The 144,179-nt window shown below is 36.0% G+C and overlaps 8 protein-coding genes across 10 annotated transcripts; 5 read left to right on the forward strand and 3 right to left on the reverse strand.

The window, feature by feature from the left end:
• The first annotated feature begins 3,042 nt into the window (after positions 1-3,042).
• On the forward strand, positions 3,043-18,781 carry Sod3 (Superoxide dismutase 3). 2 transcript variants are annotated; one of them, XM_073957191.1, is made up of 5 exons: positions 3,043-3,312; positions 16,764-16,842; positions 16,928-17,140; positions 17,210-17,460; positions 18,220-18,781. In XM_073957191.1, exons 2-5 carry the CDS (start codon positions 16,777-16,779, stop codon positions 18,455-18,457), a joined length of 768 nt encoding a protein of 255 aa, XP_073813292.1. In that variant the 5' UTR covers positions 3,043-3,312; positions 16,764-16,776; the 3' UTR covers positions 18,458-18,781. The 2 variants fall into 2 exon arrangements, with proteins under 2 accessions (XP_073813292.1, XP_073813293.1); XM_073957192.1 differs by having other exon boundaries at positions 18,548-18,781.
• A 17,887-nt stretch (positions 18,782-36,668) lies between these two features.
• Tsp47F (Tetraspanin 47F) lies at positions 36,669-49,868 on the forward strand. The gene is made up of 4 exons (XM_073957436.1): positions 36,669-37,076; positions 48,152-48,340; positions 48,496-48,813; positions 48,904-49,868. Exons 1-4 carry the CDS (start codon positions 37,002-37,004, stop codon positions 49,051-49,053), a joined length of 732 nt encoding a protein of 243 aa, XP_073813537.1. The 5' UTR covers positions 36,669-37,001; the 3' UTR covers positions 49,054-49,868.
• Positions 49,869-60,162: 10,294 nt separating this feature from the next.
• Positions 60,163-65,753, forward strand: LOC141405920 (BOS complex subunit NOMO1). The gene is made up of 7 exons (XM_073990809.1): positions 60,163-60,722; positions 60,915-61,461; positions 61,533-61,787; positions 62,676-63,318; positions 63,388-63,566; positions 63,630-64,573; positions 64,641-65,753. The coding sequence occupies exons 1-7, from the start codon at positions 60,577-60,579 to the stop codon at positions 65,533-65,535; spliced, it is 3,609 nt and encodes a 1,202-aa protein (XP_073846910.1). The 5' UTR covers positions 60,163-60,576; the 3' UTR covers positions 65,536-65,753.
• A 4,637-nt stretch (positions 65,754-70,390) lies between these two features.
• LOC141404933 (putative methyltransferase C9orf114 homolog) lies at positions 70,391-72,119 on the reverse strand. Its single transcript, XM_073988777.1, has 2 exons — positions 71,301-72,119; positions 70,391-71,240 (listed from the first exon to the last, which is right to left on the reverse strand). The coding sequence occupies exons 1-2, from the start codon at positions 72,016-72,018 to the stop codon at positions 70,441-70,443; spliced, it is 1,518 nt and encodes a 505-aa protein (XP_073844878.1). The 5' UTR covers positions 72,019-72,119; the 3' UTR covers positions 70,391-70,440.
• A 469-nt stretch (positions 72,120-72,588) lies between these two features.
• LOC141387544 (activating signal cointegrator 1 complex subunit 1) lies at positions 72,589-75,405 on the forward strand. The gene is made up of 5 exons (XM_073957422.1): positions 72,589-72,645; positions 73,191-73,371; positions 73,440-73,542; positions 73,597-74,016; positions 74,076-75,405. The coding sequence occupies exons 2-5, from the start codon at positions 73,218-73,220 to the stop codon at positions 74,482-74,484; spliced, it is 1,086 nt and encodes a 361-aa protein (XP_073813523.1). The 5' UTR covers positions 72,589-72,645; positions 73,191-73,217; the 3' UTR covers positions 74,485-75,405.
• A 9,717-nt stretch (positions 75,406-85,122) lies between these two features.
• Positions 85,123-88,092, forward strand: LOC141405726 (uncharacterized). Its single transcript, XM_073990392.1, has 3 exons — positions 85,123-85,369; positions 85,530-86,341; positions 86,991-88,092. Exons 1-3 carry the CDS (start codon positions 85,285-85,287, stop codon positions 87,138-87,140), a joined length of 1,047 nt encoding a protein of 348 aa, XP_073846493.1. The 5' UTR covers positions 85,123-85,284; the 3' UTR covers positions 87,141-88,092.
• Positions 88,093-112,150: 24,058 nt separating this feature from the next.
• LOC141405921 (protein DOP1 homolog) lies at positions 112,151-123,015 on the reverse strand. Of its 2 annotated transcripts, XM_073990812.1 has the most exons (14): positions 122,582-123,015; positions 121,859-122,129; positions 121,568-121,749; positions 120,450-121,404; positions 120,044-120,381; positions 119,671-119,977; positions 118,715-119,609; positions 118,543-118,651; positions 117,364-118,480; positions 113,796-117,291; positions 113,538-113,733; positions 113,140-113,473; positions 112,814-113,072; positions 112,151-112,734 (listed from the first exon to the last, which is right to left on the reverse strand). In XM_073990812.1, the coding sequence occupies exons 2-13, from the start codon at positions 122,009-122,011 to the stop codon at positions 112,851-112,853; spliced, it is 8,304 nt and encodes a 2,767-aa protein (XP_073846913.1). In that variant the 5' UTR covers positions 122,012-122,129; positions 122,582-123,015; the 3' UTR covers positions 112,151-112,734; positions 112,814-112,850. The 2 variants fall into 2 exon arrangements, with proteins under 2 accessions (XP_073846913.1, XP_073846911.1); XM_073990810.1 differs by having other exon boundaries at positions 112,151-113,072.
• Positions 123,016-130,845: 7,830 nt separating this feature from the next.
• Positions 130,846-131,377, reverse strand: mRpL42 (mitochondrial ribosomal protein L42). Its single transcript, XM_073990717.1, has one exon. It carries the CDS (start codon positions 131,338-131,340, stop codon positions 130,963-130,965), a length of 378 nt encoding a protein of 125 aa, XP_073846818.1. The 5' UTR covers positions 131,341-131,377; the 3' UTR covers positions 130,846-130,962.
• Positions 131,378-144,179: the final 12,802 nt, after the last annotated feature.

Here is a 144,179-nt window from a genome sequence, read left to right on the forward strand (position 1 = left end):
CCTGTACATCTCGATTTTTTCACACTCCTGCGAAAAAGACGTTTCTCCTCTCTCCTTTTCTCCCGATACTTCTCTATCGTGCGCTACGCGTTGCTACGGATTATAAAGTAGCCCTATATGCCGCATTTTTCTCTTTGGTAGCAGCACGACACTCCTGATCATACCATGGATTCCTTGGTGGAGGTCTCTGGTATCCAAGTATGGATTTTGCGGCTGCTTGCATGGAGTGGGCAATGCTTTGCCATTGTCCTGATATGGTATCGGGATGAGGAGTGCTTCGATTAAGTAATTGTGCCAGTTGTGTGGAATATGCTTTGGCTATCTGTTGCGAATGCAGCTTACCGATGTCTAACTTTCGTGTTGTGTCTGTCGGTACTTTGTTTGCTACGTTTAACCGGGTGCGTACCTTTGCTGCAACAAGGTAGTGGTCCGAGTCTATGTTTGCTCCTCGGAACGAATGCACATCCAACACGCTCGATGAATGTTTTCCATCTATCACAACGTGATCAATTTGATTTCTTGTTTTTTGATCTGGAGACAGCCAGGTGCCCTTATGAATATCGAGATGCTTAAATCTGGTACAACTAACCAACATGTTTTTTTCAGCTGCAAAGTCTACCAGATTCATAACATTGTCAGATGTTTCACTGTGGAGACTGACTTTCCCGACTGTTGGGCCAAAGATATTCTCCTTTCCAATTTTGGCATTAAAATCGCCTAGTATACATAATTTCAATGTCATGGGCAGGGCAACGGTCATAAGTTTCTTCTAAGCGCTCATAAAATATATCTTTGGTCAGTTCGTCCTTGTCTTCAGTGGGAGCATGAGCGCAAATAAAGCTTATGTTGAAGAACTTTGTTTTTATTCGAATTGTAGCAAGTCTTTCATTCACTGGTGTGAAGCTGGAGACCAGGTGTTTTAAACTCCGACCAACTACATATCCGCAACCAAACGCATGCTTTGTGTCATGACAGCTATAATACAGTGCTTCACCTTTAAGTTTTGTTGTTACGCCTTTCCCATTCCATCGTATTTCCTGTATGGCAGTAATGTCGGCCTTGTACTTTTCAAGTACATCTGCCAATGCGTAAACTGCACCTTCTCTATAAAGAGTGCGAAAATTCCGGGTGCAGATTGGCAGATCATGGTCCTTAAAACGTTTGCGGGGGTCGTCAACTTTTGAGGGTATTGTTTTTCTTTTCTTTTGTTTTTTCATAGTAGGCTGCTTTTTCTGGGGGAGGGTTATTAACCCTCCCAGTTTAGCTCACTACCTTTAACGGGTGTTAAAGGCAGCTACCCTAGGTGACACCACGGGGAGGTCAGTGTCCACTTGAGATGAAAGAGGGACCAAGATAAACCCTGGACTTTGCCATGTTAAAGCCGGTCAGGACCGTTCCATGGTATCTTTCATCCCCTACGTCACCCACGGTGCGCGTTAACCAAATTTAAATGAAAGGAGCTTACACCTGGGAAGTTTTTGCGGATTCTGAAACTGCAATGTTCATAGATGAGAAAAATCAAAACACTAAAAAAAATCGCCGGTCAAAGTAACTAAAGAAATGTAACTAAAGAAAATGTTGTAGCAGTGAAAATTCAGTACAAGATTGACCCACATGATATTTTCGTAGGTTTTACCGTTTTTGAGGTATAGAAGTTCAAATTGGGAAAATGCACTGACTGTATCGCCTCCTTACAAAACAATGCCATGACTAAAATTTCCCAAAATTGGTACAACCTAGGAAAAAATTACAAAAGCCAGTCTTGTAGAGAATTTTCACAGCTATAAGATTTTCTCTGGTCCCATTTCGACAAGACTTGCCGTTCCCAAGCAAAATCTTGAAAACCTAACAAAAAATCCTAAATATGTGACCTAAACTTCAATATCTCAAAAATTGTAAAACCTACGAGCAAATCATAATGGTCAGTCCTCTAGAGAATTTTTACAGCTACAATATTTTCTTTAGCCCCATTTCGATAGGACTTACCATTCTCAAGCAAAATCGTGAAAACCGAAGAAAACCCTAAAAATGTCAACTTTGAACGCGATTTATTTAAAAATCCCTCCAACGATTTTTTTTGTTATTGGATTTTTGTCGTCTTTAAACATAGCTGTTTCAGAATCCGAAAAAAATTACTAGGTATAAGCGGTTTTCATTTAAAGTTAGATATGGCGCACGTGCATGATATTGTTTTATAAGGAGACGATACAGTCAGTGTATTGTCCCAATTTGAACTAGTATTTCTGAAAAACGGTAAAACCTACGAAAATATCATAAAGGTCAATTTTATAGAGAATTTTCGTTCCTACAACGTTTTCTTAAGTCCCATTTCCATAGGACTCGCGGTTTTCAAGCAAAATCGTCAAAAACTAAAAACCCCTCCAGTGATTTTTTTAGTTTTTTTTTATTTTGCTGATCTATGAACGTTGCAGTTTCAGAATCCGCAGAAACTTCCCAGGTGTAAGCTCCTTCCATTTAAATTTGGTTAAGGCACACCGTGATCAACTTCAGTAGTGTGCGGTATATTATAGTTTACTGTTAAGTCTTTTCAAAGCACGTTTTAAGCTTTAATAATCCAGTTGACTTAAAATAATTCAATCCAATAACCAAATACAAAAATAACACATTTCAAAAAAAGAAAACAAAGCGTCATAGTTGTGATATTATGACATAAAAACCGCACTTTTTATGAGTTCATTACTATGAATAAATTCTTACAAAACTTTGTTTAAAACAAAGAAACGCGCATTCCTAGCCGAAAAGTAATATGACTCCATTTTTATAAAAAATAATTTTTTAATATCCCAATGGGAATTTTTAGTCTTTCATATCTTCGATGATCATGGATTTAGGCCGCTATTGCTCTCAACGCTGAATAACAAGAAACTTTTCCAATAGCAACATCTCTCTCTAATTTTGAGATGATAAGAAACTGGTGAGAGATAAATTCATTGCATCGTGGGTGCTTTTTTCACAGGTGAGCAAGGAGATCGAAAGCTTTTTTGTTGTTGATTTCAATTGCAACTCACTTTCGTTTGATGTTGAATTGAATGAATGGATTAACGGTGATGTTGTGGCGCGGCGCACAACTGCCTGTCATTTGTAGTCGATCAAAACAATAAATTGTTTCAAAGCGAGAGAACAGTTGTGCCCCAGAGCTCGTATAAAACGGTCGGTTTCATTAAATAAAACGCCAGTTACCTATAACAGCGGAAAACTTTTTGTTCGATTTATTTATTTTTTTTTTCAATTTTTTGTGAACAACAAAAGCCAGTTAGTCTCCAGCCAGTTGATTTCAATTCAAGAACAGCAGTAAGTATTATTTACGAGCAGAATTATCAGTACGCATATCTATAATCCGAATGTGTGGAAGAATGCGGCTATAATAAAATTATCTAGACCATGAATGCAATCTCATCAGCAATTTTTTTGTGGGTTGACTTTTTGATAAGTGATTTAATTGAAAAAAACGAAACCTCCAAAAATATAAAAAAAGTTACAAAAAACAGTGTCTCTACATGAACGAACCACTTAATGGAATTTCGTTGTTGCTGGTGTTTTATCATTATTTATTTCAAGAGGAGTTTCGGTAATGATGGTCCACCAGGTCAGGCAGGTGGAGAAGGGTCTGGAAATTTATTTCAAGGCTTCAATAAGTATTCTCAATGCGCAATACAAACTTCACTTTTCGACTATTTTATTTTTAAATACTGAATTAAAACCGGTTATTGGCCAATATGGGTATTACTTTGGCAGGGGCGCATAGGTGAGGAGCATAGCATGAGAATATTTGCGGCATAAGGCAGCGGCGGGAGACGATTTATGGCATTACAATTGTAAACAGCAATACATACAATTTTAAAAGTTTCCACAAAGTCATATTGAACGGCAAATGTTTTCGAAAATGTTCACAAGTGTTCTTCACAAAATTCAATTATTGACATCGTGAATTTACAACAAGAATTTTAATTATTTTTTTGTGCCTCATCGAAATAACGGTTTCAGACCCCAAGTATGTTTGGACGAAATTAGTTTCAGACAATTTGAAGCAGATTTAGCCATGCCCGTCCGTCGGTCTGGCTGACTGATGCGCACGATAACTCTCGAACGGATCAAATCAAATGTTCAAAATTTTTCTGTAAAAAAATTTTTCTCCAAGGGAGCAATCGATTTGGCCCAAACTTTGCACACCGTATTATTAACCGTATAGATCGAGTTCGAATGTGGACAATATCGGTCCACTCCTTCGGGTATCTCCCACACAAAATTTGGGAAAAGTGCAGTTCAAGACCTCCTCTCGGATCGTTTTGAATTTCAGCAGATTGTTCTTGCGGCATATATCTCCGTCAGCACAGCTGACCGATACTTTCTTACTTGTCGAAATAATAGTTGCAGACCCCACATTTGTTTGGACGAAACCCATTTCAGACAATTTGGATTCGATGTAATTCTGTTCTTCATGAACCGATTAACAGATTTGGTCCAAACTTTGCACATCGTCATATATTGCCCAAACATTCATTTCTTCAAGTACCTTCCACACAAAATATCAAATCTTTTCAAATGTGTGACATGTCTCGAATCGTTTTGATATTTTTGTAACATTTAGTGCTCGCGGACCCCTTTGACGGTACAATTTTTTCGGGGAAAGTCCGTATTTCCTGAGATAATGACCCTAAAACCCTAAAAACCCCTGCCAGCGCCAACAAAAATGTATAATGACCACGATAACTTAGCATCCGATTTGGCTGAACTTTTAGACATTATAATATTTTTTCCAAACGTACATCAAGTTCCAAAGAGTTATATATTGGAGAAAATCTCTGGATACTTCCCTCACAAAAGTTCAAAAATTTTGCTAAATGCAGTTTAAGGACTTGGACCGTTTGCAAATTTTTCCGAAATTACTTTTTGTTGTCCTGTTTACACCGATATACAGTTTTTCGCGGGCAAGTCCATGTTTTCTGATATAATGGCCTAAAAGCTCTACAAGATACTCGGTGACCAAATAAAATGCCTGATGGGCACGATAATTGACATTGACCCAATCTTTTTTTCACCCTTAAATCACGTTCGAATGTAGACTATATCGGTCCACTCCTTCATGTACATATGTACCTCCCACACAAAATTTCAAAATGTTTGCAAATATGCAATTAAGGCGTATATTTAAGGTCGTTTTAAAAATGTTCCAGCAGTTACTACTCATATTACAACAGTATAGCTTTTCCACCCTCTGCCGTTAGGCAAAGGCTACATAGGATATATACCCTTTCATACCAACAAAATGTGTTTCAAACTATTAGTAGTCGATTTAGCCATATCCCTTCGTCTGTCTGGATGGTTAGAGCGCACGATAGCTCTCGAACGAATCAATCGATTGGGTTCGTTTGTAATATTTTGTCCAAACTTAGTTTAAGTTCGAAGACGGACAATATCTGTGGAATCCTTCGGGTACCTCGCACAGAAAATTTCAGTTCAGTGCAGTTTAAGACCTCCTCTTGAAACGTTTTGATTTTTTTTTTTTTGCATCAGGTTGTGCTCAAGACCCCTATCACAACGGTACGGCCTGTTCGTCCGTCTGTCGGATCAATCGATCCAGACCCAAATTTTTGTCCAAACTTAGATCAAGCTCGAGGATGTCCACTCCCTCGGTACCTCCTCCAAAAACGTTGAAAACGTGTTCGCAAAAATGGTGCACGCAATAACTCCCCAGCAAACCAATCGTACCGACATCGTAACGAAATCGGAACAAAATTCGGACGATACGTCCGAGATCTGATCCGAAATCGTAACGATATCTTAACGAAAGTTGTATGAAGTGGTTGACATAATTTCGGAACGAAATGTCGGAGCGACATCGGATCGATTTCTGTCCGATTTCGTAACGAAATCTGAAGAAAATCCTTGGAAAATTCGAAAAGGAAATTTCTTTCCGACATTCGTTCCGAAATCGGTACAAAATCTGAACTAATTCCTCTCCGAAAAATCGTTTAGAAATCGGAACGAAATCTGAACGACGTTGTTTCCGAAATTGTTCAGACGCGTCGGACATCAGACATTTGCTGGGTCTCCAAGGGTGACCGATTTGGTCCATACTTTCCACATCGTAATATTTCTAAAGTGTGCATATCGTATATTTCTGCGAATCTTAGACAAAATTCGGCACCTAACCTACAAGAGATAAAATAAATAAAATGGTTCCCTCTATCTCAAGTGAATGGAGCAACCGATTTGGTCCAAACTGTAGAGTTGGGCAATCTCGTTCAATTGAACGATCCGGATCACTATTCAATGGACACCGGTAATTTCATTGGCAAAACTGCGTATACTTAATTTGCAAACCAAATGTCTGATGTCCGACACGTCTGAACAATTTCGGAAGCAAAGTCGTTCAGATTTCGTTCCGATTTCTAAACGATTTTTCGGAAAGGAAATAGTTGAGATTTTATACCGATTTCGTTCCGAGTTCGCAATGAATGTCGGAAAGAAATTTCCTTTCAGAATTTTCTTCAGATTTCGTTACGAAATCGAACCGAAATCGATCCGATGTCGCTCCGACATTTCGTTCCGAAATTATGTCAACCATTTCATACAACTTTCTTTAAGATATCGTTACGATTTCGGATCAGATATCGGACGTATCGTCCGAATTTTGTTCCGATTTCGTTACGATGTCGGTACGATTGGTTTGCAGTGATCCGGATCGTTCAATTGAACGAGATTGCCCAACTCTACCAAACTGTGGATCTCATAATATTTTGTCAAGTTTTAGTTAAGTTCGAAAATGGGCCATATCGGTCCACTACTTAGGGTACTTCCCCGCAAAAATTCAACATTTTTGTTCAAGTGTAGTTTAAGGTATGCTCCATGATCCTTTGGAAATTGTTACCTAAGGTACTCCTTATGGTTCTACTTACAGCAATATTATATTTATCGTAGGCAAGTCCATGCTTCCTGACAAGAGCTCTAAGTTATACAATTACCAACTGAAATTACTGGTGGGCGGGATGTATATTGAAATGAATGACTCCCAAAATAAGATCCCGATGTTTTTCCCATCAATTGCACCATCAATTATGAGCCTCCAAAAATTTGAGACCTTGATGCCCGAAGAGATCATTTTGTCAGGCTCATATCTTTCATACCGTTAAAAATTTTGAATTACTCTCGTTTCGACCGAAGGTTTACCGAAGGTACTTCTTGTGGTGCTGTTTACAGCAATATTATTCTTTACGCGGACAAGTCCATTCTTCCTGACATAATAGTCCAAAAGCTTCATCTTATACGACGGACAACTCTGTTATGGCTGGTCTATCGAAAGAAATGACTCCCAAAATAAGATCCACTTCCAAAATGAACTATGCCGTTCCTTCCTTGCATATGGTGACATTTCAACCAGACTAAGATAAGGTTCCAACATGGACTCCTTCGGCTACCTCCCACACAAAATTTTGGAAAAGTTCATTTTAGGGCCTGCTCTCGAATCGCTTTTGTTTTTGTAGTAACAACTTATATTCACTGTCCCCTATACGACGGTACGTGTTTCATCAGGGGTAAGGCCATACTTCCTGAGAAAATAGCCTGAAAGTCACAAAAAACTCCTATGGCGCCGGGTGTAGTGGTTGGAGAGCAAGATAACTCTCGAACGGATCTGCCGATTCCGTCCAAACTTTGGACTTCGTAATATTTAGTCCAAGCCTAGTTTATGTTCGAAGATGAGCCATATCGGTCCACTCCTTCTGGTACCTCCCTCACAAAAGTTCTAAACTTTTCGCTAAAATGGTGCGCACGGTAACTCTCGAAGGTAGTAACCGATTTGGTACATACTGTGTACATCGCAATATTTCTACGAGACATAGATTAGGTTCGAATATGGACTTTGTATGTCATCTCCTTCGGGTACCTCACACACAAAATGTCCGAAAAGTGCTGTTTAAGAGCTGCTCTCGAATCCATTTGATTTCTGTTGTAGCAGTTTGTATTCGTTGCCCCCATTACGACGGCACAAGTTTTTTCAGCGGCAAGTCGATAGTTTTTGAGAAAATGGCCCGAAAACTATAAAAATTCCTACAACATCAGTAGCGGGAGCGCACTGTAACTTTTGAACGGATCAGCCGATTCGGCCCAAAGTTTGGCCGTAATATTTTGTCCAAACATGGTTTAAGTTCGAAGGTGAGCCATATCGTATATATATATATATATATATATATATATATATATATATATATATATATATATATATATATATATATATTACAATGGTACGCACAATATCTCTTAACCGGACATGACGATTTGGTCCAAGGGTATCCAAAGATCTCTCTCAGCCTTCAAACAGGCTGAGGGTATATCCCTGTTGGCAAAGCCGACTGATACTTTTTTAGTTGTTTTTTAAACAACCTCCAATGCGTATTCTTCTTTTTATTATGTCACAGGCTGAGGTTATCAGGGCAATTATACTCGCGGAATTTTAAAGAGTCAAATTCTTTTAAAATCAATTGTCTTAAAATGTTGAAAACTTCTAAAATAACTTAGTTATGGAATATTCTCAACCTATCGACAAAATATATTTTCATTTTGGGGATAAATATGGAAATAAATTCCAAAATAGTGGAAATTGGGGAAAGGGAATAAATTCCACACGGAATTTTTATTCATGATTGCCCTGTATATACCCAGTAAAATTTGACGGAAGGGGTTCTTTGCGATGACGTGATTTCATGTCATCTTTTGCATTGGTTCAAAGGAAGTCGTGAAAGATCCGATCTTTTCATTAGGATTTGAACCAATGCAAAGGAAGTCGTGAAAGATCCGATCTTTTCATCAGCATTTGTTCCCATTCCATCGATCCAATAGAGATGATGTTTGTCTTTTTATTTACACACCTGATTATTTTCATTTTGGTATGTTCCAGTACTGCAAAAATCTACTAATTTTTACTATTTTTTCCGATAACATAAAGGAAAAATTGTTATCGTAGTAAAAATAAGTAGATTCTTGCAGTTTCTGGAACAGACCAAAGTTGTTAGAACTGTCGTCGTGATGTTGTCTTACATTTCCTGCATATCAAACAACTAAAACTTCTAAACAATTGGTATTATATGAAGTCCCAACCATCGAGCTAAAAATAGAATCGGACTGCACACATTGCTATTTTAAAAGTTCCCTTGTCTATTCTAAATCTGACATAGGATGAAATCAATCAAATCTCGCTTTTTGGAATTTGAAAAAAAGTCCGAAACGAAAAGGAACAAGAATCTGAAAATAAAGAAGAAACTACTTTTGGAAAGAAACAATTAAAAATAAATTAATTAAGCATAAATGGTATTTTCCATAAAAAGTCTCTCCTCCCCGTTCGTTACATTTTGTTCTTAGAGATCCCTAAAGCAAGCCGGGTTGTAGATCCCTACATATTTCCGTCACTAAACAAAAGAGTATAAATTACCAAAATGTTGTTATAAAATAACAAAATTATAAAATAAAAGAAATTTACGAAATAAAAATACTTAAAGGAGTGCATTTGGAGTCCATGTCGAAATCTGAACTGGTGATGGGAAGATAATTGAAAAAACCTTTTGTAAGATGAAAGAATATCAGTTGCGGAGAACGGAGGAAGTAATCTTTTGCGTTGCAGCGGTGGTGATTACATTGCAATTTTGGATGTAAACTTTCGAAAAACTAAACTGATAAATTAATTGTAGCTATTTCATGAATTCGTTTGAATTAATAAAGAGTTTTGTTTTTCATGAAAACCATATTTCAATACAGCATTTCCATTTTCCAAACAAGACATGAAAATTTCATGCCAAGGGGTTGGTGAAAATGACATGCCAAAGCATTGGTTAAAATGACATGTCAAATCATGGGTGAAAATGACGTGTCAAAGCATTGGTGAAAATGACATGTCAAATCATTGGGGTGGAAATGACATGCCAAAGCATTGGTGGAAATGACATGTCAACGCATTGGTTAAAATGACATGCTTAGGATCCAGAAAAGAACGTCATCTTTTGGGGTCCACGCTCATATAAAATTCATCGATGAAGATGCTAAAAAGATGACGTGCTAGATCACTTGCACCCATGATTGAATGTCATCTTTGGCATCGAACATTTTGCTGGGTATCTGTCGGGGAAGCCGGTTGATACTTTTTTCTTGTTATTTCAGAAATACTTTGAGACCGAATCTTGAACATATCTGCAATTTCTTTTCATGTTAGGTGTGGTATATACTAATCGCACTTCTTCCTGTACCTTTGACACAGAGCTCCGAAATTAGGTAAAGTGGGGATTTTTTAGAACAGTAAAGGAAGCTTAAAATCTGAGGGGTAAATTTAATCCATCAATTATTACAACGTTTCTAATTTTAAACATATAAATAGAAGGGTTTTCAGTACATTCATATTTATATAGGAGAATATTTTAATTAGTTGCCCTCAAAACGTAGCCATTATAAGGCACATATGCATATATTTTATTAACATGTATACCCAATTGTTTTTGTACAAATTCCAAGCAGATAGTCATGACGATATTAATGATTTCCACTTTAAGGACTGCAGTTTGTGCAAGCTCTGGAAATTAAAAAAATCACATTAATGGAAACTAAAAATCACACAATTAAACCAGTTTCTATTTAAACAACAAATCTTTAGCAGCTATACATACTTATATGTATGTACATATTTCCGAACTTAGTGGTAACGGAAGATAACATTTTTTACCTGTTTTTTTTATACTTTGTTATTTATTTAATTCATTTCTGTTTTCCTTGTTTACTTGGCGCGAATAATCCAAACCTAGATAATCGTGTATCCCATTGCGTTTATATTTATTAACCTTTACACACTTGACCCTGTGTGTGTGAGGAGAAAGGCGAGCGCTCGCGATTGCCGCAGTCAACATTGACTATTGAAAAAATTGTCGTCATCAAAACAACTTTTCGTTTTTGTCGTATGTTTTTTTTTTTTTTGAAATCCAGGTTCTCTATTTCTATTTATTGAATCAAACATTAAGGTTAGCATACGGTGATGACAAACTCAGCACAGAACACACAAAACAAAGTCAGGCTGCTTAACAGAAGAGGTCAGTAATACGATGATCAAGCGACCAAACGGCCGACAAAAAATGATAAAAAAGCTATAGGCAGGCAACCAACCTAGAGAATATTGCAAATGTGTGGGGTGCTTCAATTATGGAATCACCTTTGGAAAAAATAAAAGCGAGAGGAACATTGTACACAAAAAAGAAAAAAAAAATACAAAAATTGATTAAAGCACGAGATTTGTAGAATTTCATTTGTTGTTGGTTTTGTCGCGGTTTGATGCTTCCATATCACGTTTAATGACACCAATTTACAAAATTGTGTCCCACAAGCAGGTTTGTAAAAAAATATACATACATACATACAAATGTAAATATGAATGTATGTATATTGCAAGGAGGAGTGGGTAACTGGATGAAAAATTCTGCATATATAAATAATATTTGGGAATTTCCCACTTTAAACAAATCCGTAAATTAAACCATAACAAATCAGAAAAAATATTTCGATCGGATAAAAATGACTTGGTGAAACATTTATAGAATAATTATTGGTCGTTTTACTGATCAGAGATAACATTGAGAATATTTTCTCTTACCTTTTTTTCCAAAAATGAACACACTTTTTCTGAAAAAAGAAAGAAGTTGTAAAAGTTAATATGGAATTTCAAATAGATAACTTATTATTGAACAAATATGTATATTTATTCAAGCCCGAGGTCAGGACCTCTAACCACAAAATGAATAAGAAAACGAGTAAAAATATATTTTTGGTTTTTTTCTTATTTGTAAAGTAGATTTCTTGTTTTCAAATTTTAAAAAACAACAGTTTTTAAAGTGGGTGTATTTAAAATTGATTTACTTTAGGGAAAAACAGAGGTTTTGTCAACGGAAATAAACGTGACAAAAAAACAATGGAAGTAAAGAAATAACAAGTAAAAAATATCGGTCGGTTTTGCACACAAAGATACATATTACCTCTAAGAAGCAAACCCAAATATTTTAGTCACGACGTCTATAAATGAAAATATTGATTTTAAATCAAGAAATTCCTGTCATGGGGCTGGATTATTTTTCTATAAAAATTTGAAATGAAAAATATTTTTTGATATTTATTTTCTTTATAATGCCATGTTCATACCAGTACATTAATTACGTTGTTCGCTCTCACAATTACGTATACGAATTAACCTGTTCATACGGCATAGTACATACTTCATACCAACATATGTATTTTCATACTTTTTGTTTGTTGATTTTAAAGGAAGTTTCAAACAAAAGACATGCAAAATTAGTTGATATGAACTGGAAAATAATTTTCTTTCCTTCAAACATATATTTTATGTTATATTCGGTTCTTTTCATTCATGTTTTCTATTTTTTTTCTCAAAATTTAGATGTTTTCAACATATTTTTGAAACTTTCTATTTTCAAAATTAACGAGAGAGAGAACCTGCCAAAATAACTTTTTGGTATACCGACTTTCGGACAGGTATTTAATTTTAGTTTTTAAATTTGTAAGCGAATTTTAAACAATAGACAAGAAATGTAACTGCAATGAAAGAGAAGACAAAATGTCAAAAATTTTTGAGTTCCGTTCTAGGGGACTGTATAAAGACCTATACGGATAAATTTCTGGCGGAAAGTTTTATACACCAATTCCAGTGATATATTGAGGCAAAATACCGAAAATCGGGAAGTATGAAGACCTATACTAACAAAATTTCAGGTAAAAATTTTAGCCATTTCAGTGGTATATTGAGGCTAAAACCTTGAAAATACTGAAAATCGGGAGGTACGAATCTATGGGGGCTATATGAAAACGTTAACATACATATACCAAAAAAATTAAGGTGGAAAGTTTTCTAACACAAACGAAGACTAAATACCAAATTCCAGCCATTTTATTGGTATATTGAGGATAAAACTTTAAAAATACCGAAAGTCGGGATGTAGATTCTGTGGGAGGTATATCAAAACGTAGACCGGTACCGACAAATTTCTGGGGAGATGTTTTGTTTCCCGAAGAAGACTAGATACCAAATTTCAGCCACTTCGGTGAGATAATGAAGCTAAAACCTTCAAAATACCGAAAATCAGGATGTACCGTTCTATGGGGGTATATCTAATTGTGGACCGGTACTGACAGATTTCCGTGGGAAAGTTTTGTAGCCCAAAGGAGGACTAAATACCAAATTTCAACCACTTTGGTGTGATAATGAGGCTAAAACCTTAAAAGTACCAAAAATCGGGATGTACCTTTCAATTTCTTTCAAATTTCTGGGAGAAAGTTTTGTGGTCCCACACAAGACTAAATACCAAATTTCAGCCATTTCGGTGAGAAAATGAAGCTAAAACCATAAAAATACCGAAAATCGGGGAGCAACGTTCTATGGTGGTAAATCAAAACGTGGACCGACAAATTTCTGGGGGAAAGTTTTGTTGCCATGAAAAAGACTAAATACCACATTTCAGCAACTTCGGTGCGATAATGAAGCTAAAACCTTCAAAATACCGAACATCGGGAGTTACCGTCCTATGAGGGCTATATCAAAATGTGGACCTATATAAACATTTTTTTGTAGAAATATGTTTTAGCCTCTGGAAACACAAAATACCAAACTGCGATTTGGTGGTCAAATGGGGCTAATACATTCAAAATATCCTTAAATGACGCGTACTATAAATGGAGCGTTATATGGTGGCTATACCAAAAACATGGACCTATATAAACAAATTTTGGAAGAAACGTTTTTTAGCCTCTGGAGACACAAAATTTCAAATTACAACCAAATCGGTGGCCAAATGGGACAAATATCTTAAAAATTCCTTAAAATGATGACGCGCCACGCGTCGCTTTGTATGGGGGCTATACGAAAACGTGGACCTGCATAGCCCGCTTTCAATACCAAAAGTCCGCACATATTCTATCCGTTCGAAAGCTAGAGTGATTTCCACAGACGGACGAGCTTGGCTATATCGGTATAGAATTGCACACTGATCAAGAATATATATAATTTGTGGGGTCTACAATGATTATTTCGAGTAGTTACAAACCATCCTATGGTGGAGGGTATAAAATATGTTGGTACCCGAAAACAAATAACATTGAGATATGCTACAAAATGTTGTAAACATATATTTGCTTGGACCCAAACGTAATATGTATAGATTCAAACATATATTTGTTTGCAAACTGACCCAAACATATATTTGTTTGGATCCAAACATATTTCTAACATATATTTTTCTGCGTGTAGAAAAAGCGAAATGTCAATTTACAGCTAAATGAAAAACGTGGCTAAAACCTTAAATAACTATTTAAAATTTATCCGCGAGCAGGTCTCAATGTACGTAGACTAAAATATTTATTACCAGAATGTGTAAACCGATATGGCCCATTTTCGAACTTGATCTAAGTTTGAACAAAATTTTAGTTCGAGTGTTATGTGCACGCCCGCTAGACGGACAGACTGACGGGAAGGGCTAAATCGAATCCAAATTGTCTGAAACGGATTTCTTTTTCTTGAGGTTCAAACCCATTATTTCGATGATTTATTTTTGACAGTATCTTTTAGAGTTCTTTGTATACAATTGGAGTCCCTTGTAATCGGGACCCTAAGGAACTATTGCGGAAGATTTGTCAAAGCAATCAAAGGATAATCAACTAATGTGTGGACGCCAGTCGTTTGTCTCGGGCCCTATCGTCGATGACATATGCGATTTATATATCGCATAATGCCTACATAGCTGACTTAGTACAGCTTTTCCATTGGAGAAATATGGAAATATCCGTCGTTAAATCCACTGCTACACGTTTCACCACCTGGACCACCGAAATTAGGCTCTCCCTGAACAAATTTGTCGATGGTGTCCTGATTTCGACCACTAACTACCCAAAGGTATTGCGAAAGCAATAGAGCGGTCCAAAGAACAAGCGAGAACCTCTAGATCAACGAGACTGTCAAGCAGACTTGAATAGCATTGATATTGATGCAGTTGCGCAGGCAGTACAAAGGTACAGTCTGAATGCCGTACTCGAATACCCCCGGCTGAGCTGGCAATGGAAATACAAGTGGTTTCAGCCCTCAATTCATATTGGGTCCGAATTGAAGACACGATACCAAACACATGTGAATTGGGACCGCACGACGCGATGCATTTGTTTAGCTGCTCAGCTGACCCAACTCACCTATCTCCCGATTCTTAATGGACGCAGTCAGTCCAGATTCTTAAATTTTTAAATCAGGATGCAGAGGAATATTTACGAAAGAACCCAGTAGGAAATTTAATCTGCGATCATCGAAAAATTTCAAAATCGTCACCAAAAGTGTCACCAAATTTGTCACTCTTACATGTGCGATGTGTGACATTCTGAACGAAAATGTCTTGCAATGTGCCTTGGTACAAGTTAATGTTCATTCTATCGTTCATGAAGACAACTTCGCTTACCTTGTCGCTCAACTTATCGTGCACGAGATTTGCGACATTTGTGTAAAAATGTCGTCGATGATCGCAAAGGACCGTCTTTAATGGATTGGAGACAACTTTGAAGACACATAAAAGACAACTTCCCACTGGGAACATATTTGCGTTGCTACAACAACAACACATTTTTAAAACTATCCGAGAACAGTTCTTAAACCTATGCTATTCAACTTCTTAGACGAAGGAATGGTCCAATTTCGAATTTAATGTAAAGGTGGAAAAATTATAACGATATATGCAATGTTTGGACCGAATCGAATACTCCCTTCGAGAGTTATTGTGCTTTAAAGCTTCCGGTAAATTATTTTACAAATAGTGTTAACTTTCAACAAGCTTCATCTGTGTTAAACATTGTTAAGAAGACGTCGGAACAGCCCCAAAACTGAGCTTAGCGAACCATTTTTGCAAAAAGGTTCTAAACGGAATAGACCTATATAAACCATATTCGAACTTGATCTACCTTTTGAATGAAATATTAGGCTGTACAATGTTTGGACGGAAAGGGTTTATCGGTCCCATCTACCAGGCAGATAGACTAAGTCGACTTCAATTGTCTGACAGTTATTCGGTCTAACCATATGAGGTGGCTAAAACACCGTACTTATTACTTAGTAATGGGTAAATAAGTAGTTTACCTTGTAAATTGTTGAAGAAAAGATAGTTTACATTATTTAGTAATGGGTAAGTCGGCTCATGTGACTCACAAATTTTTTATGGCTAATTACCGGTGTCTGTAAAGGACTATTACTGGACTTTAATCTTGAAATGGATGCAGTTCCAGTTATCGAAGTATATTTTTGCAATCGGTTGTATAAGGACTAGTTAATCAATCCATTGCTCGACATGCAAAATTATCGCTTTGTCGAAGTCAAAATAACAAGAACAATGGCATAGTGGCTCTACTGTTCCTATATAATTTTATTCTTACCAAGTGAAATTTACTAGGTTGGGGCCCAATCTCGAAAATCATGGGCTTCCTTTAGAAAAACATATACCATTGGAAACAAAACCACATGGACTCCCCAAAGAGACTTTTTTGTGTGAGAACTCATATTTTTACTTTTTGGATTACAAAAGATGGAATCCGAGGTTTTTGAACCGACTTCTCTTTGACAGTGCATGTGTAATATGTTTTGGGACCGGAAACCACTAATACAATATTAGTTCCTAAGACTTGCAGATAAACCTTAAAATATACTGAAACTAATAAATAAATTTGTTATATTTCAGAAGTAGCAGAAACATGAATACCTGGCAATTATTAATTACATTGATGGCCATTACGGCAGTATCGGCCAAATCTGCAGAGGTATGGTTCAATATATTCAATCTACGTCAAAAATATTCAATGAATATTTTGAAATAAATAATAAAGTAAATATTTTCTATTGTAGAAAAACACCCGCATGGAAGCAATTGCCTATGTGACGGGACCCTCAGGAGCTGTGGGCAATGTAACTTTCATACAAAATGCCTGCGGTGAAAATGTCCATGTTCGCGTGTACATAAGCGGTTTAACCCCAGGCAAACATGGTTTCCATGTTCATGAGAAGGGAGATTTGTCCAATGGTTGTGCCAGCCTGGGTGGACATTTCAATCCTGATAAGGTAAGTGTTTCTTTGTTAGGCTTGACAAACATTTCCCAAGATATGACAAACATTTGTACTGCATTTCAGATGGATCATGGTGGTCCTCGTGATGAAGTACGTCACGTTGGTGACTTGGGTAATATTGAGGCAAATGCAAATGGTGTTGTGGATACCACTTTCACCGATCATCTAATCAGTTTAACTGGACCCCGTACCATTTTGGGCCGTGGCCTGGTTATTCACGACAATGTTGATGATTTGGGTAAAACCACCCATCCTGACTCAAAGAAAACTGGAAATGCTGGTGGACGTGCCGCCTGCGGTGTCATTGGTGTCAAGTAAATATTCGTCATTATTTCTTTTTCGGTTGTGTGATTTTCCCCCACCATCACAGGCTGGATGTTTATCACGACATTTTTACTTAATACAGAGTTAATTAGTTTCGATTCGTATTTGAAGCCCAATGTGTATTTACAATAATTGTCTAACCTCAAGTTTGTGTATTACTAAAAATTATTTTATTTTTGTGTGCCCTTTTTTGTGTAATGTTTTCCCCAGAGTTGTTGTTTTAATAGTTTATTGAAACAACTTAATATTTTAGTGGGAACAAAATATTTTTAATTTTGATTATTTTTTAATTTGCTTAACTACTAAAAAATAGTTTAAGTTTGAAGTATTTGACACAAACGTTTTCTATTCCCTCCTGAAAGAATCTCCTGTTTTTGTTTGGGAATACAAAACTTTGGTCATACATTTTCAATATTTTATGTTTTATCTTTTTTGTTTAAAACTAAGAGGTCCAGGTGTGAATTTGGGTCCATAGTGAATAAAAAAACACTAATTAACTGCTAAAAACATGAAGGGTGTGTTGTCGTTTTTGTTTGTTTGGTTGATGTATGTATGTATGTGTAGTTGTAAAATAACTCACTTGCCTTGGCTTGTCGCACCAAAGGCATTAACAAACAGATTTTCTAATATTAGTTTTGGAGTACCTGTTGTAAGTGTTTTCATCGATTTTAAGTGTTTCTGTTGTCTGTGAATCGTTGTCTAATCTTAACTGTGTTTTTTTTATTTTATTCGTTCAACTCTATTTTCAGCCCTTATCATCATCAGCAATCGTCATCATTACCATGTTCTTCTTCCTCTTCAGCTTCACAGCAACAATATCGTCATCCATCATCTCAGCCCACATTTTATGTACCGCATGACAGGCCCAGGGATCATGTTGTCTATCCTTTGCTTTCCTCTTCATATGCAACGTATCCTCATATCGGTTATCCATATCATTATCCTCAGCCATATCATTACCAGCCACCCTATCCATATTTCTATTAATTCGGTGTCTTGCAAAAACAAATGACAAATATGACCCCCAAAATTTAAAACTAATTGGCAATTTTTGAAATTAAAATTTTATTTTTACAGCTTGGAAGATTTTGGAGAATTACCCTGCACGAAAAGTGGTGCATCATCAATGATTGGATTGGTCTCGTCTAGCTTTATTTACTTTAGCTTGGCAATGTTTTTATCAAAATATTTTATGTAGAACGAATTTTTTATTTGTTATATTTTTGTTATTTAATGTAAATACCATTTACAGTTCATTCCATCCATTTTTTACGATTGTATTTATGAAAAATAAAAAAAATGTATAATATATTACTTAAGTCTGTGACTGTACAAAAACAAATAGCAGGAGCTGTGATGATCGAAGGTTTGTGTAAGTTTTCCACTTAATTTTTTGGATAGATCTAACTTTTCCACTGACAAACCTCACGCACAGAAAAAATATTTTTCGCTTTTGTTGGAACAAAAATACAGTCGGACCTCGATTATCCGTGATGGTCGGGACCGGAGTCATTACGGATAATCGATTTTCCCGGATAATGGAGGCTATGTTTTTATGCAGTTTTTGAACATATTTTTGAGTAAAAATGGAATAGTACAATACATTGTACAATACAACAATAATAAAATCTTCAATTTTTATTATATTTGTTAAGATAATCCACCAAATTTTAGAAGGATACATAATATCATCATCATCAGATACATCTGAATTGATTTTGTTCCATGGTTTCTTGATACCATAAATACACAAATTGTGTAATATGGGAGAATTTCCAGTTTTCTTTCGTTTACCTTTTATTTGCTTAATCAAATTTATTGGAAAGTGTGCTTTTACTCCCGGATAATAAAGTTTATAACGAAAAATATAGGAAATGGAAAAAAGACCAACATTTCTTTTCTATCCCGGATAATGGAGGTTCCCGGATAATCGATTCACGGATAATCGAGGTTCAACTGTATATGTTTTGGTTCCAAAAATGTATTTGTTTTGTTCAAACATTGTAATCCAAATCCAAAAATACCATCTTTTGTTCCAAACATAGAAAACAAAAACAACTTTCGAATTTCCGCAATATTCTTAAAATCGTTAACAATACCGATTGTAGGAACTATCATAATCTAATTTTGTTTACAAAAAGTATTGTCAATACAGAAAACCAGCCCAGAAATTTTTGATTTGAGTGTATATACTACTCATATTCACTTTTCACATAACTTGGATATAAATGTCGCGTATAATATTGCAATCATTGATGAACACAATACATGGTTTGCTGCATTGGCTGACAACAAAGACAAACAAAAAGCCACATGCACCCACCACAACATAAGGAATAATTAAACACCATAACAAACATGAAAAGGAAAGAAGAAATGAAACAAAACTGAAACAAATAAAAACAAGAGTCTCACAAATACATACACACAAAAACAAATGTAAAGGCAGCATGTCATACAAACACACCACAACTCACCAAAATTGTTTTTTCAACACGGCATCGAATAGCGAGAGAAGAGAAACAAATTTTCGAAGAAAAGAGAGAAATATTGTTCAGTTGACACAAACTATTTTTGGATTTACAATACTACATGAGGAATCCAACAATATGTTAACAATACATATTTTGCTCTTGGAATATTGTTGGATCAAACATATTTTTTTCTCTGCGTGCTAACGTACACCTACACAACAATTTAAATTGGGGGGTTGGTGTATTGGACCCATTACACGAGATTTCAGAAATTGTATGAAACATGTTCATTGTGGGGTGAGGCCCTTGAAAACTCCCTGAGTATGTCCCTGCTACCAGAATAAAATATTATTATTATTGTAATTAAGACCACTATAAATAATACTGCAAGAAATGCATGAAGGAGAGGCCCTATATATTGGGTCATTTCCGGACCCAGATATCTGGAACTTTTGTTTTCCTCTAGCAAAAAAAATATATAATGTCGTAGTCATGATTACAATGATTTGTAAATGAATCTGCTTTTAGAAGTTCCTTTCGATAGTTATCATGACCGCAAGTCATTTTAGTTGGTCATGAAGGATATTTTAAAGCTTTTGGATCATTACGTCAAAAAGCATGGACTTGTCCACTAAAAAATTATACCGTTTTGATCAGAATCACAAGGACTACCCTCGATAAAAGTTTCAAAAATCCTCGAGAAACCATTAACTGTACTTAAGCGAAATGTTAAATTTTGCGAGGGAGATATAGGAATGGTTGGTTACCGTAGATTTTTTTTCAGTTTTTGGACCATCACGACTGGAATCATTGAATCACACTAAAAACATTATATCTCTATAAACAGGACCACAATAAGTACCTTCTGTAAAAATGGTTTTAAACTTTCGAAAGGGAGGCCCCAGAAGGTATTGTCCGATATCGACCTTCTTCGAAGTTGATGTGCAAAGTTTCGGCCAAATCGGAAACACAATTCCTAAGCTATCGCACTCATCAGTAATTTTAATTGGTGTAAAAATTCTTGTTTTTTTCTTTTTTCTTGCCATTATCCTAGGAAGTATCAAAATATGATACGAGGTTGTAAAAACGTCATAACCCATATATACATACTATTCACAATTCGACAAATCGGTTTCTAACACATACCACTCCTTTCGTTGGAATATTGACATCACATCTATCACAATTATGAATATCGGCACGTACCGTTCTATGGGGGCTATATCAAAACATGGACCTATGCCAACGAAATTCAGTTGGAAACGTAGACTAAATACCAAATCTCAGCCATTTCGGTGGGTTGATGTGGCCACAACCTTCAAAATACCGAAAATCGGGAGGTACCGTTCTATGGGGGATATATGGAGGCGTGGACCCATACCGACAAATTTCATATGGAAAGTTTTATACCTCAATTGAGGACTAAATACCAAATTTCAGCAATTTCGGAGAAATTTTGAGGCCACAACCTTCAAAATACCGGAAATTGGGAGCTACCGTTCTTTGCGGGCTATATGAAGGGGTGGACCCATACCAAAAAAAATCTGAGGGGAAATTTTAGGCTAAGTACCAAATTTTAGCCATTTCGGTGTGAAAATGAAGCTAAACCCTCAAAATGCCGAAGATCGGGTGGTACCGTTCTATGGGGACTGTATTAGGACGTGGACCGGTACCAAAAAATTTCTTGGGGAAAGTTTTATACCCCCAACGAAGTCTAAATACCAAATTTCAGCCACTTCAGATGACTATTGAGGCCACAACCTTCAAAGTACCGAAAATCGGGAGGTACCTTTCTATGGGTGCTATATGAAAGCGTAGACCTATACCAACAAATTTAGAGGGGAAAGTTAAATACTCCCAACGAAGACTAAATACCAAGTTTCAGCCATTTCAATGGATTATTGTGGTCATAACTTTCAAAATACCGAAAATCGGGAGATATCGTTCTATGGGGGCTATATGAAGGAGTGGACCTGTACCGACAAATTTCTGGGGGAAAGTTTCTTACCCCCAACGAAGACTATTTACCAAATTTCAGCCATTTCGAAGGAATATTGAGACCACAACCTTCAAAATACCGTAAATCGGAAGGTACTGTTCTATGGGGCCTATATGAAATGCTGGTGGAAGTTTTATACCCCCAACGAAGACTAAGTACAAAGTTTCAGCCATTTCGGTGTGCTAATGAAGCTAAAACCTTCAAAATATCGAAAAATCGGGTGGTACCGTTCTATGGGGACCGTGGACCGATATAGCCCATTTGCAATACCAAACATCCTAGGAGTAATTGAAACTTCTATACCAAATTACAAATAATAATTGTTCCACAAACATCCCATAAGGGACAGGGGAGACTTCTCTCATATCAATGAGTGCACCCCGATTCATATTTAGCTCAATGATATGGGACCTACAGTTTATCGCCGAGTCCGAACGGCGTGTCTAAGACAGCACTTTTGTTGAGAAGTTTTACATGGCTGAAATACTCAGGAAATGTCGCCAACATTACTGAGGGGTATTTTGCCGCCGTTGAAAAGTGTTTTGATGTTGCCTGGCCGGGCAATCGAACCCACGACCTTATGTGTGCAAGGCGGGTGTGCATACCATTGCACCACGGTGGCACCCAAATTACAAAGCTGTTTCTTAAAAATTGTGAGCTGTATCTTGATTTCAACAGACGGACAGACGGATATGGTTATATCGACTTAGAATTTTACCCTGATAAAGAATATACATACTTTATAGGGTCTCCGATGAATATTTCGATGTGTTACAAACGGAATGACAAATTTAATTATACCCTCCATATTATGGCGGAGGGTTTAAAAAGAGGAAAAAATTCAATTTGAAAATATTAGAAAGAAAATTGAATACATTTCTATGTGCATTCCTAGGTTAAAGATGTGTGCTCTTCGTGTTCATCTCAGAATTAGATGGAAGTGAGTCTCAGTCTCAGAATTAGATGGAAGTGAGCCTAAATGAATTTTAACGCATTAACACGGCGATTTAAAAAACACGAATTTTTTATATGAAAAGAGGTATATTGATCTTATGCGTCTATCGATAAGTATGTATATTTCCAGATGTAGAAAAACTCTCTCTCTCTCTCATTGCTGAACTTGACGGGTATAGCCATTATTTTTCTAGCGAATAGTTTTATCAACACTAAATTAGACTGTTTTCAAAAGGTTGATGGATGTCTGGCCAGACATAAAAAAGTATCAGTCGGTTTTGCCGACAGCGATATACCCTCAGCCTGTGTGGATTGAAATACTTTTTTTCCCAAAAAAAAAAAAGAAAACAAAACATGTATTTAGGGCAATGATGAACACGAAGAGAGAAATTGTATGGTCAATCGTAGGAAAACGTAAAAACGTGTTCATCAGTGATTTAGGGGGGCTTTTTTTTATCACACTAGCCTACGAAAACATTATATCGCTGTAAACAGGGCCTCTAAGAAAACCTTCGGTAAAAATGTCTAAAGGATCCTCGAACCACACAAAAATTTTGAACATTTGTGTGGGTGGTACCACAAGGATTGGAAAGATATGGCCCAAATTTGAACCTAAACTAAGTTTCGACAATATTTAGAGATCCAAAGTTTGGACCAAATCGGTTGCTACGTCTATGAGAAATCGTGCGTACCATTTTAGCGAATATTTTCGAACTTTTGTGGGGAGGTACCGGATGGAGTGGACCTATAAGCGCCACCTTCGAATTTTATCTAATATTCGAAGAAATATTACAATATCCAAAGTGTGGACGAACGCAGTTTTCGGTTCGAGCCATCCAGCCACTACATATGGTGCCATAGAGTTTTTTTACAACTTTCGGGCTGTTTTCTCAAGAAGTATGCCTCTGAAAAATCTTTTACTGTCGTAATTGAGGCAGCGAATGCAAGTTGCTTCAACAAAAATCAAAGTGATTCGAGAGCAGGTCTTAAAGTGAATATATACAAACAATACCGAACAATATTGAACTTTTGTGGGGGAGGTATCTTTGAACTTAAACTAAGTTTGCACAAAATATTACGAAGACTAATTTAAGTTTTTTCCGACAAAAATAAATGCCGAAACATAAGTTGAGTTGTTAGAGAACAACTTAATAGATTTTGCTGTAGAACTGTACGGATATAATTGGACTTTCCAGCAGGATAATGCCCCGAATCACCCTGTTCGACCTACAAAGGAGTTTTTAAAGGCACGAAATGTACCGTTATTGGAGTGGCCAGCTGTAACTTATGGTCACAAACCCATTGAAGACCTTCGGGCATACTATCCGCCAAAATTTTCGCGAAGTCAAAGGAGTGCACAACGCTGAAAGAATTGAAATGTGCATTATTGGCGGAATGGGAGTACATCACCACTAACACCTTAAGAAACCTAGTGGGTTCTATGACACAAAGGCTACAACAAGTCCTAATCCGCAAGGGCAATACAATATCATGTTAAATGTACAACAATTTTGTTCACTATTATGCATTTTTTAAACATTTTCGTTATTGCACATATAAATATTTTCTATGAAAAATTTTTTATTAATTATTTTTCTTTAATATGAAATTAATAAGAACGCAATTATTTTTTATATTTTAAACGCAATCGTAAGCACTAACTACAATGTAAAAAGAATATTGGAAATATATTTTGTTTTCGACAATAAATATCACAATATTAGTTTGCACATATAATTATTTTAAATAGGTATCAGTTGAGCAAACTTTTTAAAGGCTTTTCAGACCAAAGGGAAGAAATTTAAATAAATGGATATTTGCCCCAAGCATAAGATAGTTCTTATATTTTGTTTTCGCATTTTGGACCAGGGATACCAACTGTTCCGAGATAAAAATCGCTACAGCCACATACGCACCATAGGTCTGTAGCGATTTTTACCTTAAAACAGTTGACATTCCTGCTTAAACAGTGGTTTTTGTCCGTCGAAAATCACCACAAGTAGCGGGAAAACCACCAAGTTGGCACCCCTGTTTTGGACAATTCGTTATTGAGCTCTGAGTGCTTAAAACATCTGAGAAACTTTTTTGAACAATCAATCAGCTTTTCCAAGTCGGGAGGAGAATTTTGTCAATAACATCATCCATAACAAAGTTAATATTGCGGAAAGCCCAAGATACTCGTTTAAATCTTTTAATTTAACCTATGCGATATACAAAAAGAAAAGCAGCACATATACAAAAAAAAATTAAAGTTAATAGGCACAATTTTCAAATAATTAAATATCAGCTTGAGCCAGGCCGAGGTTTCAATCCACGTCCTTGGAAAAGATATGAATGGTGTTATCACGGTGTATTAGCGTTCAGAGCCAAACTCATAACTTTCGAAGGCTGTGCTAAAAAGCGTTTTTCGTGGAATCCATACAGTTTGAATAGGAAAATAGCTCCTCACTGTAAAAAAAAACACATTGCATGTGAGAAATGAAAACTTCGGTGACAAAGGGGCCACTCCACAGCCGATATGTCTGAAGAGCTGCTACCAACAGCGAGACCAGGTCACATAATGGTGGTTGTGTGATTTCGAATCTTCGGCTTTCCTTTTTCACTTGCAAAACATCTTCCATCATTAACCTCGACTTCAACGAAGAATTTATTAAAAATTATTAATAAATGATCTTCGCCCTAATAGGCAACATTTTCTTATTCTTATTGACATTGTCAGTTCGATTTTCATGTTTTGTACGCTCCCTTTACACTGCTTTTAAAGGGGATTTTTTAGAATCTAAAAAATTTAGCACGATCGTGAGCCATGTTGTCGATCGTGCGTGTTGTGCGAGATTCAATATTAAATTTGTTTCTGCAATATATTTCAATTATTTTATTATTACTATTATTACTATATTTATACACAAATTTGTGTTGTGTAACAACACTGTGCAACAAAATGGAGGTGAAAGTCTGGGGCACGGAAAATTCCTCTTGGGGAAGAAGGGCCTTGGTGAGTATATTAAGAACCCCGAAGGAAGGAAGCGAGTTAGAAAGTCGAAGTGCTCTACGAAAGTAATCCTCATTAGATTTGACTGAATACATGTCATCTCAAAAATAAGCTAAAGCAACATTGAACAAAGATATAACGCTAATTCCTGATGGCTTACAGGGTCTCTAGCAAAAACTTCATCACGTCATAACGCGGAATTTCGACTCACGGCGGATCTGTCCTTCGGGGTTATTAACCCTTTGTGGCCCGATGTTGCATGTGGGCAATTTTGCATGTTCATGTATGCGTATTTCCCACACCGTTTGAGATATTTATATACACTAAGTGCGTGTCGGTAGGCAGATTTCAGAAGAATAAAAAAATGGAAATTGCTTTTAAATAAATCGCTATATTGGCGAAGTTATACTTGGTTTAGTATAAGGAGTCGAGTGAAAATTTGGACATGAAATATTTTAATGATCTTATAAAATACCGTTAAATGTCAAACAAATTGAATAACTGCAGCCAACATTTGTTGAAAAATCTCACTGAGATCTTGATCAAATAAAATAAAAAATCAAACATAAAATTTACAGTTTCAATCAGTAGTTATTTTTTGAAACTTGGAAGTTGCCTATAGGCAACATTGGGCCATTGTGGTAATAAAGTGGTTACAGTAGTGGAAGTCGAAAATGCTGGTTAGTGGTATTTAAATAAATACAAAGGATCATTGGGACATTCGGTCTTGTGAAAAATGTTGTATTTATATTATTATTCGAAGATTGGACTTGAATTAAGACAAAATTGACATTTTTTCGGGAATATTCATATTAAATATTAGAAATTTGTAAGATATCAAGCAAATAGCAGTTTAAATATCGACGATGATAATTGTTTGTATTGGATTAAGAGCAATATTATCAGGTTTAGAGTCTGCATTCAAAATAGAAAATATTTTCCAAACGCTTCTATTCTGAAATATGTCAATATGAGCATTTCAAATTATATGAACCATATACATACGTCAAAATTGGCTAATTTGTGAACTATATATGATAAATATAGACCAATTTTCTATTCCATTTCCATAAATTTTCCTCTAGAAATAAAAAAAACTCATCAGCTTATGCTTTTCCACATCATGAATAATAAAAATACAACGATAATGCAAAGACTTAAGAAACAAACTTTGTTAATTTTTATACCCTCAGCATTTATGCTAACGAGGGCAAAATGTGCCTCATCGAAATAATGGTTTTAGACCCCAAGTATGTTTGGACGAAATGTGTTTCAGACAATTTGGAGTTGATTGAGCAATGTCCGTCTGTCTGGCTGGCTGGCTGGAGCGCACGATAACTCTCGAACGGATGAACGGATTCGGTTCAAATTTTGGCTTTCGTAATATTTTGCCCAAACTTAGTTTAAGTTCGAAGATGGGCTATATCGGTCCACTCCTTCCGGTACCTCCGCCACAAAAGTTCGAAAATGTTCGGAAAATTAGTGCGCACGATAAGATAACTCTTGCAGGGAGTAACCGATTTGGTACATACTTTGCCCATCGTAAAATGTGTACCAAACTTAGATGTTTCAATATAGACTTAATCCGCCCACTCCTTCGGGTACCTCCCACACAAAATTTCGGAAAAGTTCAGTTTAGGGCCATTTCTCGAATCGCTCTGATTTTTGTTTTAGCAACTTGTATTCACTGCCCTCCATACGACGGTACAAGTTTCATTAGGGGCAAGTCCATACTTCCTGAGAAATTAGCCTGAAAGTTGCAAAAAAAAATCCCTATGACACCGTGTGAGGTGGTTGGAACGCAAGATAACTCTAGAACGGATCTGCCGATTCGGTCCAAAATTTGGCCTTTGTAATATTTTGTCCAAACATAGTTTAAGTTCGAAGATAAGCCATATCGGTCCACTCCTTCAGGTACCTCCCCCACAAAAGTTCAAAAATGTTCGGAAAATTTGTTGAAGCAACTTTCATTCGCTGCCTCAAGTACGATGGTAAACGCTTTTTCAGGGGTAAGTCTATACACGAAGGGTGTAAAACCCTCCTATGGCACCATATGTAGTGGCTGGAGATCCACTTTCATAATGGTCAATGTAGATCGATTACTTTTAGTATCTCCTCCGCAAAACTTTTGATTTCTAATCCTAATGAACATTTTTGTCGGTTCAAATTTCCAAAATTTTTAAAAACCCCTAAATACATACGTTTTTTGGAAAAAAATTGTTTCAATATATACAGGCTGAGGGTATATCTCTGTCAGCAAAGCCGACTGATACTTTTTTACTTGTTATAACCACAATGGCCCAATGTTGCCCACAGGCAACATTTGTAACTCCCTAACACCGAGGAATTTTTAAGAAATTTTTTCGCAGAGGACATATTTTTGCGACAACTAATCATAATAAATATGAAAAATATTTTTATTCCTACGGAAAAAAATCGGGGTTCAAAGGGTTAATATACTCACCAAGGGCCTTCATCTCCAAATGGAATTATCTCTGCCCCAAAATTTGTGTCCACAGTGTAATAATAATTTACAATAATATGTGTAAAGAAATAATTGTAAGTATAAGTTAATGGAAATATTCCACACTATAATCTTTTGAAACATCAATAATTGTTTTTGTTGTAGGATTTTCAATAAATAAATCTCCTAATGAAGCTGAAATACAATCATCGAAATGCTGAGGAAAATTAAATGCTTTTAAAAAAAGTTTCCATTTTTAACCACCGAAATGAACGACAAGTGTTGTGTAAAAGAGGAAGTGCATTCACATTTACATACATACATATGTACGTATATGCATTTGTACGTGCAAAAAGTAAATACATATGCCGCGGTAACGTTATTGTGAAAAATATTTTCTCAAAATCGTTGAATTCATATAAAATGCGCGTGACTATTTAATATTTTTTAAACAATAACAACATTTCATTTGTAATTAACAATTAATATAGGTCATTCGATTTAATTTCTTTTCACACATTTTTAATTCTGCAGTATTCATGGGGGCTTTGCAGAAGTTTTCTTTTTTAAAAACTCATTCATAAATTACACTGTGAACCGAAATTTTGGGGCAGAGATAATTCTTTTTGGGGATGAAAGCCCTTGGTGAGTATATTAAGAATCCCAACGGACAGATCCGTCGTGAGTCGAACTTCCGAGTTATGGCGTGATTAAATTTCTGCTGAAGCCCTGTAAGGCATGTTAAATTAGCCTTATATCTTTGTTAACTATTGTATTAGCTTATTTATGGGAAGACATATCTTCAGTCAAATCGAATGAGGATTATTTTCGTAGAGCATTTCGTCCTTCTAACTTGCTTCCTTCAATGTCCTTTTCGTCCTTTATCTTAAGAACCACTATAAGTGTACCAAAAGATTACATTTTTCAGCTTCGAAATGTTCTGCAGAAATGTGGCTCAGAAAATTTTAGGTACGGTTCTCATTCACAACTTATCGATATTGTCGCGTTTTCATAGTCCTTTTGTGCATTTACCCAGTTTTTGTTCGGAAAATGAGTATATTTTGTTTTTTGTATATTCGTTATTTATTGGTTGTTCGAATATACAGAATATACAAAAACACAAAACATAGTTTTTTCTGAGCCAAAACAGGGTAAGTGTCCAAAATGACCATGCAAAAACACAACAAAATCGATTATTTGTCAATGAGAGTAGAACCTAAAATTTTCTGAGCGACATTTTTGTGGTACTTTAAAGCGGTTCTTAAAATAAAGGACGAAAAGGACATTGAAGGAAGCGAGTTAGAAGCTCGAAATGCTCTACGAAAATAATCCTTATTCGATTTGACTGAAGATATGTCATCTCATAAATAAGCTAAAACAACAGTTAGCAAAGATATAACGCTAGTTTCAGATGCCTTACAGGGTCTTTATCAGAAACGTAATCACGCCATAACTCGGAAGTTCATCTCACGGCGGATCTGTTCTTCGGGATTCTTAATATACTCACCAAGGGCTTTCATCCCCAAATGGAATTATCTCTGCCCCAGATTTTCCCCTCCATTTTGTGTCACAGTGTTATAAGCAGTTCTAGTTTGGAAACAAAATTGAATATACTCGTAGTATATACTCAACATTTAATAATATCACTGAAGAGAAACATTTCTTCAATTTACTAAAATTAAATTACAAATTCCAATTTTCAACTGCCATCCGTCATTTGCGAAATGTTAAGATTATGGGAAATAATTTACAGAAATAGCAAACACATTTCATTGATTCAAATATACAGTGAATTCTCTAAAACACATTTAAATTTAATTATTTTTTTGTTATTTGGAATGATTCTCAGACTTCCCCATTATTAGTAATGAATTTGTTTAGTTAATTATGATTTCACCTTTTTGTTAATCGGACAATCGTCTTCTAAAAGCCGGTGACCCAATGAAAATTCCCAAAAAAAAAACTTTCCAGCCCAGCCGACACATTGGAAAATTAAAGGACGACGGACGATTAGAAGTGATTCTAATTCTCAGAATGCTAGTTCTTTTTTGATTGACATAAAAAACACCAACAATAACAATTCGGTTCAGTTAGGTCATTGGCTTTTGGTTACAAACGATAATTACACACCGGACACATACGCACTTACCAATAATTTATTTACCACACTGACCCCTTTCCCAGAGCTTAAATGACGCGACCGACCGATGATGGTGGTGGTCAGGTCAGGTCATAAGAAAATGTGAAATGAGAACTTTAACCATAAAAACCATGGCTACCAACAAAAAGGAAGTCCCGCTTCAAGGAATTACTCAATTCAGGTTAAAGTGTGTGTGTGTGTGTGTGTGAGAGTGAGTGAGTGGTTGTATCCTGCCATGTGTCGAAGAGTGTTCGCCTCAAATTTAGTGTGAAAATCTGAATGGTGCTTATGTTTTCGTACAAAACAAATGCCGAATATGCAAAATACTGAAGAACCTCAAAAAAGGAATAAATTTCATTGAAAACAAAAAAAAAAAAAAACTATAACTTCCTTTCCTTACAACCATAGGAATTAAAAAGTTGTTGCTACATTTTTTCTCATATCATCTAAACATGAAAACCAAAGTTATACCTGTGTATGAAGGTGTAGGTATGAAGCTTAAATAGGTCGTTTGCCATACAACATTTGTCACATCCAGGGGTATGTCGTACATAAAAGGCGAAGGTAAATTATGGCCTTCAATTAACAAATTAAAGGATTTGTTTTAATATGAAAAAGCTTCCAATATGGAAAAGACTAGTCGAAAACTCAAAGAAAACGTCTATGAAAGAACATTAGCTGAATGACCCATTGCAAAGTAATGTCAACAAGCTACCTTCTGCATTACCAATAGGCTGAAAAATATTTTTCCTTACAATTTTACATTGCAATACCACAATTTAACTCATCACCGAACAGAGTATATGTCTCCGACTACAAACTGAGAGTTGTGAGTTCACTGCTCCCAAAACAAACAAATGAACCGAAACAGAAATGAGCCAAATATTATAAATTGGTTAAATAATTTTATTTTGCTGCAATGCAAATGTACTTATTTTACTTATTACCAAGTAACGAATATGGTGCCAAAGAGTGTATGTGTCCGACTTCCAAACTGAGAGTTATGAGTTCAATGCCGATAGTCGGCAAACTAGTTTTATGACAACAAAAAAGCGAAAAGTTGTGGATGTAGTATATATGCATGCGTTTAAAAAATCCTTAATATTCGTAAGGGTGACACTGTTATAGTGTGTTAAGCTACAAATCAGATGTTGGAAATGTACTGGCAAATTGTGGGGAAAAGTTATTATAGCCCCAAAGAAGACTAAATACTAAATTTCAGTAATTTTTGTAGGATAGTGCGGCTAAGCCCCTGAAAACCCCGAAAATCGGGTTGATCTTGTTGTAACAGTGTTTGTTATTATTAGAGAGCAGAATTTTATGCAAACCCTATTTTTGGTCCGATTCATGTCAAATTTTGGGACTTTGGATTCTGATTAAATTGCAATCGAAACATATGACATATGCAAAATTTATGCATTTTACATATTTTCTTATGCAGCAAATATTTCAATATTAGGTACAAAAATGTTTGTACATATGTAAAATTTTTCTGTTTAAAATTCTTTTCAGACAAGTCAATAAAATAGGGAAATGTATAACCACCAGCGTACGTAAAAATACTTTAAATAACATTTCCAATCGTTTCGTTTCGTATTTTCCATAGGAACAATACAAAACGAAACATAACCCACGTTGGCCGAGCTTGCTGTTTAGTTTTGTTTTGATTACATTCGTGAGTGCAAACAAAACGAAAAGCGAAAAGTACTCAACTCCACAAGAGCAGATAGAAAACGGAATAGTACTAAACACATGTGAATAAATCAAAAACGTTTGGTGGTTGATAAAATTCACTGTGGTATGATGATATGCTAACTTATAGGGTTGTTAAGCAATCACATGTGCGTGTGTCTGAGTGTGTCATTGACAATACGAACGGGAAACGTTTCCCAAAAATACTTTTTGTTTCGGTGGTGAATGAAACAACTCGGCAAAGCATAGCCGAAGTTACAATACAGCAATCGTACGGTTTCTATCTTTTTACATTGAAAAGTTTTTGTTTTTGTTTTGGTTATGAGAATGAAACGATTCAGAGAAGCTGAAAAGTTTGTGGCTTTGTGTGATTGGTACGGGAATCGTTTTGTTTGTTTCCGTTCATTGATAACCACAGCCACAACCTTCAAAATACCGAAAATCGGGAGTTATCGTTCTATGGGGGCTATAAACCGACAAATTTTAGGTGGAAAGTATGTTACCCCCAAGGAAGACCTAATACTCAATTTCAGCCATTTCAGAGGGATATTGAGGGCACAACCTTCAAAATACCATAAATCCGGAGGTACCGTTCTATGGGGCCTATATGAACACGTGGACCTATACCGACAAGTTTCAGGTGGAAAGTTTTATACCTACAACGAAGACAAAATGCCAAATTTCAGCCATTTCGGTAGGATACTGAGGCCACAACCTTCAAAATACCGAAAATTGGGAGGTACCATTCTATGGGGGTTATATGAGGACGTGGACCTATGCCGACTAATTTCAGGTGAAATGTTTTATAACCCCAACGAAGACTAAATACCAGTTTTCAGACATTTCGGAGGGATATTCAGGCTACAACTTTCAAAATACCAGAAATCCGGAGGTACCGTTCTATGGTGGCTATATGAATAGGTGGACCTATACCGACAAAATTCAGGCGGAAAATTTTATACCCACAACGAAGACAAAATGCCAAATTTCAGTCATTTTGGTGGGATATTGAGGCCACAACCTTCAAAATACCGAAAATCGTTCCGTTCCGTACCGTTCTATGGGGGCTATATGAAGACGTGCATACCCCTAACGAAGACTTAATACCAAACTTCAGCCATTTCGGTGGGATATTTAGAGCACAAATCCTTGAATATATTTTTGCATATGGTTTTGCACATGCTCATTTTATGCAGATATGTAAAAATATGTCAAAATATGCACGATATGCAAAAAATTCTGGCCCTAATTCGTTTTATTTTGTAACAAAACGAGTTTCTGTCTAATCTGATTTTCTCTACGACCATTCCGCTGTCTAGATATTATGTTTCAGGAAAGTGGTTGCTTCGATGGGATGTAACCACAGATCCACTGGATTAAGATGAGTAGGTTTGGCTGGGAATAATCTCGGGGACCAGACTGGCGCCGCATAGCTTACCACAGACCGACCTATCGCTTTATACGTGGTCAACAAGGCTTCTTTATCTGCACCCCAAGTGCTGCCGGCTAGGGACTTGAGGACCTTGTTCCTACTTTTCAGTTTGTCGCAGATAGCAGTGGCGTGCGCGCACGACTTGAAAGTAGTGTCGACCACGACATTCAATTCCCTTCCAAACTGCGCTGTCCATGTGGTGAACAGATTGGCTGTAGATTTTGTGGCGGAAATCTGCATATGCCTCGAATGGAAAAAGGTGGTAAGATCGGTTAAATAGTTGTTCAGTCTCTCACAGATGTCATCAGGATAGGTACCCGACGCCAGGATCGTGCAATCATCCGCATACGTTACGATCTCGTTGCCGTCTGGAGGGGGCGGAATACAGGAGAGGTAGAGGTTAAACAGTTCCGGAGATATCACCCCACCTTGGGGATCTCCCTGTTTAACTCTACGGGGTTTGGACTTCTTGTTCTTGAATTCAACGTACGAGCGGCGTCCACACAAATAGTTGACTATCCAACGTTTCAAGCTTGGCCGGAGGGTTGTCTGCTCAATGTCCTCAAACAGCGTGGAGTGCCTGACTGTATCAAAGGCTTTTGATAAGTCAAGCGCCACCATCACTGATCTATCGCACGTCCGTCTCTGGTTGAGTCCTTTACAGATATATGTGGTAATGGTGTGCAGCGCTGATGTCGTGCTGTGCTGCTTAGGGAATCCATGCTGATGATCGGCAACTTGATAGCTATTTCTGATACTGGGGAGGAGCGAGGCCTCAAGTGTCTTTGCTACGGGCGACAAAAGCGAGATCGGTCTGTACGATTCACTTTTGCTGGCATCCTTGCCTGGCTTCCGTAGTGGGACCACCCTGCCCATTTTCCAGACTTCGGGAACAATGAGGGTGGATAACGACAAGTTGAGAACTTTAGTGAGATACTCCACTATCGGTTCATCCAGCTGCTTCAGCATTTCCATGGAGATTCCATCAGGGACCAACGCTTTTGATGATTTAGCGTTCCTGATGGCATTGACAACATCATCCATTGTAAAATGTGGTGGTTCCTCTTCAGCAGGAAGAAATCTGATGCGACGTAATACTCTTCTCTTCGCCCTGTCACTCTCGGGGTACTCGACAAACTGTCGTAGTCAACGTAACGTCGCCAAACGTGACTGAGGTCCGAGAGTGACTTAACCGTTGCCCACATTCCCCTATACCGGCAAATTTCTGGGAGAAAGTATTGTTGGTCCAAAGAGGACTCAATACCAATCTTCAGCCATTTCGATGCGATAATGGAAAATTAAAGAAAGTAAGTAAGTAATAATTTAACTATGTATTCATTCAAAAATAAATCAATAAATAGCAAATAAATTAAAATTTGTTTACTTTCATACAATGTTTTTCTGTGTATATGTCAAACACAGAAAAACATTGTAGCCATTTGATAAAAAACAAATTCAAAGATTCAATCAACAATTTTATCAATTGTCATATTGACAAAATTCGATAAAATTATTTGATTACATATTAAAAAATTGATAAAATAAAGTTGTATTGACTAAAATGTTTATCGAATTATTTTAAACTGATAAAATATTTCACATATTGACAAAAATATTTATCTAAATATTCCAAATTTTTGCTTGATAAAATAAAAAAATATATATTGATTAAAAAATAAAAAAATAGTATCACATTTGCCGGGAGAACGAAACATTTGGAAAAAATGTTTGAGTAGATTTTTGAAATACCCTAAAAAAGTATTTTGGTTTAGAAATAAATAAAAAATTGGTCTCAAGACGAAATTGGTTAAGGAAATTTTGGCATTCCCTAGCCAAAAAATCTGTATTTAAGCAAAATGTTTTAACTTTTGTGAGGGAGTACCGAAGGAAAGGAGGAGTATATCTTCGATTTAACTTTGACATAAATATTGCGATGTGCAAATGTTGGAACAATTTTAGCCACTCCTCCATTTTTGTTTTTGATCACCGTAGGATTTTTTAGAGCTTTCGGGCCATTAAGTCTGTTAGCACGCACTGGTCCACGAAAAATATTAAATCGCTGTAAACAGGGTCACAAGAAGAACCTTCGTTAAAAATTTCAAAACAATCATCGAACAACCCTTAAACTCAACTTGGTGGCCGTGCTACCCGGTCCAGTAAAGACCTTCTTGGTGAAGAAATTTTACAATGTGTAAAGTTTCAACCAAATTGATTTCTCAATTCGTCGGCAAGTTTTAGAGCTTTTGCTCATTATCTCAGGAAAAATGGACTTGCCTCCGAAAAAAATCCAAAACGATCCGAAACATGTCCTTAAACTACACTTTTGAGAAAAAAATTTAAATGTTTTGTGGGAGGTAACCGGAGGAATCGGTGATAAAAAGTAGGTCTCATATCGTTGAACTTATATGAATCGAACATGAAAAACTGTCCCTTGTCCGATTTAGAATGTTTGTGAGAGCAATTATTTTATATATTACAAAGTTTGGAACAAACCGGGTATTTCCTTTGAGAGTTATTATGTGGAAGGAGTTACAGTGAGCACCAGCTAGCCAAACAAACGGACCAGGATAAATCCACTGAACATACTGCAAACATACATACTTGGGGTTCAAAAGCATTTTTTGGATGAGACACATTTTTGATCCTGAGGATCAAATGAAGAAGTTTATAGGAGACTTTTTCAAGGTATTTACAAGAATTATATATGTTATTTATCTTTAATAAAATCTATAGATGACTTCGATATATAGAAACACCTGGCTTTCAATTTGTGGAAGATGATACAATTTCCCTTTGCGTGTTAGCTATTTTTTCTTTAAAGCATCTTAATGGATAATTTGAATTCCAATGCATTCGAATGAATATTCAAACTTGTTGAAAACACTTTAAATGATTTACATTTACTTCCTTAACAAAATGACCACTTCTGTTTTTTTTCTTAGAAAATCGCCCCTTCTCTTGACAAATTGCGCCTTGTTTCAACCCTGTTTACTGCTGCTGCTGCTGCTGTTGTTGCCACAAAATATTCACAGGATATTTTGATTTGCTTTTGTTCCTTAGAATTCTATTGCGGCAATATGTTCGTGTGAATCGCTGCTGTCGCTTTACATTGATCGGCCGGCCTAGTTACATAGAAAAGGAGTTGTGGCCACCACCAACGCAACTTTGGTCGTCAATCGAAGTGCTGAACATTGGTCAGTTGGAATTGAAACGCCGTTTTGGATAGTTGCCTGAAACCGGCACTTTGAGTAAACAACAAAAGCAGCAGCAAACATAACTTAAACTCATCAAGTTACCGGTATAGTGAGAGCGACCAGTGAAAATATAAAGAAAAAAATATTTAAAATTTCTCTCGACTAATTTCGCATAAAAAAACCCTTCAAAATGAAAATCCAAATACGTTCGTGTGGCATGAATATGATAAAGTATACCCTCTTTATTTTTAATGTCGTATTTGCGGTAAGTGAAATTGAATTTAAAAATGGTAATTTAAACTCAAAGTGTAAGGTGAAATCATGTAAAGCGTCAGGTTCTTTGGGCTGGGAAGTCTGCAGTAGACAATAATAATGGACTTGAATAAAACAATTCAGATGGAATCTGCACTTATTCAATAAAAAGAAAATTATGTTGTTTTTCAAATCGTTTATATACAGTCTGCATAAATTGAGACGGGTATTTGTGGACAGATCAAATCAAACACCGGCTACACAAATGGAATCCTTTTCCCCAAATATTAAGTTTCTAGGGGGGTTTCAGAATTTTGTGGCATTTGTTGAACTTGGTGACAAAAATATTGAAACTTTTGGAATTTTTATCTTATGCTTGGTTTACATTTACGAAATCCACTCGATTTCGACTGTCAATTTCATTGCTTAAACGTCAAATGAAATCCAATAATTTCGGATGTGTTTTCATTTGACGTATACGCAAAGGAATTGACAGCTGAAATCGAGTGGATTTCGTAAATGTAAACCAAGCATTAACGATTGTGGGCGTTCGGAATAAATGATTTCGTTTTGCAACTAAATTTGATTTGGATATTTGTGGATTTATTCCTTTCGATAGTTGTCGCGCCCACCAACCTTTTTAGTGGATTTAGGATTTAGAACTTTTGGACCATTATGTCAGGAAAACATTATATTGCTGTACACACCACAAGAAGAACCTTTGGTAATACAAATATCCAAAACATCCTCGAACAGCTTCATAACTTCATTTAAGCGTAAATGTCGAATTTTTGTGACAGAAGTACATTAAAAGAAATTTTGCGATGTGTAAATTCGTTTTGGTTGGTGCCGACCGGATTTTTATAGCTCTTAAGAATTATTAAAGGAAGTATGGACGTTAGGGTTATGACTTTTTGACATTTTTCCTCAAAAATGATTTCCTGTAGCAGGGATGAATGAACTTTTGCCTATTAATCACTATGCTATCGTTTATTCCATTGAAATATAAAAAAAGTTCACGCACAAATCGATTTTAAAAAAATAATATTTGAAAAAATATATGAAATGAAAAAAAAAATTTTTTCGAAAAATTATTTTTTGTTGCATGAATGAATAAATATAAGCCTACTAATAACTATAATAATGTTTATTTCATTCAAATATTAAAAAGGTCGCGAAAAATTCACATTGACAAATTTTAAATTTTTTGTTTTTTGTTAAAAAATTATATTTTTGAATAAAAGCGTTTACGACATTTTTACGATTCTCAGAATTGAAGAAAAATAGTGAGAAATAAATTTTACGTCATTTTAATTATCTCATGTGGCTCTAAAGTTTATTTTTAATTATATATCTGTTTTCAGTGACTTCAAAAAATTGTCCATAATTTTGATAAATTCAAATTTTAAAATCATTTTGTGCGTGAGGTTTTTTCACCGAATCACCTTATAATTAAGATTTTATGTAATTTTATGGCAAAACTCGTCACGCTATGATACAGGGATATGAGGTTGTAAAAAAGTCATAACCCTAATGGACGTGCCACCGAAAAAATGTACGCACAGTCAACATAAACATAAAACGATCCGCGACATGTCTTGTGAACATTTTTGAAGTACCTGAAGGAATATGAAGGAATTGACTGATATAGTGGATATTGGAACCTGATGTATGTATGGAAGAAATATTGCGATGTGCAAAGTTTGTAACAAATCGGTTATTCCCTTCGAGATAACTTTTGTGGGCTAGGACCGATATGTCCTATCCTCAAACTTAAATTAAATTTAGACAAGATATTACGAGATCTAAAGTTGAAACCAAACCGGTTAATCCGTTCGTCAGTTATCGCGCACTCCAGCCAGACAGAAGGATGGACAAAGCTAAATCGACTCCAAATTGTCTTAAACGGGTCCGTCTAAACACACTTAGGGTATATGACCATTATTTCGATGAGCCACTTGTTTCATACGACCAAAATGTGTCTCATAGAAATAATGCTTTTAAACTTCAAGTATGTTCGGACGGAATCCGTTTCAGATAATATGGGTTCGATTTAGAACTGTAAATCAATCTGTCTGGCGAACAGAATTAGATCAAGTTCAAAGATAGGTCATATCGGTCAAATCCGTGGGTACTTCCCCCACAAAAGTAAAAAAAATCGTAAAAAAGATGATAACTCTCGAAGGGAGTAACCGATTTGGTCCACACTTTGCATTTCGCAATTTGTTTGATAGACATAGATCAAGTTCGAATATGGAATATATCGTTCCACTCCTTCGGGTACCTCCCACACAAAAATTTCACAAATTTCGCAAAAGGGCAGTTTAAGGCCTTGTCTCAAATCATTTTGATTTTTTGCAACACGTTGTTCACGGGTTTCCTATTCACACATCGTATCGAGTTCTAATATGGACTATATCGTTCCACTCCTTCGGGTACCTCCCACACAACATTCGGAAGTTTAAGTTTAAGAGCTCCTCTCGGACCGTTTTGAAATTTCTTTCAGTAGGTTGTGATATCAGCTCCCTTTACAACGGTTATATTTTTTCGGGGGCAAGTACATACATACTTTCGGACATAATTGCCTAAATGCTCCAAGTAACGCTGACGCCACCAACTAAAATAGGAAATCCGCAAGATAACTCTTGCAGGGAGTTTCTGGTTGGTCCAAACTTTGCACATAGAATTATTTCATCCAGTCATCTAGAATAATAATTGTTCCACAAACGGCCCATACGGGACAAGGGAGACTTCTCTCATATCAATGAGTGCACCCGATTCATATTAGCTCAATGATATGAGACCTACAGTTTATCGCCGAGTCCGAACGGCGTGTCTTAGACACCACTTTTGTAGAGAAGTTTTACATGGCTGAAATACTTAGGAAATATCGAATCGAACCCACGACCTTATATGTACAAGGCGGGTGCGCATACCATTGCACGACGGTGGCACCCATCAAGTGCAACGTACCCCACATTATTGTACCTACAGATTTTAAAGCAAACTCGTGATACAAAATCAATATTTTTTATACCCTCAGCATTTATGCTAACGAGGGTATATAGACTTTCATACGGGCAAAATGTGTCTCATCGAAATAATGGTTTTAGACCCCAAGTATGTTTGGACGAAATGTGTTTCAGACAATTTGGAGTCGATTTAGCCATGTCCGTCCGTTTGTCTGTCTGGCTGGCTGGTGCGCTCTATAACTCTCGCAATATTTTGTCCAAACGTAGTTTAAGTTCGAAGATGGGTTATATCGGTCCACTCCTTCCGGTACCTCCCACACAAAAATTCGAAAATGTTCGGAAAATTTGTGCGCAAGATAACTCTTGAAGGAAGTAACCGTTTGGTCCATACTTTACACATCGTGAAATTTCTACCAGACTTAGATGAGGTTCCAATATGGACTGAATCGGTCCACTCCTTCGGGTACCTCCCACACCAAATTTCGGAAAAGTTCAGTTTAGGACCTGCTCTCGAATCACTTTGATTTTTGTTGAAGAAACTTGCATTCGCTGCTTCAATTACGACAGTAAAAGTTTTTTCAGGGGCAAGTCCATACTTCTTAAGAAGCCAGCCCGAAGGTTGTAAAAATCCCCTATGGCATTATATGTAATGGCCGGAGAGCTCGAAACGAATACTGCGTTCGTCCATACTTTGGATATGGTAATATTTTTTAAAATATTAGATGAAATTCGAAGGTGGTGCTTATAGATCCACTCCTTCCGGTACCTCCTCCACAAAAGTTCGGAAATATTCGCTGAAATGGTACGCGCGATATCTCATAGACGTAGCAACCGATTTGGTCCACACTTTGGATCTCTAAATATTGTTGAGAGACTTAGTTTATGTTCAAATTTGGGCCATATCTGTCCAATCCTTTTAGTACCACCCACACAAATGTTCAACATTTTTGTGTGGTTAAGGGTCTGTTCGAGGATTCTTTGGACATTTTTACTAATGGTATCTATCTATCGATATCTCTGCAAACTTTTGAGCTTTAATCCATACATACATTTTTTTGGTCAGAGGCAAATCCATACTTTCTGAGAAAATTGTCATTGATTCGTAGTTTGTGTAATAAGTGGTATTTTGTTGTAGATACATACTGTCCATGCTAGACTAATGTTCACATTTCCTAAATTTCGTAAATATTCAATTTGCTGACATTTGTTCACAATTGCAAGTTTGTTCAATTATTCTGGCCAACAAAAATACGAAGTGTATTTCTTTTTTCATTATTTCCTAACACATAGTTTTAAAAATTGTGGGCATAAATAAACACTGCAATAAGATTTGGTAATGGACCATTTCTTGTTTTTGGCGACTTCCCTCATTCTCATATTTTACATCCAATAATTCTATTATAATAAATCACACACCTATCTTCCTTAATGTATGCGAAAGTTGATAATAGAATACCATGAAAATTAAATGAAATTAAAAAATGTTCCTCCATCTTTAGTTTCCAATAATTTAATGGTCCCCCAAAAACCTTATTCAATGGAAATTCCAATACCAAAATGTCGTAAGCCATACCCAAAATCGTGTTATGTAAAAAAATCACATGAGTTAATTTCATTTCACGAAAGCAAGTCTTGGCTAAAGGGGCATGCCTTCGAATCTGATATTTGGTAGCGATTGTGTGTGTGTTTACCTCTCTCTCACACTCTCTGTGCCACCATTTGATTATCCTAGCTATAAATCTAAGTTGGGACATTCTAATGAATAATTATAATATACAAATAAAACAAAAACAACAACAAATGGCCAGTAAATGCCTAAACAACACAACAAAAATTGCGACGAACTCCAACAATGCCATTCATCATAATGGTCACTAGCGACTTTACCATGAGGTAAAGGACATTAAATTGCTGGAATTAAAAGCAATTGGATGTTATGAATCCACGGTGACGATGATGACGATGATGGCATGAAGGTGAAAATAATTTTGAATATCAAAACGAATTAACGAAAATTTTTAACGGTCAAAGAAGGAAATGTCGACCGTATAACGTTCCGAGGTCCTTTGTCAAACTTATGATTGATGTAGTACCTTGGTAAGAGGTTGTTCGAAACATTTCTACTGTTCTGATAAACAATCTGAGGATCGATAAAAAGTAGTTTAAGCTAAGAAGAAGTTAACTTCAAAGGGAAAATTAATTTAAAAAATCCGGAATTAGACAGGTGATAATCATAATGCTCTACGGACATGAGGCAAACAGAATATCATTGTCAAATAAAACATATTCTTAACCCATTTCGTACTTGGTGTTCGAATTTCGAACATTAAAATCACCTTTTTTCAAGAAAATATTTATGGATGAAAAATGTAAAATTTTAAACAAGATTTAGTATATATATTAGGTCTCATCTGACAGCAAATAAAAAAATCTTCGCTTGAAACTCCCCCTCGATGGTAGGGGTACATTTTTGAAATCCATATTTTTGGATACTTTTTAAATCAATTTTAAAAAATTATTGTCACAATTTCACAAAATATAAAAAAAAAACATGATTTACATGTGCAAGCGCGACTTTACATGTGCAAAGTTAACTGTTCAAAATTTCGAACACTGGTTCTTATCATATATGTATGTCAGTGGGTATATCATAACGTGGAAAGTACTGAGAAATTAGATGGAAAAGTTATTATAGCCACATAAAATACTACATACTAAATTTTAGCCATTTCTGTAGGATAATACACCTATAGGATAATACCTATACACTAAGTATAGACTATATAAAACATGGACCAGTGCTGACAAATTTCTGGAGGAAAGTTCAGTAGCCCCAAAAAAGACTAACTATGTATTAAATTACAACCAGTGTTCGAACACCATTTTTCAAAAACACGAAAAATCGGAAATTTTTCAATCGATTTTTGACATCAGCGTGCCCTAATTACCTTAAAAAAATAAAAAATTCGTCTCTGGACGAATTTTTGTAATATTATTTTATTACTTAAATAAACTGTTAGTATCGCTGACATACCAATAACATACATATGAATAAATATGGAAGAAACCCTTCGAAATTCTCCCCCATAATTTGTGATGAACGTACGCCTTTGGTGACAACTATTGCGTTATTGGTTAGTTTTTCATTATAAAATTGATTGATAAATATGTCCGAACAACTTTTTAATAAAGAAAATGTTTCGTATATTTGTTTTTACTAAAAACATATTCTTCATATTACCACAAATAAGATATGTATGTATGTATATATGTCGGGGTACAAACATGTACGTATGTTGTAATTTTTGTCTGTTTTTTATTTGATGCCATGTAACTTCTGTTTTCCCCACTATCAGGTTTACATTCAAACTCAATTAAAGTTAATTATTATGGGTAATTATACGTCTCTGATTCTGCGATAACACAAATTAAAATTTAACTTTTGAATGACCTTGATGGAGGGCGAAATTTTCTACTTTCACTCTACAGTCACAGAGGAGGATTGTTTTAACTTTTAAATACAAATAAAACTATTTAAGCTGCCACCAGCCAGAAAAGTTATTCAAGTTTTATGTTACGACAGAGATATACCCTCAGTCCCGAACCCAAAGAAAAGAAGTAAATACAATGCTTCTGACGTCTATAGGGGGTTTTCCAGTTTTTGGACCAATTTCTCAGGAACTATAGACTTGTCCCCGAAAAAATTATACCGTTGTAACTAGGGCCACATACACAACATTTTGTCAACAGTTTTAAAATGATCCCAGATGAGTCCTTTGGCTGAACATTCCAAACTTTGTGTGTGAATGAGTGGTCCATTGACATGACAATATTCGGACATATATGAGTCCCTAAGAAATAATACGATGTACAACAAAATTTCTTTCGTACGACTCAGTTTAGTTGGTACCGGCAGGCCGTCGTAAACGCCTCTGAAATGAACTTGTTGCAAAAAATTTCAAAACGATCCGAGACTTGCATTTGTGTGGGTGGTACACGATGGAGTATTCCGATTAGTCCATATTCAAACCTGATCTATGCCTGGGAGTAGCATTACCATATTCAAAGTTATGACCAATTCGGTTACTCTCTTCTAGATTTATTGTGCGCACTATTTTAGCGGAAAATGTTAAAAGTTTGTGATGGAGGTACCAGAAGGAGTGGGCCAATATGGTCTATCTTCGAACTTCAACTAAGTTTGGGCAGGGCTAAATCGATGCCAAATTGCCTGCAACGGATTTCTTCCAAACATACTTGGGGTTTAATACCATTATTTTCAAGATGCACATTTTTATACCATCAGCATTTATGCTAACGAGGGTATATGCACTTTCATACGGGCAAAATGTGCCTAATCGAAATAACGGTTTTAGACCCCGAGTATGTTTGGACGAAATCCGTTTCAGACAATTTGGAGTCGATTTAGCAATGTCCGTCTCTCTGGCTGGCTGGTGCGCCGAACGGATGAACCGATTTGCTCCAAAATTTGACTTTCGTAATATTTTGTCCAAACTTAGTTTAAGTTCGAAGATGGGTTATATTGGTATACTCCTTCCGGTACTAAATCGCCCACAAAAGTTCGAAAATGTTCGGAAAATTTGTGCGCACGATAACTCTTGAAGGGAGTAACTGATTTGGTCCATACTTTGCACATCGTGAAATTTCTACCAGCCTTAGATAAGGTTCCAGTATGGACTCAATCGGTCTACTCTTTCGGGTACCTCCCACACAAAATTTCAGAAAAGTTCAGTTTAGGACCTGTTCTCGAATCGCTTTGATTTTTGTTTCAGCAACTTGTATTCACTGCTCCCCATACGACGGTACAAGTTTTTCTGGGACAAGTCCATACTTCCTGAGCAAATAGCCAGAAAGTTGCAAAAAACCCCCTATGACACCGTGTGAAGCGGTTGGAGCGCAAGATAACTCTTGAACGGATCTGCCGATTCAGTCCAAAATTTGGCCTTCGTAAGTCCATATTTACATTAGGCAATTTTCCTTGCGGCAATTGTCAGTTTGTTGATGAGGGAGGGTGTAGAGAGGCAAAGGGTTACCATATGCCTCACCTCTCTCTCCGTCGAACTGACAATTGCCGCAAAGAAAATTGCCTAATGTAAATATGGACAAAATATTAGTCCATACTTACATTAGCATAAGTTCGAAGATAAGCCATATCGGTCCGCTCCTTCAGGTACCTTCCCCACAAAAGTTCAAAATGTTCGGAAAAATTTCGGGCACGATAACTCTTGAAGGGAGTGACCAATTTGGTTCCCACTTTATACATCCTAATATATCTACCATATGTATATCAGGTTTGAATATGGACTATAGTTGTCCACTCCTTCGGTTATCTCCCACACAAAATTTCGGATAAGTTCATTTTAAGGCCTGCTCTCGAACCACTTTGATTTTTGTTGAAGTAACTTGCATTCGCTGTCTCAATTACGACGGTGAAAGTTTTTTCCAGGGGAAAGTCCATACTTCTTGAGAAAACATCCCGAAAGATGTAAAAAACCCTATGGCACCATATGTTGTGGCTGGAGAGCACGGTAACTCTCGAACTGATCAACCGATTTGTTCCAAAATTTGGCCTTCGTCATATTTGCACGATATCTCTTGAACAAATTTGGTCCAATGTTTTGTCCAAATTTAGTTTATCTTCTAAAATGGAGTTACCTTAGGGTACCTCCCCCACAAAAGTTCAACATTTGTATCTAAGTGCAGTTTAAGGTCTGTTCAAATAAGGCATACTGGTCCAAAAGTTATAAGATGACTCACTGAAATGACTAGTGGGCGCTATAACTATCGAAAAGGTATGACTCCCAACATAATATCCACTTCCATAATGGACTATGTCGGTCCATTCCTTTAAGTACCTCCTTTGCAACACTTTTGAACTTTAATCCTAATCAGCATTTTCGTCGGCAAGTTCAAATATCCAAAAAAGCCTCAAAACACTGAAAAGACCCTAAATACATCCAATCTATCCGTAGATGAAGTTTCAATTCACATAGGCTGAGAGTATATATCTGTTGGCAAAGCCGACTGATACGTTAGCGTTAGCTAGTTATTACATCGTCGTACTCGATCATCACATGCTGAGCTCCCGAAATCATCAATCAACACGTTCCCGATCATCAATAAATCGTCGTTCCCGAACTCCACGTTTTCGATTATCGTCAGTCGAGCTCACGACAATCGTCAGTCGAGTTTCCAAATTCCAAAATGTACACAACCGTATTAACAGAAATCCTGGACGCGACAGGACTTACCCCACCCGAACAGAAAATCACGTTCCACTAATTGGCACGACAAATATTTAATGGAAAGACTCCCAAAATTATAAATTTTAATAGGAAAGACAATACTTTCTGAGATGCAAAAATTTCTTCGAAGTGTTTTGGGTGTTGTTTCAAAAAAATTTTGGTAGTTATGTCCGAGTTCACGGACATGCATCATATCCCATTTCAAGTTTATACCCTTCACTACCACTGGGTAGGGTGGGTACTATAACTTGGTTTTAACTGTAAAGTTTGTAACACGTAAATAATGGTCGTAGTTAACACACCTTTATATATCAAAACCAGTAAGGAAAGGATCAAAGTCGGGCGGGGCCGACTATATAATACCCTACACCACTGTGAATATGTAACATATATGGGAGCTAAATCCAAATCAGAACAGATTTTGATATAATTGTTCACATTTATTTGTAGAACAAATTCCGTCACATAGTCCAAATTTCATCAAAATTGGACATATATAGCATGTTTCGTGCATCAAAACCCTCAAATCGGTTGAAAATATATATGGGAGCTATATCCAAATCTGAACCGATTTCGATATAATTTGGCACACTTATTTCTAGGCCAAATCCCGGCAAACATAACAAATTTTATTGAAATCGGACATATATAGCGTGTTTCGTGCACCAAATTCCTTAAATCGGGCGAAAATATATATGGGGGCTATATCCAAATCTGAACCGATTTCTATATAATTTGGCACACATATTTCTAGACTAAATTCCGTCGCACATTCAAAATTTCATTGAAATCGGACATATATAGCCTGTTTCGTGCACCAAATGCCTTAAATCGGGCGAAGATATATATGGAGACTATAACCAAATCTGAACCGATTTTTACCAAAATAAATAGCGTTTGTCCTTTGGCCAAAAAAAAACTATCTTCCCCAATTTTCATGCGAATCGGACAATAAATGCGACCTGTACTTTGTTTACAAAAATACATGGACAGACGGACAGACAGACGGACATGCTTAAATCGGCTCAGAAAGTGATTCTATGTATATCCCTAAAGGAACTATGGGTCTATCTCGTTTCCTTTTGCATGTTACAAACTAATGCACAAAGGCATAATACCCCTTACCACAAGGTGGTGTAGGGTATAATTAATGTCTCGACGAGCTGAGTAGATCTGGATAAAGGTCGCAATTCTGAATCGTATTGATTTTGGTGTTGATCAGATAATATTAAAGGGGTCGGAATGGACCAAAAATTTCTGTAGAGAAATGATCTGGGTTTTATTCTTATGTGAATATTTCCGGATTCAAAAAGTAAAGCCAAGTAAACAATGAATGTGGAAATAATGGTTCAAAGTAGGTTGGTGTAGGTGGTCAAGCAACGGAAATGTCGCCATTAAGGCGAAGGTTATAGTTAATTATATTTTTAATTATTTCACTATCGAGTTGAGCTATTATGACCAAAGAGGAACATCGAAAAATTTGGAGTCTACCGAAGTTATATACACCCAACCATTATGCTACGTTTCGCAGGTGGTTAATCCGATCATTAGACATATTTTAATAGGAATTTTAATTCCATCGCAAATATCTCTACTTCTGTTAGGCGTATACCAAGGGAAAAACTGTATTCAGTTGGCCCTCTAAGTTATAAATCAATCGTAAATGTGTTGGTGTTATTAAAGTTATTGCAAAAGACACTAAGCTATCCCAATTTTAATATTTTGAAATTTGTATTGTAATGACAAATATCTATGCTTCTATTAGACCATATTAAACCGATGCTTTAATTTTTTTTATCAATATATAGTTCATTGGCCCACAAACAAATATTAACATTTTTATTGTCTTTCAGATATCTGGTTTGGGTATATTAATCGCTGGCGCTGTTGTACTTGCCGATGTCAATCAATTCAGTCACTTTGTTGAGGGGAAAGTTACAGCTCCACCAATTGTTTTGATTGTGACCGGTCTGATCATATTTCTTATTGCATCGTTGGGTTGTTTTGGCGCAATCAAAGAGTCACCAACCCTACTGTTGTTGGTAAGAAAATATTGGGGGTTATTCTGAACAATATTCTGAGTGAGTTTTTCCTTAAAGTAGAAGTTAAGAAAACTCACGGGGAATTCACGATCAGAATAACCCCCATTATATTTTGTTATCTGCCTGTGATACCCTAACCCTTTATCCTTCTTTAGTATGCCCTGCTCTTGGCTATTATTTTCATAATCGAGTTGGCAGTGGGCATTGCAGCCAGTGTCTTTAAGAGTGATTTGGAAATGGCCATAAAGAACTCGCTGCAAGATTCCATTAAACGTTCAAACAAAGATGACATGATGGCCTGGGACAATATACAACGCAAATTGATGTGTTGTGGCGTTGATTATCCCTCGGATTGGCGTACAATGAGTGCCAATAAAACATTGCCGGCTAGTTGCTGTCATCCGGAATACATTGAAGAGAGTGTTGGACATTGCACTGAATCACCGGCTTTGGGTAAAGATAAATATTTCCAGGTAAGTTAGAAAGAGCAACAACGACTCCCATTTTGTCACTTTGGTGGTTCAAACTTAATTGGCCTCTCTCTCGATATTTTCTATTTGTAGGAAGGCTGTGTTGGCAAACTCAAACAACGTATCGACAAGAATGCGGTTATTTTAATTGGTGTGGGCATAGGTATAGCCTTCATACAAATATTGGGCATTGTATTGGCCTGTTATTTAGCTTCCAGAATACGACACGAACGCAACCAATAAATGATTACCTGTTTCCAGTCAAGATTGCTGCGTCATTCGGCTAAGATTAGAATAACGAAAATGACCGAAATGGAAATGAATTTTTTGATTCCTTCTTCAAACCCCATATCCATTAAAAATAACACTCCACAAAACATTAATGACCCACCATACCCCCCTACGTCACCACTTTTGGTAGATTTTTTTTTCCTTTTTTGTTGTTGTTTTGATATCGTTCGATAAATCCCCTCAAACGAAATGAAAAGCAAGTGGACATTACAACACAACTTTAATGGTAATGAATATTCGTGCTGTTATTTTAATGTAACCAAACATACAAACAAACATAAAACACGTATGTAGATTAAATATGTATGATTATCATAATAATGTCATGTAAATGTGAGTGTGTGTGGAAGTTTGTTGTTTTAAGACGACAGGATGGATTGTCAATCCCAGTTAAAGGATTTTTGTTATTTTAAAAATATTTACGCACGCACATAATTCGTCAACCCCATTCAATTATTTCTTTGACGTTTCAAACGCAACAATTCGAATACAAAATTACAACAAAAACAAATATTACTGCGAACAGAACAAATAAACTATCGTATACTAAAACTTATTATTAATTAAAAGTAAATAAATATGTATTCGTTGACATTATTTGCTTTCCCTAAACTTGAAGTTCATTTGGATTCACCCCATGATCTTGTGTATTTTATGTTATGATAACCTTATTCTTAAATTTTAGAAAAAACTTATTAACATTTTATTATTACAAGTTTGTATTGAAAATAAGAAAAATATATATCAATAAAATGTTTTAAAATAAATGTATATCTTTTTTTAAACATTTCAAAGAAGTAAACAAGCGGAGTACGGCCAAAGAAGTTGTAAAGAAGGGTAGAAAAAACCAAACATTGGGAAATCATTGAGTTGATATTTTCAATAAGTTATAGATAGATCACCTCGAAAGATTGTAATCATAGACGTAAAATTATGGAATCGGTGGATTAGCAACACCTTAAGATTTGATATTTAAAATGTCGTAATCGAACATACCACTAATAACACTGTGAACACACATTTTGGGGCAGAGATAATTCCTTTGATTTTAACCGGTCTGATCATATTTCTTATTGCATCGTTGGGTTGTTTTGGCGCCATCAAGGAGTTTCGTCCTTCCGCTGTTTCAACTTAAAGGAGTGAGAAAACTCACGGGAATTCACATTCAGAATAACCCCCTTAAATTTTTGTTTGCAAGGTGTACTACGCTAAATTCGAATTTAAAGCCCAAGATACAAACCACTCTGTTACCGTTGGACATAAAACGCGGACATAACTCCCAACAATTTTTTAACTTCAAACTTATTTTTGCTTAATTTATGAAATTATGTCGATGATATTTTTCAAAAATATTTTCGACTTCGGCGTTTTTTATTTTTCAGAAAGTATTTGCATATTTTTACAAAAACTTTTTATTTTCTTAAATAGTGAAAATATTTTTGTAAAAAATTGCGCAATTTAAAAAATCGCCTGCGCCACTTTATTTAGAAATGGTAATTACTTACATATTTATACCCTCAGCATTTATGATAACGAGGGTATATACACTTTCATACGGGCGAAATATGCCTCATCGAAATAATGGTTTTAGACCAAGCATGGTCACATTTGGCACGGCGGTGCCGATGATTTTCGGCAATTTACACGCACACGACCCGAATCCACAGAAAGAGCGTACAAAAGAGAACAAATGTTTTGATTTGTTATTGTTTTATAGCTTGCGTGAATACAAACTTATCAACACACTTGTATAAGTTGCCAATATTTTGAATACATTCACATTTTCTCCGTTCTCTTTTTGGTCATGCCTGTTTTAGACCCCAAGTATGTTAGGACGAAATCCGTTTCAGACAATTTGGAGTCGATTTAGCAATGTCCGCCCGTCTGTCTGGCTGGTGCGCACGATAACTCTCGAACGGATGAACCCGATTTGGTCCAAAATTTGGCCTTCGTAATATTTAGTCCAAACTTAGTTTAAGTTGGAAGATAGGCCATATCGGTCCACTCCTTCAGGTACCTCCCCCACAAAAGTTCGAAAATGTTCGGAAATATTGTGCGAACGATAAAAGCCTCGACACATAAGAAGCATGGCATTCCTGCTTAAGGGGTCGATTATGGATAGCAACCCAACTCCAGTTGCGTTGCTGACAACAAATTTAATGAGAGAAATTTCTATTTCTGCTTTGAAATTCAAACTTTTTACAATTAAATTAATAGCTTAAGTTTAAAACAAGTGAGCAAAGGCTATAGTCGGGATGGGGCCGACCATGTGATACCCTACACCACTACCCCTGTGCGTAAGCTTTTCACTGGTAAACATTTCTTTTAGGGAATATAATCCGACTACCACCAAAAATAATATGCCTCTTTCTCTCTGGGACCCCCATAAGCGACCAAAATTTCGTGACCATCCGATCAAAATTACGACCTGTAGCTTGATTGCAAAAAATGGAAGAATTGGATGCATTACCGACTATTGTGGTATCTCCCTTGTTTGACCACCTTCGCCAAACTGCTTTACACCAATGTAAAGGTAATATTTTCTTCTTCCATTGACAGGTTTTGCCACTGGAATACCACTACTAGAAGCCGATATATTGACAAAGAATAAAACTTTGAATTTGTCTCCAAATGAGTTTTTCCCCATTCCGACCCCTAAATATTATCCGACTATCACCAAAATCAATAGGCTTCTTCCTCTGTGGGGCCCCCATCTACCCCCAACATTTTGTCACTATCCGATCAAAATTCCAACTTGTAGCGTGATTACAAAAAATGGAAAAATTGGGTTTATTACTGAATTTTGCAATATCTCGGTTTGCTCACTTACGCCAACATACTTTTCATCAATATAAACGAGATCTTTTCTACTTCCATTGACGGGTATTCATTTTGGAATACTCCAACCAGAAGCGGAGATATTCGCATAAGAAAAAAAACGTTGACTATCCTCCACATAAGCTTATCGCTTATTCCGACTACTGAATATTATCCGACCATCACCAAACTAAATAGGCTTCTTCCTCTGTGGGACCCCCCTTAACCCCCAAAATTTCGTGACGATCCGATCAAAATTGCGACCTGTAGCGTGATTACAAAAAAATCGGAAAATGGGATGCATTATCGACTATTGCCATATCCCTGCTATTTGACCACCTACGACAACCTACTTTATATCGTTGTAAAGGTGATATTTTCTACTTTCCTTGCCTAGTTTTGCTTTTGATATACCTCTTAAGGGGAGCACACACTATCAATCAAAAATGACAGCCAACGTACTTTTGGAACAATTTTCCGGCAAATAACTTTTATTTAGCGAAAAACCTTTTAAATACAATATATACAGTATTATTTAGATATTACAAAAGAAATTTTTTCAGTTAGGCTTTGATATTCACGAAATAGACCTCGATGACTGCCAGTTTTGCTTGTCAATGTGTACTATACTTTAAAGAAACATAGATATTGGCTTTGAAATAAAATGTTGACTTTTCTCCAAATAAGTGTTTGCCCATTCCGACCCCTAAATATTATCGGACCATCACCAAAATCCATAGGCTTCTTCATCTGTGAGACCCCCATTAACCCTCAAATTTTCGTGACGATCCGATCAAAATTGCGACCTGTAGCGTGATTTCCAAAAAAATAGAAAAATGGGATGTATTACCGACTATTGCAATATCTCCGTCATTTGGTTACCTACGCCGACCTAGTTTGCATCATTGTAAAGACGGGATCTTCTACTTTCATAGTCAGGCTTTGCTTTTGGAAAGTTTACAACTTAAGCTGTCATATTCGTCAATATAATTAAAATCGCAAAAATGAAAATTGGCGTTTTATTTGCTACTATTGTGATATGTTCGTTGTTTTATCACCTACGAGCACCTACTTTACATCATTAGAAAGGTGATATTTTCTATTTTAATTGTCAGGTCTTGCTTTTGGTATACCCCATATAGAAGCTGAGATATTCGCTTTGGAAAAAAAACGTTGTCTTTTTATCCACCTAAGTTTTTTGACCTTTCCGACCCCTACATATTATCCGACCATCACCAAAATCAATAGGCTTCTTCCACTCCGGGACCCCCATCAACATGCAAAATTTCCTGACGATCCGATCAAAATTGCGACCTGTAGCGTGATTACAAGGTTTAGATGGACAGACGGACGGACGGACTGACGGACGGACACACATAGCCAGATCGACTCACCTCGTCAAGACATTCATTTTGGTATATATAAGTATGGGTCTACGACCATTATTTCGATGCGTTACAAACTTTTTGGGCAAAACCAACTTATAATACCCTCCCCACATAGTGGTGTAGGGTATAAACACTGATATTGAATGAATTTGACAAACATTTCCGTCTTTTTACTTATTTTAATTGTATGATTTTCTCTTCTGGCAACGCAACTACAGTTGAGTTGCTATCCATAATCAACCCCTAAGTCATATCTGGTAAATGACTAAAGACCAAGTTCGACCTAATTCAAATGTGATTCTGAAATCTTTTTATTAGGTCAAACTTGGTCTTTAGTCTTTTACAGTAATCAATTTGGTCCATACTGTACACATCGTGAAATTTGTATCAGACATATGTAGATGAGGTTCCAATATGGACTCTTATCGGTAAACTCCTACGGCTACCTCTCACACAAAATTTCGGATAAGTTCAATTTAGGACCTACTCTCAAATAGATTTGATTTTTGTTGTAACAACCTATATTTGCTCCCCCCTTCCCTTATGACGGTACAAGTTTCATCAGGGGCGAGTCTATACTTCCTGAGAAAATAGCCTGAAAGATGCAAAAAACCTACGAGACCGTATGTAGTGGTTTTAGCGCAAGATAACTCTCGAACGAATCTGACGATTTGGTTCAAAATTTGGGCTTCATAATATTTTGTCCAAACTTAATTTAAGTTCAAAGACAAGCCATATCGCCCCACATCTTCAGGTACCTCCCACACAAAAATTCAAAAATGTTCGAAAAAATTGTGCACACGATAACTCTTTAAGGGAGTGACCGATTTGATCCATACTTTATACATCCTAATATAGATCAGGTTCGAATATGGACTATATTTTTCCACTCCTTCGGGTACTTCCCACACAAAATTTCTGATAAGTTCACTTTAAGACCTGCTCTCGAATCACTTTGATTTTTGTTGAAGCAACATGTATTCGCTGCCACAATTACGACGGTAAAGGTATTGTCAGGGGCACGTCCTTACTTCATGAGAAAACGGCCCGAAAGCCGTAAAAAACCCCTATGGCACCATATGTAGTGGCTGGAGAGCACTCTCGGACTGATCAACCGATTTGGTTCAACATTTGGCCTTCGTCATATTTTGTCCAAACTTAGTTTCAGTTCCAAGATGGGGATTACCGGTCCACAACTTCCGGTACTTCCCCCCAATATTTAAAAGATGTCACTGAAATGGTATGCACGGTATCACGATATCCCTTGAACGGGGTAACCAACTTGGTCGAAATTTTGGATCTCCTAATATTTTGTACAAATTTAATGTAACTTCTAAAATTAAATTTAACTTCGCTCTTCTCCTTACGGGACCACCCCCACAAAAGTCCATCATATGGGTCTAACCACCTGTTTTTGTAACTTATTTTTGTTCGTCCGTCTATATTCGTAATAATTTAGGCATCTATAGCTCAGCCCCCAGAAGACATACATACCTAATTTTTCGTATATCCGTTCCATATACAGCTAAGAATTCCTCATTTAAAAACAGCATTCTAAATTTCACAATTCGTGTGAGAAAAGTAATTTTTTTTGCAAAAACGGGGTTTAAGTGCAGTTTAGGGTCGGTTCGAAGATCCTTTGGAAATGTATACCGATGCTTTTCTTTTACAGCGATGTTAGATTAGCCAAACTTGTCAAGTAAGGTACATAGATAAAGTGATTTTTATTTTTATTTCTATTTGGTAGATTTAACATAAACAGTGAAGTTCTAAATTCCATATGTTTTTGTAAAACCGACTAACCATGTGGGTCTTTATTTTTGCTCCATGCAATTTGACGTTTTAAGCCATGGCTACAGGGTTGTATTTTTCAGCGATTTTCACACCAGGCCTACCTCTAATTATACCCTCAGCCTTTAGGCTAAGGAGGGTATATACACTTTGATACGATGAAAATGTGCCTCATCGAAATAATGGTTTTAGACCCCAAGTATGTTTAGACGAAATGTGTTTCAGACAATTTTGAGTCGATCTATCCATGTCCGTCCGTCTGTCTGTCTGTCCTGCTGGCTGGAGCGCACGATAACTCTCGAACGGATGAACCGATTCGGTTTAAATTTTGGCTTTCGTAATATTTTGCCCGAACTTAGTTTAAGTTCGAAGATGAGCTACATCGGTCCACTCCTTCCGGTACCTCCCCCACAAAAGTTTGAAAATGTTCGGAAAATTTGTGCGCACGATAACTCTTGAAGGGAGTGGCCGATTTGGTCCATACTTTGTATAGTGTAAAATTTCTACCAGAGTAATATGAGGTTCCAATGTGGTCTCAATAGGTCCACTCCTTCGGGTACCTCCCACACAAAATTTCGGAAAAATGCAGTTTAGGGCCATCTCTCGAATCGCTTTGATTTTTGTTTTAGCAACTTGTATTCACTGCCCTCCATACGACGGTACAAGTTTCATCAGGGGCAAGTCCATTTTTCCTGAGAAAATAGCATGAAAGTTGCAAAAAACCCCTATGACACCGTGTAAGGTGGTTGGAGCGCACGATAACTCTCGAACGGATCTGCCGATTCGGTCCAAAATATGGTCTTAGTAATATTTTGTCCAAACATAGTTTAAGTTTGAAGATAAGCCATATTGGTCCATTCCTTCAGGTACCTCCCCCACAAAAGTTCAAAAATGTTCGGAAAAATTGTTCGTACAGTAACTCTTGAAGGGAGTGGCCGAATTGGTCTATACTTTACACATCCTAATATATCTACCAGATATAGATCTGGTTCAAATATGGACTATATTTGTCCACTCTATCCGGTACCTCCCACACAAAATTTCGGATAAGTTCACTTTAAAACCTGATATCGAATCACTTGGATTTTTGTTGCAGCAACTTGCATTCGCTGCCTCATTTACGATGTTAAAATTTTTTTTATGGGCAAGTCCATACTTCTTGATCAAACAGCCCGAAGAGTGTAAAAACCCCCTGGGGCACCATATTTTGCCGCTAGAGATCCACTTACATAACGGTCAATGTCGATCCATTCCTTTTAGTATCTCCTCCGCAAAACTTTTGATCTTTAATCCTTATCAACATTTTTGTCATTTAATATACACATGCTGAGGGTATATCTCTGTCGGCAAAGCCGACTGATACTTCTTTACTTGTTTATTGTACCATGATCAACATTCTGTTAAGTTGTTAACCATTTCAAGCGATTTTAACCGCTAAATTCATACTCAATGAACTGGAAACTGCTATGAAATACAATCCTAAGTCCAAATTTTTCCTTTCCTACAATTTGTATAAGCCAAATTGCTCTTTAATGGGGGTTTTCACATTAACATACCCCTGTTGTTGATAGAATGTTTATATACAGTTAGTCAACTATATAATTGCAAACGATGAATTTTTAAAAATTTAGATGTTTAATTAGGAGTTTTTGTGGTGTCAACTAAATAATTGCAAAATGAATTAATGTGCAATAAAATCGTGGGATTCCCCCGCGATTTTTTGCATTTAAGGATTTTTAAGACTTTTATGGAATGTGGACATGTAGATCCATAATTTTTGATCATAAATTAATTTTTGTGGGTGTAACATAAGCGGTATATCCAGAAAAAGAGAAAGTCAGGTAAACGGTTTTGGAAAATATGCTACTTTTGGTCTATTCCAATTATTATAATTGTAATTCCGAAAGAGAAATGCCTAAAATCACCTCTCGTAAGCTGAGAAGTGTATAGAACATCATATAGCGCACCGAGAAAGAAACCAGGTCAAACTGAGGGCGTTACATGGCAGGTCCAAAATAGTAACCACACGAATTGACTGTAGAATGATTAAAGAATTTAACGAAATAGCCCAAAGCAGCACCAGAAAATTGCTTTTTATACCCTCAGCCTTTAGGCTAATATACACTTTGATACGATGAAAATGTGCCTCATCGAAATAATGGTTTTAGACCCCAAGTATGTTTGGACGAAATGTGTTTCAGACAATTTGGAGTCGATCTAGCCATGTCCGTCCGTCTGTCTGTCTGTCCTGCTGGCTGGAGCGCACGATAACTCTCGAACCGATGAACCGATTCGGTTCAAATTTTGGCTTTCGTAATATTTTGCCCAAACTTAGTTTAAGTTCGAAGATGGGCTATATCGGTCCACTCCTTCGGGTACCTCCCGCACAAAAGCTCCAAAAAGTTCGGAAAATTTGTGCGCACGATAACTCTTTAAGGGGGTAACCGATTTGGTTCATACTTTGCTCATCGTCAAATATGTACCAGACTTAGATGAGGTTCCAATATGGACTCAATAGGTCTACTCCTTCGGGTACCTCCCACACAAAATTTCGGATAAGTTCAGTTTAGGACCTGCTCTCGAATAGCTTTCGTTTTTGTTTTAGCAACTTGTATTCACTGCCCCCCATACGACGGTACAAGTTTCAGCAGGGGCAAGTCCAAACTTCCTGAGAAAATAGCTTGAAAGTTTCACAAAACCCCTATGACACCGTGTGGGGTGGTTGGAGCGCAAGATAACTCTCCAACGGATCTGCTGATTGGGTCCAAATTTTGGCCTTAGTAATATTTTGTCCAAACATAGTTTAAGTTCGAAGATAAGCCATATCGGTCCACTCCTTCAGGTACCTCCCCCACAAAATTTCAAAATGTTCGGAAAAATTATTCGTACGGTTACTTTTGAAGGGAGTGGCCGAATTGGTCCATATTTAACACATCTTAATATATCTACGAGATATAGATCAGGTCCAAATATGGACTATATTTGTCCACTTCATCCAGTACCTCCCAAACAAAATTTCGGATAAGTTCACTTTAAGACCTGCTATCGAATCACTTTTATTTTTATTGAAGCAACTTGCATTCGCTGCCTCAATTATGATGGTAAAAGTTTTTTCAGGGGCAAAACCACACTTCTTAAGCAGACAGCCCAAAGGGAGTAAAACCCCCCTATGGCAACGTATGTAGTGGCTGGAGATCGACTTCCATAATGGTCAATGTCGATCCATTCTTTTAAGTAATTCCCCCGCAAAACTTCTGCTCTTTAATCTAATCAACATATTTGTCGGTTCATGCGTTCAAAATTTTTAAAACCCTCTAAATACCTACGTTTTATGGGAAAAAATTGTTTCAATATACACAGGCTGAGGGTATATCTCTGTCGGCCAAGCCGACTGATACTTTTTTTACTTGTTCTAATTAAAAATGATTTTGGAGTAAGTGTGTCACATGGGAAAGTCAGAAAAGTGCTACATAATAACAAGCACTCATCACGAGTGACTAGGTAAAAACCATTTCCCTCCATTCACAATATATAGAAACTATTCAGACTTGTTATAGACAACTTTTCACGCCATCTTTAGTATTGGGATGGCGTTATATTTTCTGATGAGACTAAAATTATGTTGTACTATCACAATGGACCTCAAAAAGTATTTGGAAACCCCTTGCAAACCCATGGAAAACAAAAATTTAATACATACAGTAAAGTTCGGAAAATTTTCAGTTATGGTATGGGGTTGTATACCAAGCAGTGACGTTGGTAAAATCCTGATTTTAGAAGAAAGAATGACATAGGAGGTTTATTTAGATGTTTTTAGAAAAGATTTAACCAAAAGCGTCAAGAAATTTGGGCCTGTTGGCCCTGAAAATTCAAACAAATTGCAATATGAGTACTACCAAGACAACGACCCTAAGCATAAATCTAATTTATGTATGTAGGACTTGGTCGTTATACAACTGTACCAAAGTCATTTACACCCCGCTCCAGTGTCTAGATATTAACCCCATCGAAAATTCATAGGTACACCTGATGGAAAAAGTCGAGAAATGGTCGCCCACTAACCTGGGGGACTAAATAAAATGCAATAAAGAAAAATGGCTAAAATATGACATTCCGAAACTTATTTATTAAATTCAGATACGTTTACAAGCTGTTTTGATGCTAAATGTGGGCATACGAAATATTAGAACCAACTTTTCGAAAAATACCGTGAAAGACTGAAAAGTTGTGAATTTTGCAATTCTTTAGTTGACAGTGCAAATAATGAGTTGTACTCATTTTTGTTAATTTTAAGAAAATGTTTAGTGAAATTTAGCTACTTTTTATTTTATTATATTAATAAACATGTGTATGAATTGTATTGTTAACAAAAATATTAATAATGAATTAAACGAGTAGTTGAACATCCCATCCATTTCCTGGAGTACTTTAAATCTCTATTAGTCGAAATGTTATAAGTTTATATCGTTTTTTTATAATTACTACCCCTACTTTTACAGATAGTAATTATTTTTGTTTGAGTAGTTTAAATATTCCTTACTTATTACTTTATTTTATATTAATTTTGTTATATAAACATTATAATGTAGTATACAGCTTAAGGTCGAAAGACTAGGCAAATATGAATTGAAATAAATAAATCTAATGGATTTCAACTGTGAATTCCTTTGCGTATACGTCAAATGAAAACTCATCTGAAATCCATTGGATTTTATTTGAAGTTTAAGCAATGGAATTATCAGTTGAAATCGATTGGATTTCGTAAATGTAAACGTAAATGTAAACGTAATGATATTTATTTATACCAATAAAATGATGTTTTATTTAAAATTTTGTAATAATTTTGGTTTTGCAATAATTAAGTTGACTAACTGTACCTTGTTTCATAAACATTTTTGCATTATGCATCTTTTCTAGTCTTTATAGTTCTATGTCTTTGTAAATACTAAAAATCTCTATTGCATTGCATATCATTTGGTTATACTACCTAGGTTAAATCTTTATAGTCAGTTTGATTTTTTTGAACATGTGGGTTAGGCCGTTTTTGGCACTGAGAGCCTCAAATAGCCTTAACAAACTTCCTGCAAGTAAAAGACACGCATTTGTTTTCTGGTTCTGAAAAAGAGCACAAATTTAAATAATAATGGAAACCGGATTTGTTTTATTGCGCTATAATTTCTGTCTTCGCTTTGGACTTTGTTAGCTCACTCTAAAGGGTGACATTTCAGAAATCACATAATTCCAATTCAAATTAAATATAGAATAAATTCCACACGTATTTGTCATGTGATGAGGTTTATTATTACAAAAACCTTTTTCGATTACCCATTACTCATTTCTTCTTGCAAAGAACTGTGGCCACACTAGAATTTAATTTTTGACAGGTCATTCCCATTCTCTCTCCCGTAAGTTGTGTTTCTGGCAATCTGGCATTGCTATCCGGTTAATTTTTTCACTAGCTAAGCTGGCAGCCAGAGAAATGAGGGTGGTCCGGAGTATTTTTGTGGTTTTATTAATTAAAATTTTCATCTTGGTCGATTTTGTTCAACCAAATGAAGTAATAGGATGTGGTGGTTTCATCAAAAGCCAAAAGGACATAGACTTTTCCAAAGTTGAAATCAAATTGTAAGTATTACAAAATATATACATATACGAAGTGCTTAACGTGAGTCGTCATGATAAAAAAAAACGAAACGAAAAATGAGGGCAAATATTAACCACTTACATTAAATGGAGATAAGATTCAGATATAAGTTAAGCAGCAGCGAGCGCGTATAGGTGTGACACTAACCTAAATCAATTATTAACTATTTTCAGATTAACAAAGACCGGAGCTTTGAAAGATAAAACCGACTGCTCGCCCTCAAATGGTTACTATTTTCTGCCCATATATGACAAGGGAGAATATCTACTGAAAATTTCCCCTCCACCTGGCTGGAGTTTTGAGCCGGAAGAAGTTAAATTGAATTTCGATGGACAAACTGATGTCTGCAGTTTGGGCAAAGATGTTAATTTCGTTTTCAAGGGTTTCGGAATAACGGGCAAAGTTGCCTTGGGTTCATCCGGTGCCAAAGATGTTAAGGTGGAATTGAAGTCTGAAGATGGCAAAGATACACGTCATACAATTACCGATGCCAAGGGTATATTCTCATTCACACCAATTATCCCAGGCAAATATGTTGTGAAAGCTTCTCATCCCAAATGGTATTTTGAAAAGAGTGAACACACCGTAATTGTCGAAGGTGGTAATACGGTATTGGCTGAAAATTCTTTGGTGGTTTCTGGTTTTGATGTTACCGGCCGTTTCGATACATTTGGCCAATTGGGAGCTGGCGTTGGTATTGCTCTATTCAAGAGTAAACAGGTACGTTCATTACAGTTCTATATTTTGTTTGACAAATAGGAATATTCATTACTTGTTCTTCTCTTTAACAGGCTACAGCAGCGCCAAGATGTGGTAAAGAAGGCATGCCTACAACGACTGTTACCAACACCAATGCTGAGTATGATCCCCTAGTTTCCTGTTATGCTCAAGTCGATACCGCTGGCAATTATATATTTAAAGATGTTCGTCCTGGAAAATATATTCTCTTGCCTGTCGTCAATCAAAATCTCAAGCTGAATATTAAGCCTCAATTTATTGAAATTGAGGTTACCAAAGACACTTTGGAGTTGAAACAAGAATTTAAGGTAAGATATTCAAGATGTATATTTTCTTTAGAATATCATTAACAGAAATAGTGGAACAACTCTAGTTTAGTAAAAACTCTCCGATTTTTTTGAAATTTTTTCCAGGGGTAGATATTGTTGCGCTGAGCATGGGAATGAATAATTTTTTGGGGGGACGGACCCGGTTACCCGGTTATTCGACCCGAAAATCCGGGTACAAAACCCGGGTTAGACCCGGCTCAACTGAACCGATTGCTACAAAATGGGTACGATTGGTAAGCTTATGGGCCCAAAAATCAGTTTTTGGGCTATATCGCCTGAACACCTGAAAATAGGTAGGTAGGTATTTCCATAAGTTTTTGGGCTATATCGGTTCAGTAGAGGCGGGTCTAACCCGGGTTTTGTACCCGGATTTTCGGGTCAAATAACCGAGTAACCGGGTCCGTCCCCCAAGAAAATTATACATTCCCGTGATCAGCGCGACAATATCTATCTCTGTAGAAAATTTCAAAAAAATCTGAGTTTTTACTAAACTAGAGTTAAGCCGAAATAGTTCGTTTTGACAAGATATTTTTACACTCAGCCACCTTTCATTGGAATGATTAGATCGATCTTCACCTCAAACTTCAAAATTGTACACAAGAAAATTATATTTCTGTTTAAGACATACTATTTTCGATATTTTAAAGAAAGAAAAATGTTATAGAAAATTAGGTTCTCGAACAGAGCAATGGCTTTTACAATTTTCCCCAGTCTATACTTACAACAGTTACAGGAACCTGCAACTTAAATATTTTATAAAAATACGCATTTCTAATAAATATAAAACTTTTAAAATTACTATTGTAATTCATTTGATTTCGTTTTTTTAATTGGCATCATGAATTTTTTATCATTGTTTTCCAACAGATTAGTGGATTTAGCGTAACTGGAGTTGTTCTTAACTCTGTTGGCGGAACTCCCGTTAGTGGTGCTACAATTAAACTGAATGGCCAAAAGGTAACAACAACCAAATCAGATGGCCATTTTACCTTGGAAAACGTCGCTTCATCCGGCCTGTACTCCATACAAGTTGAAGCTGAGAAACTACAATTTGATGAACAACGCATACAATTGCAATTGACATCGGCTACATTACCACCTATCGTTCCATCAGCCTATGAAGTGTGTGGCAAGGTTGTTTCTAAGAAATCATTCCGTGTTGCCATAACAAAGCAGGAATCTACAGCAACCCCAAAAACAGTTGATACCAATGCTGAAACTGGTGCATGGTGTACATTCTTGCCCAATGGTAAATTTACCTTTGAAGTTAAAACATCCGAAGCTGATCGCTCGAATGGTGTACAATTTTTCCCCGTTCAACAAACAATTGAAGTTAAAAGTGAACCCATTAAGGACATAACATTTTCACAACTTAGAGCCACATTACAGGGTGCATTGAAATGTTTAACTGATGCACCAGCAGAGGGTTGTCTTTCAACAGAAGTTACTCTACATTCCTTAGATGCCAATGGACAACCTACCGGACAAAAGCAAACAACCAAAGCTCAAGGTGGGAGGACTTTGAAAAAAAAAATCTGCAAAGTAGTAGTTTGTAATTGTTTTTGTATTCATTTCACAGATGGCAAATATTCATTCACAAATGTTTTGCCTGGACCATATGAAATCACTGTTCCCCAATCGAGTTTATGTTTCGATTCTACCCGTGTCCTTCTAAATGTGGCCTCTGCCCAAGAAACAGCCCCCGAATTTGTTCAACATGGCTATGAAGTGAATATTATTTCAAGTCATCGTGCCATTGTAAGTATCTTTGACCAATAATTAGAGGCATTTTTTTTCAACATATACATCATCTCCTTTCAGTTGAAATACTCCCATAGCAGTGCCACATCGGCAGATAATCTAAAATTACTGTCAGGTGTCAACACATTCTGTGTTCCTAAATACGGTTCATATTCCATCAAATTGGAAGGCTGTCATTTGTACGATGAAGAAACATTGCCCACAACCTTTGATACGGCCAACACAAATCCAACAATTATCAATGCCTTGTCTCACAAGGTTGGTGTGAGAGTCTTGTCTCCAGAATCTACTGCAGATAATTTGAAATTGGCCGTAGAATCGGACACTCTTGGCAAAGTGGTAGTTACGCCTGTTGCTGAAGCCCACAAAGTCGATGGAAAATATGCTTTCCGCTACGATACCCATCTCAAGCCCGAAGAAGTTTTACGCATCACTCCTCAAAGTGATATTTTGTTGTTTGAGCCCCTTTCTAAGGAAATAATTGGTACAAACGATTGTGTGGATGTTGCTTTCAATTTCGTAGCCTCCAAGGGTTTAATACTTAATGGCAAAGTCATACCAGCTATTAAGGATGCCAAAATAACATTAAGCTTCCCCAACAATCCTGAATTGGAGCCACAAACTACCACAACTTCGGTCAGCGGTGACTTCAAATTCGGACCCATTAGCGACAGCATCAAATACGAATTGAAGGGTGAAAAGGAATCCTACGTATTCTCCGACTATAATCCAGCAACCAGCTCTTTCAGTGTTCACAAACTTTGCGAAATCATTGTGAAAGTGAAGGATGGATCAGGTAAGGGATTAAGCGGAGTTTTAATTTCACTTAGTGGCTCTGAGAGTTATCGTAAAAATTTGATAACCGCTGATGATGGCTCTATAAACTTCCATTCCTTGTCCCCATCCCAATACTTTTTGCGGCCAATGTTAAAGGAATTCAAATTTGAACCAAATTCCAAAATGATCGATCTTAAGGATGGTGAAACTGTGGAAGTTGAAATGATGTAAGTATAAAATAGGCATTTGTTTACTCTAAATCTCTTATTTATGATTTCTATGTATGTTTGGCAGTGGAAAACGTGTGGCTTATTCCTTGTTTGGAGCTGTAACATCTCTCAACGGCGAACCCTTCGCAGAGGTCAACATTGAAGCCACCGCCGATGAGACATGTTCACATCACCAAGAAGAAGCCACAACGGAAAAGAATGGCAAGTATCGCATTCGTGGCCTTAACCCCGGCTGTGAATATACAATTCGTCTAAAGGATGCTGGTACACCCGGTAACAATGTAGATCGGTCTATTCCCCAAACACGCACTGTGAAGATTGGCACTGACGATGTTGAAGGTGTTAATTTCTTGGCCATCTCTCCGATTACGTTTGTCGATGTGACGGCTCGTGTTATGGCATCTTCGAATGATTTCTATAAAACCCTACGTGTCGTAATGTATCGCAAGGGCGCATATGACTCACCAGTTTACTCACAACGTTTGGACACGCCCTTGAATCCAAAGTCGCGTTACAACCCTGGCATAATGGTATTCTTCCCCCGCATACCTCTCGACGGTAAAACTTATATTGTGGAATTGCGTTCCACATTGTCCGATAAAACCTATACATACTCCATACGAAGTGAACAATTCGTGGCCGACACACCATCCGTGTATATTGAATTGGATTTCAAACCCGAAGTGAAGTCATTCGAATCAGATCTAAACCAGAACTCCATTTCAGCTCTAGTGTTGGTGGCCTTGGTGGCAATAGCCTTCTTCAAACAAGACATTGCCATGGGATTTGTCAATTTCGTGTGGTCCAAAATCAATGGTATCGCCCAAGACTTGGCCCAAAAACAAAAATCGAATGCCAAAAATAATCAACGAAAAGTAGAGCCCATTAATCAAAAGGAAATCGAACAAATGGCCGAACAAATTAACAACATTAAAAAGAAGAAGACAAAGAAAATTTAAAAATGCAAACGATAATTCGCTCTCTTGATATTCGAGAGGGAGAAGGATCAAATTTATTATAAAACTAGAAGATTTTAGCTTTATTTATAAAATTCAAGTCGATGGGTATTGCGTTTGTATGTTTTTTTTTTAAGCAAAGCAATGGTAATTAAAACTAATTTAAACTAAGGGATATGTATTAAAGAATAATATAAATAAATAACCTTATGGACAAATAATGCTGGTGATGAATTTTCATTTTGTTGTACTCGAACGTTGTCTTAGATGTCTTCGGCGTCGAGATTTGTTTAGTGCCTTTTCTATTTGCGCTGTCGGTAATGTTTCATCCAAAGATCTGTAATGACTGCATGAAAAAAAAAAACAAAAGAATTTTTTCTTTAATTTAGAAAACTAATATCACTCTCAAATGGTAATCTTCTGTCATACCCATAATTGTAGTAATTGTATCCAGAATGTGAACATTTGTTAAAGAACGTTCCAATATAACGTATTCCATAAATCCATGCTAAATAACCGAAGAAAGCTATTACCACTAGTTTCACTTTAACCCAATATACCCATGTCAATGCATGCAAATAATGTGGATCTGCAAATATGTTTTTTTGTTTGTGGATTATTTAATAATTATAACATCTTTAGATAGTTTGCCCAGCACACAGCCACATGTAAAGATACATGCATGATTTACCTACCATTAACCTTGGTGTCTGTCGCAAAAGTGAAAGTGTTAGAAAAATATATCGTGATCATCTTGTTAGGCGTTTATGCCGGCAATTTTTCATAAACAACAAATTTAATAAATCCATAGCAAGGGAGTTACGATGACGAAATAGCAAAAGAAAATAAGGGTTTATGTTTTGATATCTTCATATATTTGGTCTACAATGCATTGCCAACAGCAACTGCCTAAAGTTTTTGTAGTGGTTTAATTTTTTGTTGGACCTGCCTTGGTTCGCTAACATATCGACAACATTCGGTAATTATAGAATATACTACTACATAATACAGAGACAGTAGGGCATACACACAAATTTAGTAAATTTGAGTTTGTTATTAAAGAATTTCTGACCTACATATGCGTTAAATGAGTAGTATACTTATGCTTTAATACTATCTAACTGGCTGGTGAAGTAGATTCTGCAGCTAATTGGAACTCCTCTTATTCCATTATGGTGATGATCATGGGGTGTAAGCGATCCCCTCGAAAATAGAGTAGCCCTCGGCAGTTTTGTGGGAAAGCGAGGCGCGAGAAAGCTCAAAAAAGTTCATCACTCAGAAGAAAGTAAATAATAGCAACTTCAGATGCAGAGTTAGAACTGAATTCTGTAGAAGGCGGAACTTTAAAGGTGTTGTTTCTTAGTATATGCAAAATTTGAAGGGACTTTAAAGTAATTTAGTGTTGCTATGGAAAAAAAGATCGCTCTGTTGGCACGGGCTAACCGATCGCCATTAAATGTCATATACATATAAGGTTTTCGAATCAAATCGAAAAAAAATTCTAGGCCATTCAATTTTTTTATTTCTTTTTTTGGGTCACCGTATTGTAGACCCTACCTACAATTAAGTCATTCATATTCGTCCATATATATCTGTCTGGTGCGCACTATAATTCAGGAAGCGACCTTTTTGGTCCAATTGTTGTCCATCGATCTCAACCACTTCTGCACCATCAACTAAATAACTTCATATATATTCACTTAAGTAGAGGTTAGGGGCTATTCGAGCATGATTCTGATTATAATAATTATAATTGTTCCCACAAACATTCCAGAAGGGACAAAGGAGACTTCTCTCTTGATTACAAATATGTATATATTTTTTGTAGGAAAACAAGTAAAAAAAGTGTCAGTCGGCTTTGCCGACAGATAGATACCCTCAGCCAATGTGAAGCGAAACTTTCACCTACGGACAGATCGAATGCATTTAAGGTCTCGTTAAAATTTTGTGGCCCTTTTTGACATTTGAACTTGCCGACAAAAATGTGGATTAGGAATTAACTGCACTAAGACACAAATGTTGAACTTTTGTAGGGCAGGTACCCTTAGGGAGGGCCGATATGGGCCATTTTAGAAGTTAAACTAAAATATTAGGAGATCCAAAGTTTGGACCAAATTGGTTGTCCTATTCAAGTGATATCGTCCAACCATTTTAGTGACATTTTTTAAATATTGGGGAGAAGTACCGAAAGTTGTGGACCGGTATGGCCTATGAAACTAAGTTTGGATATAATATGACGAAGACCAAATGTTGGACCAAATCGGTTGAACAGTTCGAGAGTTATCGTGCTCTTCGACCGCCACATATGGTGACATAGGGGTTTTTTACACCTTTCGGGCTGTTTTCCCAAGTAATATGGACTTGCGCCTGAAAAAACTGTTACCGTCGTAATGGAGGTAGCGAATGCAAATTGCTTTAATAAAAATCAAAGTGATTCGAGAACAGGTCTTAAAGTGAACTTATCCGAAATTGTGTGTGAGAGGTACCAGAAGGAGTAGACAAATATAGTCCACATTCGAACCTCATCTATATCTGGTAGATATATTAGGATGTGCAAAGTATGGATTTGATCGGTACTCCCTTTAAGAGTTATCGTGCGCAAAATTTTTCCGAACATTTCTAAAGTTTTGTGGGGGAGGTACCTGAAGGAGTGGACCGATGTATAGCCCATTTTCGAAATTCAACTATATTTTGATAAAATATTACGAAAGCCAAATTTTGGACCGAATCGTTGAAGTGTTATCTTGCGCTCCAACCTCTACACACGTGTCATAGAGGCCTTTTGCAACTTTTAGGCTATTTTCTCAGGAAGTATTAACATGCCCCTGATAAAACTTGTACTGTCGTATAGGGGGCAGTAAATACAAGTTGCTGCAAAAAAAATCAAAGCGATTCGAGAGCAGGTCCTAATCTGAACTTATCCGAAATTTTGTGTAGGAGGTAACCGATGGAGTGGACCGATTGAGTCCATATTGGAACCTCATCTTAGTCTGGTAGAAATTTCACGACGTGCAACGTATGGATCAAATCGGTTATTCCCTTCGAGAGTTATCGTGCGCACAAGTTTTGCGACAATTGTTGAACATTTGTGGGGGAGGTACCTGAAGGAGTGGACCTATATGGCCCATCTTTGAACTTAAATCAAATCTGGACAAATATTTCGATACCCAAAATTTGAACCGAATCGATTGATCCAGACAGACAGACGGACGGACATTGCTAGATCTACTCAAAATTGTCTGAAACGGATATCGTACAAACATACTTGGGGTCTAAAACCATTATTTCGATGAGGCACATTTTTGGTCGTATCAAAGTGTAAATAGCCTCTTTAGCCTAAAGGCTGAGGGTATAATTAAAACACCCGAATGTCTATAAAACCTTCGGCCACCAACCAATATGGCTCTTGATTTTGTTACTAAATCAGGAACTAGGGTTTCATGCACTTAGTGTTCGATCTGTTTAGATCCAATGCTTCTGTAATATCTCCCAAAAATACCTTTATCTTGGATTGATTTGAAATTTGCACCGTAAGAAGAAGTTCCTACTTTTCGAGGTAAAGTTCTATATTCTTACAGACATTTGTAAGAAAGCCTATTTAGTAAGTGTAAGTTTAGAATCCTGGTTGAGGCCTAATGTTGACGAAATTAAGATCATATTTTTGAAAAGGTAAAAAATAATCTGCTTAAGTATGTCTGCTTTTAAACGGCCACGCAGAGCTAGAAGCTTAAAATTCATATGAAATGTACAAGAGGTAAATGTTATTGATGTTCATGTTATTCGATATTGAATAGACAGAATCTATACTACCTCCCACAGAAAGAAGTGGAATTCTACTTAAAAAGGAACTTAAAACCCACTTTATATTATCTCGAAGTACACAATCCTCTACACTAAAATCAACTTTACACTTTCTAGGCACTTTCAATTGTATCGTATGATGGGGCAAACTAATTGTATTTAACTCATTTTACTAAGTGTTTCACTTATACTTACATAGAAAATAATGTCCCTTTTTCTTTCGAGCACTTTCTATATCCAATATATTCGTTGAAGATGCCTTATCGGCCACTGTGTTTTCAATTGCAAACGCAGATGTAACACAAAAAATGCACAACATCAAAGCCAATATTACAATTTTCATCTTCATTTTCAAATATTGGCGTCTAACTTCAAATGGTAGCTTAAAATATTTAGGGAACTTATTTGGCTACGTGCCGGATTCAATTAAATGCTACACATATTGCTGCATAGGCATTTTATAACTTCGCCACCCGGCTAGATATGCGCTTATGTATTTTTGTAATGGATATGTGTTAATTTAATTAACATATCTACAACCTTATCTATGTACATACATATGTAGTAATTGGAAAGTAATAAATAATAACTTAATGGATGAACACCCTTCAGCCTTACGTTTGGACACTCATTTGAATTGCCGTTCATTTTCATATTTCAAATTAAGTAAAATACAAATTAAAAATGTAGACTATACAGAGGAAGGGCAAAGGAAAATTCTTGATAAATTGTCTTTTTAAAAGTAATTACGGATTGTCTTCACATTTCTGTGATGGATATGATACCGGCATGATACAGGATATATCTCACAAGAGTGGACGTGCCGTGTGATACTTTATTTCAATTGTTGTAAACATACCACAAACTCATAAAAGTTACGGATCAAAAGTGGATTTATTGTTAACTTTGTTGCGTTTGAGCTTATAGGCTCCAAAATAGGAGCAAAGCGATCTAATTCATGCAAACTTTCCCAACAAAAATGTTGATGCCAAAGAATTAGTTTATTATTATTTTTGTGTTCGTTTTTTGGGATAGGTCATAAATTAAAACAGATTGATTAAGCACTTAAATTGGTTTTTATTTACTTAAATCTATATGTAATATTACTTAATCAAATCGACTTAAATCTTCAATATTTGCTGCAATTGAAGTTTTGTCCGTTTTTCCCACAGGCACGATCTCAAATTCGTCTTCACCACCACCACCAGCGGGTTCATTATCATTAAATTCTACAACTGCAGCATCATTTTTACTTGCAAATGGATTATTTTTAACTTTTTTCTCTTTTGGTCTTTTCACTTCTACACTCTGTTCTGGTTGTACAACTTCTTCTGCTACGGTAGTAGTTTCATTTTGCACGGATGCTTGCTTCTCGTTTTCCTCCAATCGTTTTCGTTTTCTTTCCATCTTAGTTTGTGAGGGTCTAGGGATTATACCACCAGTATCTTCACTACGTGGCAGTGCCTCCTTTATTAGCTCTTCTTCAATATCTTCCACTTTTGGATTAAATTTCTCCTGCAATGATGCCATAGCTATGAGTATAGCTTCCTCGGTTCGTATTGTACGTGAGCCTTGTTTCGGCAAAACGTTAACGTAATGATCAAACAATAATTTCGGATCATCTATTTGTAACTGATCCTCGTTGGCAACGGCAGCCTCAAGACCCTGGAGACCACCAAAAACTAACAACAGATGGTTGTAATTGAATGATTTTGAGGGGACATCATGTACACTGGTGCCACGATCTGATGTACCCACAGTTAAATCGTATCCACCAGGATATGGAGATTTTGTAAATATCTCCGATATGGAATGGGCAATACGAACTGTGTAACCCCAGTAGACACCAGTTTCGCGTCTTGGTTCATCGGGACTGACAATAGTGCCACGTTGTTTGCGTACGTTTTCTGAAAAAAGGTAGTACATGTTAAACAAATATCATCCTGTTATTTCGGAGATGAACATACCTTGGGGTTTGTCTAGTTTTACTGTGACACGTAGACCGGCCGTCAAGGCTTTATTTACCAGAACATCATTCAATAATCCAACATTGACATAACAGTGGCCCTCCTTCGCCAACTTTTCCGTAACTATACCTTCGCGATAGCGAAAAATGTTCTGTTGCCTCAAATGATGTGGAGCGTCAAGGGGATTCAGTAAGCCAGAATATTTCAAATCTTTATGCAAGGGGAAAAAGAATTTACGCAGGTATTGTGGACATTCCAGGTATTGGAGAATTCGTGCCAATTGCAAACAACTGCTGCGTACAGTACGTGAGACACCTTCACCATCATCACTGTCGTCAGCCTCGAAATTTCTTTTAGTTTCCCTTGCCGTTGCCAAACCAATGTCATCGAAAACAATAACTTCACTGACACGAAATATGCAAGCTGCTCTTGCAATTTGTCCAGCAACATAGCTTCTTAGTTCCGCTGATTGAGCATTTTCCAATATTGAACCGGGTACCGCAATAGATACAGTTGAGGGGTTTTCTTTCTTTTCATTTTGTTCGGACTTCTGGGCAGTGTTATTGTTCTTGGTTGTTTCTTCCGCTTTTTGGGTTTTCGCCAATTGTTTTAGTAGTTTCTCTTGTTTCCTTTGCTTCTTCAGGGCTTTCCGTTCTTCGTTTATCTTTTTCCACGATTTATGAACAACTTCTTCCTTTGCTCCGGCTACTGGAGACATGATTATTATTTCTCATAAATGTTTTACTTTTCTAACTTTTCTATAAATGTAATTGTTTACAATTATTTTCCACGTGCCAGGGAGAAGAGTAGCCATATGCCAGAATTATGTTAGCAGCTGTTTATTCGTTTCTTCAATACTCTTGCCATCGAATTTATTTGGTCTGTTCCTTTACTTCTGAAAATGGTAAAACCGGCAAAAGTAGTAAAAGTTGAAAACTGCTCCCATATGAATTGTATTGTGTCTGAAGTAAAGGAACGCTTTTCGAGTAAAAAGTTGTAAAACTTGAAGATTCTTGAACGTAAAGGAACAGGGCTATTGATTCATTTGGTCGATTCAAAAATCTATGGGCAACATCGAATTTATTGATTCATTTCATGGTACAATAATACATGTAGCATTATCATGCCAGCTGATGGTAAAATAATGTGTCAACTGCATTGAATTGATGTCAAATTTTGACACCTTATGTTACCAACAATTGCCGATGCGGCTACCTGTGTATTTGTACCATGATTCATTTGGTCAATTCAAAAGTCTATGGGCAACACTGCTCGATTCTGCGAAGTGACATCAATCAGCTGGTCACCTAAACAAACAAATAATAAAGGAATACGTACTGCTGGCATTAGTTGTGTCTTTTTACTTTTTCAGTAATAATTATTCAGTAACTTCTTTTCAGAGAGTAAGAGAGATTTTGCTCTTTGATACGAAAATAGAGAAAAAAGTAAAAAGACAGCACTTAGTAAACTTTAGCAAGATAACAATTGATAACCATAACAAAAACATTGGCACCAATGTATGAACGAAAAAATAACTCCAAAGCAATGAAAAAGTTCTTCAATTTTAAGCAAAATAAATAAAAAATGATAAATATATTTATAAAATAATCAATAAAAAAACCAGAATCGCAATATTTATAGTATTTTTCCACAAAAATAAAATAAACATTGAGCAGCTGACCATTACCAGATGATTAAAAAACAGCTGATCGAACTTGCTAAATGTTGCTGGGAAAAATTCTTTCAGCAAATTTTAGCAATTTCTCAGCTAACAACAGTCAAAATTGTTCTCTCTCTTCGCTCTCTTTTACTGAACTTTTGTGTAAAAAGACAGCATTTAGTAACATTTCGTAATAATTATTACAAATTATCACGTAAAAAGACACACCTATTGTTGACATCCAGTCACTATACAAAATGAGCCGTGAAGTTTTGGCGCCTCCTCTCCTACGTATGGGCAATAACCGTTGCTACAGGGTCAATCTTATTCACGAAGATTTTCAAAATAGTCAACAGGGAGCGATTGCAGCGCAACAAAAAGGAGAAATGGCAAAGCCGTACATGGAAGATGGTATGTCCTTTTAGATGATAAATGTAATTACGGGTACTTAAAAAGGAGTTACATTCTTCCCTTTACAGATATCTATGGGGATGACTACAATGACGATTTAGATGGCCAAGATGCATGCGACATTGAAGAAACTCCAAATGGCCAATTTAAATTGGCTATGCATGTGGCCAGGTGAGTTCTAGAGTACGCTTTCTATGCTCATATCTAATTATGTTGTTGTTACAGTTCATTTTATGGTGGCATCATTGGTTTCAAAGGATCCACCAAACGTCGCATAGAAGGTGAAACACAGTGTTCCATAAACATTCCCCAAAAAACACCAACAAATAAAACGGCAGAAGCCAAAATCATTATCACTGGTCGGACACGTAACAGCGTTGCTACGGCTAGACGTAAAATCCAATTACTAATTGCTTCTTTACGGAAACGTATGAAAGCTACACACTTTTACGGTGTTTCCATGGCTTCGGATGAAATCCGAGAAAACTTCAACAAGCTTAAAACCCAAATATTGGAAGCGGAAATTCCTGGCATATCGGAGGAATTATTCCAATACGATCATAAACTACATTTGACTTTGGGTATTTGTGTACTGCTCGATGATACTGAAAGGAAAAAGGCCGTTGAGACTTTGGAAAGTTGTCGGCAAGTCACAACTTTTTACCATATTACTTTTTTCAAATAACTTGAATTTTCCGTTTTAGTGAATTCCTTGTGGATCTAAAGACACCATTTAACGTAAAATGTGGTGGTCTGGAAATCATGAATGATGATCCTAGTTCAGTGCGTGTCCTATATGCAAATGTGGAGTCGGAAGAATTACAAACGTTTGCTAATCTTTGTTTTGAACGTTTCAATAAAACTGGGTTGGGAATTGATGATTTCGAACGAGGTCATGTCAAGCTCCATATGACCATCATGAATAATCGTTATCTTGAACGGGAAGTGGCCAATACTACGACGAAAACATTTGATGCAAGAGAAATATTAAAACGTTGGGGAAATTTCAATTTTGGTTCTGCACAATGCAACGAGGTAATGTTGTGTGCCCTTGGTTCAACCAAAGAACACAGTGATTTCTATAAGGTCACAGGATCTCTTAAATTTAATTAACACTTTTATATAGAAATATACATTTTTAAAAATTTATAATAAATATAAAACCCTGGCGAATACAATTGGTCTGTTCCAGCACTGCAAGAATCTACTAATTTTTACTATTTTTTCGATAACATAAAGGAAAAAATGTTATCGTAGTAAAAAGTAGTAGCTTCTTGCAAGTTCTGGAACAAAGCAAATACGTTTCAGTGGTGAAATTCTGTTACTCATTTTTTTACAAAAATCGGTAACATAAAAATGTAAAATTATGAATGAAAAGTTTAAATAAAAGTTCACAACACCTTAGCTATCGGTAAAGTTTTACGACTACTTTATATTTATCGCTTACTTACCGAGTATTGTCGTTAATTGCCGAAATTAAAAGCATTTGATTTTACCGATTTTTGTCGGTAACTCAAAAAATGAGTTAAAAAAACGCACTACAGTTTTGAATGATTTTACGTTAGGAACGTACATATTAATCCGATTTGATTTTTGTTGGAAACAATAAAAAAGTTACTGAATTCCGTTGTTCTTGATTTATGGAAAATTTTCAACAAAAAAATCAATTTTTTCTCCTTCAAAATGAGATGAATGATGGAGATTTTTTTAAATGAAAAATAACATTAACAGAGAAATTGCCACACTACCCGACATATTCCGTGCATGGACCAACAAAAATCGGTAAAATTAAAACGCAGCATTATGTGCCGTTTCCACGGTACGTCGTTCGTTCTCTATTCGTTGTTCGACCCATAACTACGAATAAATTACTTATTTCCCCATACAAAATTTTGTGAACGAACGACGATTTTACTACGTTGTTCGAGTAGAAATACTCTCCGAACAACGATAAAATAAGTCCCATCTCTAACAAATGAGAGAATTTATCGAAATAAATTAATTATGACAGACAAAATATAAAATTTAAAAATGTATGGATTTTTTAGAAAATATGGAAAACATGAATTAAAGGTAAACGGTTTAACGATTAGTATACGTTCAAAGCATAGCAAAATTTCTATTCTCTTTCATTGCAGTTCCATTTTTGGTCCATTGTTTTAATTTCGCGTACAAATCTAGAAACAAAAATCACATACCTGCCTGAAAGTCTGTATACACAAATATTGTTTTGACATGTCTCTCTCTCTCCTTAATTTAGAAAATAGAAATACATAAAAATATATTGAAAATAGCTAAATTTACAGAATTTATGGAAAATATGATGAAAAACGTGTAATTAAATATAAAACATACATTCAAAGGAATGGCTATTGTATTTCCTGTTCAAATTTGTTCAAATTTCCTTAAAAACCAGGAAACAAAAAGTGAGAAGAATTGAAATACGTTACGGTGAACAACGAATGGTGTCGTGGAAACGGGTTAATTCGTGTACGTATTTCGACTCTCGAAACACGTACTTCAAACGCTCGTGTGAACATGACATTATGAATGATAAGTACCATGGTATAAGTAAAGAGGTAGATTTAATTGAAAAAAATCTATAGAACCCTTGTTTTTCTTGAATTCCTAAAACTTCAAAATAAAAGCAACAAGTGGGTTTGTTTACAATCCATTTTTTGAGCATTTTATAAAAAACGCGAAAAATGAATGAAGAGTTAAGTTTTCTCCACATAATCGAGTTGTGAATATGATAAACTGATTGTTTCAATGCAAATCTCACCAACTTCTTCCATTCAAATGGTCTAAAAACAATTTTAAAAATCATTGAATTCGATTGTTTTTAAAATTGTTTGGCATATTATTCAAACACCACACACACATACACAGTTTGTTTATATTGTTTTGAAGTTTTAAGCATACTCGAATGAAAAAATTTAAATTAACATAAAGCTTTGGCTAACCTTTCTTATTAAACCATGATAAGTACAAATAAACGTTGACAACACTAGGTCTGTACGATAACCCAAAAGTTTGTACAAATTTGTAAAAACTTTTACAAAATTCTGTTCGATAACAAACTTGTAAAGTACAGTTCGTCTTCGGACGGCTCAAAGAAAAGACGCATAGACGCAAATTAGATTCTACGCCCACGGGCTTTAAAATAATAACCTAAAAAAAACTTTTGTAATTTTAAAAATAAATAAGAAACGACAAGGTGTAAATACCTTTTAACAAATTGTTGTGGAAATACCGCCGCGACCAAGAAGCCGAAAGGAACAAGGCCACTTTAAGCACAAAAAAAAAAAAAAAAAACTTGTAAAGTAAAAGAGAGCGAATTTGGAGAGAATTTTTAGAGTTTTTGAGACTTTTGTTACTGAGAACTTACAAGTTTTTGCAAGCAAAATTTTCCTTGTAAGAATTTGCAAGTTTGATCAGCTGATTTAAATTTGAATGCTTTGTGGCGGACTTTGCAATTCTTGGCAAAAACATAAACAACATTTGGTTATTAAAATAATTGCAAGATAAAAAAGAGAAGAGATAACTAAATAAATTATGGAAAACGATTTATTTTGTAGTTTGTGATGATTGTTTTATTTCTAATTTATCAAATCCCAGCAAAAAGCGGCGCATCCATGGAATAGGAGGAACACCACTATGTGGACGGCCAGCCGTTAATTTATGATATAGAAAGAGGATTATTTTTGTAGCAATGGATAATCAAACAATTTTCGTAAACAGTCTTCAATTGTTAAAATAAATCTTATCCACCAAACTTTTTGTTTGTCAAATAAGCTGACTTCTTGCAAGTTTTGTTGTTGTTCCATGACATTCTGTGTCTTTTTACATGATAATTTGTAATAATTGTTACGAAATGTTACTGTATATTGTCTTTTTACACATTTTTTGACAGATCCCAGTGGGAAAATGGGGAATGTATTTATTACCTTTGTAATCGAGAAAGGAATGCAAATGAACAATAAATTGCACATTGATTACCCATTATATTTCCAAATCCAATGGCAATGGAATCAGTACACAACCGTTCGTAGACTACACATTAGTTTCTTCTGGACTCAAGAAAAGAATGCATTATTTTCCTTACTTACTTAGCTGGCCCATTACAGAACATTTGTTCTATAGGCCGAACTAAGAAAAGATCTCCAATTCTCTCTCTCTTTGTTGCTTCGCTTTCTGGAATACCGCGCCTTTTCATCTCATCATCCACTTGTTTGCGCCTGCCAATTCTGCGTGCACCGCCAAGCGGTCCGTGTTTATAAACCTTTTTAGCGGGGTCATCATCGCTCATTCTTATGATATGGCCTAGCCAACGCAATCGCTGCATCTCGATACGTTTAACAATATTGATGTCGTTGTACAGCAGATACAGCTCGTGGTTCATGCGACGTCGATATTCACCGTCAACGCAGATTGGTCCGTAGATCTTTCGAAGAATTTTTCTCTCAAACACACCAAGCACTGCCATGTCTGCTTGCGCAAGTACCCAGGCTTCGGAGCCATACATCAGCACGGGTAGTATCAGTGTTTTGTAGAGCGTTATTTTTGTTTGACGAGATGTGGCTCTGTTTTTAAACTGCTTACTTAAACCAAAGTAGCATCTGTTTGCCAATACGATTCTTCTTTTTATTTCACAACTGATGTCGTTTGTTGTGTTTACGGAGGTGCCGAGGTAGACGGAGTCTTTTACTACCTCAATATTATAGGAGCCAACTTCCACAGTCGGTCCGAGCTCAATGGACGCATTACGCTTCGACACCATCAACTTGGTCTTCTCACCGTTTACCGCCAGACCCACTTTAGCAGATTCTCCTTCGATCTTCATAAAGGTATCAGTTACTTCTTTTACTGATCGGCCTATGATGTCTATATCATCAGCATAAGCAAGTAACATGTGACTATTGGTGTAGATTGTGCCACTTCTTTTGACGTTTGCCTCTCGTATAACCTTTTCTAGCAGGATGTTAAAAAGATCACACGAAAGGCTGTCTCCTTGTCTGAAACCTCTTTTGGTACCAAACTCTTCGGAGAGGTTCTTTCCTATTTTAACTGATGACCTCGTGTCAGTTAAAGTCATTTTGCAAAGCCGGATGAGCTTTGCGGGGATACCAAATTCACGCATGGCTTGGAATACCTTTGAACGCAGCGGGCTGTCGAAGGCTGATTTATAATCGACAAAAAGGTGGTACGTGTCGATCTGCATTTCTTGGGTCTTCTCCAGTATTTGCCGCAGGGTAAATATCTGGTCAATGGTGGACTTGCCAGGTCTAAAGCCGCATTGGTATGGTCCAATTATCTCGTTGACCATAGGCTTTAGTCGTTCGCACAATATCCCTGACACGATCTTGTAGGCAATAGGGAGTAGACTTATGCCCCTGCACATTCTGGCTCCTGTACATCTCGATTTTTTCACACTCCCGCTTTTCCATCTCTCTCTTTTTCCTGCGGAAAAGACGTTTCTCCTCTCTCCTTTTCTCCCTGTATTTCTCTCGTGCGCTACGCGTTGCTACGGATTGTAAAGTAGCCCTATATGCCGCATTCTTCTCTTCGGTGGCAGCACGCCACTCCTGATCATACCATGGATCAGGGACGTAGCCAGGATTTCATTTCGGGGGGGGCCCACCTGACCAAAATTTTTAAAGTTAATGTTAGCGAAAATTTATTATTTAGCAATGATTTAAACTTTATTTTAGGCTTATTTTACTGATGAAATAATTTTCATTACTATTTTTTAATTAAAATGGCGTAAGATTTCTTGCCAATTTCCCCTTGTTTCAGGCTTAAATTTTCCACTCCAGAGTATGGTCAATTTTTCAATTTCGGAAGTTCAGGTGTCCAATCGTTTGTATTGTCATAAAGAAACCAACTATCGTTATTTCCCTAAAGATATTTTGGTGTCCAATCGTAGATCTTATCACAAAGAATTTCTGAAGGCCGATAGTGGTTTTCTTGATAAAAAATATTCTGAGCAATAGTGTGTCTATCAATCATGAAATTCTAGCACCTAATCGCGGGTATATAAACGACGAATTCTATTGCCCAATCGTGCATGTAAATAGACTATTTTGGCGTCCAATCGTCGGACTTCTCATATAGAAATTCTGGTTTCCGGTCGTGGATCTTCTCATAAATTGACCAGGAACTAGGAAAACTCTGGCAACCAGTGTTGAATTCTTTTAAAATGACTTTCTGGCGTCCAATCCAAGATCAATACATGTATACATTCTTTTAGCAAAAATCCATGAACAAAATGTTTCCCAATCTACATTTTTTATACTCTCAGCCTTTTATTCAAAATAAACCTCATCGAAATAATGGTTTTAGGGCCAAAGTGTGTTTGGAAGAAATCTGTTTTAGAAAACTTGAAGTCGACTTAGCTATGTTCGTCCGTCTTGGTGGAGGACACGATGATTCTCGAACAGATCGGTCCAAAATTTGGCCTTCGTTTTATTTTGTCCAAATTTTGATCAACTTCGAAGATGGACCATATCAATCCATTCTTTCGGTAACCTTCCACAGAGTATTTAAAAAATGTTCTGAGATGTGCAGTGTAAGACCTCTCTCGACAATAAATAAGTGGATAAGTGTAAGCTGAAGCACTAAGTAGTCATGGCTTCGCTTCCTTTTTGCTAATAATTTAGTTATAAGTAATATGATATAAATAAATTAATAAATAACACTTGCAACAAGTGTTCTCGGGGCCACTATCACTACAGTACAAGTTTTTCAGGGGCAAGTCCATACTTTCAGAGATAATGGCCCACTTGTGATCAATGATATAATCCACATTTTGTCGCCGAGTTCATACGTTCGAAAATGGTTACACAATTCTGAAAATCTCCTAATACATAGCTTTGGGTAAAGGATTTTGGTAGTGTGGCCCCTATTCGATCTGTCCATAGATGAAAATTTCAGTTCACATAGACTCAGGGTATATTCCTGTCCGCAAAGCCGACTGATTCTTGTTGAGATTTTGACGAAGAAGAGAATCTGTTTCCGATCAGTTTTTCTTTTTTTGATTTCGTTTGTCGTCACAAAGTCCTTTGTCAAAGCAGGAGAAAGAAACATTTCTACAAATGTGCATCCATAATTCCCAAAAAGAGTTTTTGCATTTATCAGGCCTTTATCTCAGAAACGAATTGGAATTTGGCCTTGCTGACTTTAGCAATATTGCCCTGTACTAGTAGAACTTATCTTCTGAAAAACCCACATAAGAAAAACTCCATCTAAGGCATCAAAATCTATAAAATATAGAAAATTTTACATAACTGCTGAAATTCTGGTCAGTATGGGCTAAACTGTTGGGAGTTGAACCAAGTAACCTTTTGCAAAAATCTTTCAAATAAAGTTGTCAACAACTCTTTAGAACATTCTGAAACTCTAAAATGCTTACTTAATGTTGTTCAGCAGTATTTTGCATCATATCTTTTACAACACGTATTTCAAACACAGTTCACACCAACAGTTTATTCTCGCATTTCGGATTTCACTACATTATTGATATTTTTATTAAATCGTCGTTGAAAATGTACTGAAAACAACAGCATAGAGGTATTTTACAACAATGACATGTTCTGAAGAGTTGTGTATTATATTCCAGGGAATATTTTTCCAAAAGATAATATAAGTTATTGGCCATGTTGGCTTTTTTATATTACAATTGATGAATAAATGAAATGAAATGAAAATGAAAAAAAGAAAATATTCAGAAAAAATTAACGGTTGTGGAGATACGGTGCGAAATGTATAAAAATCGTGGAATTTTTGCATATATTTTGAAATTTGAGGCAATAAATGCAGTTTTTCGAGTTCATTATTTCTCCAAATATTTTATTCTTGTCCTTATCTAAAAATTTGCTTCAGAGGTCAGAAGAAGTTTCGCATTGGTTTCAGAGATATAGCGCCGAATTTCTTTAAAAACTCAATATTTAAACATGTTTAGATGTTTTCTTGTCGTTTGGGTCTGTACTTTCAAAAAATCATCAGTTCGAATTGTTTGCACAAGATCACATTAAAAATGTTGCAGTGTAATCGACAGAAAAAAATCCCTGAAGTTGAAATTCAATGTAATTTCGAAATATTGGAAATAATATGCAATAAATAAAATATAAATATTGACCTCAAGCTCATTAATCTTGGTTTTATTAACATTCGAAAGGTAGAACAAAACATAAAAGTACGACAGAAAAATCCTTTTTTGTACAATAGACATTTACTAATTTGTAACAAGAGACCAGTTTCTAATAATCTCAACGAACGAGACTGCGGTGGAACAGAAGTTTTATCATAAAAAATGGTTGGTATAGTTCTTTTTTTTGCAAATTTGAAACATAATTAAGAATAAGGACCACAAGAATGTTTTTTTCTAGATACTGTTTACAAGCCAGTAAACATCTTGTTCTGAACTCAACAACACTTAGAGTCAGCCTAAAATTACTATTAAACGCTTAAACAACACCTTAAAACTTACCAACAACTATGCAGAAAATTGCTCAAAAAACCTAACTTCTTCATTATTTCATACTTTCAATAAGTAAACCAATGTAGTTGACCCAAATACTTTACATATTTCTTTAAAAATCTAAAACATTTTAAAATTTTACTCAAAAATTAAAAAAAAAATGTGTAACATAAGCTAATATCCTGTGGGAACGAAAATCATTTCGGGGGGGGGGGGCCCGACGGTGCCATGGATTCCTTGGTGGAGGCCTCTGGTATCCAAGTATGGATTTTGCGGCTGTTTGCATGGAGTGGGCAATGCTTTGCCATTGCGCTGATATGTTATCGGGATGAGGAGTGCTTTGATTAAGCAATTGGGCAAGTTGAGTGGAATATGCTGTGGCTATCTGTTGTGATTGCAGCTTACCGATGTCTAACTTTCGTGTTGTGTCTGTTCGCACTTTGTTTGCCACGTTTAAGCGGGTGCGTACCTTTGCTGCAACAAGGTAGTGGTCCGAATCAATGTTTGCGTCTCGGAACGATCGTACATCCAACACGCTCGATGAATGTCTTCCATCTATCACAACATGATCAATTTGATTTCTTGTTTTCTGATCTGGAGACAGCCAGGTGCCCTTATGAATATCGAGATGATTAAATCTGGTACTGCTAACTACCATGTTTTTTGCAGCTGCAAAGTCTATCAGCCTCATACCATTGTCAGATGTTTCACTGTGGAGGCTGAATTTCCCGACTGTTGGGCCAAAGATATTCTCCTTTCCAATTTTGGCATTAAAATCGCCTAGAATGATTTTAATGTCATGGGCAGGGCGACTATCATATGTTTCTTCTAGGCGCTCGTAAAATATATCTTTGGTCTGTTCGTCCTTTTCTTCAGTGGGAGCATGAGCGCAAATAAAGCTGATGTTGAAGAATTTAGCTTTTATTCGAATTGCAGTAAGTCTTTCATTCACTGGAGTGAAGCTGGATACCACATGTTTTAGTCTCCGACTAACTACAAATCCGCAACCAAACTCATGCTTTACGTCATGGCAGCTATAAAACAGTGCGTCACCTTTAGGTGTTGTTGTGACGCTATTCCCGTTCCATTGTATTTCCTGCATGGCAGTAATGTCGGCCTTGTACTTTTCAAGTACGTCTGCCAATGCGAACACTGCACCTTCTCTATAAAGAGTGCGAACATTTCAGGTGCAGATACGCAGATCATGGTCCTTAAAACGTTTGCGGGGTTCGTCAACTTTAGAGGGATTTTTTCTTCTTTTCTTTTGTTTTTTCATAGTAGGCTGTTTTTTCTAGGGGAGGGTTACTAACCCGACGCCCAAACCCAAGTTTTTAACGTTCTTATGGGTGAACGCGCGGCACATGTTAACTCACTACCTTTAACGGGTGTTAAAGGCAGTTCCCCAGGTGGCAGCTACCCAGGGGAGGTCAGTGTCCACTTGAGATGAAAGAGGGACCAAGATAAATCCTGGGCTTTGCCATGTTAAAACCGGTCAGGACCGTTGCTTGGTTTCTTCCATCCCCTACGTCACCAGCATTATTTTCCTAGGTTTTTTTTCGTGGTTTTTCCCACTGGGAATTATCATTGAAAGCTTGCTAGAAGTTACTGAGAATAATTTGCTCAGTCAAATTTTGTGAAATATAGTTCAGCGAAGTGATCATAGCATGATCTACATATTATTTTTCAATATAACTTCTATTCGGTGCGTTACATAACTCCCAACGGACATAACTCCCAAATTTTCTGGGAGCTATGTCCGACTCCCCTTAGCGGACATAATTCCCAATGGGAGTTATGTCCGTTTTTAAAATTTAAGTGATTTTTATTTAAATAAAATTTTTATTTCAAATGTATAAGAAAAAATTAAAAATTAACTTTAAGTTCATATGCATTTTTCATTTCACAAAATAATTTACAATTGATTTAAAATTTTTAAGAAAATTAAGTACAAAATAAGTAGTAGCCATCTCAAATCGAACTATATAAAATTTGCCTTCAAACCTATTTTAAACGAAAAATGCTGTCTACCAGTTTTTATCAAAATTCGCAAATACTTTCTGAAAAAAATAGTGCGATTTGTTACAAAAATATTTTTACAATTTAAGAAGATAAAAAGTTTTTGTAAAAAATATTCAAATACAGTTGAACCTCGATTATCCGTGAATCGATTATCCGGGAACCTCCATTATCCGTGATAGAAAAGAAATGTTGGACTTTTTCCATCCCTTCTATTTTTCGTTATAATCTTCATTGCACGGGAGTAAAAACACACTTTCCAATTAATCTGATTAAGCAAACAAAATGTAAACAAGCCAAAACTGGAAATTCTCCCCTTTTACACAATTTGTGTATTTATGGTATGACAAAAACCATGGGACAAAGGCAATTCAGATGAATCCGATGATGATAGTATGTATCCTTTTAAAATTTAGTGGATAACCGTAACAAATTTAATAAAAACTGCAGATTTTCATATTATTGTACAATATTATGTCATTTTTACTTAAAAATATGTTCAAAAACTGCATAAAAGCATTGCCTCCATTATCCGGGAAAATCGATTATCCGTGATGCCTCCGGTCCCGACCATCACGGATAATCGAGGTCCGACTGTACTTTCTTAAAAACGAAAAGCGCCGCAGACGAAAATATTTTTGAAAAAATCGCGCGATTTTTTACAAAAATATTTTCACAATTTAAGAAAATAATAATGAAAAACATTACTCTCTGTAATAGAGGGTAATAAATGAAGTTGAGCCGTAGTAAAAACTTGTAGATTCTTACAGGTTCTGGAACAGGCATTAAATAAACGACAAACTTATGGTCTGTTCCTTTACTTCTGAAAATGGTAAAACCGGCAAAAGTAGTAAAAGTTGAAAACTGCTCCCATATGAATTGTATTGTGTCTGAAGTAAAGGAACGCTTTTCGAGTAAAAAGTTGTAAAACTTGAAGATTCTTGAACGTAAAGGAACAGGGCTTTAATATGAAGCGGCATCTAATGCTTTGTTCCAGAATCTGCAAAAAGCTACTAATTTTTACTACGATAACATTTTTTCCTTTATGTTATCGGTAAAAATAGTAAAAATTAGTAGATTCTTGCAGTTCTGGAACAGGCCTTAAAATGTAGGTATTTTTCTTATTTTAATGAAAAATACTTCAAGATTGATTGATTTGGATAGTTCACAAACATATCGAAGCAAGATTCTGAAATTTGTTACACCGTAGACCCACACGTCATTACGATCCGTTTACAGTTTCACTAATTCTAACCATTCTAAAATAGTTATCGATAATAACCACCACAACAACAAACATATCGCGCTATTTGTCATCCCTAATTTGTGGTTTTAGAAACCTTTGTTATTTTCACCTGAATTCTTTGTAAACATTCGACATTTGTATTCTGTTCAATGGTAAATGGCTTTCCTATAGAATGAATTGCTACAAAATTACCACCTGCCATTTGTGGGTATTTGTATTTAGTACGTGTTTCATACTGATTCAGGGATACAGAAACGGTAAGTATGGATTTACACTGGAATAGAGGACAACGAAGATGGTGGTGGGTTTGTTGTCAACATTAAATTGTCTGTCGTTGTCATCAAATTGCAATTGCATGATCATAATATTGAGCAATTCGTGGGAGTTGCCCCTAATGTTGTCCATTTTATTTCTCAGTACGCCTGCAAGATAATCTATGCGCCAATCGTTTGTTGGTTCAGCTGAAGCACACATTCAAAGAGCCTTCTATGACTTTGAAGGAGGATCGTGATTCGGCTGCTATCATAACACAGAGATGGAACACAACATTACCTGGTTTTTATTCATCAAATAAAATAAACTATGATTGCGAATTTAAGGTATTGAGTAGTGAGGATGCCTATCGCAATCCTCGCGGTATCTATACTGTGATAACAGATTTAAAGTTCCGTCAAAATCCCGAAACGAATAATTGTTTGGATTACATACAATTTCAAAGCGGCAATCAATCGCCCAGCGTTCGCATATGCAATATAGACGGATCTTCGGATCTAGTATTGGATCATCAGGAACGTGATGTAAGCATTTTCATACACATTGACAAGAGTCGTATGATTACAGAACCACTCGAATTGCGTATGATAATGACGGCTCATTCGGAATGCAAACATTCCGGAGACTTTTTATGTAATCGCACTGATCCATTTTCGTGTATATCACGTTATTTTGTTCGAGATAATATCACAAATTGTCAATGCGATGAAAAATCATGTAGTAATCAAAAAGTAGTTCCTGTGCAAGAAGTTGATACAACAAGTGTGGCATTGTCGGCAATAACATCGTTAATTTTTACAATGGTGGGTGTCGGTTGTTGTGTATGGATATGTTGGAAATATTGGAATTGCATAACGGTGCATCAACGATCGCATGACTCTAACGGTTCGATATCGGGACGACGTCATTCTCAACGCCAACATTGGTCACAGCAGCAGCAACGCAATGAAATACGGGTAAGTGGTGAAGAAACAATTAAAAGCTATAGGTATGAAATTGATAAAAAAAAAGTCCATATCCATGCTTTTCCCCTAAAAAGATATCCCTGAAGATTATTGTCAATGACAATTGAAATAAATATTGGATGATTAAAAAGAAATACAATTCAAAATAAAACACTGATTTTTAATGACCTTCAGTCGGAACAACATTAACATCAATATTAAAATTTGTCAGGACAACAATGAGGAACAACTACTTTGATGAAAATTACAAATATTAAAAATATTAATCTTATAGGGGGTCACCGTGGTGCAATGGTTAGCACGTCCGCCTTGCACTCAGAAGGTCTGCGGTTCGAATCCCAGGCCAAGCAAACATCAAAATCTTCAACGGTGGCAAAATTCCCCCTCAGTAATGCTGGCGACATTTCCTGAGTATTTAAGCCATGAAAAACTTCTCTACAAGTGGTGTCGTAAGACACGCCGTTCGGACTCGGCAATAAAAAGTAGGTCCCATATCATTGAGCCAATATGAATCGGCGTGCACTCATTGATATGAGAGAAGTCTCCCTTGTCCCATCTGGGATGTTTGTGGACCAATTATTATATATTATTATAATCTTATATAAATGAGAACTTAAATATCGCATTTTTCCCATTACAGGATGTACCCGTTATTGAATTGCCAACAGCTCCTACCTTTGACATAGAGACAACAATAGCAAATCACAACAGAGATTTGCCGGGACAAAGTCATCATGATCCTTCAAAGGATTTGCCACCTAGTTATGAAGAACTATTTCCCGATAGATAAACAATATTTCTAAATATTTTTGTATCACATAAATGTGTCCATTACGCCATTTTAAACCATTGAAAATTTATAAAATTGATAACAAAAATAGACAAGTATCTTCCTCAAGGTGCCAGGAGCAAGCAGCTAAAATATACTTAACAAACAGCTGCAATTGAAAGCAAATTTCTCCAAAATTCATAATAAGTGCATAATCTTCATAGTTGTGTTGTATATATACATTTTAAATAGCATTCATTTATATACCCAGAATCTCATTTTGGAAAAAAATTACATAAAAAATCTCCAATACTACAGTTTTTTTTTTCTTTTTTACTAAAAATATACTTTTCAAAATTAGTTATAACACAAATTTATAGTTAAAATATTAAAACAAGGCGTCGAATACTATAAAAAGACAACCAATTGTTAGTTTATTGTTAATATTATACAAAAAATAAAATGTTGGTTTTAATGTGGCTTCAATGTTAGTTATCATTAAACAACATTGATAACACAAATGAAAATACATATTTTTTTAGATATAAGCAGCAAAATATTCACTGTTCCAGAACATGCAACTATTTTAAATTTTGACCATATCTTCCTTATAAATTTGTCAAGTATTCAAAAATAGTAGATTCTTGCAGGTTCCGGAACAGTGCAATAATTAGTATACTACGATACCCCTTTTCCTGAATTTATTTTTGGTCAAATTTTAATTTTTTACGTGTTTTTAATACAACATTATGTAAAGGTACCTGTTAAGTTTAAAGCCCACAATATATACAATTTAATATTAAATGAATGCGAAAATTGTCTCAAAAACATGGCATTTAATGAAAAAGTATTGCATTTTATATTTGTGTGAAAATCGTATGAAATGTGGCCAAATTGTAACATGTATATATTTATGTATTTATTATAACAAAAAAGTTTGTAGTTACAAATAAATAACCAAAATATCTAATTAGAACATGGTGTTTAATTGTTCCACAAACATCCCATACGGGAAAAGGAGACAAAGGTGTTTAATTCTTGATTTGTAAAGAAGTAAGGAAAGGTATGGTTTTTTAGTTATATGTACCCAGCAAAAATAATTGGAAGTAGTGCAATGCAGACTAGTTCTTTCACGGCATGCTTTGATGCAGTTCTAACGGAGTCGTGAAAAAAGGTACTCCATTCCCCACATTTTATGCGCATTCGGATGCGACCGAACGAATGACATCCATTTCTTAAATTTTAACTGCATTCGGTACAGTTCGAAAACTTAACTGCTTGGATTAAATGGAGAGCGGAGGAAACAAACACAGTTGTTGGAGGAAACACAGTTGGCGGAGGAAACAAACACAGCTGAGGAGCGTCAGCTGCCACTACAAACCAGATTAGTTTTGGCTCAACTACGCTCGGGAAAGTGCAGCCGTATAAATTCCTATTCGGCAAGGATCGACGGCACTGTGCTGTGCAAAACATCTGCATGCGGCATCGGCCCGCACAAGACAAGGCACATTTTCAACAGCCCCGCCAAGCCAACTCAACTTACTCTAGTGGATCTGTGGCACCTGATAGAGGTAAAAATCAGGGCATAGGACAACATTTTTTGCACTTTTCTTTGAAAATAGTTTTTACGCGCATGCCAAAATTACGCCAGGAACATTATTCTCTCTGCCGGAATCCATGACAAAACTACTGAAAACGATAGGGAACCAATTATTTCACCATTCTGATTACTAATATTGCACAAAACGCCAATAATATGGTAATTTCTAATCGATTATTGTGTTGCATCATTTTCTAAATTTAAAAATGCCCATTTCTGTTTTCCGGTATAATTTTAGTATAACGGTACTGTAAATGAACAATTTTTCTATCCCACCTTAAAGACAACTTTTCAGCCTACAAAATTGTTTTTTGAAACGTTATCTTTGGGAAACACTTATGAACCTGTTATAGAATGCCTATAGAATGCCTATAGAATGCCTCTATCACGTTGTTTCTATTATGTTTTTCAACGATAACTTTATATTTTATAGATGCGCCAGATGAATCTTCTCTAGTCGTCTGTTTGACCTTAATTCCTACTACTTTAAATTTACAAATATTTAATATATAGTGACTGTCACTAAAAATGATGCAACCTGTAATAAAAAATGTAAACGTTGATAACTTGGAAACGAGTTGAGATTTTTTAACAATTCAAAAAACAATTTTGTAGAACGAATAGTTGTCTTTATGATGGCATACAAAAATATTCCGTTTCCAGTACCGTTATACTAAAATTTTACCGGAAAATAAAAAATGTTCCTTTTTAATGTGAGCATTAAAAATGATGCACCACAATAATCGATTAATAATTTCCAAATTTTTCGCTTTTTATGCAATTTTAGTAATCAGAATGGTGGGATTATTGGTTCCCTATGGTTTTCACTAGTTTTGTCAATGATTCCGATAGAAAAACTGATGTTCCTGACGTATTTTTGGCATGATTGTAATAAATGTCCCTTTGTAGGCAATTTGGCTAGAAATTTCTAGTTTTTGAAGTTATTTTCCAGAAAATTACTATGAAAAATCATTAAGGGTTATGTCCAGAGTACGTACAAGAAATAGAATGACATATGGAAAGTCCTGTATTAGTCAGGCTTGCCCTTTATTATAGTAGTCTTTAACGGCGTTGTCCTGATGGAGGTAAAAATCAGGGCATAGAACAAAATTGTTTGCAGTTTTCTTTGAAATTAGTTTTGGGAAATATTGTTAACAATGTTTCGAACATGTTTGCTTTTATAAAAATAAAAATTTCAACACCCTTTGTTGCCATTCAAGACCAAACAATAATACTTCTTCCGAAACGGTTTGATAGCGACAGTTTATTTATTTAAACGCAGGTGTGTGCTGGCTTCTTCCACACGCAAAATATCGATTTTACACCAGATATACTGATTTTCATACGAACTAAGAATCTTACTTTAATCTAAGATCTTTCACCAAACAATGCCCGCAAAAATACGACATTGCCTGAAAAAAAACTCGCACCAAAAAGTCATTGGAGTGCTTCTATGAATCTTGTCGAAGGGAGTAGTATTCTTTGGGCTTGAATACCAACAATGGGTGTGACAATTTTTGTTTTTATAAAAGCAGACATGGTGAGGACATTGTTAACAATATTTCTCAAGAGTACGAACAGTTATTGTGAATCTTGAGCTATTTAAGCCTTTCGATAGCTCAACCACGTCAAGCTTTTCGAGAATATAGAAAAGTCTTCCCTCCAGTCATGTTTGAAACGATGAATAACCAACTATTTGTGGAGGCCAGTCATTTCTAGAATTCAGAAATAAGGAGGGAGACAGGGATTTCCCATGGCGGGGTGATAACTCCTTAACCTCTACCTTCCTGAAATTCCACACCCTACAGACGACACGCAGATCGCAGGGAATGCGGAGGATTGTACGATTTTGGTGTTGGGTCCTATCGTCGATGACATATGTGATAAGTTAGATGTTTGCATAACTGACAAAGTGTATTTCTTCCATTTGTGGAATATGAAAATACCTACCGCTAAATCCACTGCCACGCCCAAAATAATCGGGTTATTTTTATTAATTATACTTTCAAGTATTTATTTAAATTTTTTGTAAAATTTTGAGCTATAAATAATGGACAAATTGCGTATTTTTCACCCCATGCCGACTTCTGGCAAAGTTTACATTTTGTTGTCCCTAAAGTCGGCATCGATGTCAGAATTAAAATAATTTTTTAATATTTTTTTTTTTCTAAAGGCCCCCACTCATTAGTCAGTCTGACTGCCAGCATTTATGGTAGTATGTGTAAATTGTTGAAATTTTGAGAATGTATGTGTGAGTTTTCCAAGACTGATGAAAATCAAAATAGTTTTGATTTCAAAATGAACCCCCATCAGTCTGGGTGAATTGTGTTTATTTTCAAATTGTCAATAAATAATTTTGAAAAACAGAAAATAATGTTGGTGTTGGAACACAAAAAACGTAGAATTCATTCATTTTAGGAGGAGAAATTCAAGATTTTTAGACTTGACTGATGGTTCGTGCTACACACTTGTCAGTCACACATACAGAAAGGGTTCATCGGACTGACGGCACAGACTGATAAATGAGTGGGGGCCTTAAAGTGTTCTTTTGACTATCCTCTACCAACACTACAACAATTTTGTTAATTTTAATATAATCCCAGATAGCATTTGGAAGACTGTTTTTTCAAAAATCACATTGAGGAGTCTTTTTAGAGTCCTTTTGGTGATCAAAAACTGATTAAGTCGCTCAGAAAGGGACTCGAAAGTGACTCCCTGTAGTGATTAAAAAGAGTTCAATTTAAAATACAACAATAAATGTATAGCAATCACAAATTAGTCATTGAAGTGTTTAAAATGTGACCATTTTTTGTTATTTATTGTCATATTTTGATCATCTGGAAGATTGAAAAGTGCTTAATCAAAAAAGGGTCATGCAGGTGTTTGAAAAGTGATTATAATTATGTATCTTCTGATCATATTTTGAACAGTTAAGTGATTAAAAACTGATTGCTTTGTTTTATTTTTATTTAGTTGTAAATAAAAAAATAAAATTCTCATATACAGTTTCTACAAAATTTTGATATAAATGTAACGTATAATAGTTGCTCCGTTCCAGAACCTGCAATAAACTACTATTTTTTACTACGATAGCATATTTTTCTTTATGTTATCAGAAAAAATAGTAAAAATTAGTAGATTCTTGCAGTACTGGAACAGACCAATTAAGCGTTTATACAAACACAACACATGTTCAGGTTTTCCCAAGTGAAATGAAGAAGCAGCAACATAAAGGATAATTAAAAGTCATAACAAGCAGAAAAGAAAACAAAGGAAAGGAAAGAAAAGAAAAGAAAAAGAGAATAAAGGGAAAATTCTTTTAATTTATTTCGTTTAATAAAAATACTCATAAATGACTCCCTAAAGATTCATAAACGATTATAAACATGACACAAAAAAGACTCCCAAATTATTCAACAAATCACCAATAAATGATTGAAATGCGAATCGAAAAAGACTTTATGTACCATCAGAAAATGGGCAAAAAATGACTCGAAACTAATACAGAGGAAGACTCATTTGTGATTTGCTTAGACGAGTCGCCTGAGGTTATGTTTTCCTACCGATAAGGGATTAAAATTTTCAAAAAATGCTGACTGGGATTGCATACATTATTATGTTGACGTATCCACTAATTTTTTCTTAAGAGACATATATTTTGGATTGTGGTAAAAAACACTCACTACCAAAAAGTTAAATTCCGATATAATAAATGGTCCAATATCAATGAAATTTTACACAGAGTTAGCTGACAATATTGTTGAAACATTTTTAAGATCATTTTCATATTTTGTTGTTGTAATTATCAGTTATTTGAATTCCAATACGAAAGTTGCCGACTACTGGTACATGCCGGAGATAGGAGCACATACCCTATTGCTTAAATGAATTAGTTGGTGCTATAGACGGCAACAATTACCCAATCGCCGGCATGCCACAAATGTACGCACTTCAAATCATGCCTAACATTGCCTAAAATCACTAAAATGTCATTATTTTAACCAAGCTATTTTTAAACATTTCTTAACATTTTGTAAAATTTTGAGCTAAAAATAATGGATAAATCGCGAGTTTTTCATCTCAAGCCGACTTCTTGCAAACTTTACATTTCGTTGTGCCTAAAGTCGGCATCGGGAAAAATGACAGAATTAAAAAAATTTTTTAATAATTTATTTTTCTAAAGTATTCTTTTGACTATTCTCTACCAACACAACAAAAATTTTGTTAAATTGTTTTAATACTAATATAATTACATACAAACATTATTATACTGACGTCTCCACTAATTTTTTCTTAAGAGACATGTATTTTCGTTTGTGGTGAAAAACACTCAGTACCAAAAATTGCAATTCCGATATAATAAATGGTCTAAGCTCAATGAAATTTTACACAGAGTTAGCTGTTGTAATTATGAGTTATTTGAATTCAAATACGAAAGGTGCCGACTACTGGTACATGCCGGAGCTAGGAGCACTTACCCTAAGTAGGGGGGTTTTCAAAATTTGGGCGTATGAACCGATAAAAATATGGATAGGATTAAAGCTCAAAAATTTGCGGGGATATCAATAGAAAGGGCTTTTTACCATACTAGCCTACGAAAAACATGATATCTCTGTAAACAGGACCACTAGGAAAACCTTCGGTAAAAATGTCCAAACGATCCTCGAACAGACCTTTAACCACACAAAAAATTTGAGCATTTGTGTGGTTGTTATCCCAAATTTGAACATAAACTAACAGCCAGTTTCTGTATGTCGAAAGAAGGATGTGTGCGAATGAAACACGCCCGAACTTTAGTTTTCGAAATAATTTTACCTTTGCTTTTGCTTCGAAACAAAAAACAAATTTGAAAAACACACAAGAGTTTGGACGTGTTTCTTTTCTCACACTTTCTTCTTTCGACATACATAAACAGGCTGTAAGTTTCGACAATATTTAAAGATCCAAAGTTTGACCAAATCGGTTGCTACGTCTATGAAATATCCCGCGTACCATTTTAGCGAATATTTTCGAACTTTTCTGGGAAGGTACCCGAAGGAGGGGACCTATAAGCACCACCTTCGAATTTCATCTAATATTCGAAGAAATATTACAATATCCAAAGAGTAGACGAACACAGTATTCGGTTCGACCTCTCCAGCCACTACATATGGTGCCATAGCGGTTTTTTACAACTTTCGGGTTTGCACCTAAAGAAACTTTTACTGTCGCAATTTATGAAAATGAAACTTGTACCGTCGTATGGAGGGCAGTAAATACAAGTTGCTACAACAAAAATCAAAGCGATTCGAAATATGTGTGGGAGGTACCCGAAGGAGTGGACCGATTGAGTCCATATTGGAACCTCGTCTAAGTCTGGTAGAAATTTCAGGACGTGCAAAGTATGGACCAAATCGGTTACTCCCTTCAAGAGTTATCGTGCGCACAAATTTTCCGAACATTGTGGGAGAGGTACCCCGGAAGGAGTGGGCCATCTTCGAACTTAAACTAAGTTTGGACAAAATATTACGAAAGCCAAAGTTTGGACCGAATCGGTTGATCCGTTTGAGAGATATCGTGCACTCCAGCCAGACAGACGGACGGACAAACTTGGGGTCTAAAACCATTATTTCGATGAGGCACATTTTGCTCGTATGAAAGTGTATATCGTCGAAATGCCCAAAAACGTAACCCTCAAGGGTTACGTTGAGGGTTACGTCTTTAGGCATTTCAGGTGACGATATACCCTCTCTCTAGCATAAATGCTGAGGTTATAAAAAACTGGGGCTTATTCCTAGTTTAGCTATAACTGTCGGATAAATCTGAAATTTTTACCATAGATAGATCTCGATGACCTGATTACGAAAATATAAAATTTTACCGGCGATCATAACCGGTTATCCGATTATTTGAACCGAAATTACGGGTAAAAAACCGGATATATAACCGGGTTTTATGAACCGATAAGGGTATCAAATGAAAGCTTAAAATATCACATTTTTATTGAGTTAGAGAAAAAAGTGTATTTTTACTACATTTTTTGCTTAAAAATTCTGGTAATTATTAAAATTATAAGGAAAAAAACTTAAAATTTTAAAGAAACTGTTGTCCGCGTAGCTTAAATTTGAAACTGTCCAAAGGAGAAAGTCTTAAATGCCCGGCCGGAGGTCGTCTTCTTAAGAAAACATACAATTTTAAAGAGACTTTTGTCCGCGTAGCCGAAATTTGCACCTGTCCATAGGAGAAAATCTTAAGTCACCGTCCGAAGGCCGGCTACTTAAGAAAACTTAAAATTTTAAAAAAACTTTTGCGGCGTACCCAAAATTTTCTCTAGAAATGTAACCGGTTTATAGGTATACAGCTGGAAATATTACATTTCTGGATAGGCGTTTTAGTAAGCTCTCTTTTGATACCCATATCGGCCCAGAATACAGAATAATATGATGGGGTTATTTTCAGGTGATATTACCCAAAAACTGGTTTTTGGACCCGGATTTTTTCCATAAAACCCTCAAAAAGTCGAAAATGGGCCCATTATGGAGTCCCATTTAATGTAAGCCAGATTGTATCTCACACTTTAACCGTGATCAGCACAACAATGTCTGCCTCTGGAAAAAAATTTCAGAAAAATCGGAGAGTTTTTACTAGAGTTAATCCCGGACAAAAAACCGTATAGTTTTTACATACAGTATGCAAAGTTCATATTCGTACACCCCTAAAAAATGAATAAAATCGTTATTAATTCCATATTTTATGTGCGAATATGAAATAATTGATAGGAATTACCATAACGAAGAAAGATTTAATAATATCAAAACAAATTTTTAATTTATTCCGTCATTTAGGTATATATGGCGTCTGTGTGGGTGGCAAAATTCGTATTCGTACACCTGTAATCACTATATATTTGGAGTTTTTAAGGATTTTCAAAGCAAAATACCGCAAATTTTTGTTTTAGTCTTCTTTTTGAATGCCTCTGCTACAGAAATACTTAAAAATAATGGTAATTTTATTAAAATTTTTGCATGAATAAAAAGTCAGAGGAATATTTATAATCCTTAAGAAAAATGTGGTAGATATTATTAGCTATTGCAATTTATTCCCGAAATTTTGACGAAAATAGCTAATAGCAGTCCTTCTGTAACAATATTTGAGGTCTAATATGAAAATAAATGTTGTTTGCGTTTGGAAATGCAAAGAAACGTAATCCGGGCTTAGGTAAAGTAAACACATTTTTGGTTTTTACTTGGTAAAAATCGGAAGTTTCGTTTTATATTTGACATAAAATGTATTGAAGTTTTAGAATACGGTTTCGAAAATCATTTTATGCCGACAACTGTGAGAAATTATGAAGAAAAATGAAACTGTACAAGTTTTCATACTGTCTGCGTACAACTGAAATTCTACCTTTACTATGAACGAGGGTTATGGCTGCCGAATTGCGAAAATAGTGGTTTTTACTTCTTGAGTATTATATTTCTTTTCCAAAGGATCCAAAATGAGTACAAAAATGTCAAAAGAATGAAGTAAATTGTCCAGGAAAGAACGTGGGGTAACCTTTTGATGAAATGCATTATTTCTGGGGAAATTTTCTTCCTTAAAATTTTTTTATTCCTCGTAATTTCCGATATTTCTTGACATAAAATGATTTTCGAAACCGTATTCTAAAACTTGAATACATTTTATGTCAAATTTAAAACGAAACTTTCGATTTTTACCAAGTCAAAACCAAAACTGTGTTTATTTTACCTAGGCCCGGATTACGTTTCTTTGCATTTCCAAACGCTGACAACATTTATTTTCATATTAGACCTCGAATATTGTTACAGAAGGACTGCTATAAGCTATTTTCGTCAAAAATTCGGGAATAAATTGCAATAGCTAATCATATCTACCACATTTTTCTTAAGGATTATAAATATTCCTCTGACTTTTTATTCATGCAAAAATTTTAATAAAATTACCGTTATTTTTAAGTATTTCTGTAGCAGAGGCATTCAAAAAGAAGACTAAAACAAAAATTTGCGGTATTTTGCTTTGAAAATCCTTAAAAACTCCAAATATATAGTGATTACAGGTGTACGAATACGAATTTTGCCACCCACACCGGCGCCATCTATACCAAAATGACGGAATAAACAAAGACATAAAATATAACAAGATGGGACATTTACATTGCTACTATACATCGGCAGATGGCGCTGGAGGTTTAACATAATGTTATGTTCCAATATGGTGACATAAAATTATGTTATACTTGTTTTTGTTGCCGTCGTGTTCTGTTAGTTGTCGGTTATACACAAACACCCTCTATGGTTTAATAGTAAAATTGAACTGCATTATGCACTATGTCCAATCTTTACAGTTCTATGTCTTTGGAATAAATTAAAAATTTGTTTTGATATTCTTAAATATTTCTTCGTTATGGTAATTCCTATCAATTATTTCATATTCGCACATAAAATATGGAATTAATAACGATTTTATTCATTTTTTAGGGGTGTACGAATATGAACTTTGCATACTGTAACTTGTTGCCATAAACGAACAATTAATATGAAATTTTCTACAATTTTGGTTTTTGCAATACATTTGTTGACTAACTGTATGTCGTCCGCGATAGCCACATCTATTTGTTTTTATTTATTCAAAGAAACGCAAACAAATTAGAAGTAGGAACAAGGTTCTCAATGTACATATAAAAGTATAAGCGAGAACCTGGAACAAGTTCAAGTTGGCTTGAATAGCATTCACCCTGATGCAGTTCCACAGGCAGAACAAAGGTACAGTGTGAATGCCGTACTCGGAGATCACTCCCAATCCATGGCAGCATAAGAACGCCAGCTACCAAGGCAAAAAACGTGGTTTTAACCCTGTTAAGATCCCGACTATGCAGTCGTTTCAATTCATATTGGGCCCGAATTGGTGGCACCAGGGATGCCATCTGTTCCGAGGAAAAAATCGCTACAGCCACATACGCACCATAGGTCTGTAGCGATTTTTACCTTAAAACAGTTGACATTCCTGCTTAAACAGTGGTTTTTGTACGTCAAAAATCACCACAAGTAGCGGGAAAACCACCAACTTGACACCCCTAGGTGGCACGATATACGAACGTTGCGTTGTTACAACAACAACCGCATAAGTAAACGCGACGTAGAAAATGAAACACAATGTACAGGTAACGCAAAAAACAGCAATATTGCGATTCCTTTTTGGCCGCAAACACGCAGCATATATACATTTTTTGTTGAACAGATTGGACATAAACTATACCATACATTTCCAATTATAAACGACTCACCTGAAAGCAAGCTTCCTTTGAAGGCTGTTTAATCCATTTTCACTGAAATCACAAAACACTGAAGCGACGTTATCTATAAAGCACAGTACCCGACACTTTTCTTTTTCACAGCGGCGTTTTATTCATTTATTATCCAAAACGCACCAAGATCAATAAAAAATATTAAAATATTTAAATAGTTATTGTCCTCACCTCCTCTTCTATTATGATCGTTCATGCTCAAAAATCTATTTCAAACTGATTGTTTTCGCGACACAAGATTGAAGTTAGTGGACACTTATGTATATATTTGCGCAACTGCCGTAATTAATCCAAAAAGTACGTTACGTTGGAAAATTGCGTATGATTTTCATCAAGGCAAATCTATATAAGGTATATGCATGAATTACAACATCTAACAAATTTACAAAAACAACATTTTTGTTATTGATACCCAGCAAAAAGTTTGCATCCACGGAAGCAGTTAAATCACTGGTGCAAGTGTCACGAAGTGCTTCTTTTTCTATGAATTCCTCAGTGAGTTTTACAAGGGAGCGCGCAGAAAGGAAGCACTCCATTTTGCTTCCGCAGCACGCAGTTAGGAAGCACTCCATTTTGCTTCCGCAGCACGCAGCTAGGAAGCACTCCATTTTTAAAATTTTTACCACTTTTACGAGTTTTGCGTTCCCGTACACAAAATTTGTATGAAAATCGTTTACGACTTTTACCACTTTGTAAAGTACGGGAAAATGCCATTAATAAGACATTTTAATTTTATTCTTATAGGCCGTTTATATATAACAAGGTTAACCCAGTGGGTCTGGGTTTCAAATGTCATTTCCATTGTATATACTTCAAACAAATCCTCATAAAGAAGGTTAACCCTGCAAAAAACTATAATATAAACGCCGTATTACTTTAATTTCATTTGTTGAATGAAAATTGAATTTTTTTATCGTTTATACATAAAAGTGCTTGTTGGATGTAATCCAAATGTGAGGAAAAGGATTGCCTTTTTCATTAGTCCACTGGAAGCGCATCCATGCATGTAATGAAATCCTCACTCCAACTTGCACCACTTCCATTTTTTTTTGCTGGGTAATTAATTGTCAAAGCCAAATATTGAATAATAGGGTCGTTCCAATTTTTTTTTAGGAAAAACATAAATACATTTTGAAAATTCTCTAAAATAGAACAAATTTGAATCAAAATGTAAATATAAAGCACGGTATAAGTAAAGAGGTAGATTTAAATGAAAAAATCTATAGAACCCTTGTTTTTCTTGAATTCCAAAAACTTCAAAATAAAAGCAACAAGTGGGTTTGTTTACAATGCATTTTTTGAGCATTTTATAAAAAACGTGAAAAATGAATGAAAAGTTAAGTTTTCTCAACATAGTCGAGTTGTGAATATGATAAACTGATTGTTTCAATGCAAATCTCACCAATTTCTTCCATACAAATTCGATTGTTTTTAAAATAGTTTGGCATATTATTCAAATACCACACACACATACACAGTTACTTATATAAACTGGTAAAAGTCGTAAAAGTTGAAAAAGTCGTAAACGATTTTCATATAAATTTTGTGTACGGGAACGCAAAATGTGTAAAACTGGTAAAAATTGTAAAAACTTTTTAGTTCTGGAACAGAGCTATTGTTTTGAAGTTTTAGGCATACTCGAATGAAAAAATTTAAATTGACATAAAGCTTTGGCTAACTTTTCTTATTAAACCATGAATATAAAGCATACAGAACCGTTGTAGGTCATTGGCTGATCTAACATCGTAATTGCTGGCATCCAATTTGCAGATACGGCTACATTTCAGCTAGAAATTTTACAATATATGTAATTTTTCCATTCCCGTACTTTTAGAACAAATTTAAATAAATGTCAATACTTGACAAATCGTTCATTCGCAAGTACCCAGCAAAAGGTTTGAATCCGCGGATGCAGTTAAATCACTAGAACAATTGCCGCTGGAGTACATCTTTTCCTATGAATTCACCTATGAATTTTACAAGAGAGCGCGCAGCTAGGATGCACTCCATTTTGCTTCCAGGACGCACTCCATTTTCGATCCAAATCACAGCCTTTGATGTAGTGTTTCGGATTGAATTTAAATGCAGTCTAAAGATGCTATAAAATGCAAACCATTGCGAATATCCCAAAATAAATAAAATACATTGCTTATTCGTGTAAAACAAGGATATTAACTTTATTACATTAATACAAACTATAAAAACTCTCTGTTAAATTTGATCGTAACTGAGTTTACTTCTTCTGCTCTACTTTTTATGACACCGCAATTGATATTGCTTCATCATCCAAGTGGTTTTTCATTTTTCCTCCTACTCCAGTTCAGATTTCCAAAAAATTCCAACTCCACTTCAAAAATAATTTGCGTCTCGTGAATTACAGCAATGTTCGCAACTTTAGTTTGTATTTCTTTATTTGTTTTTTAAACAAATTCTTATAATTGTAGACACGCTTCCTTGTGTTCAGAAAAAAAGACTGCGACATTTTAAGGGATCAAAAATTTGGCTTGCTTGGCTAGGGATCTTTAAGCGAATGCACTCGAGCGGAGTGCATTTTTCATAACTCCGTGTGGACTGCATCGAAAGATGTATTGAAATCATAACTCTGCATTGCACTACTTCCAAACTTTTTTGCTGGGTATTACTGCATATTAAAAAATCGACAATTTTAATTAGCCACGGGAATAAAATTTCTTGTCCTTGTTTTCAATGTTAAAGCAGTTTTTTGTCGAAAAAATTCACCGATGCATCTACCTTCATAAATGCATAATGTCAACAACAGTAAAAATGTCAACCCTGCTTTTGACAGAATAGGCCATAACAAGAAAAAAATTGTAATCAGCTGTAAGCTGTGGCCTGCCTTATACATTATTGTACCATGGAAATAAATATATAAAATGTCGTATGGAATTTGATACTAACATTACAGCCCAGTTGCTGTTACCTTTTATTGTTCTACCATGACATCTTATATAATAGTAAGTTTTTACCCTAAACAGACGGTATGCTTAACCGTCAAATGAAATCCGATGGATTTTAGATGAGTTTTCATTTGACGTATACGCAAAGGAATTGACAGTTGAAATCCAGTGGATTTCGTAAATGTAAACCAAGCATAAATTTGCCTTGAATAAAATTAAAACCAAGTGACAATCATCTGTATTCTTATTTTTTGTAAATTTAGTTTTCAAAATGTAATAGGGTCTTACTCATGAAATTTGAAACTTCGAAATTTGCCACCATAAATTTCTTCTTATCACCGTAAACGTGTAATAACAATGACCTACAAAGGTTCTGTATGCTTTATATTTACATTTTGATTCAAATTTGTTCTATTTTAGAGAATTTTCAAAATGTATTTGATATTTTGACAATTAATTATCAATAAAAACAATGTTGTTTTTGTAAATTTGTTAGATGTTGTAATTCATGCATATACCTTATATAGATTTGCCTTGATGAAAATCATACGCAATTTTCCAACGTAACGTACTTTTTGGATTAATTACGGCAGTTGCGCAAATATATACATACGTGTCCACTAACTTCAATCTTGTGTCGCGAAAACAATCAGTTTGAAATAGATTTTTGAGCATGAACGATCATAACAGAAGAGGAGGTGAGGACAATAACTATTTAAATATTTTAATATTTTTTATTGATCTTGGTGCGTTTTGGATAATAAATGAATAAAACGCCGTTGTGAAAAAGAAAAGTGTCGGGTACTGTGCTTTATAGATAACGTCGCTTCAGTGTTTTGTGATTTCAGTGAAAATGGATTAAACAGCCTTCAAAGGAAGCTTGCTTTCAGGTGAGTCGTTTATAATTGGAAATGTATGGTATAGTTTATGTCCAATCTGTTGAACAAAAATGTATAAATGGTACGTGTTTGCGGCCAAAAAGGAATCACAATATTGCTGTTTTGCTGCCATGGATTGGGAGTGTTCTTACGGCATTCACACTGTACCTTTGTTCTGCCTGTGGAACTGCATCAGGGTGAATGCTATTCAAGCCAACTTGAACTCGGTAATCTAAAGGTGGAACATTCCTAGTTTGACTATAATCGTCCGATCGATTTGAAATGTTCACCATAGATAGATCTCGATGCCCTGATTATGAAAATATTGTTACGGAATTAGATTTAACTAATCTCCGTGTAGACGTTGTTTTATTCCCCGATACGATTTGTACCAAATAAAACAGGGTTCGTTTTAGATTACGTTTCCACAATGCTTTATTTACTTTATTACACTTATTCGGAGCTGACTGTTATAGCTAAGTACACAGCTAGTCTCTAGTTAGCACGCAGCTACTCTTTTACCGATCTGTTCAGTTCAACGCTTAAAACACAACTCACCCAATGTTGCCATTCGTAACTCTATTTATACCCAAAATCTCCTTGGTCTAGAAATATCTAGAAATATGGCAACAACTCGAATCTGTGCAGCGAACACACAGACGCACATTCGCACGAAGCGAACATCCATACTCACATACATACTAGCACAGTAATGACGTAACTACAACAACAAACAACTACACGAAATACAAGAAGTAGGAACTAAACGATAATTACATTATTGTTGCAAAACAAAACAAACAAAAGAACATTAACAAAAGGTAATGTAACGACTAGAATGATGAAGAGAGTTCTACATGGTAGTTGTTATTGCTTAAATAAAGTAACTGCGTAATAAAAACTTTACGTTACAATTCAAATTTTTAAATTAACGGAAATTAAACTAAACTAACTTAAACCTATCAGTTACATTCGTAACATTGCCTCCCGCTTAAGCCTGTTCGTCCCGAATAGGCACAGTTCCCTCTCGGTGGTATGGGCATTGGTAACACTGCCTCCCGCTTAAGCCTGTTCCTCTTGACTAGATGCAGTTCTCGTTCTGTAGTGGTGGCAACTGATTTAGATGTACCCTCTACTGCGTCAGCTTTGGACTCTTGCTCTTCTGGACGACGTTGCTTTCTCTCCAGGAATCGCGATGCTATACCTTCTTTCTTCGTGGTCACCTTCCTAAGTGCCACCTGGTCTTCCTCGGACTTGCCCTTCCTTGTTGTACGGCCGCTTTTCGATAGACCTTTCCTCGACGTACATCTTCTCTTTTTCCTCCTCGTCACGAGATTTTTCCACTTTCCTACGGGCCTATTGTCAGCGGCTTCCACCTTCAGCGTACGGACATCTACAGCGATCTCGTCGGATTCTGCACTTTGGCGATGCTTGCTTTTCTCGTTGTAGCCCACATTTATCGCTATTTCCACATTGGACCAAGTCATCACACGGTGCTTTATGTCCAGGTTGATGTCGAAGGCAATCATAAAGTCCACGCCAAGTATAACTTCGTCCACAATATCGGCCACTATAAAATCGAAATTTACCGATTTCCTACCCATACTTAGCCTTTGGTAGGCCTTTCCATGCACCGGGGTCTTCTCGCCTGTGGCCGTCCGCAATTTGACTCCATTTAACGGCAATACCTTCCCTTTTACCAAATCCGGTCTAATAATGGACTTTGTTGCACCGGTGTCCAATGTCAAGGTACGCAATACACCATTGACGAAGCCTTTAACCGTTAAGTTGTGATTCTTCTGCTGGACTATGGCTATAGAGATTGTGGGACCATCATTTTCATCCTCTGCCAGCAGCGTCTCGTGATTGACGGAATTCCCTTTATTTGATTAACCTGATGTCGCCCTTTCCAGATTCTTGGCCACCGGTTGGTCGTCGCTTTTTGAAGGCGGTGAGGTGGATCTGGGCCTTGCTTGTCTCAATCTGCATTCTCGGGCCAAGTGTCCAGTTTTCCGACAGTTGTAGCAAGTCTTCCTCGTTTTACCAGCCCCTCGTTTCACACGCATTAGTGCATCCTTTAGCGGATCGACAACGGTCTGGGAATTGTTGTCCTCAACTTGCAGCCTCCGCACGTTGTAAGCTTTAGGTTTCACCAGCATCTTCGCGGTTTCTTGCGCCAGGGCAAATGACACGGTTTCTGCAAATGTTCCTATCGGTGCCGCATACGTCGCAAATTTTATCTCTGGATCGCGAATACCACTTGCAAATGTCTCAATCTTTATGCGGTCCACCAATGGATGTGTCTCTCCTGGATATGCCAACTGCGCCAACCGCTCTATATCAGCCGCAAAGTCTTGTAAGGGCTCATTTGGCTTCTGAACTCTTCCCCTAAGTTCCATTCGGTAGATCTCTTGCTTGTGTTCACTACCGTATCTACGTTCAAGAGCAGCCATTATATCTCCATAGTTGTTCCTAGAAGCGGCGGGAATACTCTGTAATACGTCAGCAGCATCACCCTTCAATGCCATCAGGAGTGATACCGCCTTGTCGTTGTCGTTCCAAGAATCTCTAGCAGCCACTGTCTCGAACTGTAATTTGAATACATTGAAAGAGGTAGAGCCATCGAACATGGGGGCTTAATTTTTAATGCGTTATGGATAGCTCTCACTGGACCGCCTTTAATTTCCAGTTCCGACATTTTCTTTTCTATGCCCAGAATCTTCTCATCTTGAGCCAGAAATTTCTCGTCAACAGACAAAATCTTTTTATCCAACTCTTTCATTTGTACCTCCACGTTTTCTACTCTCTTTTCAATCACTATCGTGATATTCTCGAGTTTCTCGTTAATTTTTCTAGAATTCTCTTCCAACTCCTCTTTTAAGTTTCTTGAATTTTCTTCAAACATCCTAGAATTCTCTGCCATTAAGTTTTCGGTGATTTTTCTAGAGTTCTCTTCTAACTTTTCCTCCAATTTTCTGGAATATTCTTCACTCTTTCTGGAATTTTCTGCTTTCATTTCGTCCATTTTAGCATCTAATTTCTCCATCATTTTGGAATTTTCTTCACTTTTCTTATTCATTTCCTGCATTATCATAGCCAGCATTGATTTCAAATCGTCACCCCTGGCAGCTACCGATGAAACTTCCTCAACAGTGGATTCGCCCTTTGCCGGTAACTCGACTTCCTCCTTATCGTCGAACTCATATTCATCGATGTTCATTCCACGGCGCTCGAACTCTTCCAACAAGCGTTTTTGTAGTTCGGCCTTGTTGCCAGTAGAACACAACTCCAACTTACTTAGCTCCTTCTTCAAGTCTTCCACTCGCAGATCCTTAAACTTCATTGTAGGATGATCGTAATCTCACTGCTGACACCAATTGTTACGGAATTAGATTTAACTAATCTCCGTGTAGACGTTGTTTTATTCCCCGATACGATTTGTACCAAATAAAACAGGGTTCGTTTTAGATTACGTTTCTACAATGCTTTATTTACTTTATTACACTTATTCGGAGCTGACTGTTATAGCTAAGTACACAGCTAGTCTCTAGTTAGCACGCAGCTACTCTTTTACCGATCTGTTCAGTTCAACGCTTAAAACACAACTCACCCAATGTTGCCATTCGTAACTCTATTTATACCCAAAATCTCCTTGGTCTAGAAATATCTAGAAATATGGCAACAACTCGAATCTGTGCAGCGAACACACAGACGCACATTCGCACTAAGCGAACATCCATACTCACATACATACTAGCACAGTAATGACGTAACTACAACAACAAACAACTACACGAAATACAAGAAGTAGGAACTAAACGATAATTACATTATTGTTGCAAAACAAAACAAACAAAAGAACATTAACAAAAGGTAATGTAACGACTAGAATGATGAAGAGAGTTCTACATGGTAGTTGTTGTTGCTTAAATAAAGTAACTGCGTAATAAAAACTTTACGTTACAATTCAAATTTTTAAATTAACGGAAATTAAACTAAACTAACTTAAACCTATCAGTTACATTCGTAAGTCCCAATTTACATTGGGCAAGTTTACTTGCGGCAATTGTCATTTTGTAGGAGAGAGAGGTGAGGCATATGGTAACCCTTTGCTTCTCAGCACCCTCTCTCACCCACAAACTGACAATTGCCGCAAGTAAACTCGCCTAATGTAAATTGGGACTAACAATATAAAATTTTGCCACCATTATTTGAACCGAAATTACGGGTAAAAAAAAAAACCGGATATATAACCGGGTATTCTGGGCCGATATGGGTATCAAAAGAAAGCTTAGGAAAACGCCTATCCAGAAATGTAATATTTCCAGCTGTACATAAACCGGTTACAATTCTAGAGCAAATTTTGGATACGCCGGGAAACGTTTCTTTAAAATTTTAAGTTTTCTTAAGTAGCCGGACTTCTGCCGTGGATTTAAGACTTTCTCCTAAGGACAGGTAACTCCTAATTTTTCAATGTATCTCTTAGGTTATGAAAGCTCAACTCGAAAGAGAATTAATTAAATAAAATGCTTATAATTAACGATATTATTCGTTACGTTAGCGACCAATAAAAAATAGTCGTAAAGTTCTACCGATAGCAATAGTAGTTGTGTCTTTTTACTTTTTCAGTAATAATTATTCAGTAACTTATTTTCAGAGAGTAAGAGAGATTTTACTCTTTGATACGAAAATAGAGAAAAAAGTAAAAAGACAGCATTTAGTAAACTTTAGCAAGGTAACAGTTGATTACCAAAACAAACACATTGGCGGCAATGTATGAAAGAAAAACTAACTCCAAAGCCATGGTAGAACAAATACAAGGTAAAGTTAATACTACAACAAATACAACTCAACAACAACCACATTGAAATTTGTTTTTGTTTGTAAACCTTAGTGTCAACGTAAATGTAAACAAAACAAGGAAATGTCTATAAATTATTGGAATTTAAAAAACTAATAATTTTTCACATTTGATTGAATATTTTGGAAAACATGAATGAAAACTCGTTAGATTTTCAATTTGAATGTTTCCATATCATTCCACTAAATGCATAATTTCTCGCAGAAAGTAGAATACTTGCAAAAATGTTTCGGATCGCTGGTAATTTATTGAAAAAAAGAGAAGCTGTTTCAATCATTTGCTTTTGAAAACAAAAAAGCACATGTTTATTAGGGCTTTATTCTTTTCAAGTTTAACAAAATACCACACATATTAACAAATATTGTACCGCCTCTATAAGCGGTGTTTTAGTGTGCGGCATGTCGTTCGGACCTGGAGGAGGTTACATGTCAATGATATAAAGCCGTCTTTATGGGAAATAGTTTTTTTTCTGATGAATAAATTTGTACTTAAAAAATATGTATCCCTAATATACATCGAACATAGAAATAAATACATAAAATGTCGTATGGAATTTGACACTAACACTACAACCCAGTTCAGTCAGCTGGGTATTGCTGCTACCTTTTCTTGTTCTACCATGCTCCAAAGCAATGAAAAAGTTCTTCAATTTTAAGCAAAATAAATAAAAAATAATTAATATATTAATAAAACAATAAATAATATAGCTGAATCGTAATATTTATAGAATTTTTTCACAAAAATAAGATAAACACTGAGCAGCTGACCATTAGCAGATGATTAAAAAACAGCTGATCGAACTTGCTAAATGTTGCTGGGAAAAATTCTTTCAGCAACTTTTAGCAATTTCTCAGCAAGCAACTGTCAAAATTGTTCTCTCACTTGGCTCTCTTTTACTGAACTTTTGTGTAAAAAGACAGTATTTAGTAACATTTCGTAATAATTATTACAAATTATCACGTAAAAAGACACACCTAATGTTGACAACTTTTATTTGAACTTTTCATTCATAATTTTGCCTTTTAATTTTACCAATATTTGTCGGTAACTCGAAAAATGAGTTACAGAATTCTCTTACTGGAACCGAGCTCAATTTAAATAAGAACACGCCAAGACTAAAAAATTGTTTTTTATTTCTATTTTTCTTCTTTCAACTGCGGATTAGGGATCACTAGTTTTTTTTCACTCGTTTTGGTAAATCGTTTTCATTGCAAATCGATTCGAAGTTCATCACATACCTGATAGTAATAATTGGTCTGTTCCTTTACTTTTGAAAGTGGTAAAACCGGCAAAAGTAGCAAAAGTTGTAAACTGCTACCATATGAATTGTATGGTGTCTGAAGTAAAGGAACGCTTTTCGAGTAAAAAGTGGTAAAACTTGAAGATTCTTGCACGTAAAGGAACAGAGCTAATAATTAAAAATAGAATAATAATAGGTCTGTTCGATAACCCAAAAGTTTGTACAAAGTTTACTTGCGAAGTTATCGAACAGGCCTAATAATTAACAAGTAAGAACGGCGTTAAGTTCGGCCGGGCCGAACTTGTTATACCCTCCACCACAAGTTGTATTGAAGTAAAATGGAATAATTAGTTTCCTTTCGTGTATGAAGAAGACTTAATACTAAATTTAAGAAAAATCCGGTAAAACAATGTGAGGCACCATTCTATAGGGGCTATTTCAAAACGTCGATCTATACCGACAAATTTCTGACGGAAAGTTTTTAGGCTCAAAGAAGACTAATTACCAAATTTCCTATATTTCGGTAAGAGAATGTGGCTAAAACTAAAAAATACCGAAAAACGAGAAGTAAACTTCTATGGGGATATAGGAAGACGGGACCTATACTGATAATACTCTTCTGGAATATTTTATAACTCTTGGAAGACGAAGTAACGAATTTCAGCCATTTCGGTTTGATATTGACGTCACAATCTTCAGTATTACGAAAATCCGGAGGTACCGTTCTATAGGGGCTATATCGAAACGTGGACCTATCCCGAAGAATTTTAGTCAGAAATGGGGCAACATGAAAGCGTGGACCTGTACAGACATATTTCTGGCGAACAGTTTTATATCACATTGAAGACTAAATACCAAATTTAAGCCATTTTTGGTGGAATATTGAAGACACAACCTTCAAAATACGAAAAATCGGAAGGTACCTTTCCATGGGGGCTATATGAAGGCTTGGACCTATACAAATTTAAAGGGGAAGTTTGAGTACCCCCAACGAAGTCTAAATACCAAATTTCTGAAATGGAATATTGAGGTGGAATATAGAGGCCATAACGTTCAAAATACCGAAAATCGGGAGGTACCGTTCTATATGAAGGCATGGACCGATACCAACAAAGTTCTGGGGAAAAGTTTTATACCACCAACGTAGACTAAGTACCAAATTTCAGACATTTCGGTGTGTTAAAGAAGCTAAAACCTTCAAAATACCGAAAATCGGTAGGTACCATTCTATGGGGGCTATATGAAGGTGTGGACCGATACCGACAAAATTCTGGGGGAAAGTTGTATACCCCTAAAGAAGACTACGTACCAAATTTCAGCCATATTGGTAGGATAATGAAGCTAAAACCTTAAAAATACCGAAAATCGGGAGGTACCGTTCTATGGGGGCTATATCAAAACGTGGACCGATATATCCCATTTTCAATACCAACCATCCTGCAAGTAATAAAAACTTCTGTACCCAATTTTGACTCTCTATCTTTAAAATTGCGAGCTGTATCTTGATTTCAACAGACAGACAGACGGACGGACGGACGGACGGACGGACAGACGGACATGGTCAAATCGACATAGAATTTTATGCTGATCAATAATATATATACTTTATAGGGTCTCCGACGAATATTTCGATGTGTTACAAACGGAATGACAAATTTAATTATACCCTCCATATGGTGGAGGGTATAAAAATATTGGGCAGACGTAGTGTAATAGGGTCGTGGAATATGATGAAAATCGAAATTTAGAGCTATTAAAAAATATTCTTATGGAGAATTCGGTAGAAACAGTAGATGCTTATAATTAACGATATTATTCGGTACGTTAGCGACCAATAAAAAAATGGTCGTAAAGTTCTACCGATAGCAATAGTGTTAACAACTTTTATTTGAACTTTTCATTCATAATTTTGCCTTTTAATTTTACCAATATTTGTCGGTAACTCGAAAAATGAGTTACAGAATTCTCTTACTGGAACCGAGCTCAATTTAAATAAGAACACGCCAAGACTAAAAAATTGTTTTTTATTTCTATTTTTCTTCTTTCAACTGCGGATTAGGGATCACTAGTTTTTTTTCACTCGTTTTGGTAAATCGTTTTCATTGCAAATCGATTCGAAGTTCATCACATACCTGATAGTAATAATTGGTCTGTTCCTTTACTTTTGAAAGTGGTAAAACCGGCAAAAGTAGCAAAAGTTGTAAACTGCTACCATATGAATTGTATGGTGTCTGAAGTAAAGGAACGCTTTTCGAGTAAAAAGTGGTAAAACTTGAAGATTCTTGCACGTAAAGGAACAGAGCTAATAATTAAAAATAGAATAATAATAGGTCTGTTCGATAACCCAAAAGTTTGTACAAAGTTTACTTGCGAAGTTATCGAACAGGCCTAATAATTAAAAATATTGGGCAGACGTAGTGTAATAGGGTCGTGGAATATGATGAAAATCGAAATTTAGAGCTCTTAAAAAATATTCTTATGGAGAATTCGGTAGAAACTATAGATTTGTCCTTGTACTTGATAATTTTTACTAACCCCCTGTTTTTGTAAAAGTTTTTATTCTTCTCACACGAATTGTCAAATTTTGTAGATCGATTTACTCGCACTACTGTAGTGCGATTCTGTAACTCCTTAACGACAGAATTAACGACGAATGTCGGTAGTTAACGATAATTTTCGGTAAGTGCTATTCTGTAACCAATTTTAACGATATTTGTCGGTAAATTTTGTCGTTAATTACCGAAAATTATTGTTAAGTTAACAACCAAAAAAAATTAGTTGTTAACTCTTAACGACAGTACATGATTGCAATATTTAGCCGATTTCTCTTAACAAAGGCGTTTTTATTTGAACATATGTTATGTTAATAAGGAGGGTACACAAGGTAAATTCCGCCTTATTGAGAAAAATCTTCTTAATGCATTTACATAAGTGTTAACTGTGTAGAATAACATGGGGCAGCTTCCCCACTACTGTGCTTTCGACAGCGCCGATTTTATTGAAACTACATAAAGATCATCAAAGAGAGCTTGTAGATCTTCGATTAACTCATGTTTTTCCTTTCGAACACCTTTATGTAGCATCAATTAAATCAGCGCTGACGAAGGCGCAATATTGGCGAAGCTGCCCCATGCTACTACCCTACGTATGAAGACTGCGCTAACCTTTGTTTTACTTATTAAAGAGGAAAAACGTTAGCTAATGCTTCAAAAGAACTCAAGTGTGGTACTGCTATGTAAGAGCTATACCAATGTCCTTTACACTATCTTTCTAGGAGGCACGTGACATGAATAAAGTAGTACGTGACACGTGAATAGTACTACTATAACCTACTTTGTTCTGTGATAATCTCATAGATTTAAACTCAGCATCACTAACAATCAGAATGCTAAAAATGGCGTATAAGCTTGGATTTTCGAACTTTTCATACTCTCCGCTATGAGAAATTTCTTTGAATGTGGGCGTGAATTGAATATGTGAATATATAAACTCAAATGACGGTAACGTGGATCCACGATCACTGAAGGGGCTTAAGTCATGTCAAATATCACAGCTGAATTTTGATACAGAGCGCCACAAACCAAAATATGATCCCAACTTTTAAATACAAAAATACAACTGCGCTTTTAAAAAGATTAATGATGGCTTTATTACTTTTAAATCACACACACAATAAAAACATCTTAAGAAATGCTTCATTACTGGCATCCGTTGCCATCCAAAAGACACACATTTGAGCCACATTCCTTCAAAAGTCTGAATTGTTTCCTTCTTAAACGCTTCATGTTTTGTATTCGGGACGAAATAATGTTTTCAGCTTCAAAATATATTTTAATTAATATTAAAATATAATATTTGACATTTCCTTCCAATCGATATTCGTCGGTATGAGTTAACGATTTCTACAATCGGTAACATAAAGTTACAGAATAGGACATTCGTTAACTCAACCGAATATTTTCGTTAACTACCGATGTCGGTTCGTTATTAAAAAAAGTTACAGAATCGCACTACAGGGCAAATGTAGAGCTCTGATTTTTAAAAGAGGAATGAATTCTTAACTATATATGGAACGCGTCCACGAAAAATTAGGTCCATATGTCATCCAGGGGCTGAGCTATGAATCCCTTATTACGAATATAGACGAACGAACAAAAAATAGTTATAAAAACAGGGGGTAAATGTTGCTGAAACACTTTTTCTCATGTTATTAAAAACACAGTACCTATATTTTGAATAACATTAAATTTATTTATTTATCAATGAGTTTCATTTATTGTACATATAATAATATTCTGTTGTTGTTTCCTTTTGTCAGATTCACAGCAATACATAATGTTACGATGATTATAATATTAGTAAAAATTATAATAGTAATAATAATAGTGGAAATATAGTTACAGTTCTTAAACTTTTCATATGTGGGTGTGTGTGTGTGTGTGCGAGGGGAGTCTGTAATATATGTATGGGTTTCCTTTTTTTGCAATAACATTGGGAGCATAAATTCTCCCAAAACTCTTATTATTTTCAAGCTAAATAGATAACATAAAACGATACAAAATTTTCAGAATTGAATAGCTTGGATACGTTATACCGAAATAAAGGAGAAAAATTTAGGCCACAAGTAGATTAACTATACGTATTAGACATAAAATGGAAGATGATTGGTCTCAACTTTTGTATTTAGAATTGCACGACTGGGCAGAGGCGAATGTGACGTCCGTTGTATTATGGACGGATGCGGCGGCGGAGACGACGATGACGACATCATCATGGCGGCTTGAGAAGAAGTTGAATATGATGATATTTTAAAGCTGGTAAAACGTTTTGATGTGGAAAAATTAGATTGTAGATTAGTGTTTAATGACTTTAGGCAAGTGTCCGGCGCTATACCTATGCCATTATTAGGGACAGTTGTCGGCATATCCTTTCACCTTGGCGTGGTTGTTGAGGAAATTTTCTCCAAAAAATCTTTGGATAATATCTCCTCGATTTCCTGGAGACAATTATTTACTTCATGATCAATATCAGCATAGTTGTGGGGATTTGGACAGGTTACACTCAGCGTGGAAAAGAAACCATACAAATCTTGTAATGTTGAGATTTGTTGACAGGTTAGCATCAGATGACGACCTCGTTTAATATTCAAAGTCTAAGTGGGGATAAAATTAAATTTAGAAAATTTGAAAGTGTGTGTATATGCTATAAAGAAGTCTTACCGGAGAATGTACCGTGTATTTCATATCCATAAGTCTAGCGATGCGCCGAATGTGAGGCACATAAAGTGCTGTCTGTCCAACGTTTTCTTCATTTATCATGCCATTGGGCATAGATTTGTCAGCAACATCAAATTCAGTGCCCACAAAAGCCCAACGATACATTTGGAAGTGAGGCAGCAGCGTGGCAGGGAGTACGCAACCCATTTCCAGAAGCTTGGAAGCTTCCAATTGCACAGAGCGCCAATGATACAACTGACTTTGTGAAGTATTGCCGTTGCTACCAGTTGAGGACGACCATGAGGCATCCATACCAGAAACTATGCGTATATGTTGGCTACAAATTAACAACAGCAATAGGTAACGTTTATTGATTGCTTTAAAAATTCTAAATTATTTACCTTAGATCGTCTCCATCGGCCTTAAGCTCTTGCTCCATAGCCAAAAAGACTTGAACCATCTCTGCTATAATAATTGGCCACAGAGAAGTGACATGGTCGGGCGACATCCTCAGTAACAAGACACGGAAACATAAAAACACTGCAGCTTGGACAGAAGGCACATTGGCCAGTAACCGCAAACTGTTGGCCAATTGTTCTACAAAGAATTCAGAATTCCCGTTAAAACCAAATCCAAGTACTTATTCGTATACAACATACCTTGAATTTCTGGCATATACTTGTGGTACTGATCGAATTCGCTGCAAAATATAACAAAGGCTAAACGCTTGAGCAACATGGAACGCTGTTCGTATTCTTGCTCCCGTGAAGCGAATATATTTAAACTTCCCGTTTGTGTCAATGATACACGACTCATCAATTCTCGGAACGTTGTGTTATCGTACGTCATCAGACTGTCCATTATTTGCTTCCAGAATGGCAAGCAACTGATGTCCATTTGGAAGAATGCTGGATCAAGTAGTAGGTCCATCATATCTTTGCGCCATGCCTTGCGTGTATATTGATAGCCACTTAAGGAGGCCAATAGGCTGGAGCATGCATAGAACGAGGGTATGTTGCGAGCTGTATGATTCTTCAGATACGGCGTAATGTTGTACAGGAGCGTAGTAATAATTGAAACAACCTTGTCCTTTTCTTGTGAGCCATAGGCCACATCAAGCAAATTTGCCAATATTGCTGCCAGCACACTCTGAGCTTGTACCGAATACTTCTGCAACACTGCTGTGCCGCCTGAGCTTGAATTGGAGGTCGCATCCCCATCCGTCACCAAGGGTGTTATATCTTCCTTGACTGCGAGGTTACGACGTAACCATGTGGTTTGCTCCAAACAAGAACCTGCCACATTGGATAACGAATCCACGAGTCTAGAGGTGACATCGTGCAAGTCACGTATATCTTTTTTGTCTTGGAATGGCATTTGGGGGCAACGCTGTACAAACTCGTTCAGCAACATTAACAAAGTGAACTGGGCTGGCGGTGTGAGCGAAAGGCCGTCCCTTAAGAGAGCCAACAACGATGTCCATGAGTCACCCAATTGTGGTGCAGGAGCCGACTTCATATAAAAGTAAAATAACTCCAAGGCACTAACCTCTATTTTGAGGTTAGACGGTGGTCGATGTATGGGCGGTGGAGACTTTACAACTTGATGTAGTGTTTGGACAAATGAGTCCATGGGCATAACCCGTATACTGGAGACAAGCGATACCAGACTCAGCTGTTCATTGCAGGCCTGCGGCACAGAATTTCTTTGATATTGCTGAGCTATAGTCAGATTTTTGTATTCATTTGCCGATTTTTTGCGATGAGCCTCGGCTCTTTCTTGCCATGTTACAGCGATTGCTGCCAAAAAGTTGCAGCCATGATGTAGCGATATGGGAGATAGGAACTCCATTAACTGCTGTTTAATTTGGCGGATCTGACCCAGGTCACTATCCCATACTGCGGCTACACTGGATACTATGCGTGGCAAATGCGATAGAACTGCATTGCGAGCGGCCATCAACTGGGAGTTTTTGGGCGCCTGCGAGTCAGTTTGATATGCAGCAGAAGCTCCCGACGAAGGACCTCCGGGTAACAGGGAATGCACAATACTATTGAACAATTGTCCTGTATTCGAGTTTTGTGATGCTATGGAACTAGTCTGGGGGTATGCCTGATTGAACAGCTGAGACAGTGTAGTCTGTTGGGTATTATCGAGCAAACAGTAATGACACAAAATTGTAATAGCTTCCAGTTGAGAGATAATGTAGTCGGGCGGCAAACCCTTCTGTTCACTGAGTTTCATTTTTGTTAGTTGGTCAATGTTATTGCACAGTTGATGGACCACACTTATAACTATGTTGGTGAGTGAACCAAATTTAAAGCAATTCAGCGATGAGGTTACCAACTCCGTCCAGTTGTGATGGAGCGGTTGAAGGCGTTCATCCTGTAAAGCACTCAATATCGCAGACAGAAACATTGGCTGTTGGCTAATCACACAATTTGGTAAATATTTTACAGATGTCAATTGAGATTCTGTCGACGATAGACGTGTCGGAGATATACTGCCAGACTCGGATTGGTCGTTTGCCGAGGCAATACCCACATCATTTTTCAACAGCGTAACTTCGTACTCCAACTTTATGACAACCATAAGCAATCGTAGCAATTGGATCTGTAAAGCTTCGGCATGGAGATTATCGTCATGGGGATTATTGAAATTGATTATTTGTTCGGCTATTGTGGAACCGGGATAAAAGTGACCATAGGTGTTTACGGACGAGTTAAGGCAATGTAAAATGACCTTTTGCAGTTTGCAACGTGCCATTAGATCAGCCAAGTAGCACGCTAAACCCTTGCCCATACCCTTGACAATCTCGATTAGTTCTGTACAAATTAAGGTCAACAATTCAACACTTTCCAGCTGTACTCGGCAGTTGCCCAAAATGTCGGATCTTGTAGGTGGCTCACTGGCGGCATCATGCGACTCAACATGAAAGAATCCTCGTGCATAGAACAGACACAACAACAATAATACTTCTAGATGCATGCAACCTCGATAGCTTTGGGCAAATTCCGATGTGGTGATGCTACCCAAAAATCCTTTTCCAGCAATGCATTTGCGATGTCGGGTTAAAAGTTGTTTTAAAGAACCACTGGATAGTGACGTCGTTATGGAGAGACACAAAAAGGTGCGTGTATCGCACGAAATGATGTTACGTAAGGTATGGAACGCATAAAGGGTCTGTTTGGTGTCATACACATTCATATAGATTAGCATGTGGTTTTGGAACAAAGGAAGTAATTTTTCTGTTCGCAAACGTTTTGAACCTCCATCATATGAGAGGGTACTGCTTTTCGTCGAAGAGCGTTTGCTGGACAAGTCATGTTTGAGCAATTGTGATGATGCCGACTGCCTTAGAATTTCTAAGTTTTGCTTGCTTTTCTCCAATGTCTCTGGTGTCAGTTCCCATTCCTTTGTTAGGGATTTTGAGGTTTCCAAATTGAGGGTTTTTCTCTTTTCTTCAATGTTTATATATTTGCTTGAGCTATCTTCATCTTCGTCATTTTCCTTGGCTATTTCACCAGTGGTAAAACTATTGTTGCTGTCTGTGGAAATTTTCGATATGCAACTCATACGCTTTTTGTCCATTTTATCTTGGCCCGTTATTTTTTTGGAACGCAGCTTCTTTTTCAGATGATGTTTAGTTCCCTTCCTGCGTTTGGTTGAGGAAATCGAAGTGTCTTTTACTTGGTCAATTAGATCATCCACAAATGACTCGACCTGACGTTCTTCACTCTTATTATCAAAATATTCATCGGCCTGATGAACTTCCTCCTCCTCATTGTCCTGTTCTAGTTCCAGCGACAATGGCCCTTGTTCTTCTGTAGTTGTCGAGGTTAAACTAGTTTCTCCGGGAGTCTTTTCGCGTGTTAGATGATAAGTTTTGCGATTTTTGGTACGTTCATGTTGTGACAGTAGATCTGTGACGCTTTCAATTGGACCCACATAACGTTTTAGTCTTGTTTTATTTTCATATTCAGAGCTTTGAGCCGTTATGGAATCGTCTTTTTCTGCACTTGTTTCCCGTTGTTCTGATTCCGAATCATAAAGACTGCTATCGGACTCATCGGTGTAGTCTTGTTCGTACAGTGGATCATCGTTTTCATCTTCTTCGTCCAATTCTTCGGCGTCATAGTCATCCATTGTCGCCATCTAATGGGAGGGGATACAACATTTAGAAATTGTCACCATCGCTCATTACTGATTACTCTTCAAAGTGCTTACCTTTTTCTTCAGTTCTTCCGGTTCTTGTTCATCATCAAAATCAAGCGAATTTTCTAGAGGATTTACAATGAGACCTATGGTTGTGGTCGGCAATGATGCAGTGTCCATAGCGCTGACATTAGGCGACGTTGATGTCGGTGTCTGATCACTAACAAAATTTGATGTTTTGTTTTTGCTACTTAGAGAAACACCAAAGATTTTCTTTTGTATGGAACGTATGGGACTGCGTTTTTTGTTGTGGCTTGTTGAATCAGTTATGTAACGAATATTGCCGTATTCCGAACTGACAGCGTAGACATCGGCCTCCACTGAGCTATCCACATCTCCAGAATTTGGATGTTTTGACAGATTTCCCAATGAATCTTTGGCACCATCCGAACCATTACCCTCGGAACCCTTGCGTAGCAAATGAAGATGGACAATGCCAACACGTTTTGTATTGGAGGCCAGGAGTATCTTATACAAAGGCTTGACCAGACGTGAAAGATCACCCCGCAATAGAGCCGATTGAAGCCATTTAGTTACACATGTTCTCACCGACATATAAGGCGGCAAGGCCAATGTGTCCAAGACTTTGAATTGAATCTTTTCAAAGCCTCTGGTTTGCTGTTTATCTCGTCCCAAGTGCCATAGCAGTTCATATTTCTTAAAACTGATCGATTCACTTTCCGTCAATTGTTCTAAGGCTGCACGATTTACCATAAGAGTGGGGGTTACACACATCATGTGGATATCTGTGGCTCTGTCAAAATTATACGAATTCCAAGCAGTGCGAGAAATCTTTGCGGGTACCTTCTTCAGGACACCCACATTACCTTCTACAGTGTCATAGGCAGCTGTAAAGTGTTGTTGCATTGTCTTGGCATACATTCGATTGTCGATGATGCGCTCGACGAGGCCACTTTCAAGGCAATTATGCAATTGATAGAGTAAAGCGCACACTTGGGTGTTATCCACATCAACTTCTCCCAGATAGTCCCACAGGTTAGAAGTCAAAAGTTGAAACACTCTTGTGCGTCGCTCGATGTAGTGAACATGCCCAAATTTGAGTAAGGGTAGCATAACAACATATGTCACCCCGGGACTTGTGGTATGTTCAATCTGAGATTTGAGCAGACTGAAATAAAAAAATAGGTGTTAGCACCATCATCTAAATGGAATCCCGCCCCATCTGCTTACCTTATTAAATCGAATAGTGTAGTAATAGCAGACAACTGCAACTCTTTGTCATTTTGAGTGTAGCACGCAATAATACAAAGAACTTTTAACCAACTAGGTAATTCCTTTTCTGTAATGGCAGAAAGGAAAGCGTTATCAAAATTGCAGAGCTATTAGTATTCTGTGAACTTACCGGTTTTCTCAAGTGTAATGTTTTTATTACAATTTGGGAATGTTGACATTTCAACTAACAGATTGACAGACAGTTTTATAGCTTTTCTCAGAGAAGGAACTAATTGCAGATCCAATAAGGTTTGCAGACGTTTTTTAGTCACATCATCTAGGTCATACGAGGAACTCTCCTCTCCGTCTTCACTGCCATCTGTATTTTCCGATTGACCTTCGATTACCAACGAACGATTCAACAATGAATGCAACTGTTTGGAACGATTTACAATGTGTATTTTTAATGTTTCGAATAGATTGTCGATGTCAAGGAGTCTACATGGATTCAAGTCTTCATAGACATTTTCATGTTTAAAGATATTCTCTACATTCGGTATTTTTTGTGCATCACTCAATGTGTCTTGTTTCTCCACCTGGACTTTGATAGGACACTTGTTGTCTGCTACTGGTTCTTCCTGATTCAAATTGATGACTTTATGACTGATGTATACTTCGAAAAATATTTCATATTGTTTAATACATTTTTCCAGGATGGATGCTGTTGCCATATAATTGTCGCTTGAGTCCTGTATATCTTCTTCTTCGGCCTTTTTTACATCTTGATAATTGAAGATGAATCCCTCTGCTTGCTGTTTAGATACTTGTTCTAGTGGAGCACTTTTAGGTTCATCGTCAACGGGTGTCTCCAATCTGCTGTCATTATTGGAATGAACATCTGCACCTGTGTTTGTATTTTTATTTTCCGTCAACACCAATTCATGGGGTCTGGATTTTTTGGGGCTCATGCGTAAACGATTGTGAGTCTGTTTTCCCTTGGCTTTAATTTTCTTTATACTAATTGGTGTGTCCAAGTCAGAGGATGATTGTCGGGGATCTATAATTTCTCCTGTATCGGGACAAATCTAAAAATGTATGTATGGTTGTTAGCTTTTGTTTCTGATTGATAAATCGCCCTGCCCTTACCTCTTTGTCCAACTCTGAGAGTTTCGAGAAAGATTTGGCCTTCTTCTTTTTGGTAGGACTTTTACGTTCCATATGTTGGTTTGAGTTACACCTTCGAATATTTTCTTCGTCATGATTTAATGACATTGTGTGAGAGTGGCCATCTTGGTTGGCAAATTGATCAAGTTTAGAGTCGGACTTACTCTTCTCCAAGGCGTTTGATCCCATCAAAGCGGATATTGGTTGTGACCTGGCCGTGATGTTAGTACTCTTGTCATCATTTGATGATTTATTTTGCTGTGAACGTGGCATGATTTTGATTGGACTCCTAGAAGAATTAACATATATTAATTGTCTGTTCTGCAATCTTTTTTTTTTTTTTGTTAATACGTACGTTATCATTGGCTGCACCCTGGATACAATTTTCATACAGAGCTTTAGAGATGCAATTATCTCTTCGTCATTTAAATTGTCTAGATGCACTGTCAACATTTGGGTAACAGCCAGAAATACTTTAGGCAAGTAAATGCGAGTGGTCTCGTTGTACATTTCCAATGAAATTGTCTCAAGTAAGAATTCAGTCAGAAAGCAAATTTCCACAAGGCTAGGGTCTCCAGAACCAACAATGCATTGGAAACGTTGTTCCCCTTCACTTTCACCACTGCTGCCGTTGCTATTCGAGCGAGTATATGATTTCTTTGCTTTATCTGAATTTTGTTGGGGTTGTTTTGCCTGCCAAAATGAAAAGAAAATAAAATTCAGTGACATTTTTAAACAGTAAGGGTTACTTAAAGTTATACCTTTTTGCAAGCCTTTTCGAACATGGTTGTCATAAAACTCCATATATAAGCTGGATCAAAAGTAGCAAACAACAAATTGGATGATTTTATAACCTCCACATTGCCAATCGATAAAGACATGGTACGTATAATGTCGCATAGGACGTAATCCAAAACAGCGCTGCCTATTTCAGCCTTGTCCAAAAGAGACACCATAATACGGTATGGTTTCAAATCCACCGGTGTACACTCCAAGCTAAATTTTAATGTTGTAATAATGGCCTGGATAACAACATGTCTTGAGTGTTTTTCAAAATAGGTTTCAGTTTGTGTTTCTCCACCATTTCCATCTGTGGCTGATATTGCTACTGATGGCTCTGTTTCATATGTTGGTGAATTTTTTAATATTTCCGATCCTAGTAGCCATGAATATAGACGCCTATTCAAAGACATATCTCTTCTAAGTATGGTATTTAGAGCATTTGTCACCAGCTTGGCCAGATCTGCATCTGACAAAAGCTTTGTGTGCATTGGGAATCCAAGCAATAGGAATTCCAAAGTGTTGCGTTGCACTAAAATGACATTGTCATTGAGACAGGCACATAGACCTGACATCATTATGTCACGGTTATGACCCATAACATAGATTTGCTCTTGCATGCTCATGCGCTTATTGAAGTGCTCCAATAAATAGGTAATGGCTGGCAGGCGAACGGGAGCATTTGTTGCCACACATTCCCAAAGGACGGTATAAAAGTGTGTAGGATTGACGGCTTGGCAAACTTGCGTTAATAAAGAGCTGGTACGTTCGAAATGATCCAAACCGCATTCATAACCCGGCAATACACCACTTAAGAAGCCGCTCAACGCCGGACGCAATTTTTCACCTAATGGAACAAAATATGTTTCATAAATACCCAGTAAGGCTGGACGCACGTTCATGGCAGCATATCCCAAAAGAGGAAACAGGCCAGAGCTGTAAAGAGAAGATGTTCAAAATAAATTAAGGTTTTAAAAAATTATTTGCGCTGAAAATGATTCATTATGACTTTGATTATTTTATGCTATAGGCCACCACAAGCAATAAGGTATATCTACTCTGTTTTTTATTATTAAAAAATACTCAACCGATCACTTACCTATAAATAAATAGCTCTGTTGCCAGTCGCTCTGGTCCGGTCTTTCCAAATATAACTCCATATGTTTCCAGTGCTTTCAAGTGGACACCAGAAGGTAATGCTGGATGCATACATTGGGCCAAGCGTTTTGAAATCTTAATGCGCCGTGGTATAACTTGATATTGTGTGTTACTGGAAATGGCCTAGAAAAACAAACATTTCTTTATTAAAGGTATTACTGATAAGAAGGCAGTCGGTGTGTGTGAATCATCACCAGTCAGTGGACTGACTGACCATTCATCATTAACATACCTTACTTAATTTGCCCAGTGCCGATATTAAATCCGCCCATTCGCTAGAATATTCAAAGTTCCGCAATGCCTTATCAATGTTCGACATGTAGTTGCGGTACTTTGCTTCGGTCATAAGCTTCTTTTCCTCCATTAAAACGTCGGCGGACTCCATGGTGAACAAAATTCGCCAAGTTGTCTGTAACCCGACCGTCCTTATCAGAAACTCTGATGAGTGTCCCACCGATGTGCCAACTTGCCAAATGCAGTCGTGCTTAAATTTGTCTTAAAAACTTAAAATAAAGAAATAAAAGAATAAAAAAGAAATATCATACAATACTGGACCAACAATCAGTATGTCAACACCAACACTTTTACACAATTGAAAAGTGGATGTCGTGGTTAATCAAAGAACAATATTATTATTTTTGTATCAAATTTTAATTACGCTATACATCGTACATACATACATAACACAGATTTTATGCATATATGTACATATGTATTAACTTGATCCCCATACATATTATGACGATAGTAGATGATGTATGGTGTGGAAACCTTCTTCGACTTGCACTAACAAGTGTTATTGTTCAGCTACTGTGTGGAGACAGACGGACGGGGGTGGCACTTTAAAATGCCTAATACATAATTGATTATGAGAACTTGTGGCAATTTTTCGTGGTTTCGATTTGTGTAAATTACAACGTAATAACCAAATATTAACGACTCCTTTACTACTCACTTGGCCTTCAACTTCTTTTCTGTTCAAACAACACTGTTGTTGGGATTTTTTCACTTCTAAATTGTATGTAAACATTTGTAGCTGACGCATAACTCTTATCCCTTTGTCGTCGTTGCTGTTGTTGGAGACATCATCATTTGTCTGTCCATAGAAGAAAATTTCAATTTCGTCTCCAATTTTGTTGTCGTAATTGTTTTGCTTTTGTTTATATTTTTTAATTTTCGTATGTGCGCCGTTTCAGGTATATTATCCAAATGTTTTGCTTTTGTTAATCACAATAAATAGCGTTTTTCCTCATTTTATTCTCAGAAAAATGAAATTTGCAAAAATGTCCGTAAAAGAAAAAATACAAAGTGTAGGGTTGCCGTCCGTCGTGAATAACATATTCAAAGTGTCAGTGTCATATGGGTGAAGAAAACAAACAAAACGAAACTGTCAAAATGCACAATGGGATATTTCAAACTATTTAATACTTAACTAATATCCTAATATGCACTGTGAATCCCGATAAACGGAGATTCTTGTTTGCGAAATAGTTATTTAAGTAATCAATGGTTCTTGGCCTTTGATTTTTTTTAGTTTCTGGTTTCTCTGGGTCTTATAGAAATAGATTAAATACAAACATTGTTTCTTTCGCGAATTTTAATTCTTTCGAATCCACTCGATTTCAACTGTCAATTCCATTGCTTAAACGTCAAATGAAATCCAATGGATTTCAGATGAGTTTTCATTAGACGTATACGCAAAGGAATTGAATTGAAATCGACTGGATTTCGGTAATGTAAACTAATAGTACGTTTATATATACCCGGATTGAACAAACCCACTGAGTTTGAAATGTCAATTCCATTGCTTATATTTAAATAAATCCTCATGAAGAAGGTTAACCCTTCAAAAAGCTATAATATAAACATGGTCTAAGCATTAAATCCACTGGATTTGCTAAATACAGTATAGTCCATGGCAGAACTACCAGGTAGTGGTATCACACCAGCTGATCGAATATGAAAAGTCAAATCCCTTTATAAAAAAATTATTTTTGTTGTAATTTCCCCAACAACATAAAGAAAGTTTTGACATAACATATTCAAAATTTTACGATGCCACTACCTGGGTAATTGTGCCATGGTATAGTCTAAATCTTGGTACAATAAAATAGAGGTAGGCCAGGTATGAAAATCGCTGAAAAATACAACTCTGTCGAGATGGCTTAAAACGTCAAATGGCATGAAGAAACAATAAAGGTAGATGTACCTACATGGTTAGTCGGCTTTGCAAAAACATATGGAATTTACCCTGCGTTTACAAATGACAGGACAGTTGAGTTCATGTATGGATTGTCAAAAACCCAAAACTTGCCTGTGTGACGTAGGCGTCCCGACAACTGCAAAAACAGTTTTAAAATTTTGAATGAAAATCGTCGATTTCTTTTCATTTTCCGTTCATATATTTTGTTTATGTCCATGTTCTTTTGTTTTCAACACATTTAAATTATTATTTCCCCTTTTTTACAAAAATGCCAAAAATTTGTCTTCCATACTGTCTGTGAAAAAATGATGGACAGCTGGGAGACAAACGACAAATGTATGTATGTGTTAGTAAATCAGAGTTGTATTGGAAGACAAACTGTCTGGTGTAAACGCCTACCCTGCCAACATTTTTTCAATTTTTGGAAGATTGTTCGCTTAGATCAATCTTCTGTGATTCCCCACGGCGATCATTGGGTGATTGTTTACATTTTTTTCTTACATTTTTCAAATGATCGCCGTTGGGAATCACAGAAGACTCTTCTGGAAGAGCAACAGATGATTGTTACTAACATTTTTGATTTTGTTGCATATAATTCTCATATACACTTTCTACAGAAGTTTGATATAAATGGCACGTATAATATTATGAGTATTGACAAACCACACATGTCCAGGTTTTGCCAAGTTTAACCAAAAGACAACATAGTGACTGAGGAAACAGTACTGAGTACAGTGCCTATAACAATTAACCACAACATAAAGGAATAATTTAAAAACCATAACAAAGCAGAAAACTAAAAAAAACAAATAAAAGAAACAAAAAACAATTGTTCTATTCTTTTTTTAATTTATCTTTACATGTTGATCTTCTGAAGAACTTCCAGATGATTAATCTGCGATTCTTCCTCGCGATTCGCTTCCCGGACACAGTTACTTTATGTCGGCGATTCGCAGGTTATCATTAGGCGCACTCTTCCGCGATTGAATTGATCTTCCCCGCGAATCGCAGATTATCTTTAAGCGATTAAAAATTTGAAAAAATGTTTGCAGGGTAGTTAGAACTTCACTGTTTATGTTAGCTGTGTTCCTTTACTTACCTGAGATTACCATTTTTACCATTTGTTACCATTTTTAACCTGCAAAGCGTTCCTTAACCCCGAAAAGTGCCAAAACTGGAAGCAATTTTTAAGAGAGTGGGAGAGGAGAGAGAGAGAGCGAAAATGGTTTTCTCTTCTACCACAGGCTACCACACAAATGTCTGCAGGTAAAAAATGGCAGAATTGTTTTTTCGACTTTTGTTTGACGATTATTTCACAATGAAAAAGGAAATGGACGAAAAACAGAAGAAAAAGTCGAACGCTGACAAAACTAAATTAAAAACTGTGAAATAAAAGACGAAAATCGATTTTTTATGTTTCTTTTGACATTGCTGCCAGATCTGCCATTTTTTCGTTCCTTTACTTTTCTGGTAAAAATGTTCATGAGAGAGCAATTTTGAAAAATTTTGATAATTTTCTCTTTTACCACTTCTACCATTACAAAAGTAAAGGAACAAAGCTTTTGCTAGTCTTCTTGATTAGCATTTTACAACATGGTAGAACAAATACAAGGTAAAGTTAATACTACAACAAATACAACTCGAACAACAACCACAAAGGAATTTGTTTTTGTTTGTAACGTTACTGCCAGTTGTATTTGTAAACAAAACAAGGAAATGTCTATAAATTATTGGAATTTATAGCCCGTTTCCACGGTACGTCGTTCGTTCTCTATTCGTTGTTCGACCCACAACTACGAATAAATTACTTATTTCCCCACACAAAATTCTATGAACGAACGACGATTTTTCTACGTTGTTCGATTAGAAATACTCTCTGAACGACGAATAAGTATGTCCCATCCCTAACAAATGAGAGAATTTATCGAAAAAATAATTATGACATGTCTAAATTCAAAATCGAAAAATTTGTTGAAAACACAAAAAACTTTAGAAAAAAGGAAAAAGATGAATGAAAATTAATGAACCTAACATTTTATATAGATGCAGAAGGTAGATGATTGTGTTTCCTTCTTGATTCCAAACACATTTCTTGTCCATTAGTTCAAAATCGCGTAAAAAATCAGAAACAAAAAGGAAACAAATAACTGAAAGACTGTATACACAAACATTGTTTTCACATGTCTCTCTCTCTTTAATTTTGAAAATAGAAACATATAAAAATATATTGAAAATACAAAATTATTCAGAATTTATGGAAAAAAATGAATGAAATGTGTGTAGTTAAATATAGAAGATACATTTGAAGGAAAGTCTATTGCTTTTCCTATTCATGTAATGTATATTTTATGTGTTTTCTGTTCAAATTTTCGTGAAAACAAGGAAACAAAACTGAAGGCAATTTTGTTTATGTTTCTGTTAATTACGAATGGTGTCGTGGAAACGGGTTAATTCGTGTACGTCGTTCGACAGGCGAACAACGTAATTGAAACGCTCGTGTGAACATGACATTAAAAAACTAATAATTTTTCACATTTGGTTGAATATTTTGGAAAACATGAATGAAAATTCGTTACATTTTCAATTTGTATGTTTCCACATCATTCCACTAAATGCATAAATTCTCGCAGAAAGTAGAATTCTTGCAGAAAAGTTTTGGGTCGCTGGTAATTCATTGAAAAAAGAGAAGATGTTTCAATCATTTGCTTTTGAAATCAAAGAAGCACATGTTTATTAGAGCTTTATTTTTTTAAATTTTAACAAAATACCTTACATATTAACAAACGTTGTATCGCCTTTACAAGCGGGGATTTACTGCGCGGCTTATCGTTCGAACTTGGAGGAGGTTACATATCATTGATATGAAGAAATCTTTCTGGGAAATGGTTTTTTTCGAATGATATATTTTTATCCCCCAAAAAATATATGTCCCTAATGTACATCGAAATAGAAATAAATGTATAAAATGTCATATGAAATTTGACACTAACGTTACAACCCAGTTCAGTCAGCTGTGTATTGCTGCTACCTTTTCTTATTCTACCATGATTTTACAAGTTCAATAAAATTGTGAGAGCTTAGCTAGCGCCGTTGCAATAACTCTAAGGGCCTGTTTCACTATGTCGAAAGAAAATGATTTCGAACGAAGAACACCTAAACTTTGATTTTCATGGCAATATTGACTTTGTGTTTGCTATAAAACAACTACAAAAATTTAATTTTTTTCTTAATTAGTTGTTTTTCTTTCATATCTTCATATTCTTATAAATATCACATTTTGCATTAATTTGAAGATCAGATGGTTTAGTTTCATTATCAAGCTCTCTCCAGCAGAAGCAGAAATACATAAAATACATACAAAATACTTAATTGACTCACTGTATGTATCTGACAGAAATATCTTTTTCAACATCACAAGCTTTAATGCTCAGAATGTCTTCATTCAAATAAAAAAGGGAAAGTGGAGTGTGCGCCAACTTATTTTGAATCATAATAAAGGTGTTATTTTGCTCATCCATTGACGGGATTTCCTTTTGGAATACGACTACTAAAAAATGGAGATATTCGCATAAGAATAAAACTTTGAATTTTTGTCCACACAAGTTTTTTGTCCATTCCGACTCTAGAATATTATCCGGCCATAACCAAACTTCTTCCTCTCTGGCAGCCCATTAACCCCCAAAATTTCGTGACGATCCTATCAAAATTGCGACCTCTAGCATGATTACAAAACGACTATTGCGATATATTCGTTGGTTTACCACCGACGACAACCTACATTGCAACAATATAAACGAAATCTTATCTTCTTCCATTGACGGGCTTTCCTTTTGGAATAGGCCTACTAGAAGCGGAGGTATTCGCATATGAATAAAACGTTGAATGCTCTCCATTCCGACCCTTTAATATTATCCGGCCATCACCAACATCAATAGGTTTCTTTCTCTGTGAGACCCCCATCAACCCCCAAAGATTTCGTGATGATCCGATCAATATTTCAACCTGAAGTGTGATCGCATAAAAAATGGAAAAAGGGATGCATTAGAGACTATTGCGATATATTCGATGGTTTACCACCTACGACAACTTACTTAACATTAATCCCACGGCAGCGGGTTCTTACGTACCGGATTGACCCGAAACCAAAAGTGTTTCGGCCAGCGGCTGCCAACCCAGCATTATATGAGATATTCGATTTGAAAAAAAAACGTTACCTTTTTCTCCAAATAATTTTTTGACCACTCCGACCCCTAAATATTATCCCCACCGGGACCCCCATCAACACTCAAAATTTGGTGACGATCCGATCAAAATTGCGACCAGTAGCGTGATTACAAGGTTTATATGGACAGACAGACGGACACACATAGCCAGATCGTCGCGACATTCATTCTGGTATAAATCAGTCTGTTCCAGAACTGCAAGAATCTACTAATTTTTACTATCTTTGCCGATAACATAAAGGAAAAAATGTTATCGTAGTAAAAAATAGTATCTTCTTGCAGGTTGTGGAACAGAGCATATAAGTATGGGTCTACGAACATTATTTCGATGCGTTACAAACTTTTTGGCCAAAACCAACTTTTAATAGGGTAGGGTATAATTATTTCGCACTTTTTTGTGAGTTGTTGCTGAAGATAGAAGTGAGGAAAAATGCCTGGTTCCAACGATATATAATTTTTGTTGTGGAAATGTATACTTCCATGGATATATATGCTTTGTTCCAGAACCTGCAGGAAGCTACTATTTTTACTAAGATAACATTTTTATACCCTCCACCATAGGATGGGGGTATATTAAGTTTGTCACTACGTTTGTAACTACTCGAAATAATCATTGTAGACCCCACAAACTATATATATTCTTGATCAGCGTGCAATTCTACATCGATATAGCCATGTCCGTCCGTCTGTCCGTCTGTGGAAATCACTCTAGCGTCCGAACGGATTGACGTAGGTTGATTAAATTTTGGGAAAATATGTTATATTTACGTAGGACTTTTGGTATTGAAAGCGGGCTATGTAGGTCCACGCTTTCGTATAGCCTCCATACAAAATGACGCGTCGTCGTTTTAAGGAATTTTTAAGATATTTGACCCATTTTACCATCGAATTGGTTGTAATTTGGTACTTTGTATCTCCAGAGGCCAAAAAGTATTCCTACCAAAGTTGGGTTATATAGGTCCACGTTTTGGTATAGCCCCCATATAAGGCCCCATATAAAGTACGCGTCATTTTAATATATTTTGAATGTATTAGACCCATTTGACCACAGAATTGGTTGTAATTTGGTATTTTGTGTCTTCAGAGGCCAGAAAACATTCCTACCAAAGTTGGGTTATATAGGTCCACGTTTTGGTATAGCCCCCACATAAGGCCCCTTATAAAGTACGCGTCATTTTAATATATTTTGAATGTATTAGACCCATTTGACCAAAGAATCGGTTGTAACTTTGTATTTTGTGTTTCCAGAGGCTAAGAAACATTTCTACCATAAAAAGTTTATATAGGTCCACGTGTTGATATAGCCCCCATAATACAATATCTCCCGATTTTCGATATTTTGAACGTTTTGGCCTCATTATCACACCGAGATGGCTGAAATTTGGTATTTAGTATTCTTTAGGCGTATTAAACTTTTCCCCAGAAATTTGTAGGTATAGGTCCACGCCATCATATAGCCCCCATAGAACGGTACCTTCCGAATTTCGGTATTTTGAAGGTTGTGGCCACATTAATCCACCGAAATGGCTGAAATTTGTGGTGGAGGGTATAAAAAGTTCGGACCGACCGAACTTAACGCTTTTCTTACTTGTTTCCTTTATGTAATCGAAAAAAAAATAGTAAAAATTAGTAGATTCTTGCAGTTCTGGAACAGACCAATAGTGTCATATCTAAAAAAAACAATTGTGACGCATTTTAACCCCCTGTTTTTGTAAAAGTTTTTATTCTTCTCACACGAATTGTCAAATTGTGTAGATCGATTTACTCGCCTTGGCGCAAATGTACAGCTCTGATTTTTAAAAGAGGAATTCTTAACTACATATGGAACGCGTCTACGAAAAATTAGGTCTTTATGTCGTCTGGGGTCTGAGCTATGGATGCCTCAATTTTTACGAATATAGACGAATGAACAAAAAATAGTTACGGATTAATACGAGTTTACCTTACCCACTAAGCTCGGATCAGGACGAAATTTTTTGTCACATGTAGATCTCGTCACCCTGATCACAAATATATATGTATGTATGTATAGTATTTGTTGCGGAAGTCCATACTTCCCGAGATATGGGCATCTGACGTTGCGAAATTTCCCTTGTTAAAGGTCGGCTACTTAGTGAAAAATTTACAATTTAAAAAATATTTTGTTCCCGTGCCCGAAATTAGCTTCTGTCCATAGGAGAAAGTCTTTAATCCCCTGCCGAAGACCGGCTATTTAAGAATAAATTAAATTTTTAAAGAAAATTTTGTTCGCATAGTGCGTAAACTCGACTTGTTCCAAATTTTCTTATAAATAGTAATATTTCCATAAAAGCATGCCTTCGACCGGGGATTTTAGGAATCAATTATGGATAGCAACTCAGCGGTAGTTGCGTTGCCACAAGAGAAACGTATATAAATAAAATAAGGAAACGACTGAATTTTTTGTCAAATGCATTCAATATCAGTGTTTCAGCTATAAATTTAATTGTAAAGAATGAATTTCAATGCGGAAATGGAAATTTCTATTACTAAATTTGCTGGATAGGAACCCCCTAAGACTTTCTCTATGGAAAGGGGCAAAAGTCGGCTACGCAAACAAAATTTTCATATAAATTGTAAGTTTGTCCCAATAGCAGCTTTTTGACTTGCAAGAGTTTCTTTGGAACCTCGAAGACCTATATCTCGGGAAGTATGGACTTCAATGAGTCCCATCTGTGGCAAAATTTTACCATAAAAAAATATGGAATTACATCGGTACCGTTCACAGCATCTGTGCTATATACATATGTAGATAATCCTGAAACATATTTATGTACAAGTTTTTTTTTTTTTTAATTTATGTACTTTAAACATTTATTTCATTAAATATTCAACAAATTGTGTTTGACCTTTTCTCACTAACTAGGAAGGAAACTGGAAATATACACAACCTTACAAATAAGGTCTATCCATTGGCGTATTTTTGGCTTTCTTATCCCTTGAACGGGGGAACCATCTGTGTTTAGTTGTATGTGTCAGACGCATCAATTCTTCACGCGCCACTTCTGGTCTCTTGTCTTTAAAAGCACTCATTGCACTCCTCAGCGATTCTTCCTTCATCAATGAAGTTGATTGGGATTCCGATGCAGCGGGTAGAGGTTTTGTGAATTCATATGGATATGCAGGATCCGGATGCCATGCGACAATAGTTTTACCATGTGGAGCTACTGCAACACCTTCCACTAGTCGGCGACCACCTATGGCATTTTTGTTTATTGATAATTTTAAAGAATTTGTTGAAAATTTACGAAGTAAACGAATGGACGACATTGTGCTCGAATGGTTTTGTAATTTCTGCCATATGATTAGAGATGTACAAATGCAGGGCGATGTTTTGTTTAGTTATCGATTATTGTATTGTGTAATCGAAACAATGGAGACGATTTTTTTTCATTGGTCTGTTCCTTTAGGGGTAGTTTACACTATATGTAAATGTCATATGACATGAAATTTCCCATCGTTATATATTCGCTAATATGTGCAATATTGGAGATTTTCCTTACGCGATTTACTCTGTGCGTCCACACCAGCAAAAATGTAAAAAAAACTACTTCTTCACATTGCCTCCGTGGCAAGATCTATTTAACAGGTCACGTAAGTAGCACAACAACAACTCTATTTTGGCCGAAAATTCTTCAATATGTCAAAATGTTTGTTTACGTTATCATACAATTTATTCACAATAACAAAATATTTGACAGATTGAAACCAATCAGCTGGCCGTTTTACGCCACCTTATAATTTCATCATGCTCCGTGGGTAGATATGGAATATTTTTATTTCGTGTCAGATGACATTTACATATAGTGTAAACTACCCCTTACTTTTGAAAGTGGTAAAACCGACAAAAGTTGTAAACTGCAATCATATGAATTGTATGGTGTCTGAAGTAAAGGAACGCTTTTCGAGTAAATAGTGGTAAAACTTGAAGATTCTTGCACGTAAAGGAACAGAGCTAATGATAGCTTTGTTCCTTTATGCCATGTTCATACCAGCATTTGAATCAAGTTGTTCGTTCACAGAATTAAGCTGAAAACACATACAACGTCAGAGTAAAGTTTTGCGTTGGGCGTTGACAAAAAACAACAACAACAACATCATGCCCAACAGTGTAAAAACGGCCAAAACGACACAAAACTTTACTCAAACGTTGTATGTGTTTTCAGCTTTACGTACACGAATTAACCCGTTCATACGACATGGTACACAATTCATAGCAACAAGATTCCTATTTTCATGGTTTTTGTTTACTGATTTTAAAGAAAGTTTCAGCCAAAATAATTGATATGAACTGAAAAATATTTGTCCTTCTTTCAGATATGTGGCCTGTTCCCGTACTTTATAAAGTGGTAAAAGTCGTAAAATTTGTAAAAGTCGTAAACGATTTTCATATTAATTTTGTGTACGGGAACGCAAAATGTGTAAAAGTGGTAAAAATTGTAAAAATTTTTTAGTTCTGGAACAGAGCTATGTATTTAATATTAAATTATATTTGATCTGTTCCAGAACTGCAAAAATCTACTAATTTTTACTATTTTCTTCGATAACATAAAGGGAAAATTGTTATCGTAGTAACAATTAGTAGACTCTTGCAGGTTCTGGAACATAGCAATTATTTTCATTCATGTTTTCTATTTTTTCTCACAATTTTGGTGTTTTCAGTATATTTTCTTTTTTAAAAATTAACGAGAGAGAGACCTGCCAAAATAACTTTTTGGTATACAGACTTTCCGGCAGGCATTAAATTTGTACGCGAATTTGAAACGAAGACAAAATTTGATATGATTTGAATTTATACTAGTCGTTAAACCGTTTGCTTTTCATTCATATTTTGCAGTTTTTCTAAAGTGGGATACACACGATCAGTTTTGCCCATGGTTTAATAAGAAAGGTTAGCCAAAGCTTTATGTCAATTTAAATTTTTTCATTCGAGTATTCCTAAAACTTCGAAACAATATACACAAACTGTGTATTTGTGTGTGGTGTTTGAATAATATGCCAAACAATTTTAAAAACAATCGAATTCAATGATTTTTAAAATTATTTTTGGAACATTTGTATGGAAATAATTCGTCAGCTTATCATTGAAACAAACATTTTATCATATCCACAACTTGATTATGCGGAGAAACATTGGTCCTTCATTCATTTTTCGCGATTTTTATAAAATGCTCAAAGTTGGTGTTGTAAACAAACCCACTTGTTGCTTAATTTTGAAGTTTTAGGAATTCAGGAAAAACAAGGGTTCTATAGATTTTTTCATTTAAATCTACCTCTATACTTATACCATGGTTTTGCCCAAATAATCGGTTGCTTGCTTGCCAGTGTGGCCGTTCATTTTTGTCAAGCATAGTACACACCGGCCAACAAAACTGACAGTCATCGAGGTCTATTTTGTTAATATCAAAGTCTAGCTGAATAATTACTTTCCTAGTCACTAAATTATACCTAAAATTTTGTATTTCAATCATTTTTAGCTAACAAAAAGTTTTTATTTGCCAGAAAATTGCCGTAAAAGTACGTTGACTGTCAGTTTTGTTGGACCGTGTGTACTATGCTTCAGTCATCAGTAGTGGGATTCTGTAACTCATTTTTGCTGTTATCGATAATTGTCGGTAAAATTAAAATGCTTATAATTTCGATAATTAACGAAATTTTTCGGTAAGTTAACGATGAATAAAAAGTAGTCGCTAGCCTCTACCGACACAAACAGTGATGCCAACTTCTCTTTATGTTTTTAGTCATGATTTTGCGATTTTTTTCGGTAACAGCAAAAATGAGTTACAGAATCCCACTACAGGTAACCACAAAATATTTTGTGGTTGCTGGACAGTCAAAACTGATCGTGTGTACTAGAGCTGGCAAAAAATCGATGGCACTATCGATAATATCAATTATTATTTGAAAATGCAATATCGATAGATAGTTTTGCCTATCGATATTATCGGAACAAAAACCCCTAACCTAAAATTCATTCAAAAAAATAGAAATTCGCTGCTTTTCGGTTATGTGTGTGTGAGAAAGTAAGCCAGCAGTCACACCTACAAATTGGTCGGTAAAGTAAATTTTATTTTTTATATTTTTTATAAAATAAAATCAATTGTTTATTCTCCTTTACATTTCTGTGAACTACTTGTGCAAAATTTCAAGAAATTCATTGACATTTCCGCCATTTTCATCTCCAAATTAATGTGATGACAACTTAACGATAACATCGATAGCAATCTATATTTTATAACATTATATCGAAAATATCTAATGTTGGAAATATCGATGGCACTATCGATAATATCGATTATTATTTAAAAATTCAATATCGATAGATAGTTTTGCCTATCGATATTATCGCAATAAAAACCCCTAACCTGAAATCCATTGAAATAAATAGAAATTTCGCTGCTTCTTGGTTATGTGTGTGTAAGAAAGTAAGTCCGTAGTCACACGTACACACTTTTCGGTAAAATAAAATGTATTTTTTTACATTTTTTATAAAATAAAAGCAGTTGTTTATTCTCCTTTACATTTCTGTGAACTACTTTTGCATAATTTGAAGAAAATCATTGACATTTCCGCCATTTTCATCCCCAAATTAATGGCGATGACAACTTAACGATAATATCGATAGCAATCGATATTTTAAAACATTATATCGAAAATATCTAATGTTGGGAATATCGATGGTTTGCCAGCTCTAGTGTGTACCCCGCTTCATAATGCCTTGTTCAGACTGACGGTAATTCGCTCTCTGTTCGTTGTTCGACCCCATATTACGATAGAATTACTTCATTTCCCATACAAAATATTAAGAACGAACAACGATTTTTGTACATTGTTCAATTTAAATTACTCTCCGAACAACGATAAAATATGTCCCATCTCTAAAGTGGGGTACACACGATCAGTTTTGACTGTCAGTTTGGCTCAAATAATCGGTTGCTTGCCGGTGTGGCCGTTCATTTTTGTCAGTCATCAGGCAACCACAAAATATTTTGTGGTTGCTGGACGGTTGGACATTTATCGATATTTCCGAAAAATCGACAGTCAAAACTGATCGTGTGTACCCCGCTTAACAAATGAGAGAATTTATCGAAATAAAGGGCCGCAAAAAACTATATGTTGCGACAAAATTCAGAATGATCCAAGACGAGTGTATTTTTTCCAAACTTTGGGTAGGGTGTACCCGTAGGAGTGATCCGATGTAGTACATATTCGGACCTAATACAAACCTGTAGGAAATAATTTCTATGGATATTTTCCTTACAGACTATAGAATTAAAAATGTTGTACTTAATTTTCTGAATTTAAATATATTACAATTTTACTTTTCAATTTACAAAGTTTGAGCTAAATCGATATCTCTCTTAAAGGGTTTTTTTACACATTAGCCAGTTTAGGTGGTGTCGGTAGGATTTTCTGGACCTTTTTGGGTCATTATCTCAGGAAGTATGGACTTGCACACGAAAAAAATGTCTAAAGCCATTATTTCGATGAGGCTCATTTTTGGTCGTACCAAAGTGTAAGTACCCTCTTTAGCCTAAAGGCTGAGGGTATAATTATATTATTTTCATTCATCTTTTCTATTTTTTCTCACAATTTTGGTGTTTTCAGTACATTTTTTACACACGATCAGTTTTGCTCAAATAATCGGTTGCTTGACAGTGAGGCCGTTCACTTTTGTCAGTCATCAGAAATAACTGTACAGTTTCGGATCAATATCATGAGATCCATAAGCAGAACAACAACAGCGCTGCACGCCATCTACACACATATTAGTCGAGTACTCAATCAGAGCAAGCCGTGCGATAGAACAGTGATAGCGCTTGAATTAACAAAACCCTTTGATACTGTCAAAAACTCCACGCTGTTTGAGGTCATCGAGCAGACAAAGGTTGTTAATTATGTTGTTAACCCAATGATTACACATGCAAGTAACTTACAGACAGTTGTGTATACATATTATAGTCGAAACTTCAATTTTTTCGAACTGACACTTGCATGTGTAAACGTTCGGAAAAAATTGAAGTTACTTTCAAAGCACTTACATTGATTACTGACAAGGAAATTTTGTCGGCAGTGAGGTTGTTAGTTGGTGTGGCAGTGAATATGTGTGAGTGTATTGGTATTTTTCGAACTGCCACTTGCATGTGTAAACGGGGGGTTAAATGAGTTTCTCGAAAAAATAACAATATTGACTGTTGTTAAAAAGTTACAGCTGTGGGCCTATTCTGTAACTTTTTAATAATTAACAACCTAGGTATTCTGTAAACAAATTTTAAAAACTTTTGTTAAAAATTTTGTTATAGAAACAACACCAAAATTGTCCTAGTTTAAAAATCGACAAAAATGTTCAATATTGGATTTGCCTTTGGTTTATGTGTATGTTTTGTTTAGGGATGCATTCAAAATTTAAAGCTCTTGAAAGTTTATCGACAATTTGTCCAAATTTTTACAGAATAACACAATCGTTACTGCAAACAATTTTTAGTGTCGAAAACTTTGCCGATTGTCGGATTGTTAAAAAGTTACAGAATAGGCCTACTGATGTACCTAAAGTAAAATTTTATGGCGAACAAATATTCAGATTTTTTTTTTTGATCTGATACGACGGCATTTAAAAATACAAGCGACCAAAGACACCACTTAATGACCCGCATGAGGTTCAAACAATATGAACAAATCAGAGGTCAAAATCCATTCATTTTTAGGGTTTTGACCAGGTTTTTCGGAAATTTGGCCATTGTGCATGGGAATCTTTTTTATACCCTTCACCATAATATAAAGGGTATAATTAAATTTGTCATTCCGTTTTTAACACATCGACGTATTCGTCGGAGAACCTTAAAATTCTATATCAAAATAGCCATGTCCGTCTGTTGAAATCAAAATACAGCTCGCAATTTGTAAGATAGAGCTTTGTAATTTGGTATTGAAGTTTCTATTACTCCTACGATGTTTGGTATTGGTATGGCCCCCATAACGGTACCTCCCGATTTTCTGTATTTTTAAGGATTTAGCTTCAATATCCCATCGAAATGTCTGAAATTTGGTATTTTGTCTTCGATGGGGGTATAACAATTTCCACCTGAAATTTGTCGGTAGAACTGTACCTCCCGATTTTCGGTATTTTCAAGGTTGTGGCCTCAATATCGATGTTTTGAAAGTTTTAGGTTAACATTATCAACATTATTATTTAATGCATTATATAGAAAACACTGCTGAAGAAATTGTTAATGACAGTGAACCTGGAAATGTCAGCCATTCTGAGAATTTGAGTGTGTCCTCGTTTAATGGTTATGATTAAGAATAACCCGTAGGAAATAGTGTACCCGAATGAGTAGGCTTCGAGGGAGATTGCTTGATAAGAGCTGTAGAAGAAGGTATCCTGAATTGTAATATCCTTCAATATATATGGTCTGTTCCAGAACTGCAAGAATCTACTAATTTTTACTATTTTTTCCGATAACATAAAGGAAAAAATGTTATCGTAGTAAAAAATAGTAGCTTCTTGCAGGTTCTGGAACAGAGCAATAATGTCACTTTGTTACCAAGGGTTTTGAATAAAAATATGGGGTCGATTACAGTTACTCTGTTCCAGAACCTGCAAGAAGCTACTATTTTTTACTACGATAACAATTTTTCCTTTATGTTATCGAAAAATAGTAAAAATTAGTAGATTCTTGCAGTACTGGAACAGAGCAATTTTGAGTATATAAGGGCACACTAGGGCGGCCCAAAAAATTGTTTTTTAGACAAAGAATTGGTAAAGTTTTTTCAGCGATTGGAAAATAATTGTGGCCCGTAGAGCGAATTCCTGAAAATTCGGCTTTGGTGCCCGTACAAAGTACATTGGAAATAAAGATGGTGGCACGGGTTAACGTTAACCGATCGCCATACATTTTTGTAGTAATAGTTTTGTAGCCACAACAATGAACTGGTAAAGTTTTTTCATCGATGGGACCATAAATACAGCCTTTAGAGCATTTTGGTCCCATACAAATTACTATGGAAACAAAGATCCCTCTGGTGGCACGGGTTAACGTTAACCGATCGCCGTAAAATTTCATTTCGTATAAGATTTTTGGATAAAATGGAAAACATTTAGGGGGTACGCGTTTAAAAAAATTCAATTTTGTCATTTTTTGGGCCGCCTTAGACCACACTTATTATGCATCCACTGCAAATTGTAATCCTTTAAAATGACACGTTTTTACTACAGGCCGTTTAATGTAAACCTGACAAAGAGCTCAACTCATCTTAATGTCCAAACCTATTTTTGTAAAAATCGATAGCATTTTGTACCTGCTGTTCCGACTTTGTGCAATAGAAAGAGACAAAGCATTCCACCAATACCATCAATTTGTCGCCCATTCATAAATGCTGTAATACTCGCATCAATTAGGCATTGTAGGCCTGAAAAGGTCTGACTGAACACATTTTAAAACGATTACCGGCTTGCGTCAGTAAGCCTAGATAAACAACATAATAAATGCAACAATGATGGTTTTTTCCTTTTGTTTTGGAATGAGTGCAATTAGTAGTTTGAGGATAGGTCGCAACTTGTATTTATTACAAAGTGATATGTATTATGTAAATATGTATGTAGTTTCTTTGTTTTTAGTTCGAAGCTGAGTGGGTGGTCGGTATTGTGTTGGTTTTGCACAGATGCGATTTACACCAAATATATAATGGACATGTAGTGTAAAACCTACCTACCACACTGTCTTTGTGTTTCGAGTCCGAAATGAGTTTATTGTGAAATAAAGATAATTTAAAAGAATGACAGATCATGCACAAATGGTTTATCATTAATTAGTATCTTAGTCCTGATTGTTATTCATAATATCTGAATCCTGTAAACAGTCTTTTTATTAAAGCTTTGCCAAACAATAAGTTCTGAAGATCTACTCTTTTGCTCTACGATTGATCGTACTAAAGTACGTAATATGGAAACAATATACGATTTATTTAAATAAATGAAATGACCCATTCTGAGTGCTGTGCGATAAATGTTTAATTTATAATAGAATTGAATGATTTCTAGATCAGACGAACTTTCAGATTTTATGATAAATCAAATAGTGACCTATGTATGTAGAAATGGAATCCGAGCCACCGACATTTTTGTAAATGTGATAACAACCATAAACAGAAAATAAATCTTAAATTCCGACTGTAAATTCCTTCGTCATGCTATTAAACAAATATTTTTTTTGTTAAGAAATCACATAATTAGTTTGTGATTCTCAAAATTCGAACATATATAAATTTGATTTGATAATAAGCAGAAATACTCGTACATACATTCATATGTACGTACATATTTTTTTCTCCCTAGAAAAAAAGTTCATAGGTTCATTAAAATGTATTAATAATTATTGCCATTGTTTTGTTTCGGTTTATCTGTAACAAATTAAAATGAGATTTGGGGAATTTTATTATTCTGATTTTATTGTTCGGATTTGTCCGAACCACCACTCACTCCATGAGCAAAGAACAATTATAGAAATTGAAATGGAATGATGGGACTGCAAGAAAGTTAATGTGCAACAAAGTCTCGAAAACATGCTCATACTCGACTCGTATGTACTTTTTCAGTGATAATTTTCTATTTTGGACAAGAAAAAATTCGAAACAATTCTTATCTCGTAAATGTCATGAGTAAATGTGTTTTGTATTTTTTTTCGTTAATTGTGGCACAAATTTGAGTATCTGTAACAAAATAAAGAAAAGACAATGACACAATGGCTTTAAAGCACCACAGCCATAAACGAAAAAATAAACATTGGCCAGATAAGACTTGGTTCGGAGCCTTAAACATTTTTATTTTATTTAAAATACCAATTTAAGAGAACCAGTGCTATACCTATTTATTGACAGATTTGATTTTAGACTATGTAACAACATGCGGAAACTCTAGCACAATTCTTATATCGTGATGCTTTTTCGATATCACTGTGCCCCATTCGACGCAATCAACGTATTTCTTTAATTAAGGTCCCATATAATTGAGTTTAAAATAGAGTTGTGCCAAAGGAACTATATGGAACTATCTAGTTAACTTCGCAGTTTCAATAGCCCACATTTTTTCTTTAAACAAACTGCGTATACTTACTATCACATGTTATATTTCATGATGTTACTCATACGTTTTGGAACTAGTACAAGGAACTAGGAACTAGATTACCCAACTCTAGTTTAAAACAGAAACGGGATGCACATGTTGATATAAGAGAAGTCTCTCATTAGCTCTTTGGAGATGTTTGAGAAAAAACCCTATGTCCCTAATGTGCATAAAAAATCAAAATAACAAAAAATCTCGTACCGGATTAAACACTAACATTACAGCACAGTTCACACAGCTGGGTACTGGCAGTTGCAGTTACCTATATTTGAACTACATCAAGATAAAGTAGTACTTTAACCGCTCCTTGTGGAAGCAGTCAAAAAATAGTCATTATAGATACAATTGGTTCTTCAGCTCTTGCCAACATCCGATATGTGGTTTAGAAGATATGAGCCTGACAAAATGGTCCCTTTCGGAATCAAGGACTCAAACTTTTGAGGGCCCCAAAACCACAAAAGTGCAAGTGTTGGGGAAATGGTTTTATCTAAAGCTGTGGTGTCAGAATCAGGCAGGTATCGGCAACCAAATGCAAAGAGCTTTGTTTCTATGCGTCATAACAGACACGACCAGCGTAGTTTTCGCTCTTGTTTTCTCTTCGCTTGCTCGCGAGTTAAGGGAATGCCGATACCTGGAATATCAGTAAAAAAAGCAAACACAATTGGTCTGTTCCAGAACTGCAAGAATCTACTAATTTTTACTATTTTTATACCCTCAGCATTTATGCTAACGAGGGTATATACACTTTTATACGGGCAAAATGTGCCTCATCGAAATAATGGTCTAACCCAATGGGGTCTAACCCAAGTATATTTGGACGAAATCCGTTTCAGACAATTTGGAGTCGATTTAGCAATGTCGGTCCGTCTGTCTGTCTTGCTGGCTGGTGCGCACGATAACTCTCCAACGGATGAACCGATTTGGTCCAAAATTTGGCTTTCGTAATATTTTGTCCAAAATTAGTTTAAGTTCGGAAATGGGTTACATCGGTCCACTCCTTCCGGTAACTCCCCCACAAAAGTTCGAAAATGTTCGGAAAATTTGTGCGCACGATAATTCTTGAAGGGAGTAACCGATTTGGTCCATACTTTGCACATCGTGAAATTTCTACCAGACTTAGATGGGGTTCCAATATGGTCCAATCCAATCGGTCCAATCCTTCGGGTACCTCCCAAACAAAATTTCGGAAAAGTACAGTTTAGGACCTACTACTCTTTCATCAAAAAATAAGGTTATGCGACTTTTCATGTCTTCATGAAGTAACTCTGCAGAGTTACTAGAAATTTATCATCAGTTTTTGTCTCTACTGAAAAATAAGAAATTTTGAGTCACTACCCTTTTGTTGAAAAGGTGCGATATGTATATTAGGGTTATAACTTTTTTACAACCTCATATCGTAGTATTATATTTTGATGAACTTTTACATAAGATTACACAAAATCTTAATTATAAAGTGGTTCGATAAAAAAAGGCTCCGCACAAAAAGATTTTAAAGTTTTATTTATCAGAACTTTGGATAATTTTTTGAAGTCTCTGTAAGCAGATATCTAACTGAAAAAAAGCTTTAGGGCCACACGACATAACCAAAATGACATAACCGTTTGTTTCTCACAAATTGGATCATCAATCATTACATACATACATATTAGGACGGGGCGATTTGTATGGAAGGAAAAAAAACCTTAATGGGCCCTTCGCGTTTCTGATTCCTGGGATTGAACTGAGCAAAAAAGTCCACTAGAGCATAGGTCTGCGGTGAAAATCGAGCCTACCGATTTTGACTTTAAGTTTTTTATGCACGTTTTTTTGACATTTTGGCCTTGAAAAGGTGCAAACTTTTCGATAAATGTCTGGTCAACTTTTGTAGCACAGTGCCATTTATCGACATTTTTCGAAAAGTTTGCACATTCTCAAGGCCAAAACTGCCTGAAGGAGCGTTCCAATGCTTTTGCGATGTATTAGAGAATTCTTAATTACTGTCTTGGCTACAATTTTTGTCCTTGTGTTCATCGAAAATCTCAATGGTTTGGCTGTTATATGCCAAAGTGTCTAAAAACGTAGATAAAAAACTTAGCATGAAAAACTACTGTGAAATACGTTGCAATTTTTTTCTGTATCGCGAAAAAAGTTTCCGCACTAAATGCATTGAAGTTCAGTAATGCATTATTTAATTTTATTTGTTATAATGACATACATATGGTAAATTTCAAATTTCTTTTGCAATTCCATTGGAAGAAATGTTAAAAAAATTTTCGCGAGCACATCCGCAATTTTTGGAACATAGATTAAGAAAAAAGTCGTGGTTTCAAATCTGTTCGCGTTCACAAAATTGGATGCTGCGCTCCAAAGTTATGGGGGGTTTTATTCCCTTATAAAGAACAAATATTTAAAAATTCCATTTTTGCTGTAATAAGAAAATGTATATATAAAGTGTTAACAGCATTTAATATCTATCCGTAGATGCCTAAATATTTACTAAATGTATTTCTATTTTCGCGGAAAATCAAGAAATACTGAAAAAATCTTGGAGTAAATTTAATTTATTCTAATTTAGAGTCCAAATAAAACTCGAAAAAAATAAAATAAAAATACGTACAGATTCTAGACAACGCGTAGAAAAATATGAGACCAACATTTTAACGATAGGATTTATAACTGCCATATTACAACAACAACTAAAGACGAAAACTTATTGTTGGAATATTATTTCAAAAATATATTTTTTTGTTTAATACGAAAAATAGAAAAATATTTTTGGGTGTTATTCTACTATTTCGCTAAATTTCGACGCAAGGACTGACGGACTTCGCTGAAACTTCTTCAGGGAAAATGCTATGACAAACCCGAAAGTGTATTTGCTTACTTTGATAAACAATAGGATTATGAAATAGAAAGTAATATTGAAATTACAACCAAAGAAAAAACATAAAGGTTAAAAAACGTATAATTCGCGAATTCGTTAAAATCAGTTAAGGCGCATGCACTTTTCAGATACAGCGAGTGCATCTCTATCAATATGTAGCGATTTTTCCACTTTTCATTCAGCGGCCAAAGTGTGCCGTCAGCTGCATCTTACTGTTCAAAAAACCTTTATGTGGGTAAAAATTGCGCGATGAACATAAGATTATAAGGCGCATCCGATTTCAGTGACCGCCTATAAAAAATACGTCATTATAACAAATTTTAAACAAATTCGTCAAGAACCGCGAATGTCCTACCAAATTCTATTTTATGCGAAATACGAATATTACTCCAGAATCTCGGTAATTTACGCCACACGGTTTTGGAAAATAATATAATCGCGTATAAAGGATTCCATTTATGTAAAAATTACCAAAGAAAATCGAGGTTCAATGCGCGGAATCATCAAAATATAATTTTGCAGAATTTCCTACTTTCAAGGTATCTATATCCGCCGTTTTAGTGGATGGATTTGAAAGCGGAAGGGTTCATTAGATCCAGCGCGTAAAACAACTAAAATCACGCGGGGTTCAAGGTTACCTGAGTCACAGTTGTAAATTTTGAAGCCAAAAAATAGGTTTTTAAAGAAAATTTACGCATCAAAATTTCGACTTTGGACTCCTATTACTAGGGAGCTGTATGAAGCACACTCATGAGATATACATCAAACGACGTGGAATCACGAGTTCTACAATCCAATAAATAGTTTGGGTAATTATCTGGTTGCGCCCTCCAATTATAAGAAAAATTCAAAAAACCCAGATTTCAAAACTTCAAAATGTCAGCATCGATGTTAGGGGGATGCAGTGTATATATCAAAAAGTCATACATTAGAACCGTGTTGCCCAAGGGGTATTCTTCAATTCTTTCTTTGAGCTCGTGTCTAAATTTTCCGTGGTTTGACCAGAAATCAAGAAAGAACACAAAAAAACTTGTAAACTTCAACACATTTTTACCCATTTTTTAATATTACCACCAACGCAGCTTCCACGAAAATTATTTGTTATGGTCCATATTATGAGATCGT

The sequence above is a fragment of the Musca autumnalis genome, unplaced genomic scaffold (genome assembly GCF_047663935.1).
Source record: "Musca autumnalis isolate F117 unplaced genomic scaffold, ASM4766393v1 scaffold_5, whole genome shotgun sequence".
Taxonomy (NCBI): Eukaryota; Metazoa; Arthropoda; class Insecta; order Diptera; family Muscidae; genus Musca; species Musca autumnalis.

Excerpts from the sequence above, each read along its gene's own strand:
- mRpL42 (XM_073990717.1), bottom strand. The coding sequence starts at position 131,340 with ATGTCGTCCATTCGTTTACTTCGTAAATTTTCAACAAATTCTTTAAAA.
- LOC141404933 (XM_073988777.1), bottom strand. The coding sequence starts at position 72,018 with ATGTCTCCAGTAGCCGGAGCAAAGGAAGAAGTTGTTCATAAATCGTGG. Across the intron at positions 71,241-71,300 it reads AAAACTAGACAAACCCCAAG|AAAACGTACGCAAACAACGT; the intron begins GTATGTTCATCT and ends ACCTTTTTTCAG.
- LOC141405920 (XM_073990809.1), top strand. The coding sequence starts at position 60,577 with ATGAGGGTGGTCCGGAGTATTTTTGTGGTTTTATTAATTAAAATTTTC. Across the intron at positions 63,319-63,387 it reads GCAAACAACCAAAGCTCAAG|ATGGCAAATATTCATTCACA; the intron begins GTGGGAGGACTT and ends TTCATTTCACAG. Across the intron at positions 63,567-63,629 it reads TTTCAAGTCATCGTGCCATT|TTGAAATACTCCCATAGCAG; the intron begins GTAAGTATCTTT and ends ATCTCCTTTCAG.
- LOC141405726 (XM_073990392.1), top strand. The coding sequence starts at position 85,285 with ATGAATTGCTACAAAATTACCACCTGCCATTTGTGGGTATTTGTATTT. Across the intron at positions 85,370-85,529 it reads GATTCAGGGATACAGAAACG|TACGCCTGCAAGATAATCTA; the intron begins GTAAGTATGGAT and ends TTTATTTCTCAG. Across the intron at positions 86,342-86,990 it reads AGCAACGCAATGAAATACGG|GATGTACCCGTTATTGAATT; the intron begins GTAAGTGGTGAA and ends TTCCCATTACAG.
- Sod3 (XM_073957191.1), top strand. The coding sequence starts at position 16,777 with ATGAATACCTGGCAATTATTAATTACATTGATGGCCATTACGGCAGTA. Across the intron at positions 16,843-16,927 it reads TATCGGCCAAATCTGCAGAG|AAAAACACCCGCATGGAAGC; the intron begins GTATGGTTCAAT and ends TTTCTATTGTAG. Across the intron at positions 17,141-17,209 it reads GACATTTCAATCCTGATAAG|ATGGATCATGGTGGTCCTCG; the intron begins GTAAGTGTTTCT and ends ACTGCATTTCAG.
- LOC141405921 (XM_073990812.1), bottom strand. The coding sequence starts at position 122,011 with ATGGAGTCCGCCGACGTTTTAATGGAGGAAAAGAAGCTTATGACCGAA. Across the intron at positions 119,978-120,043 it reads AGGGTGCAGCCAATGATAAC|GAGTCCAATCAAAATCATGC; the intron begins GTACGTATTAAC and ends TAATTCTTCTAG. Across the intron at positions 117,292-117,363 it reads CGGAAGAACTGAAGAAAAAG|ATGGCGACAATGGATGACTA; the intron begins GTAAGCACTTTG and ends CCCTCCCATTAG.
- Tsp47F (XM_073957436.1), top strand. The coding sequence starts at position 37,002 with ATGAAAATCCAAATACGTTCGTGTGGCATGAATATGATAAAGTATACC. Across the intron at positions 37,077-48,151 it reads TTTTTAATGTCGTATTTGCG|ATATCTGGTTTGGGTATATT; the intron begins GTAAGTGAAATT and ends ATTGTCTTTCAG. Across the intron at positions 48,341-48,495 it reads CACCAACCCTACTGTTGTTG|TATGCCCTGCTCTTGGCTAT; the intron begins GTAAGAAAATAT and ends ATCCTTCTTTAG.
- LOC141387544 (XM_073957422.1), top strand. The coding sequence starts at position 73,218 with ATGAGCCGTGAAGTTTTGGCGCCTCCTCTCCTACGTATGGGCAATAAC. Across the intron at positions 73,372-73,439 it reads AAAGCCGTACATGGAAGATG|ATATCTATGGGGATGACTAC; the intron begins GTATGTCCTTTT and ends TTCCCTTTACAG. Across the intron at positions 73,543-73,596 it reads TTGGCTATGCATGTGGCCAG|TTCATTTTATGGTGGCATCA; the intron begins GTGAGTTCTAGA and ends TTGTTGTTACAG.